The 143,782-nt window shown below is 46.7% G+C and overlaps 5 protein-coding genes across 9 annotated transcripts in view; 4 read left to right on the forward strand and 1 right to left on the reverse strand.

The window, feature by feature from the left end:
• The first annotated feature begins 8,234 nt into the window (after window positions 1-8,234).
• LOC124007524 (adenosine receptor A2b-like) lies at window positions 8,235-16,828 on the forward strand. Its single transcript, XM_046318168.1, has 2 exons — window positions 8,235-9,168; window positions 15,320-16,828. The coding sequence occupies exons 1-2, from the start codon at window positions 8,837-8,839 to the stop codon at window positions 16,383-16,385; spliced, it is 1,398 nt and encodes a 465-aa protein (XP_046174124.1). The 5' UTR covers window positions 8,235-8,836; the 3' UTR covers window positions 16,386-16,828.
• A 13,030-nt stretch (window positions 16,829-29,858) lies between these two features.
• Window positions 29,859-34,158, forward strand: LOC124007438 (small nuclear ribonucleoprotein Sm D3-like). Its single transcript, XM_046317997.1, has 4 exons — window positions 29,859-29,987; window positions 33,315-33,453; window positions 33,593-33,785; window positions 33,929-34,158. Exons 2-4 carry the CDS (start codon window positions 33,328-33,330, stop codon window positions 33,994-33,996), a joined length of 387 nt encoding a protein of 128 aa, XP_046173953.1. The 5' UTR covers window positions 29,859-29,987; window positions 33,315-33,327; the 3' UTR covers window positions 33,997-34,158.
• An 801-nt stretch (window positions 34,159-34,959) lies between these two features.
• On the forward strand, window positions 34,960-61,828 carry LOC124006669 (calcium/calmodulin-dependent protein kinase kinase 2-like). Its single transcript, XM_046316718.1, has 19 exons — window positions 34,960-35,204; window positions 36,713-36,822; window positions 41,415-41,983; window positions 43,567-43,614; window positions 44,767-44,820; window positions 45,945-45,996; window positions 53,194-53,327; window positions 53,630-53,666; window positions 54,071-54,092; window positions 54,335-54,426; window positions 56,214-56,362; window positions 56,450-56,488; window positions 56,591-56,644; window positions 56,780-56,853; window positions 56,939-57,026; window positions 57,122-57,253; window positions 59,133-59,245; window positions 59,672-59,725; window positions 60,431-61,828. Exons 3-19 carry the CDS (start codon window positions 41,483-41,485, stop codon window positions 60,501-60,503), a joined length of 1,716 nt encoding a protein of 571 aa, XP_046172674.1. The 5' UTR covers window positions 34,960-35,204; window positions 36,713-36,822; window positions 41,415-41,482; the 3' UTR covers window positions 60,504-61,828.
• Window positions 61,829-61,992: 164 nt separating this feature from the next.
• On the forward strand, window positions 61,993-90,538 carry LOC124006668 (dual specificity testis-specific protein kinase 2-like). 3 transcript variants are annotated; one of them, XR_006833817.1, is made up of 11 exons: window positions 61,993-63,847; window positions 64,306-64,430; window positions 79,084-79,280; window positions 83,667-83,788; window positions 83,913-83,961; window positions 84,269-84,418; window positions 86,266-86,442; window positions 88,226-88,309; window positions 88,997-89,083; window positions 89,358-89,629; window positions 89,808-90,538. XR_006833817.1 is itself a non-coding variant. In XM_046316716.1 (10 exons), the coding sequence occupies exons 1-10, from the start codon at window positions 63,765-63,767 to the stop codon at window positions 89,457-89,459; spliced, it is 1,176 nt and encodes a 391-aa protein (XP_046172672.1). In that variant the 5' UTR covers window positions 61,993-63,764; the 3' UTR covers window positions 89,460-90,538. The 3 variants fall into 3 exon arrangements, 2 of the variants coding, with proteins under 2 accessions (XP_046172672.1, XP_046172673.1); XM_046316716.1 differs by having other exon boundaries at window positions 89,358-90,538; XM_046316717.1 differs by lacking the exon at window positions 64,306-64,430 and having other exon boundaries at window positions 89,358-90,538.
• Window positions 90,539-128,244: 37,706 nt separating this feature from the next.
• LOC124007338 (NMDA receptor synaptonuclear signaling and neuronal migration factor-like) overlaps window positions 128,245-143,782 on the reverse strand; it is a 64,457-nt gene continuing 48,919 nt past the window's right edge. For all 3 annotated transcript variants that reach the window (XM_046317826.1, XM_046317827.1, XM_046317825.1), the window contains 8 exons: window positions 142,353-142,480; window positions 141,531-141,614; window positions 141,058-141,091; window positions 137,996-138,066; window positions 137,710-137,789; window positions 135,338-135,440; window positions 132,637-132,712; window positions 128,245-129,844 (listed from right to left, as the gene is read on the reverse strand). In XM_046317826.1, coding sequence (XP_046173782.1) covers window positions 129,747-129,844; window positions 132,637-132,712; window positions 135,338-135,440; window positions 137,710-137,789; window positions 137,996-138,066; window positions 141,058-141,091; window positions 141,531-141,614; window positions 142,353-142,480 — 674 coding nt within the window. In that variant the 3' untranslated portion in view covers window positions 128,245-129,746. The remainder of the gene's footprint in view (window positions 129,845-132,636; window positions 132,713-135,337; window positions 135,441-137,709; window positions 137,790-137,995; window positions 138,067-141,057; window positions 141,092-141,530; window positions 141,615-142,352; window positions 142,481-143,782) is intronic.

The following is a 143,782-nucleotide window of genomic DNA, read 5'->3' on the forward strand; positions in this document are numbered from 1 at the left end:
AGAGGGTCCTACCTGGAACCAAAAAGGGATCTCCTATGGGGACAGCCATAGTGTACAAGCAAACAAACTGGGGAAAAAAGCATCCCCATTTAAATTCCTGCACCACCTTTATCATATAACACATTCATGATCCACGTGAAGCCAGGCATGTAGCTTATTCCTGCCTCTGAGGTTAGGTAAGGCCAGTGACAACCTGGTCTCGGGGCATTTCGTATTATTCTGTATGTAAATCTGTGACACTCCATTTAGTATGATATGTTACATTTCGTATGGTATGTATTAATTTGTGGATGTCTATCACCCATTTCGTACCAGTCAAAAGTTTGGAATCATGAAGTAACCAAAAAAAGTGTTAAACAAATCTAAATATATTTTATATTTGAGATTCTTCAAAGTAGCCACCCTTTACCTTGATGAAAGCTTTCTCAACCAGCTTCACCTGGAATGCTTTTCCAACAGCATTGAAGAAGTTCCCACTTATACTGAGCACTTGTTGGCTGCGGTCCAACTCATCCCAAACCATCTCAATTAGGTTGAGGTCGGGTGATTGTGAAGGCCAGGTCATCTGATACAGCACTACATCATTCTCCTTTTTGGTCAAATAGCCCTTAAACAGCCTTTATTTGTGTTGGGTCATTGTCCTGTTAAAAAAACAAATGATACTCCCACTAAACACAAACCAGATGGGAGGGCATATCGCTGTGGTAGTCATGTTGGTTAAGTGTGTCATGAATTCTAAATAAATCACAGACAGTGTCACCAGAAATGCACCCCCACACCATCACACCTCCTCCTCCATGCTTCACGGTGGGAACCACACATGCAGAGATCATCCGTTCACCTCCTCTGCATCTCACCACAAAGACACAGTGGTTGGAAACAAAAGACCAAAGGACAGATTTCCACCAGTGTAATGTCCATTGCTCGTGTTTCTTGGCCCAAACAAGTCTGTTCTTTTTTTCAAATCAAAATCAAATCAAATCAAATTGTATTTGTCACATACACATGGTTAACAGATGTTAATGCGAGTGTAGTGAAATGCCCTGTGCTTCTAGTTCCGACAATGCAGTAATAACCAACGAGTAATCGAACTAACAATTCCACAACTACTACCTTATACACACAAGTGTAAAGGGATAAAGAATATGTACATAAATATATATGAAGAATGAGTGATGGTACAGAGCGGCATAGGCAAGATGCAGTAGATGGTATAGAGTACAGTATACACATATGAGATGAGTAATGTAGGGTATGTAAACATTATATTAAATGGCATTGTTTAAAGTGGCTAGTGATACATGTATTACATAAAGATGGCAAGATGCAGTAGGTGGTATAGAGTACAGTATATACATATACATATGAGATGTGTAATGTAGGGTATGTGAACATTATATTAAGTGGCATTGTTTAAAGTGGCTTGTGATACATGTATTACATCTATGGCAGTAGCCACTCAATGTTAGTGGTGGCTTTTTAACAGTCTGATGGCCTTGACATAGAAGCGGCTTTTCAGTCTCTCGGTCCCAGCTTTGATGCACCTGTACTGACCTCGCCTTCTGGATGATAGCAGGGTGAACAGGCAGTGGTTCGGGTGGTTGTTGTCCTTGATGATCTTTATGGCCTTCCTGTGACATCGGGTGGTGTAGGTGTCCTGGAGGGCAGGTAGTTTGCCCCTGGTGATACGTTGTGCAGACCTCACTACCCTCTGGAGAGCCTTACGGTTGTGGGCGGAGCAGTTGCCATACCAGGCGGTGATACAGCCCGACAGGATGCTCTCGATTGTGCACCTGTAAAAGTTTGTGAGTGCTTTTGGTGACAAGCCGAATTTCTTCAGCCTCCTGAGGTTGAAGAGGCGCTGCTGCGCCTTCTTCACGATGCTCTCTGTGTGGGTGGACAATTCAGTTTGTCTGTGATGTGTACGCCGAGGAACTTAACATTTACTACCCTCTCCACTACTGTCCCATCAATGTGGATAGGGGGTTGTTCCCTCTGCTGTTTCCTGAAGTCCACAATCATCTCCTTAGTTTTGTTGACGTTGAGTGTGAGGCTATTTTCCTGACACCACACTCCGAGGGCCCTCACCTCCTCCCTGTAGGCCGTCTCGTCGTTGTTGGTAATCAAGCCTACCACTGTTGTGTCGTCCGCAAACTTGATGATTGAGTTGGAGGCGTGCGTGGCCACGCAGTCGTGGGTGAACAGGGAGTACAGGAGAGGGCTCAGAACGCACCCTTGTGGGGCCCCAGTGTTGAGGATCAGCGGGGTGGAAATGTTGTTGCTTACCCTCATCACCTGGGGGGCCCATCAGGAAGTCCAGTACCCAGTTACACAGGGCGGGGTCGAGACCCAGGGTCTCGAGCTTGATGACGAGTTTGGAGGGTACTATGGTGTTAAATGCCGAGCTGTAGTTGATGAACAGCATTCTCACATAGGTATTCCTCTTGTCCAGATGGGTTAGGGCAGTGTGCAGTGTGGTTGAGATTGCATTGTCTGTGGACCTATTTGGGCGGTAAGCAAATTGGAGTGGGTCTAGGGTGTCAGGTAGGGTGGAGGTGATATGGTCCTTGACTAGTCTCTCAAAGCACTTCATGATGACGGAAGTGAGTGCTACGGGACGGTAGTCGTTTAGCTCAGTTACCTTAGCTTTCTTGGGAACAGGAACAATGGTGGCCCTCTTGAAGCATGTGGGAACAACAGACTGGGATAGGGATGAATTGAATATGTCCGTAAACACACCAGCCAGCTGGTCTGCGCATGATCTGAGGACGCGGGCTGAGGATGCCGTCTGGGCCTGCAGCCTTGCGAGGGTTAACACGTTTAAATGTTTTACTCACGTCGGCTGCAGTGAAGGTGAGTCCGCAGGTTTTGGTAGCGGGCCGTGTCAGTGGCACTGTATTGTCCTCAAAGCGGGCAAAAAAGTTATTTAGTCTGCCTGGGAGCAAGACATCCTGGTCCGTGACTGGGCTGGATTTCTTCTTGTAGTCCGTGATTGACTGTAGACCCTGCCACATACCTCTTGTGTCTGAGCCGTTGAATTGAGATTCTACTTTGTCTCTATACTGACGCTTAGCTTGTTTGATTGCCTTGCGGAGGGAATAGTTACACTGTTTGTATTCGGTCATGTTTCCGGTCACCTTGCCCTGATTAAAAGCAGTGGTTCGGGCTTCCAGTTTCACGCGAATGCTGCCATCAATCCACGGTTTCTGGTTTGGAATGTTTTAATCGTTGCTATGGGAACAACATCTTCAACGCACGTTCTAATGAACTCGCTCACCGAATCAGCGTATTCGTCAATGTTGTTGTCTGACGCAATACGAAACATATCCCAGTCCACGTGATGGAAGCAGTCTTGGAGTGTGGAATCAGATTGGTCGGACCAGCGTTGAACAGACCTCAGCGCGGGAGCTTTATATTTTAGTTTCTGTCTGTAGGCGGGGATCAGCAAAATGGAGTCATGGTCAGCTTTTCCGAAAGGAGGGCGGGGCAGGGGCTTATATGCGTCGCGGAAGTTGGAATAGCAGTGATCCAAGGTTTTTCCAGCCCTGGTTGCGCAATCGATATGCTGATAAAATTTAGGGAGTCTTGTTTTCAGATTAACCTTGTTAAAATCCCCAGCTCCAATGAATGCAGCCTCCGGATAAATGGATTCCAGTTTGCAAAGAGTCAAATAAAGTTTGTTCAGAGCCATCGATGTGTCTGCTTGGGGGGGATATATACGGCTGTGATTATAATCGAAGAGAATTCTCTTGGTAGATAATGTGGTCAACATTTGATTGTGAGGAATTCTAAGTCAGGTGAACATAAGGACTTGAGTTCCTGAATGTTGTTAAGATCACACCACGTCACGTTAACCATGAAGCATACGCCCCCGCCCCTCTTCTTACCAGAAAGATGTTTGTTTCTGTCGGCACGATGCGTGGAGAAACCAGCTGGCTGCACCGATTCCAATAGCGTCTCTCCAGTGAGCCATGTTTCCATGAAGCAAAGAACGTTACAGTCTCTGATGTCCCTCTGGAATGCTACCCTTGCTCGGATTTCAACAACCTTGTTGTCAATAGACTGGACATTGGCGAGAAGAATGCTAGGGAGTGGTGCACGATGTGCCCGTCTCCGGAGTCTGACCAGAAGACCGCTCCGTTTCCCCCTTTTACGAAGTCGTTTTTTGCGTCGCTGGCTGGGATCCATTCCGTTGTCCTGGGTGAAAGACAGAACACAGGATCCGCTTCACGAAAGTCATATTCTTGCTCGTACTGATGGTGAGTTGACGCTGCTCTTATGTTCAGTAATTCCTCTCGACAGTAGGTAATGAAACCTAATATGACCTGGGGTACTAATGTAAGAAATAACACATAAAAAAACAAAAAACTGCATAGTTTCCTAGGAACGCGAAGCAAGGCGGCCATCTCTGTCCGCGCCAGAAGTAGTGCACTATTTGTGCAATTTCTGAGGCTGGTAACTCTAGTGAACTTATCCTCTGCAGCAGAGGTAACTCTGGGTCTTCCATTCCTATGGCCGTCCTCATGAGAGACAGTTTAATCAAAGCGCTTGATGGTTTTTGCGACTGCACTTGAAGACACTTTAAAAGTTCTTGACATTTTCCAGATGGACTGACCTTCATGTCTTAAAGTAGTGTGGACTGTCATTTCTCTTTGCTTATTTGAGCTGTTCTTGCCATAATATGGACTTGGTCTTTTACCTGTCTTCTATATACCACCCCTAACTTGTCACAACACAACTGATTGGCTCAAATGCATTAAGAAGGTAAGAAATTCCACAAATTAACTTTTAACAAGTCATTCCTGTTAATTGAAATGCCCTCCAGGTGACTATCTCATGAGGCTGGTTGAGAGAATGCCAAGAGTCTGAAAAGGCATAATTTGCTTAACACTTTTGGTTACTACATGATTCATAAGTTCATAGTTTTTAGTGTCTTCACTATTATTCTGCAATGTAGAAAATTGTAAAAAATAAAGAAGAATGGTGTGTACAGGTGTGTACTGTATGCCTCTATTATCATGTCACCTAAATACACTACTGGACCAAGAGTATGTGGACACCTGCTTGTCGAACATCTCATTCCAAAATCATGGGCATTAATAACAGCCTCCACTTTTCTGAGAATGCTTTCCACTAGATGTTGGAATCATTGCTGTGGCGACTTGGTTCCATTCAGTCACAAGGGCATTAGTGAGGTTGGGCACGGATGTTGGACAATTAGGCCTGGCTCGCAGTCGGCATTCCAATTCATCCCAAAGGTGTTCGATGGAGTTGAGATTAAGGCTCTGTGCAGGCCAGTCAAATTCTTCCACACCGATCTCAACAAACTATTTCTGTATGGACCTCGCTTTGCATGGGAGCGTTGTCATGCTGAAACAGGATCTTCCCCAAACTGTTGCCACAAAGTTGGAAGCACAGAATCGTCTAGAATGTAATTGTATGCTGTAGCATTAAGATTTCCCTTCACTGGAACTAAGGGGCCTGAACCATGAAAAACAGCCCTAGACCATTATTCCTCCTCCAGCTAACTTTACAGTGGACACCTTGCATTTGGGCAGATAGTGTTCTCCTGGCATCCACCAAACCCAGATTCGTCCGTCAGACTGCCAGATGGTGAAGCGTGATTCATCACTCCAGGGATCGTGTTTCCACTGCTCCAGAGTCCAATGGTGGCGAGCTATACACCACTTCAGTCGACGCTTGGCATTGCGCATGATGATCTTAGGCTTGTGTGCAGCTGCTTGGCCATGGAAACCTGTTTCATGAAGCTCCTGACGAACAGTTCTTGTGTTGACATTGCTTCCAAAGGCAGTTTGGAACTCCACGATTTTTATTCTGTGAGCTTGTGTGGCCTACTACTTTGGAGCTGAACCGTTGTTGCTCCTAGACGTTTCTTTACAATAGCACTTACAGTTACCGGAGCAGCTCTAGCAGGGCAGACATTTGACAAACTGACTTGTTGGAAAGGTGGCATCCTATGACGGTACCACGTTGAAGGTCGCTGAGCTCTTCAGTAAGGCGTTTCTACAGTCAATGTTTGTCTATGGAGATTGCATGGCTGTATGCTCGATTTATACACCTGTTAGCAGTGGGTGTGGCTGAATCAGCCGAATCCACTCATTTGAAGTGGCGACCACATATTTTTGTATATATAGTGGATTTGGATATTCGTCTGTCATGTTGCCTAAATATTAGGACAAAACATTATATATTATCTGACCAGGTGAATCCAAGTGAAATCTATGATCCTCAATCAATCAGTGTAGATGAAGACAGGTTAAAACATGTTCATAAGCCTTGAGACAGTTGAGACATGGATTGTGTGTGTGTGCCATTCAGATCGTTAATGGGCAAGACAAAATATTTAAGTGCCTTTGAACGGGGCATGGAGGTAGGTGCCAGGCCCACCGGTTTGTGTCACGAATTGCAACACTGCTACACTGCTGGGTTTAACCCACGCTCAACAGTTTCCCATGTGTATCAAGAATGGTCCTCCACCCAAATGATATCCAGCCAACTTGACACAACTGTGGGAAGCATTGGAGTCAACATGGGCCAGCATCCCTGAGGAATGGTTTCAGTACACTTCAGAAGGAAGAGCCCATGTTATGATGTGTCATGGTAGTTTAAAAGACCAGGTTGTGGAAATGCCAGCTTCCATTTATTAGCTCCCGTGAACTGCCTTTCTGTCTGCCCACTAACTTACTCTCAAGGAATTATTTCCCGGACCAGCACCCCTATTACGACCCTTTGCCCCCGTCTCCCTAGATTCCACTGTCCTAATATCACTCCAGAGGGGTACATGGGGTTGCAGGGTGAGGGAGGGGGAGGGGGTGAGGTGTAACAAATGGCCCCTTTGACCCTTTAGGTCAGGATTAAAGAGCATTCACTCTGATTAAAGGCACGCTTTTTTAAATGTTCGCTGTGCCACGTTCTCACACATGGCTGCCAACACAGAGTTCAATGGGTTCCAGGGGAACGAGCTAATCTTTGCCTAAACTTTATAGCCAAGAGGGTTCCCAAGAGGGTTGATAGCCAAGAAGATATTCAAGAGGGCCTGATAGCAACGAGCTACTTACTATAAACAGAAGAGAAACAGACCCCTGCATATTATCAGTAAGGGAACAGCAGTGTTTTCACATTAGAAATGCTTCCTCTCATACCGCGTCATAGTTTCCCTCTGTCTACTGTTCTGTCATCATGCTGAACATTCAAGTGGTAATATCCATTTATACAGATCCAGAGGTGTATGTTCGTTCAAAACGCTTCTTTTGAAATATTGTACAATTTTCCTGACCTCAATCATCAAGGTTTGTATAAAGGCTTATACACAGTAATAATTATCACTGTCCTGTGGAACTCATTAAACTCAATAGACTAGCCCACATTTAAATCTCTCCTTGTTTAGGGGTTTGTACTGGCAACAGGAAGGAAAGGGGGGATTCCTCGTCAGTTGTACAACTGAACGCGTTCAACTGAAATGTGTCTTCTGCATTTAACCCAACTCCTCTAAATCAGAGAGGTGCGGGGGGCTGCCTTCATCGACATAGTGAACAGTGGGTTAAATCAAGTCAAATGTATTTATATATCCGTTCGTACATCAGCTGATATCTCAAAGTGCTGTACAGAAACCCAGCCTAAAACCCCAAACAGCAAGCAATACAGGTGCCGCTTGCTCAGGGGCAGAATGACAGATTTTTACCTTGGGGATTCAATCCAACAACCTTTCCGTTACTGGCCCAACACTTCTACCTGCCAGGCTACCAAATGATTTAGAATAACCTGACTGACTATAGTAAATATTTTGGAGAAGACGACCACACCTTGAATAGACCAAGCACAGCCATGTTAATGATTACTATAGAAACGAGCTGTGTCGCTATAATTCAAACAGATATGCTCTTGGGCATAAATCTTGGAGAATAGAAAATAAAGTGTGACAGGGTCTAATGATGTGTGAGCTTTTTGGGGAGGGAAGCTGTTCTAAAATACAAATCTGTATTTTGTAAAACTGAGCTGCTGGCTTTGGAAGACAGATTGCTGTTGTGGCCTGGGGTGTGTGGGTTAACCTGTTTGTACAGGGACTTGTAATGAGATTGTTCTCTCTCTCTCTCTCTCTCTCTCTCTCTCTCTCTCTCTCTCTCTCTCTCTCTCTCTCTCTCTCTCTCTCTCTCTCTCTCTCTCTCTCTCTCTCTCTCACTCTCTCCTCTCTCTCTTTCTGTCTCCTTAGGACACGGATCTTCATGTGACAGTGGGTTGGCCACGGCAACACCCCGCCCACTCCTAGTGTCCAGCCACTGAGGAGGTTGCTGAAGTTAGCAACAGAAAGCACGATTGGACAGAAGAAGTGGAAGAAGAAGTAAATAACCTTCTGTAGAGTGATAATACATTAGAGTGAATCTCAACTCACTTCTTCATTTGCTCTGTGGTTGGCATTGGCACCATTTCCTGGCCGTCGGGTGTATAAACAGGAAGTGGTTAGTGGTGGTGGGTCCTGCTAATCACTGAAAGGACAGTTCCTGGCAGCACTGCAATAGCACCTCACCTGTGTGTGTGTGTGTGTGTGTGTGTGTGTGTGTGTGTGTGTGTGTGTGTGTGTGTGTGTGTGTGTGTGTGTGTGTGTGTGTGTGTGTGTGTGTGTGTGTGTGTGTGTGTGTGTGTGTGTGTGTGTGTGTGTGTGTGTGTGTGTGTGTGTGTGTGTGTGTGTGTGTGTGAGGCTTGCTGTTGGAGGGGGAGTGTCTGCACGTGTAGCGATGCGTGTAGAGACGAAGAAGCCCCTTCCCTGCAACCTGACTCAGACTCTGGCTGTGACCTTCAACGTGACCCCAGCCCCACCATGCTGAACAATGCCTCCCTTGTCTACATCGCCCTGGAGCTGGTCATAGCCTTTCTGGCCGTGACCGGTAACATGCTGGTCTGCTGGGCCGTGTGCCTCAACAGCACCTTGCAGAGCATCACCAACTACTTTGTGGTGTCCCTGGCAGTGGCAGATATCGCTGTGGGCTTGCTGGCCATCCCCTTCGCCATCACCATCAGCACGGGCTTCTGTGCCAACTTCCACGGCTGCCTGTTCATCGCCTGCTTCGTACTGGTGCTCACCCAGAGCTCCATCTTCAGCCTGCTGGCCATCGCTGTGGACCGCTACATCGCCATCAAGAGCCCCCTCAGGTGATCTTAGCAGGGGAGGAGAGGGAGGGGATTGGAGGGAGGGGGACTGGGCTGAGGATGGTGGTGACAGTCTGTTCCTGGTCTTTTTCTAGAAAGCAACAATGAAACATAAACAGGCATCATCCATGTTTAAGACGTTGTTTTATAGGCAGATCCTCTGACCTGTCAGATCTGTGATCTAAGTGACGCACAACAAAATGGATTTGTGTATCAAAACACATTGAATTACAGTGAGGTTATTGGATTAGGGTTCATCTCCCCAGCGCAGGGCAGACAGAGGTAAATGTCTCCACAGGCTTCATTGGGTTAGTGTTCGTGTGCTGTTGGAAGGACTGAGAGGACTAAAGGCTTTGATCGTTGTCCTCCTGGTAAATTAACACCAAGGGAGAGCGGTGAGGGGGCCCAGGCACCGTATAGATAGAGAGGCAGGCCCAGGCACCGTATAGATAGAGAGGCAGGCCCAGGCACCGTATCGATAGAGAGGCAGGCCCAGGCACTGTATCGATAGAGAGGCAGGCCCAGGCACCGTATCGATAGAGAGGCAGGCCCAGGCACCGTATCGATAGAGAGGCAGGCCCAGGCACCGTATAGATAGAGAGGCAGGCCCAGGCACCGTATCGACAGAGAGGCAGGCCCAGGCACTGTATTGATAGAGAGGCAGGCCCAGGCACCGTATCGATAGAGAGGCAGGCCCAGGCACCGTATTGATAGAGAGGCAGGCCCAGGCACTGTATTGATAGAGAGGCAGGCCCAGGCACTGTATTGATAGAGAGGCAGGCCCAGGCTCCGTATTGATAGAGAGGCAGGCCCAGGCACTGTATCGATAGAGAGGCAGGCCCAGGCACCGTATAGATAGAGAGGCAGGCCCAGGCACCGTATAGATAGAGAGGCAGGCCCAGGCACCGTATAGATAGAGAGGCAGGCCCAGGCACCGTATAGATAGAGGCAGGCCCAGGCACCGTATTGATAGAGAGGCAGGCCCAGGCACTGTATAGATAGAGAGGCAGGCTCAGGCACTGTATCGATAGAGAGGCAGGCCCAGGCACTGTATAGATAGAGAGGCAGGCCCAGGCACCGTATAGATAGAGAGGCAGGCCCAGGCACTGTATAGATAGAGAGGCAGGCCCAGGCACCGTATAGATAGAGAGGCAGGCTCAGGCACTGTATCGATAGAGAGGCAGGCCCAGGCACTGTATAGATAGAGAGGCAGGCCCAGGCACTGTATAGATAGAGAGGCAGGCTCAGGCACTGTATCGATAGAGAGGCAGGCCCAGGCACTGTATAGATAGAGAGGCAGGCCCAGGCACCGTATAGATAGAGAGGCAGGCCCAGGCACTGTATAGATAGAGAGGCAGGCCCAGGCACCGTATAGATAGAGAGGCAGGCCCAGGCACTGTATAGATAGAGAGGCAGGCCCAGGCACTGTATAGATAGAGAGGCAGGCCCAGGCACCATATAGATAGAGAGGCAGGCCCAGGCACTGTATAGATAGAGAGGCAGGCCCAGGCACTGTATAGATAGAGAGGCAGGCCCAGGCACCGTATAGATAGAGAGGCAGGCCCAGGCACTGTATAGATAGAGAGGCAGGCCCAGGCACTGTATAGATAGAGAGGCAGGCCCAGGCACCGTATAGATAGAGAGGCAGGCCCAGGCACCGTATAGATAGAGAGGCAGATGGAGATTGTTTATACATAACAATAACTGAAATAAACAATATTTTTGTGGATGTTCAGTAGGGTCAGATGAGTTAATAATTATGACAATTATTTGTTGTCTTTATTAGTTATGTCTAATGATCTTTTATAATGTGTTGTATGTGGAATGTCCCATGTGCCTCTTCTATTCTATACTGGTCTGTGACTGTGTAGCAGATTAGGATCTGTCAAACTCAATCCTCAGCCTGAATTGTCTCCATTTGAGCTGCCGGAAGAGCCTGTCAAGTGTGTTTCTGACACTCTTTGCTTTAGCGAGTGAGAGAGCGTTGTTATCTTTCTGTTTTCCAGTTCTTCATCAGGGTGTGATGACAGGTAGATAATGCTTATCTGCTCAACACCAGTCATTAGCAACATTAACTGCAACAAATTGCTTGCAATAAAAATCGAGATAGCTAGTTTATTAGGACGCTATATAATGTTTGGTTAATAAGGCACTCAAGCATAAGTGACAAATATCAAAACAAAACAACAGCTTGTTTTAAATAGGCCACATGTCACATGTCACCGTACACCATCATTTCCCCCTGTGTAAATATAAAAGAAAAGAACGCAGACTATAGAGGTTTTACGCCCATCCAGTACGGGACCTGCCTGGCTTAAATAATGTGGGCCTACCCACAATGCATCGATCAAAAGGGAATGTCAGCTCACTGTTTTACTCTTCTCAAACATGATATTTTAATAAATCGTTGGTGATTTAAGATGTATTTCCAAGCGGTCTCAGGAGCCAAACCCTTTATGGACAGTATTGACTACTTTGCGATTGCATTGGGTATTTTAACTAACTAAATACAACGTACACATGCATCAAAGGCACATTAGTCTACTCTTGATCCATGCGAATATGGACAGTGTGCGTCATGGCTGGATAGGCTGTGTTTCCGCTCTCAAAATTAATGTCATAACCAACTGCGTTACCTCTAAAAAACAGTTTTTGTTTGGTCTTAAAAGTACCTACCATCGCTTCGAACTTTGGATCATGTTTTTAAGGACACACCTCAAAATATTTCCAACCAGCCCATCTAAGCTGATATGACAGATCAATTCCCGAACCTGGCGTTAGGCCTGGAAAATGCCAGTGCGCCAGTTTTGACACGAATTTGCAAGCTAACGTACTTTTGACACGAGCGCCACCTTAACGAGCCGAAAATAGAACCCATAGAAAGTAACAGACCCGACACTGTTTCCATCAGACTACAATCAAACAACTCAACCTGCAAACAACTTGGCAACAACCAAATAGTTCAACTTGCAAATCCCTTTTCTTCACTAGAGTGAAATATTAAGACACACATCAATTCTTCATACTACAAATGCGTGAGGAATCAAAGCACCTGTTTGGTCGCAGTCGCAAATGCAATTTTGATTCTCCAGTGGGAAGGCATTGCTTTCATGGAAAAGTCCTAAAGCAGGTGTTTATTGCAAAAGGGCCCAGCCAGGATGTGTGTGTGTGTGTGTGTGTGTGTGTGTGTGTGTGTGTGTGTGTGTGTGTGTGTGTGTGTGTGTGTGTGTGTGTGTGTGTGTGTGTGTGTGTGTGTGTGTGTGTGTGTGTGTGTGTGTGTGTGTGTGTGTGTGTGTTTGCCGCCACCCTGGTCCACAGAGGTCTCAGTCAAAGAGGACTAAATCCCCACTGGACCCCCAAACCCACCCCCATAACCACAAACAACAGGGTCATGTGCCTGTGGTGCTGCCTTCTGACTTCCACCCTGTGGTGCTGCCTTCTGACTTCCACCCTGTGGTGCTGCCTTCTGACTTCCACCCTGTGGTGCTGCCTTCTGACTTCCACCCTGTGTTGCTGCCTTCTGACTTCCACCCTGTGGTGCTGCTGACTTCCACCCTGTGTTGCTGCCTGACTTCCACCCTGTGGTGCTGCCTTCTGACTTCCACCCTGTGGTGCTGCCTTCTGACTTCCACCCTGTGTTGCTGCCTTCTGACTTCCACCCTGTGTTGCTGCCTTCTGACTTCCACCCTGTGGTGCTGCCTTCTGACTTCCACCCTGTGGTGCTGCCTTCTGACTTCCACCCTGTGGTGCTGCCTTCTGACTTCCACCCTGTGGTGCTGCCTTCTGACTTCCACCCTGTGGTGCTGCCTTCTGACTTCCACCCTGTGGTGCTGCTGCTTTCTGACTTCCACCCTGTGGTGCTGCCTTCTGACTTCCACCCTGTGGTGCTTCCACCCTGTGGTGCTGCCATTCTGACTTCCACCCTGTGGTGCTTCTGACTTCCACCCTGTGGTGCTGCCTTCTGACTTCCACCCTGTGGTGCTGCCTTCTGACTTCCACCCTGTGGTGCTGCCTTCTGACTTCCACCCTGTGGTGCTGCCTTCTGACTTCCACCCTGTGGTGCTGCCTTCTGACTTCCACCCTGTGGTGCTGCCTTCTGACTTCCACCCTGTGGTGCTGCCTTCTGACTTCCACCCTGTGGTGCTGCCTTCTGACTTCCACCCTGTGGTGCTGCCTTCTGACTTCCACCCTGTGGTGCTGCCTTCTGACTTCCACCCTGTGGTGCTGCCTTCTGACTTCCACCCTGTGTTGCTGCCTTCTGACTTCCACCCTGTGGTGCTGCCTTCTGACTTCCACCCTGTGGTGCTGCCTTCTGACTTCCACCCTGTGGTGCTGCCTTCTGACTTCCACCCTGTGGTGCTGCCTTCTGACTTCCACCCTGTGGTGCTGCCTTCTGACTTCCACCCACCCTGTGGTGCTGCCTTCTGACTTCCACCCTGTGGTGCTGCCCACCCTGTGGTTCTGACTTCCACCCTGTGGTGCTGCCTTCTGACTTCCACCCTGTGTTGCTGCCTTCTGACTTCCACCCTGTGGTGCTGCTTCCACCCTGTGGTGCTGCCTGACTTCCACCCTGTGGTGCTGCCTTCTGACTTCCACCCTGTGGTGCTGCCTTCTGACTTCCACCCTGTGGTGCTGCCTTCTGACTTCCACCCTGTGGTGCTGCCTTCTGACTTCCACCCTGTGGTGCTGCCTTCTGACTTCCACCCTGTGGTGCTGCCTTCCACCCTCTGACTTCCACCCTGTGGTGCTGCCTTCTGACTTCCACCCTGTGGTGCTGCCTTCTGACTTCCACCCTGTGGTGCTGCCTTCTGACTTCCACCCTGTGGTGCTGCCTTCTGACTTCCACCCTGTGGTGCTGCCTTCTGACTTCCACCCTGTGGTGCTGCCTTCTGACTTCCACCCTGTGGTGCTGCCTTCTGACTTCCACCCTGTGGTGCTGCCTTCTGACTTCCACCCTGTGGTGCTGCCTTCTGACTTCCACCCTGTGGTGCTGCCTTCTGACTTCCACCCTGTGGTGCTGCCTTCTGACTTCCACCCTGTGGTGCTGCCTTCTGACTTCCACCCTGTGGTGCTGCCTTCTGACTTCCACCCTGTGGTGCTGCCTTCTGACTTCCACCCTGTGGTGCTGCCTTCTGACTTCCACCCTGTGGTGCTGCCTTCTGACTTCCACCCTGTGGTGCTGCCTTCTGACTTCCACCCTGTGGTGCTGCCTTCTGACTTCCACCCTGTGGTGCTGCCTTCTGACTTCCACCCTGTGGTGCTGCCTTCTGACTTCCACCCTGTGGTGCTGCCTTCTGACTTCCACCCTGTGGTGCTGCCTTCTGACTTCCACCCAGTGGTGCTGCCTTCTGACTTCCACCCTGTGGTGCTGCCTTCTGACTTCCACCCTGGTGTACATTATGAACTCTGGTTTAGACCAATGGAAGAATACAGACAGCAAAACTAATATAGATACATTGTTCGTGACACTGATTTCCTGTCTAATGTCTGATGCAGAAACAAAGCAACGCCAAGTAGAGTTACATCAGACTATAGATACGCTTTTGTGCAATGATCCCTAAATCACAATACAGGTAGGAAATGCTTTCTTAAATCTACATAATATATAATAATAATAATATATATGCCATTTAGCAGACGCTTTTATCCAAAGCGACTTACAGTCATGTGTGCGTATGGGTGGTTGGTATGGGTGGTCCCGGGTGGTTGGTATGGGTGGTCCCGGGTGGTGACTTACAGTCATTCTACGTATGGGTGGTCCCGGGAATCGAACCCACTACCCTGGCGTTACAAGCGCCATGCTCTACCAACTGAGCTGATATCCAGTGCACCATCGCCTAGTTGGACATGACTGTCTCCCAAACAAGGGACTCATTTTCCAAGAGCTTACTGCTATATATGCAAATACTAGTATGTTCTCGGGATAAAGGCTTTTTACCCTCTGAAGCCTGTCCCATACGTTCTCTAAGCTCTCTGATTACAGGAAGTACAATTCATTGGTCCAGGAAAAGTGAACTTGCTTTCTTATTGAGTGTTTACTGGGAGTGTCGGGACCTGAATAGAGGAGCCCTCTCATCCTGGGAGCATTTCTGTGTCATGTAACAATACAAAATGCCTGTCTGAATTCCTCTCATGTTTTCACGTGATCCTCTAGGTATAACAGTCTTGTGACGTCCGGGAGGGCGAAGGGCATCATCGCAGTGTGCTGGGTTCTCTCCGTGGGCATCGGCCTCACGCCCATGCTGGGCTGGAACAGGGGTGTCAACGGCACCAACAGCAGCTCGTGCCCCGAAGGCATGACAGAGTGCCTGTTCGAGGGTGTGGTCACCCTGGAATACATGGTCTACTTCAACTTCTTCGGTTGTGTGCTGGTGCCCCTGCTGGCCATGCTGGTCATCTACGCCCGCATCTTCATGGCGGCTCGGCGCCAGCTGAGACTGATGGACCTGAAGCTGGCTCACATGCACGCCCCTGGGGCATGCTCATCGTCCACATCGCCCCGCTCCACCCTGCAGAAGGAGGTCCACGCAGCCAAGTCTCTGGCCATCATCGTGGGGCTATTCACCCTCTGCTGGTTGCCCCTTCACATCATCAACTGCTTCAACCTGTTCTGCCAGGACTGTGGGCGCCCGCACGTCTGGGTGATGAACATCGCCATCATCCTGTCCCACGCCAACTCCGTGGTCAATCCCTTCATCTATGCATATCGCATCCGGGAGTTCCGCCACACCTTCCGGAGGATCCTGCGCAAGCACATCCTGGGGCACTGGGAGGGGCATGGAGCTGGAGGAGGGGGTGGCAGAAGGCTGGGTAGCAGCAGCAGTATCACGCGTGCCTCTACTCGCATCAGCATGGTGGACAGCTTGTGTGGCACCATGGGGAACAGTTATTCCCTGGAGCCCAGCCCCAAACCCAGCCCCACTCGGACCCCCATAGAGACCCATAGAGCTGGGAAAGAAGCTTACTCTGACTCCTGCCAATGGTCACCACCACAGTCAGACCCTGCACCAATCAGCTCCATTGAAAACGGACACAACAAAGGCGATGCCCCGGTGTCTCCCAGGCAGCAGCAATGCATCATGGGATGTGCGGACCAAAGTGGGGTTGAGACTACAACCGTGTTGATGGAGGTGAGGGACAGTGGGAACATATCCTCTGTCCCCCTCTGTCCCCCTCTGTCCCCTCTGTCCCCCACACTAACCAGCCTAAACACTCAGTAGAACTCACTGAGGTCTCATGACATAGTTATCTCCATGTCAGGCCTCTGTCCCCTCTGTCCTCCTCTGTCCCCCTCTGTCCCCCCTCTGTCCTCCTCTGTCCCCCTCTGTCCTCCTCTGTCCCCCTCTGTCCTCCTCTGTCCCCTCTGTCCCCCTCTGTCCCCCTCTGTCCCCCTCTGTCCTCCTCTGTCCTCCTCTGTCCCCCTCTGTCCTCCTCTGTCCCCTCTGTCCCCCTCTGTCCTCCTCTGTCCCCCACACTAACCAGCCTAACCACTCAGTAGAACTCACTGAGGTCTCATGACATAGTTATCTCCATGTCAGGCCTCTGTCCCCCTCTGTCCCCCTCTGTCCCCCTCTGTCCCCCTCTGTCCCCCTCTGTCCCCCTCTGTCCCCCTCTGTCCTCCTCTGTCCCCCTCCTCTGTCCTCCTCTGTCCTCCTCTGTCCCCCTGTCCCCCTCTGTCCCCCTCTGTCCTCCTCTGTCCCCCTCTGTCCCCTCTGACCCCCTCTGTCCCCCTCTGTCCTCCTCTGTCCCCCTCTGTCCCCCTCTGTCCTCCTCTGTCTCCCTCTGTCCCCCTCTGTCCCAGCCTAACCACTCAGTAGAACTCACAGAGGTCTAATGACATAGTTATCTCCATGGTGGACCAGTTACTGATACCCCAACCTACATCATCAAATAGGAGGGGAGAAGTGAGGGACCAGGTCCCTTCACCTGTAAAATCAATTCTACAGAAATATTGGAAATGGTTGAACTGACTAGAAATAGCTTTTCTATCTTTAGGGGGAGACTTCTTGAGCCTGAAAGGGCAACAGCAAACTGGTATTAAATCACGCCTAGCCATCTTGTTTACTGATCACATAGCTGTTGTTGGTGGACACGTTTTGTACACGCTACCTCTGAGGCTCTTTCCTGTAGGCTAATAGTCTTTCAGAATTGAAAATGTATGACGATATAAATGAATGGTCTGATCTACTGAGCACCTGTCATATGCTGACAGATTATGACCGAAACCATGTTGATCCTGGACACTGTCCAATACTGTAATGACTCAATATTTGGTATTGCTGGCCAACCACTACTGAGTTAATGCAACTACTGTATGTCAGTGTGAGACGTCTGGAATGTATTTTCTCTATTATGAAGTGCAGTATTCCTCCAATTGTGTCATGTTGTCAAACGCCGGTCCCTTGTGTGTTTCCATGTCAGTTTATTAAATGACCTAAATAAGCCATGTTGTCACTGCGTGTGGTTATTTAAGTGAGTCCTGCATTATACAGCAAGTCACATAACGCTAGAAAAGGGTTCCAAAAGAGCTCTTCTCCTGTCCCAATAGAACTCTTTTTGGTTCCAGGTAGAACCCTTTTTGATTCCAGGTAGAACTCTTTTGGGTTCCATGTAGAGGGTTATCCTGTGGGGACAGCTGGTAGAACTCTTTTAGGTTCCAGGTAGAACTCTTTTGGGTTCCATGTAGAGGGTTATCCTGTGGGGACAGCTGGTAGAACTCTTTTAGGTTCCAGGTAGAACTCTTTTGGGTTCCATGTAGAGGGTTATCCTGTGGGGACAGCTGGTAGAACTCTTTTAGGTTCCATGTAGAGGGTTATCCTGTGGGGACAGCTGGTAGAACTCTTTTAGGTTCCATGGAGGGTTATCCTGACAGCTGGTAGAACTCTTTTAGGTTCCATGTAGAGGGTTATCCTGTGGGGACAGCTGGTAGAACTCTTTTAGGTTCCATGTAGAGGGTTATCCTGTGGGGACAGCTGGTAGAACTCTTTTGGGTTCCATGTAGAGGGTTATCCTGTGGGGACAGCTGGTAGAACTCTTTTGGGTTCCATGTAGAGGGTTATCCTGTGGGGACAGCTGGTAGAACTCTTTTAGGTTCCATGTAGAGGGTTATCCTGTGGGGACAGCTGGTAGAACTCTTTTGGGTTCCATGTAGAGGGTTATCCTGTGGGGACAGCTGGTAGAACTCTTTTTGATTCCAGGTAGAACTCTTTTGGGTTCCATGTAGAGGGTTATCCTGTGGGGACAGCTGGTAGAACTCTTTTTTCCATGTAGTTATCCTGTGGGGACAGCTGGTAGAACTCTTTTGGGTTCCATGTAGAGGGTTATCCTGTGGGGACAGCTGGTAGAACTCTTTTAGGTTCCATGTAGAGGGTTATCCTGTGGGGACAGCTGGTAGAACTCTTTTAGGTTCCAGGTAGAACTCTTTTGGGTTCCATGTAGAGGGTTATCCTGTGGGGACAGCTGGTAGAACTCTTTTAGGTTCCAGGTAGAACCCTTTTTGATTCCAGGTAGAACTCTTTTGGGTTCCATGTAGAGGGTTATCCTGTGGGGACAGCTGGTAGAACTCTTTTAGGTTCCATGTAGAGGGTTATCCTGTGGGGACAGCTGGTAGAACTCTTTTAGGTTCCAGGTAGAACTCTTTTGGGTTCCATGTAGAGGGTTATCCTGTGGGGACAGCTGGTAGAACTCTTTTAGGTTCCATGTAGAACTCTTTTGGGTTCCATGTAGAGGGTTATCCTGTGGGGACAGCTGGTAGAACTCTTTTGGGTTCCATGTAGAGGGTTATCCTGTGGGGACAGCTGGTAGAACTCTTTTGGGTTCCATGTAGAGGGTTATCCTGTGGGGACAGCTGGTAGAACTCTTTTGGGTTCCATGTAGTTCCTGTGGGGACAGCTGGTAGAACTCTTTTGGGTTCCATGTAGAGGGTTATCCTGTGGGGACAGCTGGTAGAACTCTTTTGGGTTCCATGTAGAGGGTTATCCTGTGGGGACAGCTGGTAGAACTCTTTTGGGTTCCATGTAGAGGGTTATCCTGTGGGGACAGCTGGTAGAACTCTTTTGGGTTCCATGTAGAGGGTTATCCTGTGGGGACAGCTGGTAGAACTCTTTTGGGTTCCATGTAGAGGGTTATCCTGTGGGGACAGCTGGTAGAACTCTTTTGGGTTCCATGTAGAGGGTTATCCTGTGGGGACAGCTGGTAGAACTCTTTTGGGTTCCATGTAGAGGGTTATCCTGTGGGGACAGCTGGTAGAACTCTTTTGGGTTCCATGTAGAGGGTTATCCTGTGGGGACAGCTGGTAGAACTCTTTTGGGTTCCATGTAGAGGGTTATCCTGTGGGGACAGCTGGTAGAACTCTTTTGGGTTCCATGTAGAGGGTTATCCTGTGGGGACAGCTGGTAGAACTCTTTTGGGTTCCATGTAGAGGGTTATCCTGTGGGGACAGCTGGTAGAACTCTTTTGGGTTCCATGTAGAGGGTTATCCTGTGGGGACAGCTGGTAGAACTCTTTTGGGTTCCATGTAGAGGGTTATCCTGTGGGGACAGCTGGTAGAACTCTTTTGGGTTCCATGTAGAGGGTTATCCTGTGGGGACAGCTGGTAGAACTCTTTTGGGTTCCATGTAGAGGGTTCTCCTGTGGGGACAGCTGGTAGAACTCTTTTGGGTTCCATGTAGAGGGTTCTCCTGTGGGGACAGCTGGTAGAACTCTTTTGGGTTCCATGTAGAGGGTTCTCCTGTGGGGACAGCTGGTAGAACTCTTTTGGGTTCCATGTAGAGGGTTATCCTGTGGGGACAGCTGGTAGAACTCTTTTGGGTTCCATGTAGAGGGTTCCTGTGGGGACAGCTGGTAGAACTCTTTTGGGTTCCATGTAGAGGGTTATCCTGTGGGGACAGCTGGTAGAACTCTTTTGGGTTCCATGTAGAGGGTTATCCTGTGGGGACAGCTGGTAGAACTCTTTTGGGTTCCATGTAGAGGGTTATCCTGTGGGGACAGCTGGTAGAACTCTTTTAGGTTCCAGGTAGAACTCTTTTGGGTTCCATGTAGAGGGTTATCCTGTGGGGACAGCTGGTAGAACTCTTTTAGGTTCCATGTAGAGGGTTATCCTGTGGGGACAGCTGGTAGAACTCTTTTAGGTTCCAGGTAGAACTCTTTTAGGTTCCATGTAGAGGGTTATCCTGTGGGGACAGCTGGTAGAACTCTTTTAGGTTCCATGTAGAGGGTTATCCTGTGGGGACAGCTGGTAGAACTCTTTTGGGTTCCATGTAGAGGGTTATCCTGTGGGGACAGCTGGTAGAACTCTTTTGGGTTCCATGTAGAGGGTTATCCTGTGGGGACAGCTGGTAGAACTCTTTTGGGTTCCATGTAGAGGGTTCTCCTGTGGGGACAGCTGGTAGAACTCTTTTTTGGGTTCCATGTAGAGGGTTATCCTGTGGGGACAGCTGGTAGAACTCTTTTGGGTTCCATGTAGAGGGTTATCCTGTGGGGACAGCTGGTAGAACTCTTTTGGGTTCCATGTAGAGGGTTCTCCTGTGGGGACAGCTGGTAGAACTCTTTTGGGTTCCATGTAGAGGGTTATCCTGTGGGGACAGCTGGTAGAACTCTTTTGGGTTCCATGTAGAGGGTTATCCTGTGGGGACAGCTGGTAGAACTCTTTTGGGTTCCATGTAGAGGGTTATCCTGTGGGGACAGCTGGTAGAACTCTTTTGGGTTCCATGTAGAGGGTTATCCTGTGGGGACAGCTGGTAGAACTCTTTTGGGTTCCATGTAGAGGGTTATCCTGTGGGGACAGCTGGTAGAACTCTTTTGGGTTCCATGTAGAGGGTTATCCTGTGGGGACAGCTGGTAGAACTCTTTTGGGTTCCATGTAGAGGGTTCTCCTGTGGGGACAGCTGGTAGAACTCTTTTGGGTTCCATGTAGAGGGTTCTCCTGTGGGGACAGCTGGTAGAACTCTTTTGGGTTCCATGTAGAGGGTTATCCTGTGGGGACAGCTGGTAGAACTCTTTTGGGTTCCATGTAGAGGGTTATCCTGTGGGGACAGCTGGTAGAACTCTTTTGGGTTCCATGTAGAGGGTTATCCTGTGGGGACAGCTGGTAGAACTCTTTTAGGTTCCAGGTAGAACTCTTTTGGGTTCCATGTAGAGGGTTATCCTGTGGGGACAGCTGGTAGAACTCTTTTGGGTTCCATGTAGAGGGTTATCCTGTGGGGACAGCTGGTAGAACTCTTTTTCCAGGTAGAACTCTTTTAGGTTCCATGTAGAGGGTTATCCTGTGGGGACAGCTGGTAGAACTCTTTTAGGTTCCATGTAGAGGGTTATCCTGTGGGGACAGCTGGTAGAACTCTTTTGGGTTCCATGTAGAGGGTTATCCTGTGGGGACAGCTGGTAGAACTCTTTTGGGTTCCATGTAGAGGGTTATCCTGTGGGGACAGCTGGTAGAACTCTTTTGGGTTCCATGTAGAGGGTTATCCTGTGGGGACAGCTGGTAGAACTCTTTTGGGTTCCATGTAGAGGGTTATCCTGTGGGGACAGCTGGTAGAACTCTTTTGGGTTCCATGTAGAGGGTTATCCTGTGGGGACAGCTGGTAGAACTCTTTGGGTTCCATGTAGAGGGTTATCCTGTGGGGACAGCTGGTAGAACTCTTTTGGGTTCCATGTAGAGGGTTATCCTGTGGGGACAGCTGGTAGAACTCTTTTGGGTTCCATGTAGAGGGTTATCCTGTGGGGACAGCTGGTAGAACTCTTTTGGGTTCCATGTAGAGGGTTATCCTGTGGGGACAGCTGGTAGAACTCTTTTGGGTTCCATGTAGAGGGTTATCCTGTGGGGACAGCTGGTAGAACTCTTTTAGGTTCCAGGTAGAACTCTTTTGGGTTCCATGTAGAGGGTTATCCTGTGGGGACAGCTGGTAGAACTCTTTTGGGTTCCATGTAGAGGGTTATCCTGTGGGGACAGCTGGTAGAACTCTTTTGGGTTCCATGTAGAGGGTTATCCTGTGGGGACAGCTGGTAGAACTCTTTTGGGTTCCATGTAGAGGGTTATCCTGTGGGGACAGCTGGTAGAACTCTTTGGGTTCCATGTAGAGGGTTATCCTGTGGGGACAGCTGGTAGAACTCTTTTGGGTTCCATGTAGAGGGTTATCCTGTGGGGACAGCTGGTAGAACTCTTTGTGGGTTCCATGTAGAACTCTTTTGGGTTCAGCTGGTAGAACTCTTTTGGGTTCCATGTAGAGGGTTCTCCTGTGGGGACAGCTGGTAGAACTCTTTTGGGTTCCATGTAGAGGGTTATCCTGTGGGGACAGCTGGTAGAACTCTTTTGGGTTCCATGTAGAGGGTTATCCTGTGGGGACAGCTGGTAGAACTCTTTTGGGTTCCATGTAGAGGGTTATCCTGTGGGGACAGCTGGTAGAACTCTTTTGGGTTCCATGTAGAGGGTTCTCCTGTGGGGACAGCTGGTAGAACTCTTTTGGGTTCCATGTAGAGGGTTATCCTGTGGGGACAGCTGGTAGAACTTTTGGGTTCCATGTAGAGGGTTATCCTGTGGGGACAGCTGGTAGAACTCTTTTGGGTTCCATGTAGAGGGTTCTCCTGTGGGGACAGCTGGTAGAACTCTTTTGGGTTCCATGTAGAGGGTTCTCCTGTGGGGACAGCTGGTAGAACTCTTTTGGGTTCTAGATGGCACATTTTTTTCCAAGATTGTAGAAATCTAGTAGTTTCTATAGAAAGCTATGACACTGCATCTGATTGGACAGTAAATCGCAGCATCCTACGATTGCACGCTCACCACTGAAGTGAAAACAAATTACATTACTCCCAAGGGGAAAATGTATTGTTCCATGTAGCCTCCATATATAGCCTCTGTAACAATGAGTCTTGCTTATCTTACAGCCAAATATACGCTGTGTATATCTACTGAACGTATGAGGATGTCAAATTGATAACCTGGTCAAAAGCACCAGTCACCCGATACAAATCTATTGAGTAACAAGATAATTGTAATCATTTTACTTCAGAGCCAGAATCACCTACAAGCATTGCCAACAAGGCAAAACACACAGGATTTTATCTCACTGTTCAAATAAACACACACACGCACACACACACACACGCACACACACACACACACACACACACACACACACACACACACACACACACACACACACACACACACACACACACACACACACACACACACACACACACACACACACACACACACACACACACACACACACACACACACACACACACACACACACACACACACACACACACACACACACACGCACATACACACACACACGCACACACACACACACACACACACACATACACACACACACACACACACACGCTCACCAACTGGTGTGACTGTGTTTACTGAGTACTTGCTGACGCCAGTCACTGATGCAATGGAAATAAAATAAAGGTGCATTTGATGTCTTTTATTGTGCCATTATACCTTCCTTTCCCTCATTAAAAAGCTCCTCCACTGTGTGAAAGACCTACATTAAGCAGTGTTTGCTCCCCAGCGCAATCGTGTGATGTGGAGGAAGAGTTCTCTCCATAAGTGCTCTCAGCTTAGTTTAAAAAAAAAAAGCATTTATTGAGCATCTATCATAACATTATGCAGTGAATTAAAATGTAAAGGGTACATTAGCAAATGGCTCTTAAAAAGGCTTTGTGGTGTGTTACTATGATAAACACGAGATAAAGGAAATATGAAAATGAGCTCTATAACTTACAGGGATTTCGGTAACCATCATAAAATCCCTAGTGAATCACTGTGGTATGTCTTTTTCCTTCTGAATGACATAATCAACCATAGCTTGGTAAAAGAACGAAACGTTTCAGGTGGCGGCTTGTCCTTCAAGAAAACAATGGCTCATTCAAGTGGGTTACGTTGACAGCGAGTCATGTCGTAAATGTAACACACAGACAGCCTGGCAATAGTATACAACATTTGTCTGATGGGTGCATTCATAGATTATACACACAATTAGCCTACCTGATCATCACTAAGGTTATTGGTTTGTAAACATGCCATTACAAACCCTTACATGTGTCTCTGTAGCGTTCTCGCCACACATACGGTCACATACTGCAAATAGGAAAGAGGGGACACTTACCTGATGGGGGTCACCTTGGGGTCATGATAGGGGCTGCACCAAATGATTGATGCAGTATAATAATTGATTATGCTTATGCTGTATTAATAGAAGGGGAAGGGCTATAAGACCCTTCACCACTACATGTATAGGGTCCTGGACCACAGATTAGCATCATATGCATTATAAAGTTTAATACTGTTCAACAGTTCTTTTCTTGTCTCTGCCTCTTATAGAAACAGTCTGAGCAGATGTGTGAGTTATTGCAGTCAAAACTGGGTGTCTGTGAGAAAGCGCCCCAAGGCTAAAAGAGACACATAGACACAGACCCCTGCAGGGGAGTAAATAGATAAGAGACAAGTCAGACATACCACTGTAGGCCACACGTGAATGGAAATTACTGCTGAGCCCTTACAAAACACTGGAGTATTGTTTTCTCCTGCAAGTTTGTATATCTGTATATGCAGGGGCTTGGTCTCATGAGTAGAATGTGTTGAGGTAGGCAGTTACATCTCTAGGGGTTGACTGAAAGTATATTAAAGCAACGTAAAGCAACTTTGACAAAAAAATATTTGGATTTGATTTGATTTTGGAGAAAAAATATACATAAAGAATAAATAAATAAATAAGTAAGCAACTTTGACCTGTTTTATTTTGCAGAAATGACTCTGAAACACACGTGCTGTGTTTCCGTTGTCAACTTCTGTCTGCAATTGCACCAATAAAGGTTTGATTGATTTACTTAAAGAAGATATTGCCTGACTGCTGATTTCACCAATAAGCCAATGATTGACAGGAACAAGGAACCTACCCCGATATACCCTCAGATTCACGTCTCTAGGTTATTGGCACAAACTAAATAAGTGTGCGTTTAAGGTAACAGATGGATGGAGAGATGTGTAGATCAAGGTCTCTGGCAGGTTTATTTGAAGCTTGAATTGGGTTTTGGTCTGAAGCTTATAGAGCAGGGCCGGTCCCATGCATGGGTTTTGGTCTGAAGCTTATAGAGCAGGGCCGGTCCCAGGCATGGGTTTTGGTCTGAAGCTTATAGAGCAGGGCCGGTCCCAGGCATGGGTTTTGGTCTGAAGCTTATAGAGCAGGGCCGGTCCCATGCATGGGTTTTGGTCTGAAGCTTATAGAGCAGGGCCGGTCCCAGGCATGGGTTTTGGTCTGAAGCTTATAGAGCAGGGCCGGTCCCAGGCATGGGTTTTGGTCTGAAGCTTATAGAGCAGGGCCGGTCCCAGGCATGGGTTTTGGTCTGAAGCTTATAGAGCAGGGCCGGTCCCAGGCATGGGTTTTGGTCTGAAGCTTATAGAGCAGGGCCGGTCCCAGGCATGGGTTTTGGTCTGAAGCTTATAGAGCAGGGCCGGTCCCAGGCATGGGTTTTGGTCTGAAGCTTATAGAGCAGGGCCGGTCCCAGGCATGGGTTTTGGTCTGAAGCTTATAGAGCAGGGCCGGTCCCAGGCATGGGTTTCGGTCTGAAGCTTATAGAGCAGGGCCGGTCCCAGGCATGGGTTTCGGTCTGAAGCTTATAGAGCAGGGCCGGTCCCAGGCATGGGTTTCGGTCTGAAGCTTATAGAGCAGGGCCGGTCCCAGGCATGGGTTTCGTTCTGAAGCTTATAGAGCAGGGCCGGTCCCATGCATGGGTTTCGGTCTGAAGCTTATAGAGCAGGGCCGGTCCCATGCATGGGTTTCGGTCTGAAGCTTATAGAGCAGGGCCGGTCCCATGCATGGGTTTCGGTCTGAAGCTTATAGAGCAGGGCCGGTCCCAGGCATGGGTTTTGGTCTGAAGCTTATAGAGCAGGGCCGGTCCCATGCATGGGTTTTGGTCTGAAGCTTATAGAGCAGGGCCGGTCCCAGGCATGGGTTTTGGTCTGAAGCTTATAGAGCAGGGCCGGTCCCAGGCATGGGTTTTGGTCTGAAGCTTATAGAGCAGGGCCGGTCCCAGGCATGGGTTTTGGTCTGAAGCTTATAGAGCAGGGCCGGTCCCAGGCATGGGTTTCGGTCTGAAGCTTATAGAGCAGGGCCGGTCCCAGGCATGGGTTTCGGTCTGAAGCTTATAGAGCAGGGCCGGTCCCAGGCATGGGTTTCGGTCTGAAGCTTATAGAGCAGGGCCGGTCCCAGGCATGGGTTTCGGTCTGAAGCTTATAGAGCAGGGCCGGTCCCAGGCATGGGTTTCGGTCTGAAGCTTATAGAGCAGGGCCGGTCCCAGGCATGGGTTTCGGTCTGAAGCTTATAGAGCAGGGCCGGTCCCAGGCATGGGTTTCGGTCTGAAGCTTATAGAGCAGGGCCGGTCCCAGGCATGGGTTTCGGTCTGAAGCTTATAGAGCAGGGCCGGTCCCATGCATGGGTTTCGGTCTGAAGCTTATAGAGCAGGGCCGGTCCCATGCATGGGTTTCGGTCTGAAGCTTATAGAGCAGGGCCGGTCCCATGCATGGGTTTCGGTCTGAAGCTTATAGAGCAGGGCCTGTCCCATGCATGGGTTTCGGTCTGAAGCTTATAGAGCAGGGCCGGTCCCATGCATGGGTTTCGGTCTGAAGCTTATAGAGCAGGGCCGGTCCCAGGCATGGGTTTTGGTCTGAAGCTTATAGAGCAGGGCCGGTCCCAGGCATGGGTTTTGGTCTGAAGCTTATAGAGCAGAGCCGGTCCCATGCAACATACAGCACCTTCGGAAAGTATTCAGACTTCTTGGCTTTTTCCACATTTAAATAGTACGTATTAAATAGTTGTTTTCCCCGTCATTAATCTACACACAATTCCCCATAACGACAAAGCAAAAACCCTTTGTTATGAGACTCGAAATTGAACTCAAAGCAAAAACTTTTTTAAAATAAAAAATAATAAAACATTCAGACCCTTTACTCAGTACTCTGTTGAAGCACCTTTGGCAGCGATTACAGCCTTCAAGTTTTCTTGGGTATGACGATACAAACTTGGCACATCTGTATTTTGGGAGTTTCTCCCATTCTTCTCTGCAGATCCTCTCAAGCTCTGTCAGGTTGGATGGGGAGCGTTGCTGCACGGCTATTTTCAGGTCTCTCCAGAGATGTTCGATCAGGTTCAAGTCCGGGCTCTGGCTGGGCCACTCAAGGACATTCAGAGACTTGTCCCGAAGCCACTCCTGCGTTGTCTTGGCTGTGTGCTTAGGGTCGTTGTCCTGTTGGAACCTTCGCCCCAGTCTGAGGTCACGGAGCAGGTTTTCATCAAAGATCTCTGTACTTTGCTCTGTTCATCTTTCCCTTTATCTTGACTGGTCTTCCAGTCCCTGCCGCTGACAAACACCCCACAGTATGTTGCTGCCACCACCCTGTTTCACCGTAAAGATGGTGCCAGGTTTCCTACAGACGTGACGCTTGGCATTCAGGCCAAAGAGTTCAATCTTCGTTTCATCAGACCAGAGAATCTTGTTTCAATTTCAATCAATTGAAAGTGCCACAGGTGGACACCAATCAAGTTGTAGAAACATCTCAAGGATGATCAAAGGAAACAGGCTGCACTGGAGCTCAATTTCAAGTCTCATAGCAAAGTGTCTGAATACTTATGTAAATAAGGTATTTCAGTTTTTTGTTTTTAATACATTTGCAAAAATTTCTAAAAACCTGTTTTTGCTTTGTGTGTAGATTGATGAGGAAATTGTTTTATTTAATCTATTTTAGAAAAAGGCTATAATGTAAGAAAATGTGGAAAAACTCAAGGTGTCTGAAAACTTTCCGAAGGTCAGTAAGCTGTCACTTTTTAAACATTTTTATTTAACCGTTATTTAACTAGGCAAGTCAGTTAAGAACTTGTTTTATTTACAATGACGGCCAACCAGGGAACAGTGGGTTATATTAATAAACTAGAAACTAGAAACTAGAAACTAGAAACCAATGTCTCTTTAAAAAAAGAAATCACCTAGAACAGCACCATCTAGTGGCCAGAACCTGGTTATATCAGGATGTAGGATGGGACATGAATCTAACAACTTCAATGACTAATTTCTCTGAGCAGTGAAAAAAAACCCCATCAAAACAATTCACTGATTAAACATTACATACAGTAGGATGAAGAAACAATACTCAGAGCCGCAGCGCCATACTACTTGTCAGACATAGAGAACTGAAACTAGTTCTGAAAGTAGCACTCACAAGCCAAAAGTGGTCTACGGAAACGTCTAACTACATCACATATGTGCAGATATATGCACCACATCATTGCTCTCTAGCTCTGTTCTGTCCAATGAGTCATTGGGCCCACCCGGCAACCTCATTGGATAACGCTGGGCAGGCCTCTTTCTAGCTGTCACTCAAATGCGAAGGGCTGAAGCTCATTGGCTAGAACTCGAATTGCTAGGGGGCTGGCCCATGTGTTGGGAAATGTAGTAAAATTGCACAGCACAGCTTCAAGAAAACAGTTGCTTTCAAACTAGGGATTTCGTGGTTAATTGAGGTAAAATTGTAATTCTGCTCATAGATTATGCATGTGTTGACACATCCAGCCCAAATACTTTCTTAGTTGCCAAATTAACGGAGCATGTCTTTAAGTATATAATAATAATATATGCCATTTAGCAGACGCTTTTATCCAAAGCGACTTACAGTCATGTGTGCATACATGCTACGTATGGGTGGTCCCGGGAATCGAACCCACTACCCTGGCGTTACAAGCGCCATGCTCTACCAACTGAGCTACAGAAGGATATTTGAGCAGTTACATTTACTTGTGATACTTATGTATCGCAATGTATATGTATATTTATATTTAAAAGCAAATAATTTTAGATTTTTACTCAAGTAGCATTTTACTGAGTGTCTTATAACGATTGGGTACTTTTTCCACCACTAGATTAATCAGTGCTGTAGTAGACCAATACTGGGAACAGGCAGGAGCATTGAGAGGCTTAGAATAAATGACAGTTGCCTGCATTACTTCATCCAGTGGCAGCCAGGGTCATGGCAATGTTTATCACACCAGCTGTGAAACTGACCAAACATGCACTGAGGCGCTTTGAAGGAAGCGCGAAACAAATGTTGTAGCTGTCATTGTCAATTAGACTGAGAAACAAGGGAAATGAGCAAAAGTGAAAGTCGAGGTAAGTATCAAAAGTAAAAGTATAAATAATTAAAAATGTCTTATATTAAATTAAGCAAACCAGACAGCCTGATTTTCTAGTTTTTTAATTTACTGATAGCAAGGTGCACGCTCCAACACTAAGATATTATTTACAAACAAAGCATGTGCTTAGTGAGTCCGCCAGATCAGAGGCAGCAGGGATGATTAGGGATGTTCTCTTGATAAGTGTGTGAGACTATTTTCCTGTCCTGCAAAGCATTCAAAATGTAAGATGTACTTTCAGGTGTCAGGAGAAATTATTTAGGAATGTAGGGCAGTAAAAGTAATCAAAATATAACAGTTAAGTAAAGTTCAGATACCCCCAAAAAACTGCTTAAGTAGTACTTTCAAGTTAATCTAAACACGTAAAAAAATGGTTTTGTTTTACAGTAGGGCCATCTGTATTGAAAGATGTGGGGTATGTCGAGAAAGACAACAAGTCCCATGAGGCATCACTTCATGTTTTAACCGGAAGCACTTTTTTTCTTCTTCCTTACTCAAGTTGCATTCTGGGTAGTCGGAAAACGCACAAGTATTCTCGCCGCTCGTTCATTCATTCATCGCACGTTGGGTAAACTTGAAATACAGAATACGGAACTCAAGAAAGAACAACTTCGTTCCCGTTGAAAGGTAAACCAAATACCAATGTTGAATGATTGCAGTAGTTAATGTAGGTAGTTAGTTACCTGTTGTGTTAGTTGCTAGATTACTTTTACTATCAGCGAGGCTGACACACCCACCCTTTCCAGCATGCTGGACCCACATATTAGTGTTTTTTTTTTTTAACTAGGCAAGTCAGTTAAAAAGAACACATTATTATTATTTGACAATGACCGCCTACCCCGGCTAAATACTCCACTAACTCGGACCAGGCTTGGCTAATTGTGCACCGCCACCTATGGACTCCCGATCACGGCCGGTTGTGATACAGCCCGGGATCGAACCAGGGACTGTAGTGATTATTCTAGCACTGAGACGCAGTGCCTTAGACAGCTGCGCCACTCGGGAGCCTACAAGTAACTACTTTTGACTGTTTTTAAAGTCCTATTTTTATTTACCTGGTTCTGAAATTAACTATCAACATTGTTACTGAAAATCCCTTCTATTTGTGTTAAAAGGTGTTACTTTGTTTACAATGTAGGCCAAAACATAAGGCCATGCTCAGATTCAGTGTTGTAATAATAATAATAATATATGCCATTTAGCAGACGCTTTTATCCAAAGCAACTTACAGTCATGTGTGCATACATTCTACGTATGGGTCCCTGGAATCGAACCCACTACCCTGGCGTTACAAGCGCCATGCTCTACCAACTGAGCTACATGTGCAGGTGTGATTTCAGGGTACAGTGAAAATTGTAGGCTTTGAGCTCCAACATGTAGGACTAAATAACTAGGCCTATGGGAAATTGAATACCATTGCCACAGTAATTGTAAGCCAGGCCAGGTGCCAATACAATTGCAAAGAACTGCAGAGTAGGTGAGGCAGGGCAAACCGAAGGACTCTGGCTCAGCACAACCAGGGGTAAGGCAGAGCAGTAGGTGAGACAGGGCAAACCGAAGGACTCTGGCTCAGCACAACCAGGGGTAAGGCAGAGCAGTAGGTGAGGCAGGGCAAACCGAAGGACTCTGGCTCAGCACAACCAGGGGTAAGGCAGAGCAGTAGGTGAGGCAGGGCAAACCGAAGGACTCTGGCTCAGCACAACCAGGGGTAAGGCAGAGCAGTAGGTGAGGCAGGGCAAACCGAAGGACTCTGGCTCAGCACAACCAGGGGTAAGGCAGAGCAGTAGGTGAGACGGGGCAAACCGAAGGACTCTGGCTCAGCACAACCAGGGGTAAGGCAGAGCAGTAGGTGAGACGGGGCAAACCGAAGGACTCTGGCTCAGCACAACCAGGGGTAAGGCAGAGCAGTGGGTGAGGCAGGGCAAACCGAAGGACTCTGGCTCAGCACAACCAGGGGTAGAGCAGATCAAGCACTTTATATACAGTTGAAGTCGGAAGTTTACGCACTTAGGTTGGAGTCATTAAAACTAGTTTTTCAACCAACTCCACAAATGTCTTGTTAACAAACTCTAGTTTTGTCAAGTCTGTTAGGACATCTACTTTGTTCATGACACAAGTCATTTTTCCAACAATAGTTTACAGACAGATTATTTCACTCATAATTCACTGTATCACAATTCCAGTGGGTCAGAGGTTTACATACACTAAGTTGACTGTGCCTTTAAACAACTTGGAAAATTCCAGAAAATTATATAATGGCTTTAGAAGCTTCTCAGAAAAAAAAACAATAGTACGCAAGTATAAACACCATGGGACCACGCAGCCGTCATACCACTCAGGAAGGAGACTCCTTCTGTCTCCTAGAGATGAATGTACTTTGGTGCGAGAAGTGCAAATCAATCCCAGAACAACAGCAAAGGACCGTGTGAAGATGCTGGAGGAAACAGGTACAAAAGTATCAATATCCACAGTAAAATTAGTCCTATAGCGACATCCTGCTCAGCATGGAAGACGCCCACTGCTCCAAAACCACCACTAAAAAAAGACTATGGTTTGCAACTGCACATGGGGTCAAAGATTGTACTTTTTGGAGAAATGTCCTCTGGTCTGATGAAACACAAATATAACTGTTTGGCCATAATGACCATCGTTATGTTTGGAGGAAAAAGGGGGAGGCTTGCATAGTGAAGAACACCATCCCAAACGTGAATCACGGGGGTGGCAGCATCATGTTGTGGGGGTGCTTTGCTGTAGGAGGGTCTGGTGCACTTCACAAAATAGATTATTTGTGGGCAGAACTGAAAAAGCGTGAGCGAGCAAGGAGGCCTACAAACCTGACTCAGTTACACCAGCTCTGTCAGGAGGCCTACAAACCTGACTCAGTTACACCAGCTCTGTCAGGAGGCCTACAAACCTGACTCAGTTACACCAGCTCTGTCAGGAGGCCTACAAACCTGACTCAGTTACACCAGCTCTGTCAGGAGGCCGACAAACCTGCCTCAGTTACACCAGTTCTGTCAGGAGGCCTACAAACCTGCCTCAGTTACACCAGTTCTGTCAGGAGGCCTACAAACCTGCCTCAGTTACGCCAGCTCTGTCAGGAGGCCTACAAACCTGCCTCAGTTACGCCAGCTCTGTCAGGAGGCCTACAAACCTGACTCAGTTACACCAGCTCTGTCAGGAGGCCTACAAACCTGACTCAGTTACACCAGTTCTGTCAGGAGGCCTACAAACCTGCCTCAGTTCCACCAGTTCTGTCAGGAGGCCTACAAACCTGCCTCAGTTACACCAGTTCTGTCAGGAGGCCTACAAACCTGCCTCAGTTCCACCAGTTCTGTCAGGAGGCCTACAAACCTGCCTCAGTTCCACCAGTTCTGTCAGGAGGCCGACAAACCTGCCTCAGTTACACCAGTTCTGTCAGGAGGCCTACAAACCTGCCTCAGTTACACCAGCTCTGTCAGGAGGCCGACAAACCTGCCTCAGTTACACCAGCTCTGTCAGGAGGAATGGGCCAAAATTCAGCCAACTTATTGTGGAAGGCCACCCAAAACGTTTGACCCAAGTTAAACAATTTAAAGGCAATGCTACCAAATACCAATTGAGTGTATGTGAACTTCTGACCCACTGGGAATGTGATGAAAGAAATAAAAGTTTAAATAAATAATTCTCTTTACAATTGTTCTGACATTTCACATTCTTAAAATAAAGTGGTGATCCTAACTGACTTAAAGACAGGGAATTTTTACTGTGATTAAATGTCAGGAATTGTGAAACTGAGTTTAAATGTTTTTGGCTAAGGTGTATGTAAACTTCTGACTTCAACTGTATTATATGTGTATGGTAGGCTAATCCTTTCCATTTTACTCAAACCAAATGCTTATACCTTTTGTATTGTGATGGGTGCCAATTGATTTCTGCAGACAATGAGTCTATACCTTGTCTCTGTTTCTACAGGACCCTTGCAAATATGTCCATTGGCGTGCCCATCAAAGTTCTGCATGAAGCAGAGGGCCACATTGTGACCTGTGAGACCAACACTGGTGAAGTGTACAGGGGCAAGCTCATTGAGGCTGAGGACAACATGAACTGCCAGGTAGGTCTTCTGATTGCCTTTAGCGTTCAGACAAATGGCCTTGTTTTAGGGGATATTTGTGAGCTCATCTGTATAGGAGGGTTGTGTTTGTCCCGTTTTTTTAGGAGTTGTGTTGTAAGTGTATATCGCTTCCTTTCAGATGTCCAATATCACTGTGACGCATCGGGATGGCCGTGTAGCCCAATTGGAGCAGGTCTATATTCGGGGCAGCAAGATTCGCTTCCTGATCCTACCGGACATGTTAAAAAACGCCCCTATGTTAAAGAGCATGAAAAATAAGAACCAGGGCTCTGGAGCAGGAAGGGGGAAGGCGGCCATTCTCAAAGCTCAGGGTGAGTGCTGCTGCTTCTACATGCACCTATGGCGAATGAGGCAATATGATAATTTGCGCTCAACTAAGGATAAAAAACATGTTTTAAATGCAACTAGCTGCTAACTTCTGTGCATCTTTGACTAATTGTATTTTTTTCTGCAGTGGCTGCAAGAGGACGGGGTCGTGGTGGAGGGATGGGAAGAGGAACCATTTTCCCGAAAAGGCGGTAGTGTCTGCGTTGGCTAGTTTAAAACGATTGCATTGTACAGTTTCTTTTTATCCACTTGCTCTAATTATTTTGCGAGCCTTTTGCATTTTTTTTCAAGACCTGCTTTTTGACATTGTACTTTTTTTTTTTTTTTTTAAATAAATTGTTCTCCTTTCAATTTGAATTGCCTTTGGTCTCAGTCTAATTCTTATCGTGTGCTTTGTAAACAGTGAAATGCTTATTTTACTGGCCCTTTCCAATAATGCTGAGCAATTGAATGAATAGAAAAATAATGACACGATAAATCCACAAGGAGTAACTTGACTATACATGGGGTACCAGTACTGAGTTGCTGTGCAGGGGTACAAGGTAATGAAGGTAGATATCTACATATAGGTAGGGATGAAGTAACTAGGCAACAGGATTGCTAATAAACAGTAGCAGCTGTGACTGGTCAATTCAGATAATCCGGTTACTAATTAGCAGTCATGGGGTGGTAGAAGCTGTTTTAGGGTCCTGTTGGTTCCAGGCTTGCTGTGTGAGACTGGTCACTCTGGTACATGATTTTGGGGGTCCTTCCTCTGACACTGCCTGGTCTAGAGCTCTTGGATGTACTACACTTGTGGTTGGATGCCAAGCAGTTGCCATACCAAGTGGGGATGCAGACTGTTAAGATGCTCTCAATGGTGCTGTCGGACATTCTGAAGGGGAAGCGGCTTTGTCATGCCTTCACGACTTTGTGGACTTTTGAGTGATTGTGATGTGCACTGCAACTGCTTTTTGGCCAACTATACAGTTAGCATTTCGGCCATTATTTTACCTGGTTTTCTGGGTCGTCCAATATCGTTTTTGTACCACATGATGGCGCCAGAATGAATCAAGGCTACATTATGCTTCTATGCCAAGAAAGGCCAAATGCCATGCAAGGTTAGCGTTTTAACTATGCTCCGATAAATGGGGGCGAAGATCTAATTTTCCTTTTTGTGAATATTCAGGGAGGGATAAATAAAAACAACTTGACTTATGGTCCACGACCTGCAGCTTTCACCCACTGGCCACACGGTCTCTGCTCAGCTGGATTGGCTCTTCAGAGGATGCTCGCCACCTATCACGATGCTTCGTTCACTTTCTCTTCACGTCGCGAGATATTTTACCAGCAACACTATTTCATGCAGAGTCAGGTGGCTATAGCATACGGAACGCCTTTAGTTCATAATTGCACCGGAAAAGGTACGTTTCAGAGCAACGATTAGATGGTAAAGGTTATTTCTACCGTGCGTCACGTTTGTGGTCGAGAGATTGGTTGTTGTTTTTTTTACAAAGCGTGAGCGTTGCTTCCACTAATCTTAGTTTAGGTTAGCAATCTAGCCAGCGATACATATTTTATGCTGTAGCTTGCTAGTTTAATGTAAACCGTAATGTGAACCTTCCAGGGGGGCGTTTGATGTTCCGGGTGTGCATGGTTTTGCGTTATTCATCGCCCGGTCATGAACATTTTAGTCTGCAAGCTCGATTTACTTTATCTAAGAAATGTCATGGAATTAACCTTAGTTTGCTTAGTCTACTGATTGCTTTGATGTGCTAAATGACGACCCCCCCCCCGCCAGTCAGGCGACTGGGGTCCTATATGTTTTGTGTATGTACAGGCCATCGGGAACGTCTTCGGGATTGAAACATCTGGTTACCGACGATAATAATTGTGGGTTTGCAGAATAACATTGACATTGATGCTAATGACTTCCTATTCATTTGAGCACTGACCATATCGATAAGTCATGACAGCTATGGCCATATCGTCATGATACCAAACTTTCCACGTGCACGCTTGCAGCATCTCTGTTTGGTCAAATGTATACCAAAATGGGCCTAATAATCGGCACCATCAGTCCCATTGAGACCTCTGCATAAATAGCGCAGTACAGCAGCTGTAGTCTGCTTGAGAGAGGAAACTCGTTTTGCCATTCACAGGCTTATCTGGTCTCGGACTATCTACAGATCAGTGACAGGGTTGATCTGTAATGATGCTTAGAATACTCCTCTGCTCCAGATGGCATTGTGTTGTTGCCCTCAGAGCAGCATCTGTCTGTTTCCAGGGTTGGAAAGAAGCTGCTTCTTCAGCGATCCACCGTAATGAGGGATCACAGAAGTGTAATGGCTTTAGCCTCAGATCTCTAGGAGCAAGGTAGTAAGTTGTCTGTCTTTGCCCGCCATGGACTCCATTATAGCTGCCTTGACAAAAAGTGACAATGTGTAAATAAGTAATCTTGCTACTTGTGTGTGTGTGTGAATTTCTCAATCACTGACTGTGTACATTAGCATATCAAGCAAGTGGAAATAGATGGCGAGAAACAGGTCAAGACCCATCTGAGCTCAAAGTAGGTCATGGGTAGTTGTGCTCTATTATAGGTTCAAACACAGTGGGTTAGGCAGGCTAGCTTGGCCTACATCTTGGCTCACTTCTAACCAAATGTATCTCGAGCTATTGTGGAACAGTGTGGGTGCATTAAAAGAGAGAGGTTCCCAAAACACTAAATATGTTGTGATTAGGGTTGCAAAGGGTCGGACATTTTCCGTGGGAAGTTAAGCCCGGGAATGTTTCTTAAAATCATCAAAAGTTAGCTTATAACAGTGAACGTTTTTTTTGTGTGGGATACACATAAGGCAATTCTAGGTCTTGTGGCATATTTTGGTTAAACTATCCCCCAATTCAATGGAATTGCAACCCTCTACATTCACAGTGCACTCTTCCATCACATGTGCAGCTGATTCTCAAGATCTTGCACACTAATGAGATGCTATTGAGCCCATACTACTAGACTGTCTTGAGCCAAGGAAGACATGCTTTCTGGTAAGTTTAGATGACCAAACTGGGTGGGGTGAATATATTTGATATGACATGATTCTTTGTTTACTAGTAAATAGTAGCCTATGTGTTTAAATCATATCTAACAGTCTCTGCTCGTTAGTTTTTGCTACCATGTGGGTTTTAGCTTGCTTCAGCCTGCTAACTGAGGAGTGTTAATTCACCTGTTTCCATACATGTTTCATTTTCAAACATTTATCTTTACAAAGGAGTTGTTTAATCTAACTGCTTAACTATTTATCTGTACACGGAATTGTATTTTTGAAACACTTTTTTTTTCTAATCTTTTGATAGAGGAATTTTAAATTCCCTTATGTTTTATTGCCAAAACCAATTCAATTCGCACTCATTTCTAATTCATGATAAGTTGTAAGTTTATCATTTGCATGAATTAGCAAGAGACCAGTCTTAAAAAACAAGTTCAGCATTTATTCTTGATGAGTACTGACCCAAAATACAAAGAACATTACATTTTAAAGAAAGAAGACATAAAATGACGTCATCAGTTTCACACCCTCTCCCAGCATTACAATGGCGTAGTATTCGGTCCTGGAGATAGTTTTACTCCCCACATAAACTACATTCCAACCTGTCTAAAGGATAAATTATCTCCCCTAATGGAATCCAACCAAAACATTCTTATCTGTTTGAAAATCTATCTTATCCCTCCTTCCTCAACTTTCCCAGGAGACACAGACACAATTAATTTCTGCTTACATTTTCAGTAACAGTACAATTAAGAACCCATACTTTTCAAATCATAACATAATAGTATTAGCATGAATGGTTCTAATCATTAAAGTATACATAATTGATCATCTAAACTATATTTTCCTCTATCATCTTTACAGGAAAATAAGAGACATTTCACTGCAGCTAATGTAGAAGGAAAATCTGTGTACATTTGTAAATACTGTGCCAAATCATATGTGAAGAATGCAACGAAGATGCAGAATCATCTGGCCAAGTGCATAAAGTTCCCTCAGTACTCACAACAAGCAACCTCTGACAAAAGTCCCCCTACTTCTATTCAAGGTGAAAATGATGAATCAGACACCTTATCAATAGCAACAACTCATGGTCCTCCTGGAATCAGTAGTTTTTTTGACTCAATGGAGGAACGTAGTCAGAGAAATGCTGATGAATGTCTTGCTCTAGCTGTGTATGCAACTGGTTCACCTCTGATGCTCACAGGCAATGTGCATTGGAAGAGATTTCTGAATATTCTTCGCCCAGCATACACCCCTCCAACCAGACATGACTTTTCTATTCATTTGCTGGATGCAGAGTTCAAGTGCAGGTCAAGAATTAACTACATCATCTCCACCCTTCAACCAGTATTCTACAAGAGCACAGACAAAAGGGACAATAGACACTCCGGTCTCTACATTGCAGATGAGCTGAAGGCAGTCTAGAAAGGACCTTGGACCACAAAAGGTATTTGCACTGGTGACATAAAATGCTGCGAACATGAAGGCTGCTTGGTCTAAAGTGGAGGAGTCCGACCCTCCCATCACACCCATTGGCTGTGCTGCTCATGCATTGAATCTTCTCCTCAAGGACATCATGGCACTGAAAATGATGGATACACTCTACAAGAGGGCCAAGGAAATGGATAGGTAGGTGAAGGGTCATCAAGTTATAACAGCAATCTACCTCACCAAGCAAAGTGAGAAGAAAAAGAGCACCACATTGAAGCTGCCCAGCAACACCCATTGGGGTGGTGTTGTCATCATGTTTGACAGTCTCCTGGAGGGGAAGGAGTCTCTCCAAGAAATGGCCATAGCACAGTCTGCCGATATGGACAGCTCCATCAAGAGGATCCTCCTGGATGATGTATTTTGGGAGAGAGTGGTAAGCAGCCTGAAACTCCTGAAACCTATAGCAGTAGCCATTGCACGGATTGAGGGAGACCATGCCATCCTGTCTGATGTTCAGACTCTGCTTGCAGATGTAAGAGAAGAAATCCGTACTGCACTGACTTCTGCCTGAAGCCAGTACACGCCACAGCTTACATGTTGGACCCCAAGTACGCTGGCAAGAGCATCCTGTCTGGTGCAGAGATCAACAAGGCCTATGGTGTCATCACTACCGTGTCTCGCCACCTCGGCCTGGATGAGGACAAGGTTCTTAGCCATCTGACAAAGTACACTTCCAAGAAAGGGCTGTGGGATGGAGATGCAATATGGCAGTCATGCCAACATATCTCATCAGCCACCTGGTGGAAGGGACTTTGTGGATCTGAGGCTCTTTCCCCTTTTGCCTCCATCATCCTCCAAATCCCACCAACATCAGCCGCCTCAGAGCGCAACTGGTCCTTGTTTGGGAACACACACACCAAAGCAGGCTGACCAATATAAGGGTTGAAATATTGGTGACCATCCTGGCAAATTTAAGGCTTTTTGAGCCTGACAATGAGCCATCCTCAACAAGGTTGGAAAGTGAAAGTGAAGATGAGGCCTCAGAGTCTGATGTTCAAGAGGTGGACATTGAGGAGGTCCAGGGAGAAGACATGGAAGCCTGAGAGGGAGACACTATAGAACCTGAAGCTTTGGTTGTCATTTCACAGATGTGTGTTGAAACTGTTTTTGGGAGATGCGATGGATCATTGGGAATCATTAATATTCCCTTTCTTTTGTTCAGTGAAACGGTCCCATGTGAAGAGTCAACTCATTTAATTAAAGTTAAATTTGTGACTAAATAGTTTTTTGTATTTCTATTGGAAGGATTTAATCATTTGTAATTATGTCTACTTATGATAACGTAAAAGGTTTATGTTTGCCTCCCGAGTGGCGCAGTGGTCTAAGGCACTGCAGCGCAGTGGTCTAAGGCACTGCAGCGCAGTGGTCTAAGGCACTGCATCGCAGTGGTCTAAGGCACTGCATCACAGTGCTAGCTGTGCCACCAGAGACTCTGGGTTATAGAGCTCAGGTTCTGTCGCAGCCGGCCGCGACCGGGACACCCATGGGGCGGCGTTCAATATGCCTAGCGTCCGGCTTAGGGAGGGTTTGGCCGGCCGGGATATCCTTGTCTCACCGTGCACTAGCGACTCCTGTGGAATATTCCCCAAAATCAGCAAACCCTTGTTGTGAAGCCATTCATATGATGTTAGGTTGCACAGGACATTCCTATAATGTTGACAGAACACCTGGTATAGGTTCTTTAAATTAACTTATGGTAGTTGTCTGGGATGTTGCTAGAATATTCCTTGTGATATTCACATAGGTTGCACAGTTTAGTTTAGTCAACATGGGAGGGAACAGTGCTCTGCTCTGAAAATAAAGAAGTGGCAGTTCGTTGTTTATTCTCTGGTGAAACTGGCCCCTGTTTGATATTGTTATTGTGTTGTTACTTGGTAACGAATGACGGAGGAAGATTCCCAAGGGTTCCACGTCATGTTCTGGATATGTCTCTCTTCTTCAAAAGAGAAACACACAAGAAGCACTGTTCCAGCCTGTTTTCCCCTGGTAACACTGGGGCCTCTAACTCTTTCAGTTGGTGGCACCAGCCTGTGATTAAACATTTTGTTGCTGCGTCACACAAACAGTAATCGCCTTGTAAAGTTACTCACAGTGAAATAAACAGTTGAAGCAACAACAGTGTTTCCCCGCTGAGAAAAGAGGCTGGAGAAGTCGGGGTCCATTTCAATTCATGAAGTACACTGAAAATCACATTTTCAATGTTTTTTAATTGGAATTGAGGTTTGGTTTACTTTCTGAATTGACCCGGAATTGAAATGGAATTGACCCCAACCCCGGTGTTGAATAGGAGATGTAATGAGGCAGGGGTCATTGGTGAAGTACAGCAGGTACCGTCAGGGAGAAAGGCTACAGAGAGCCTCTACATAAGCCTAGACAACAAAACCTGTCTGCTTTGACTTCACAGTCTATGGGGCCCACTCAGTCCGCACACACTGAGCTCCAATCCCCTCAACACCGTGTCAGATCCTGCCGAGAGAAACCGCTCCGTCTTTACCCCCCTTGACGGGCAGAGTCAACATCAGAACAGATCATGGACCCAGATTGGGTTGTGACCAGGGGGGTGTACTTTAGATAGAGGTAAACAACCTTGTTTGGCTGGAATAGATAACCTAACCCCCTATAGAGACTGGGGAGTCCAACCATTCTGAGAAGTTGTGACTGATTCTTGCCCTGTTTTGAGGTTGTTAGCACATGGAGAAGCAGTATGCTAGTACGTTGCCTAGCCTAAGTTCGAACAGCTGTAGGTTGATTTGGTTCTGAAGAATGTTTATGAAGTTGCTTTGTGTTCGCGTCATCTTGTTAGGATTTGTTGGCACCTCGACTCGTTTTCAGTTGAAAGAGCTAAGATAATGTTGCAGGTTGGAATTCCAAGTGTGTCTGGCTCATTTTACGTTTAACAGTCACCCTTATCCAGAGCAAGGTACAGTTTTGCTCTTTTGCCCTTGAGCAAGGTCAGGACCAAGGCTCTGTGTCTGTCTACAGGCCTGTGTTGTAAATGATAACGACAATGTCTGACATTTAGGCTTTTTCATTGTTCATCAAGTCCTCTGTGTTGAAAAGTGAAATATGGTTTTTATTTTGTGTTTTTGCTTTTAGTGCTCTGCTCTCCTGAGGTAGACCACTGATGGAGCAGCGACATACAAGCTCTGGGGCCAGTCGTTGTCATGTTTCCATGCGTTTCCTCCTGGCCCTCTGCTGAGCCCCCGTCGCCCTGCGGTCATGTCTCCCTGCCCACACACACTCACACACAGCCCCTGCCTGACCTACTGTGCAGCTGCCCTGCCCCGCAGATGAACCCTCACCCCGTTCCAGACTACATGGAGTCCCTTATCGTGGTGACCGAGTACGAGCCCAAGGGAGGTGATGAGGTGGAGGACATGGAGTGCTCTGAGACGCCCTTCAGAACCCACTCCTGCGACCTGCTGTCCCACTCTGTGGGCCACCCCGAGGCCCTGTCCCCTGAGCCCCAGGGGCACAGGGGAAGACTAAACCTGTCAGACCGGAAGCTGTCCCTGCAGGAGCGCTCCCAGACGGCCTCGTCCCCCAACGGGCGCCACATCTACCCCTCGCTGCCCTACTCGCCCATCACCTCGCCCCAATCCTCCCCGCGGCTCCCCCGTAGACCCACCGTGGAGTCTCACCGCGTCTCCATCACTGACCTGCAGGTAGGCAACGCCGCCACAGCCCTTCTGCCTTTTAGCCCCCCCCCCCCCCCCCCTGGTCTTTGGAATAAAAACACAATTTTGTGTTAGTCAAACTCTATGAACACACATGAGCTGAACTTGTGTGTTTGTCTCCAGTGGTAAATGAAGCAGCATACTGGTATAAAGGTTGAGCCTATGTAAAGGTAAGGTCCATGGTGTTAGTAGATGCCAGCTCACTCCCCAGTAGATCTCAGAAGCTTGGACCAGTAGACTCCCTGTAGAGATCGCCTGTGTCCCAAATGGCACCCTATTCCCTGCACAGTGCACTACTTTTGACCCGAGCCCTATGGGACCTGCTATTTGGGATGCAGACATGGGCTGCATTCCACACACTTAAAGGCACACCCTCCTCCACTTACCCTCCTCGCCTTATGGTCCTTGGGGGAATCCCCGCCGCCATCAGTCCAAACAATTAGCCAAGCAAGAAAAGTTGGCAACGGAAGCCCCTCAGCCCTCGTTTGTGATCGAGTGTTGGAGTGCACATTTCTTTTCACTCCGGGGGCCTGAAACGCCCCAGAATTCTATCTGCCTTGATTGGACATCTGCTAAGAAAAGTCATTCAACACTTAAAACCAACATCCATATGGAGAAGTCAACATACCAGTCTAAGTGAAATCAAATGTAAATAAGTTAGAAATTGTGCTACTAATTCACACCATGGCACAAACACGTCTCGTAAAAGTAATAGTTTTTTAGTTTGGTTCGCTTTTGTAAACCTTATCGAGCCCATACAACTTTCCCCGACTTATACTTTGTCATTTCTCATTTACCTGATATCGTCGGATGCCTGTGGAAGTGTTGTCTTCTAGCCAAGATATGAAATTCAATCATAATTGACGGTAGTGCATACCAAGCGGACACACTAGCTACCGGGGTTCCATGATGCCTGAAAAACAACCGTGGGACGAGTGAGGAATTTCCTGGGCAAGGGCGGTCCATTTAAAATGAATGAATTCCTCCCTTGCCCCCCTGCAGGTATAACTCATCATACGTCACGATACGTCGTCAGAAGTGTCCACTTAATTTGAGGGCTGAGGGGAGAAGGTGTGTCTTCCACATGTTTGGAATGCAGGCATGATCTCTCTGCTTGCTAGGCCTTTACCCTGCTAGGCTGTTACCCCTAGACGTTACAGGATCAAAACTAGCAGAATCCATTACTCATGAATGGTACAGGCTTATATATATTTTTTATGTTTAGTCATTCTGACTTCTGGTAGTTTGTTTTCCAAGTTGAAACAAAAGGAAGGTTTTGTTAGTAAACATATTGCTTTTACATGGATTGTTGGTTCTCCTAATGCTACACCTCGTGTGGTTCTGGCAGACCAAGAAAATGCATTAGTCATGCAAAGATGTCAGCTTCTCTCCCTCTCCCTCTCTCTCTCTCTCTCTCTCTCTCTGTCTCTCTCTCTGTCTGTCTCTGTCTCTGTCTCTCTCTCTGTCTCTCTCTCTCTCTGTCTGTCTGTCTGTCTCTCTCTCTCCCTCTCTCTCTCTCTCTCTCTCTCTCTCTCTCTCTCTCTCTCTCTCTGTCTCTCTCTCTCTCAAAGGACTGCGTGCAGCTCAACCAGTACAAGCTGAAAGATGAAATCGGAAAGGTACTGTTGTCGCTCCTCAAAGCACTTCACCATTCCTCCACCGTTCCTTCACCATTCCTCCACCATTCCTCCACCGTTCCTTCACCATTCCTCCACCATTCCTTCACCATTCCTCCACCATTCCTTCACCATTCCTTCACCATTCCTCCACCATTCCTTCACCATTCCTCCACCATTCCTCCACCATTCCTTCACCATTCCTCCACCATTCCTTCACCATTCCTCCACCATTCCTTCACCATTCCTTCACCATTCCTCCACCATTCCTCCACCATTCCTTCACCATTCCTTCACCATTCCTCCACCATTCCTCCACCATTCCTTCACCATTCCTCCACCATTCCTTCACCATTCCTCCACCATTCCTCCACCATTCCTTCACCATTCCTCCACCATTCCTCCACCATTCCTTCACCATTCCTCCACCATTCCTTCTCCATTCTCCTCCACCATTCCTTCTCCATTCTCCTCCACCATTCCTTCACCATTCCTCCACCATTCTCCTCCACCATTCCTCCACCATTCCTTACTGTGCGTGTTTAAAAAGTCGGAGGGGATCATTAAGGACACGGTTGCCGTCATTCTCACTTCTCCTTGCCAGCCTTGTCCTCATTTCAAATTGCCTAAAATCCGTGTCCCAGGGAGAGTTAGAGGAGGATGAGAGGCTGGTATAAATAGCCCGAGTCTCCTCTCTCCTCGGGCAGATTGGGTCTGTTCTGTGTGAAGCAGTAGACAATGGGAGCCTCAGGATGGGTGAAGTTGGAGAGAGTTCTGCCTGCTGTCTAAAGTGTCTGTGTACATGTGTGTGTGGTGGAAGGGGGGCGGGGAGATTTACATTTTTACTGTACTTGATTTGAAGCAGCTGGTTCTCATTGAGAGTACTCGGCCCACACATTTCCGGTGGGTCAGCTTGGGATAAATATTGTGTGTGTGTGTGTGCGTGTGCGTGTGTGCGTGTGTGTGTGTGTGTGTGTGTGTGTGTGTGTGTGTGTGTGTGTGTGTGTGTGTGTGTGTGTGTGTGTGTGTGTGTGTGTGTGTGTGTGTGTGTGTGTGTGTGTGTGTGTGTGTGTGTGTACTGTAGGTTTTTATTTGTGTGGATGATTGACAGCTACTGAACGTCACACTGCCTGTGCTCTCCTGTTCCCTGACAAGGGATCTTATGGTGTTGTCAAGCTGGCCTACAATGAAGACAACAACACTTATTACGTGAGTCCTGCTGGCCATCTTACACACACACACACACACACACACACACACACACACACACACACACACACACACACACACACACACACACACACACACACACACACACACACACACACACACACACACACACACACACACACACACACACACACACACACACACACACACACACACACACACACACACACACACACACACACAGTGGCGGTTTTAGCATGTACAGTTTACATATGGAACTTTACATACACCGTAGCCAAATACATTTAAACTAAGTTTTTCACAATTCCTGACATTTAATCCGAGTAAAAATTCCCTGTCTTAGGTCAGTTAGGATCACCACTTTATTTTAAGAATGTGAAATGTCAGAATAATATTTTGAGATAATGATTTATTTCAGCTTTTATTTCTTTCATCACATTCCCAGTGGGTCAGAAGTTTACATACACTCAATTAGTATTTGGTAGCATTGCCTTCAAATTGTTTAACTTGGGTCAAACGTTTCGGGAAGCCTTCCACACGCTTCCCACAATAAGTTGGGTGAATTTTGGCCCATTCCTCCTGACAGAGCTTCTGTAACTGAGTCAGGTTTGTAGGCCTCCTTGCTCGCACACAAGTTTTCAGTTCTGCCCACAAATGTTCTATAGGATTGAGGTCAGGGTTTTGTGATGGCCACTCCCAATACCTTGACTTTGTTGTCCTTAAGTCCATTTGGAAGACCCATTTGCGACCAAGCATTAACTTCCAGACTGATGTCTTGAGATGTTGCTTTAATATATCCACCTAATTTTCCTTTCTCACGATGACATCTATTTTGTGAAGTGCTCCTGCAGCAAAGCACCCCCACAACATGATTCTGCCACCCCCGTGCTTCACGGTTGAGATGGTGTTCTTCGGCTTGTAAGCCTCCCCATTTTTCCTCCAAACATAACGATGGTCATTATGGCCAAGCAGTTCTATTTTTGCTCCAGCCATTACCACGAGCCCGTCCTCCCCAGTTAAGGTGCCACCAACCTCCTGCGATGTGCACGGGTTTGTAGCATGTAACGACAATCCCCTTTACTGTACATCTCTCCATACTTTGATGTCAGACCTCTTTCCCTCTCCTCCCTCTCTCCCTCCAGGCGATGAAAGTACTGTCCAAGAAGAGGCTGATGAGGCAGGCAGGTTTCCCACGTAAGTACTGAGCCTGAGGCATATGGTCAATCCAGCAGAACACATAGACTATTTATTTATTTAACCTTTATTTAACTAGGCAAGTCAGTTAAGAACAAATTCTTATTTTCAATGATGACCTAGGAACAGTGGGTTAACTGCCTGTTCAGGGGCAGAAGGACAGATTTGTACCTTGTCAGCTCGGGGATTTGAACTTTCAACCTTCCGGTTACTAGTCCAACACTAACCACTTGGCTACGCTGCCGCCCCGGGTATTCTAGGACACTACAGTAAGACTTTGCTGCTGTAGACCAGTGGTCACCAACCTTTGCTGAGTCCAGATGCCAAGATCTACCGCTCAGATAACAAAACATGTACCTATTGAAAACAGTTTTGTAGCAATGTGGTTTGTTGTAGGCTACATCACTGCCTGTTGGCTGTGCTTGAATTACCCTGCCAATGTTCTTCTCAGACCATTTTGAAATTATAGATATTTTTTAATGTAGCTACATGACCATGATAATTTGTTGTATTACTTGTGAAGCACAGCTGAGTGAGCAATATCATTGGCTTTTTATGTCATTTTACTGGACTGATGGCCTGCATCTCATGGTCAGTCTGAGGGGGGAGGGAGCAGCGGTCCCTCCCTCCTCTCTCCCTCCCTCTTCTCTCCCGACTCACCGTCCCTCCTCTCTCCCTCCATCCTCTCACCCGACTCACCGTCCCTCCTCCCTCCCTCCTCTCACCCTCCTCTCTCCCTCCCTCCTCTCTCCCTCCTCTCACCCGACTCACCGTCCCTCCTCCCTCCCTCCTCTCACCCTCCTCCCTCCATCCCTCCTCTCTCCCTCCTCTCACCCGACTCACCGTCCCTCCTCTCTCCCTCCCTCCTCTCTCCCTCCTCTCACCCGACTCACCGTCCCTCCTCCCTCCCTCCTCTCTCCCTCCCTCTCACCCGACTCACTGTCCCTCCTCTTTCCCTCCCTCCTCTCTCGCTCCCTCCTCTCTCCCTCCTCTCACCCGACTCACCGTCCCTCCTCTCTCCCTCCCTCCTCTCTCTCTCCCTCCCTCCTCTCTCCCTCCTCTCACCCGACTCACCGTCCCTCCTCTCTCCCTCCCTCCCTCCTATCTCTCTCCCTCCCTCCTCTCTCCCTCCTCTCACCCAACTCACCGTCCCTCCTCTCTCCCTCCCTCCTCTCTCCCTCCTCTCACCCGACTCACCGTCCCTCCTCTCTCCCTCCCTCCTCTCTCCCTCCCTCCTCTCTCCCTCCCTCCTCTATCCCTCCCTCCTCTCACCCGACTCACCGTCCCTCCTCTCACCCTCCTCTCTCCCTCCTCTCATCCGACTCACCGTCCCTCCTCTCTCCCTCCGTCCTCCCTCCCTCCTCTCACCTGACTCACCGTCCCTCCTCTCTCCCTCCTCTTTCCCTCCCTCCTCTCTCCCTCTCTCCTCTCTCCCTCCTCTCTCCCTCCCTCCTCTCTCCCTCCTCTCATCCGACTCACCGTCCCTCCTCTCTCCCTCCGTCCTCTCTCTCTCCTCTCTCCCTCCCTCCTCTCACCTGACTCACCGTCCCTCCTCTCTCCCTCCTCTCTCCCTCCCTCCTCTCGCCCGACTCACCGTCCCTCCTCTCTCCCTCCTCTCTTCCTCCCTCCTCTCACCCGACTCACCGTCCCTCCTCTCTCTTCGTCCTCTCTCTCTCTCCCTCCTCTCGCCCGACTCACCGTCCCTCCTCTCTCCCTCCTCTCTTCCTCCCTCCTCTCTCCCTCCCTCCTCTCACCCGACTCACCGTCCCTCCTCTCTCCCTCCTCTCTCCCTCCTCTCACCCGACTCACCGTCCCTCCTCTCTCCCTCCTCTCTCCCTCCTCTCACACGACTCACCGTCCCTCCTCTCACCCGACTCACCGTCCCTCCTCTCTCCCTCCTCTCTCCCTCCTCTCACACGACTCACCGTCCCTCCTCTCCCCTCCACTGAGAAAAGGGGACACAGTCTTTCAGCTGATGTTGAATCTCAAGTCGCACAGCATTATTTCTGCCTCATGCCCTAATTCATGTTAGTCCGATGTCCATATAAAGTGAAATATTACTACATTTAAAAAAGAGACAAGCCACTAATAATAACAATGAAAACTTATGGGAACACTTTGTTGTACTCATTCACACAGCTGCAGTGCTGGTTGTACTCATTCACACAGCTGCAGTGCTGGTTGTACTCATTCACACAGCTGCAGTGCTGGTTGTACTCATTCATACAGCTGCAGTGCTGGTTGTACTCATTCATACAGCTGCAGTGCTGGTTGTACTCATTCATACAGCTGCAGTGCTGGTTGTACTCATTCATACAGCTGCAGTGCTGGTTGTACTCATTCATACAGCTGCAGTGCTGGTTGTACTCATTCATACAGCTGCAGTGCTGGTTGTACTCATTCACACAGCTGCAGTGCTGGTTGTACTCATTCATTACAGCTGCAGTGCTGGTTGTACTCATTCATTACAGCTGCAGTGCTGGTTGTACTCATTCCCACAGCTGCAGTGGTGGTTGTACTCATTCATTACAGCTGCAGTGCTGGTTGTACTCATTCATTACAGCTGCAGTGCTGGTTGTACTCATTCCCACAGCTGCAGTGCTGGTTGTACTCATTCACACAGCTGCAGTGCTGGTTGTACTCATTCATCACAGCTGCAGTGCTGGTTGTACTCATTCATTACAGCTGCAGTGCTGGTTGTACTCATTCATTACAGCTGCAGTGCTGGTTGTACTCATTCATTACAGCTGCAGTGCTGGTTGTACTCATTCCCACAGCTGCAGTGCTGGTTGTACTCATTCATCACAGCTGCAGTGCTGGTTGTACTCATTCATTACAGCTGCAGTGCTGGTTGTACTCATTCATTACAGCTGCAGTGCTGGTTGTACTCATTCCCACAGCTGCAGTGGTGGTTGTACTCATTCATTACAGCTGCAGTGCTGGTTGTACTCATTCATTACAGCTGCAGTGCTGGTTGTACTCATTCCCACAGCTGCAGTGCTGGTTGTACTCATTCATTACAGCTGCAGTGCTGGTTGTACTCATTCACACAGCTGCAGTGCTGGTTGTACTCATTCATTACAGCTGCAGTGCTGGTTGTACTCATTCATTACAGCTGCAGTGCTGGTTGTACTCATTCACACAGCTGCAGTGCTGGTTGTACTCATTCATTACAGCTGCAGTGCTGGTTGTACTCATTCACACAGCTGCAGTGCTGGTTGTACTCATTCATTACAGCTGCAGTGCTGGTTGTACTCATTCATTACAGCTGCAGTGCTGGTTGTACTCATTCATCACAGCTGCAGTGGTGGTTGTACTCATTCATTACAGCTGCAGTGCTGGTTGTACTCATTCATTACAGCTGCAGTGCTGGTTGTACTCATTCATTACAGCTGCAGTGCTGGTTGTACTCATTCATTACAGCTGCAGTGCTGGTTGTACTCATTCATTACAGCTGCAGTGCTGGTTGTACTCATTCATTACAGCTGCAGTGGTGGTTGTACTCATTCATTACAGCTGCAGTGCTGGTTGTACTCATTCATTACAGCTGCAGTGCTGGTTGTACTCATTCATTACAGCTGCAGTGCTGGTTGTACTCATTCATTACAGCTGCAGTGCTGGTTGTAGTCATTCATTACAGCTGCAGTGCTGGTTGTACTCATTCATTACAGCTGCAGTGGTGGTTGTACTCATTCATTACAGCTGCAGTGCTGGTTGTACTCATTCATTACAGCTGCAGTGCTGGTTGTACTCATTCATTACAGCTGCAGTGCTGGTTGTAGTCATTCATTACAGCTGCAGTGCTGGTTGTACTCATTCATTACAGCTGCAGTGCTGGTTGTACTCATTCATTACAGCTGCAGTGCTGGTTGTAGTCATTCATTACAGCTGCAGTGCTGGTTGTAGTTATTCATTACAGCTGCAGTGCTGGTTGTACTCATTCATTACAGCTGCAGTGCTGGTTGTAGTCATTCATTACAGCTGCAGTGCTGGTTGTAGTCATTCATTACAGCTGCAGTGCTGGTTGTACTCATTCATTACAGCTGCAGTGCTGGTTGTAGTCATTCATTACAGCTGCAGTGCTGGTTGTACTCATTCATTACAGCTGCAGTGCTGGTTGTACTCATTCATTACAGCTGCAGTGCTGGTTGTACTCATTCATTACAGCTGCAGTGCTGGTTGTACTCATTCATTACAGCTGCAGTGCTGGTTGTACTCATTCATTACAGCTGCAGTGCTGGTTGTACTCATTCATTACAGCTGCAGTGCTGGTTGTACTCATTCATTACAGCTGCAGTGCTGGTTGTACTCATTCATTACAGCTGCAGTGCTGGTTGTACTCATTCATTACAGCTGCAGTGCTGGTTGTACTCATTCATTACAGCTGCAGTGCTGGTTGTACTCATTCATTACAGCTGCAGTGCTGGTTGTACTCATTCATTACAGCTGCAGTGCTGGTTGTACTCATTCACACAGCTGCAGTGCTGGTTGTACTCATTCATTACAGCTGCAGTGCTGGTTGTACTCATTCATTACAGCTGCAGTGCTGGTTGTACTCATTCATTACAGCTGCAGTGCTGGTTGTACTCATTCATTACAGCTGCAGTGCTGGTTGTACTCATTCATTACAGCTGCAGTGCTGGTTGTACTCATTCATTACAGCTGCAGTGCTGGTTGTACTCATTCATTACAGCTGCAGTGCTGGTTGTACTCATTCATTACAGCTGCAGTGCTGGTTGTACTCATTCATTACAGCTGCAGTGCTGGTTGTAGCTCATTCATTACAGCTGCAGTGCTGGTTGTACTCATTCATTACAGCTGCAGTGCTGGTTGTACTCATTCATTACAGCTGCAGTGCTGGTTGTACTCATTCATTACAGCTGCAGTGCTGGTTGTACTCATTCATTACAGCTGCAGTGCTGGTTGTACTCATTCATTACAGCTGCAGTGCTGGTTGTACTCATTCATTACAGCTGCAGTGCTGGTTGTACTCATTCATTACAGCTGCAGTGCTGGTTGTACTCATTCACACAGCTGCAGTGCTGGTTGTACTCATTCATTACAGCTGCAGTGCTGGTTGTACTCATTCATTACAGCTGCAGTGCTGGTTGTACTCATTCACACAGCTGCAGTGCTGGTTGTACTCATTCATTACAGCTGCAGTGCTGGTTGTACTCATTCATTACAGCTGCAGTGCTGGTTGTACTCATTCACACAGCTGCAGTGCTGGTTGTACTCATTCATTACAGCTGCAGTGCTGGTTGTACTCATTCATTACAGCTGCAGTGCTGGTTGTACTCATTCACACAGCTGCAGTGCTGGTTGTACTCATTCATTACAGCTGCAGTGCTGGTTGTACTCATTCACACAGCTGCAGTGCTGGTTGTACTCATTCACACAGCTGCAGTGCTGGTTGTACTCATTCATTACAGCTGCAGTGCTGGTTGTACTCATTCACACAGCTGCAGTGCTGGTTGTACTCATTCACACAGCTGCAGTGCTGGTTGTACTCATTCATTACAGCTGCAGTGCTGGTTGTACTCATTCATTACAGCTGCAGTGCTGGTTGTACTCATTCACACAGCTGCAGTGCTGGTTGTACTCATTCATTACAGCTGCAGTGCTGGTTGTACTCATTCACACAGCTGCAGTGCTGGTTGTACTCATTCACACAGCTGCAGTGCTGGTTGTACTCATTCACACAGCTGCAGTGCTGGTTGTACTCATTCATTACAGCTGCAGTGCTGGTTGTAGTGTGAGTAGAAGTAGGGATGCACATTTTATGGCTTATAAAAGTTTTGAACAAAGTGTTGACCGTGCTGAATAATGACTTAAACATGGAACTTACTCATCAGTGCTTTGCTGTATTCGTTGACTCTCTCTAGTCATGGTTTGGAAATCTCTCGGTATCAACTGTGCTGTGCGTTCGAGGTTTCTTTTCACAGTCTATGGCTCGAGGAAACTGTGCAAACACAGTGATCTGAGCTTTCTGATTGGCCAGCTGTAGGCCTATAGGTACACTTGATTTGCTCTCTGGGCCTGCCAGGTAGGCAGAGTTCTACGTTCAGACACATGAAATGGTTCAAAATGGGAAGACTTTGCCTTCCTGGCACTAAGGCTACTGAATCAAGTGCACCTACCACCAACAGAACTAGGGCTACTGAATCAAGTGCACCTACCACCATCAGAACTAGGGCTGCTGAATCAAGTGCACCTACCACCAACAGCACTAGGGCTGCTGAATCAAGTGCACCTACCACCAACAGAACTAGGGCTGCTGAATCAAGTGCACCTACCACCAACAGCACTAGGGCTGCTGAATCAAGTGCACCTACCACCAACAGAACTAGGGCTGCTGAATCAAGTGCACCTACCACCATCAGCACTAGGGCTGCTGAATCAAGTGCACCTACCACCATCAGAACTAGGGATGCTGAATCAAGTGCACCTACCACCAACAGCACTAGGGCTGCTGAATCAAGTGCACCTACCACCAACAGAACTAGGGCTGCTGAATCAAGTGCACCTATCACCAACAGCACTAGGGATGCTGAGTCAAGTGCACCTACCGCCAACAGCACTAGGGCTGCTGAATCAAGTGCACCTACCACCAACAGAACTAGGGCTGCTGAATCAAGTGCACCTACCGCCAACAGCACTAGGGCTGCTGAATCAAGTGCACCTACCACCAACAGAACTAGGGCTGCTGAATCAAGTGCACCTACCTCCAACAGCACTAGGGCTGCTGAATCAAGTGCACCTACCACCAACAGCACTAGGGCTGCTGAATCAAGTGCACCTACCACCAACAGCACTAGGGCTGCTGAATCAAGTGCACCTACCACCAACAGCACTAGGGCTGCTGAATCAAGTGCACCTACCAGCACTAGGGCTGCTGAATCAGCACCACCAACAGAACTAGGGATGCTGAATCAAGTGCACCTACCTCCAACAGCACTAGGGCTGCTGAATCAAGTGCACCTACCGCCAACAGTGTGAAAATAATTTTTAAAAAAAATAGGAACGCAAGGCTTTATCGTAGTTTTGTTTTTTACAGAAATGTTTGGTGATCGACTAGGAATGCCTTGGAGATCGACCAGTTGATCGCGATCGAACCGGTTGATGACCACTGCTGTAGACTAACCAAACCACTACACTTTCTCCCCTCCCTCCCCCCTCCTTCCTGTCCACCTGCAGGGAGACCACCCCCACGCGGAGCCAAAGCAGCCCCCGAAGGCCCCCCTCAGCCAAAAGGACCGCTAGAACGGGTCTACCAGGAGATTGCCATCCTAAAAAAGCTGGACCATCCCAATGTAGTGAAGCTAGTGGAGGTGAGGCTCTACAATCTGGATGGTGTTTGTCCTCTTAACACAAGCTGTTGTGTGTTGCCAATGCATAATACATTAGCTACACATTGTCACTGTTTTGAGTTCAGTGTTATTTTCATGAGACAGGAACCTCCCTGCTTCAATTGTTTTGTCAAAAATGTCATACAATATTATTGTGACTGCTCGTTGGCACTGTCAGTGATTGCAAGTGGGTTTGTGTTTACAACAGACTGCTAGTATTGTAGTGTGCCGTCGGTCTAGTACGTGTGCTCCTCTGAACCTGCGTCCCTCTCTTCTCCTGCCAGGTTCTTGACGACCCTGGTGAGGACCATCTGTACATGGGTAAGATTGGCCTGATTCTGCGCTTGGCAGCGCATACACACACACGCAAGCACACACACGCACGCACACACACACACACACACACACACACACACACACACACACACACACACACACACACACACACACACACACACACACACACACACACACACACACACACACACACACACACACACACACACACACACACACACACACACACACACACACACACACCGATAGATATCCCTTCAGTTCACATCACACAGTCACTGTTCAACATCGTTATGAGGTGTGAAACACACACGTCCCACTCACTTCCTAATCAGACCCACTCACAGATTGGATCATTTTAATCACGATAACGAACTAGCTGAAGCGTTGGTGATGTAGTAACGACGGCATCTCTGTTCTTTTCACAGTGTTCCAGCTGGTCAAAAAGGGGTGGGTCAATCCTCTTGCTACTGTAATCAGTATGAACTGGAGTGAGCTCAGTCTCGGTAAACACTGACGCTCAATTTACTGCTGTGTGTGTGTGTGTGTGTGTGTGTGTGTGTGTGTGTGTGTGTGTGTGTGTGTGTGTGTGTGTGTGTGTGTGTGTGTGTGTGTGTGTGTGTGTGTGTGTGTGTGTGTGTGTGTGTGTGTGTGTGTGTGTGTGTGTGTGTGTGTGTCTCGCTCGCGCACAGGGCTGTGATGGAGGAGTTGCCCACGGACAAGCCGCTAAATGAAGACCAAGCTCGGTTCTACTTCCAAGACCTAGTCAGGGGGATTGAGTTCTGTGAGTGGGTTCTCTTCTCTAATCACAGTGCTGTCTGTGCTCTCCCTCTCTTTGTTGCTGCACACCGGTAGCTCACCTGTGTTCCCTATAAATGCTGTTGTGAATGAAAAAGATTTGCACCCCCACCCTGGCTGCGAAGCCGGAACATCTGTGTACGCGACCCCTGGCGCAGTGACAATAATACAAAGGAAGTAAGCTTCATGCGGCCTCTTTTTGAGTGGAGACCCATCACACCTTTTTGAGTGGAGACCCATCACACCTTTTTGAGTGGAGACCCACACACCTTTTTGAGTGGAGACCCACACACCTTTGTGAGTGGAGACCCATCACACCTTTTTGCTTGTCTGAGTTTGCAGGTTTTACCACCCAACATCTGGGTGAGCACAATGGTCTTCTTCTGATTAGCTGCTCTTCCTCTCTTCCTCTCTTCCTCTCCTCAGACACCCACTGCCTCCTTTCCACAATGCACATAATCACAATAGCTTTCAGTGGCATTATTGCACTCAAGCACAGTGTGGCACCCTATTTCCTATATGGGGCTCTGGTCAAAGTAGTGCACTATAAGGGCATAGGGTGCCATTTGGGACTATTTCCTATATGGGGCTCTGGTCAAAGTAGTACACTATACTATATAGGGCATAGGGTACCATTTGGGACTATTTCCTATATGGGGCTCTGGTCAAAGTAGTACACTATACTATATAGGGCATAGGGTACCATTTGGGACTATTTCCTATATGGGGCTCTGATCAAAGTAGTGCACTATATAGGGCATAGGGTACCATTTGGGACTATTTCCTATATGGGGCTCTGGTCAAAGTAGTGCACTATATAGGGCATAGGGTGCCATTTGGGACTATTTCCTATATGGGGCTCTGGTCAAAGTAGTGCACTATATAGGGCATAGGGTGCCATTTGGGACTATTTCCTATATGGGGCTCTGGTCAAAGTAGTGCACTATATAGGGCATAGGGTGCCAATCGTGGCACCCAGGCTTACCACAAGCTCTGTCTTCTACCAGAGCAGTACACACAGAGAGATGGAGGGAGAGATATGCACTGTAAGGGTACTTCAAGCAGCACTCAAACCTCTCTTCCTCTCCCACATACAAACTCAGACACCCCCCCCCTTCACTTTAACACAGAGTCCTCCTTTCCCTGTATCTTCAGGAGGTGTTATACAGAGGTGTGTTTGTAACAGATTGAGATTGCACCGGAACAACTATGGACAGGGGTTGCTATGGACAGGGGTTGCTATGGACAGGGGTTGCTATGGACAGGGATTGCTATGGACAGGGGTTACTATGGACGGGTTACTATGGACAGGGGTTGCTATGGACAGGGGTTACTATGGACAGGGGTTACTATGGACAGGGGTTACTATGGACAGGGGTTGCTATGGACAGGGGTTGCTATGGACAGGGGTTGCTATGGACAGGGGTTGCTATGGACAGGGGTTACTATGGACAGGGGTTTGCTATGGACAGGGGTTGCTATGGACACGGGTTGCTATGGACAGGTGTTGACTATTGACAGGGGTTACTATGGACAGGGGTTGCTATGGACAGGGGTTGCTATGGACAGGGGTTGCTATGGACAGGGGTTACTATGGACAGGGTCTGCTATGGACAGGGGTTGCTATGGACAGGGACTGTGAAGGAAGCGATACCGTTTAGCAGCACAGTGACGCTGGTTACAGAGGGGGAAATGAAAAGTAGTCAAATGTATGTCTCGTTACCGTGAGAGCCTCTGCTAAATGACTAATAATACTGTGTTGTTGTTTTCCAGTGCATTACCAGAGGATCATCCACCGGGACATCAAGCCCTCTAACCTCCTGGTTGGGGAGGACGGTCACATTAAGATCGCTGACTTCGGGGTCCAGTTTAACACAGTTTTACAGAGGGGGCACATGTACGCCCCTCCTGACCAGCACGGGATCATCCACCGGGCACGCCCTCTAACCTCCTGGTTGGGGAGGACCACATTAAGATCCTGACTTCGCCCAGTTTGAGGGGGCCGAGACCAGCTGGGCTCCGAGACCAGGAAGAACTTCTCTGGCAAGGTGAATGAGCGTCTGTCAGTGAGCTTCTCTCTGACATTCCTTAAGGGCAGCTGTTATGAGGAAACGATGTGGGTTTTAAGTGAATTCTGTTTCTTCTTATAGGCATTGGACGTTTGGGCCATGGGAGTGACGCTGTACTGCTTCGTGTTCGGAGTGGTAAACCTCTCCTCCTACTGTGCTCTATATGTTACTACAATCCACAGCTGCATGATGCCATAGTTCAGCCTTATGACTGATACGGAACATGTTTCACCTGACGCGTTCTAATTTGAATGTGACTCCTGTCAACAGTGTCCCTTTATGGATGAGCGCGTCATCAGTCTTCATCAGAAGATCAAGAGTCAGCCAGTGGAGCTGCCAGAGCAGTGAGTTCTCCAATTCAACTCTACTGGGAGGGGATACGATCCATGATTAATGAAGGACCCTAAACTCTTGTTGTGGCCCCTACAGTTCAGACTTATCTGACGATCTGAAAGATCTGCTACTGAAGATGCTTGACAAGAATCCAGAGACCAGGATATCAGTACCGCAGATTAAGGTTTGCTTTTTAGTGATTTGTGCGTGTGTGTGTGTTTGTAATGCACTTGGTGTGTGTGGCTGCATCATGTTTAGGCCTCTCTCTGCTCCCTCCAGGTGCACCCGTGGGTGACGCGGCGAGGAGCAGAGCCCCTCCCTCTGGAGGACGATAACTGCTGCATGCTGATCGAGGTGACCGAGGAGGAGGTGGAGAACTCTGTCAAACACATCCCCAGTCTGGCCACTGTGGTGAGTGGTGGGAGGAGGACACACACAGGCCACACTGCACTGCCTTCATAGCTAGAATCTGTAGTTGATACTTCCTTTTTTGGCCACTGATGACTCCTTGCTGTCCCCAGTCCACCTATAAACTGTTCTGCCTTAATTGACCATGCTGGGCCAGAAGAGGACTGGCCATTGATTTCTCTGAAGAGGTTTTGGCCTTTCTATTTTTCCTATACACCTGCATTGTTTGCTGTTTGGGGTTTTAGGCTGGGTTTCTGTACAGCACTTTGAGATATCAGGGAGAAAGGGCTAATAAATAAATTTGATTTGATTTGATATAAATGAATGATATGTGCCCATTGATTCTTGAAGAATATAACTTATAGAGTGGGGAGAACAAGTATTTGTCATTTTTATCATAGGTACACTTCAGCTGTGAGAGACGGAATCTAAAACAAAAATCCAGACCTGGTCAAGAACTACAGGAAACGTAGGATCTCTGTAATTGCAAACAAAGGTTTCTGTACCAAATATTAAGTTCTGCTTTTCTGATGTATCAAATACTTATGTCATGCAATATAATGCAGATTAATTACTTAAAATTCATATAATTTGATTTTCTGGATCTTTGTTTTAGATTCCGACTCTCCCAGTCAAAGTGTACCTATGATAAAAATTACAGACCTCTACATGCTTTGTAAGTAGGAAAACCTGCTAAATCGGCAGTGTATCAAATACTTGTTCTCCCCACTGTAAATGCCTCATGAGCTTAGTTCAACTGTCGCACCGCATCAGAACCCAACATATAAACTTGTTTTGCTCCCATGTTTGATAACATCGTACATGTAAACGGACACTGCACAGCCTCAAAACATGGTTTTAAACGATAATGTTGATATCCATAGCTCTGTTTATGAATTAAAGAGTGGTTATATTTCTCCAGGTCCATCCCTCAGTTTTTTACCAAAACGGGCGTGGTAAACGCGTTGTTAATTGTTTCAGGATTCTAGTTTTAACACGGGATTAAACATGATAGCGCGGGATTAAACATGATAGCGCGGGATTAAACATGATAGCGCGGGATTAAACATGATAGCGCGGGATTAAACATGATAGCGCGGGATTAAACATGATAGCGCGGGATTAAACATGATAGCGCGGGATTAAACATGATAGCGGGGATTAAACATGATAGCGCGGGATTAAACATGATAGCGCGGGATTAAACATGATAGCGCGGGATTAAACATGATAGCGCGGGATTAAACATGATAGCGCGGGATTAAACATGATAGCGCGGGATTAAACATGATAGCGCGGGATTAAACATGATAGCGCGGGATTAAACATGATAGCGCGGGATTAAACATGATAGCGCGGGATTAAACATGATAGCGGGATTAAACATGATAGCGGGGATTAAACACGATAGCGCGGGATTAAACACGATAGCGCGGGATTAAACACGATAGCGCGGGATTAAACATGATAGCGCGGGATTAAACACGATAGCGCGGGATTAAACACGATAGCGCTGGCTCAGAACTCACACTCAGGCTCATTTTGCAGCAGGCAGTCTCTTGGTGTACTGGGACAAGAGGCCACACTTTACCGTTCACAAAAGATACCTTATGAATGTTCATTCATTGATTTAATATCGTCAGTTTCCTTTCAGCTCTTTTGATAGTTTCATCTACAATTACTGTTGTACAGCTGGGTCGTTACACTGGTTACACAGAAGTTATAAAGTCATTAAACCACGAGGGCGAACTTGATATGAAGTGTTGTAACTAATAAACGACTGTTTGACCAGAAAAAGTGAATGATAAACGTAGGACATTTGTTCACAGCCACTCTGCTCTGTGACAGGTGTCAATCTTAACCCATTCAAATGTCTCCGTAGATCCTGGTGAGGACCATGCTGAGGAAGCGCTCCTTTGGGAACCCCTTTGACTGGGGCCGCCAGAGAACCGAAGACCGAGGCACCGGTCTGTCTGCACCAGGACACGTGCTCACGTAAGTTCCCCTCTCTTAGGCCTTTTACACTGCTCTCTAGTCAGTAGAGAAACATCTTTTCTAAACAGTTAGGCTTGCAAAATATCTGTGTTTTTCTCAGGTTTTCTCAAAATCCTGGTTGTAGGATTCTGGATTTTCTACTTATTTCCGGAACATTTCTGGAAAACCTGGCAATTTTAAGAAAGTTTCCAGAAATGTGCAATCCTACAATCACTTAATAATGTAATGTAGCTTCATATTGCAATAGAAAAGCTCAGTGTTGGGGGTTCTTTTGTACATGGCTAATTAGTCTTATCTTGCTAAATGGATTCTTAATTGTCATTAAATTATAGTAGGATGTCACGTAGATGGTGTTAAGATGTTCTTGTGATATACTCGTCTGTGCTTGGCAACCTCTTAATCTGCCCCCCACCTCCTGCCCTCCAGCAAAGGGAGAGCGGGCAATGTGAGATACTGCTACATTCCTAGTAACCAAAGAAGGTAAAGGACTATGGGCCTGCCACTGCCTTGCCTGCCTGTCTAGCTCAATACTATTCAAGTGGTATGAAACTCACTTAAGTCCATAGGCATGAGTGGTGTTCGTCGTCAAGTGCTCCTGTGTAACAGATCAACATGCAGTCAAGGGAATAATTATAGCCAACACACAGGGGTACTTGAAACCATGTCTGGGAACCTCTTGCTGATCCTCAACTGGGGTGACATGGGGTTCCCGTACGACCAAGTGCAATCGAAGGTGTTTCTGGTCAAGTGTGAACCGAACAGCCATGAGCAGAGCAGAAACTGTCAAGTCAGCAAATTTGAATGAATCAATCTCATCCTTGGCCAAAGCACTTATAGAACTGCAGCCTAAACACTTTCCCTGTGAAAACCCTGATTTTAAATTTGGCCGAAATATCTGTATTTAAGAAATGGGTCACTTGATTCCTCCGCATGCAGCATCACAATTACCCTCCTCCCTCCCAAGAACATTCTAGTGTTGTTGTTTTTTAAATCTCTGACCTGAATGTTCAACTAACAGCTTGCTAAGTTCCCTCTCTCCAGTTACGTAGCTAACAAGTGAATGGTTCCACTCAGTTTCCCAGCTAAACTGAGGTTAACTAGCTGTATCTCTACAGTGATAGAATTGACACAGGTACTTAGCACTGGTGGTTGTATTGAATTCTGCTCCTCCGGTTCGTTTCCTAGGAAACGAGAGAGCGGGGAGGGCATGAGAAGTATGGACCTGCCCTTGGTGGGCGAAGACGAGACTCTTTCCTGATGCGGTGTGGTTTCTCAGCGCGAGGGTGAAGGCCAATTATGTTGACTGAAGCCACTAATGTCTTTTGTGGAGGTGGACAGGACTGTCATAGGGATGATGAGCACCTTGATGAGCACCCTGATGAGCACCTTGATGAGCACCCTGATGAGACGGGACCCTTTTGGTGAAAGCTCCCTCCTGACTGTCACTCACTAACACCCATCTGTAATGCATGCTCATGTTTCTAGTCACAGGCTTCTGATATAAAGGTCTGTGTTTTGGCCGATGTGTTTCTCCAGGCCTCCTCCGTTTGAAAAGGCTCTCACGTTTACTGCAGGGGTATGGGGGACGGGAAGGGGTGTTTGTGGACGGTTGTACATTTTCAAGGGGCGACCCCTGTCCCCAACTTATTAGTAGAGCAAGTTACTTGACTATGATTGTCTGGACCACTCACCATCAATGTGGACAGTTTTGTAACGATAAACAGGAGAGGTTTATTGAAACGAAAAATAGAGAGAGAGAGAAAAAAAATGTTTACTTCATTCATGGTATGCATGTGAGTTTGTTTCTTTCCCAGTGTATAAGCTGCATAAGCTGCACAATCATAGAATTAGTTATCGATGCACAAACTATTTATTTTATTAATTCAGTCCTCACTAAAGGTTTGTTGTAAAACGTCTCCCAGTTACTACAACTGGTGAAGAGGTTTTAAAAAAAAAAGCTGCGTTTTCTAATGCATATACTGGTTAAACGTGTGGCGGGCCAAGGGGGACAATGTTGAAGCTCAAGTCATTAATAATGTGTTTGTGGCATGTGTGTTTCTTTAAGCTTTTTATAATAGATTGACGGGTGTGGTTTTTAAACCTCTCGTTTTCAGGACACCAAAAATAAATTAAATAGTGTATTTTGTAAACTAATAGCAAACACCTTTTAAAACAAGTGACGATTTCTAATTGCAATGTCATTGTGAAATGATGGGAATTATATTGTCTCTTACAAATGAATTTCACTCCCAGGCATATAGTGTGGCTGCAGACCTCTTGTACAAATATCTATGCATGACATATCTGTTACAGAAGGGTTGGGATTGGTTTGAATTAGATAAAGTTGTCATCAGATATGGTAAGATGCAACTCTTTTTCCATGGCGGTCGAATGATCTTCCTTAGTTGTTTTGTGGCATGTTTATTTTCTATGTTAACCTCTTGCCTTCTTTTTTTGTTGCACGCAGTTAGACGGTGTTTGTGGATAGCTACAGTCGGTGTTTGTGTATGGATAGCTACACGTAGTTAGACGGTGTTTGTGGATAGCTACAGTCGGTGTTTGTGTATGGATAGCTACACGTAGTTAGACGGTGTTTGTGTATGGATAGCTACACGTAGTTAGACTGTGTTTGTGTATGGATAGCTACACGTAGTTAGACTGTGTTTGTGTATGGATAGCTACACGTAGTTAGACGGTGTTTGTGTATGGATAGCTACACGTAGTTAGACTGTGTTTGTGTATGGATAGCTACAGTCGTTAGACTGTGTTTGTGTATGGATAGCTACACGTAGTTAGACTGTGTTTGTGGTTCCATAGTATATCTTTGAAACAACATTAATTCAACAATTAATGCTTCCAACATACAGATTTTTTTCAGCACCAACGTGTTGAATATATGACGAAGGTTTTTTTTTTGGGGGGGGGGATTTCTTGCACGTCACTATTGTATGTTTAAACTATCTGAATTGTATGTTGTGTGTTTTTTAAGACTTATTACTTACTATGCATACGAAATGTCACTCTGTGGTGCAGCGCTCCACCCTGTCATTGGTCTGTCGTGTATACTGTGTTGTTGGATGGTCCAGTATCTAATTGAGGTCTCTGTATACAGTAGCTGACCGCTTGGTAATGGCAGTACCTGTTTGGGGATCTCACTGTTCAGGAATAATATTATGGAATATTAAAATGAAGGAGAAGATACAGACTATGACCTCAGTCCAGATCAGAAGCGCTGGTTAGAGCGCTGGGCCTGTAACCGAAAGGTTGCTAGTTTGAATCCCTGAGCCGACGAGGGAAGAAAATGAAATGACAACTTATTTTATCACTCCACATGAAAGTGTTCCCCTTCATTATATCATAGAAGAGGTTGGGTTTGACTACAGGGCTGAATTAAATGCAACCCACGAAATTCTGTATTATATTTGTATTTATACAAATATATAAATTATACATATATTTCATCTTCACTTTTTGTTTCAGTCTTTTTGTTTCAGTCTTTTTGTTTCAGTCTTTGCCCAATCTTATTGAAAGGGCTAGGATTACCTTTACTGTCCACATCACACAATGTACTGTAGCATAATGCCATCCATTGTAGTGAGAGCTTTGGTGCTTCTACCCAAATGCATGCCAACATACTATAATAAAATACCATTGAATTGTCATAGCATAACAGAGCTTCTCACAAAACAAGAGCTCATAATGATTAAATCTATTGTATCCAGTTCATTATTTGAGTAAATTACAGTTAACTTTCTGCAATGTCTCCCGTCTCTGTCACATTATTTTTGGGTGCTTTGCTGTCGGGTATTGTTGAAGCACTTGGTCACACGTTTTCAGGCCATCTTAGGTAATGGCCATACTGTATGAACATCAATTTATGTTACACAAGATAACCACCAGAGTGCGTCCTATGCCATTTCATGATACAATATGGACTCTGCATATTCACTGCCTCGGGTCAAAAATAAATGTCTCCAGCTGAATAATGCGTCGAGGCCTAGTAGGTGAATGTATTATAAGAGTTGTATAAATCAGCTGCAAGCAAACTCGTTGAATGTCTATGGAGAATTAGTTTAACATGTGGAATAGGGATGTTATTCAATAAATCAAGAATGGTTCAGTTATTGCCGGGTTAACATTTTGGGAGGTCATCTAGACTTGCTTTGCAGAACACAGAAGTGAAAAGGTTATGAAAACAAACGGTTCTTTGGAATACAAAAGTTTCCCATTGCGGCAGCTGTCTGTGGAGGGGGGGCAGGACTGGCAGGACTGGGCACCGCTGTCATTGGTCTCACTTTTTACCGAGTGACCGGTTGGTTGAAGGGCAGTGTGTCATGTAATTGCAGGGAGGCAACAGATAAGGCATACATGTAATCTGATTTCATCAACCTGCGTGGGTTCAGTTTCTGCACAACAACCGAGCCCGACGGTGACTGATTGGGATTGAGGCATTGTTTACTCTGTTTGTGAGACACTCGCATGAACGCGCTAAAGGTGTTGCGGAGCTGGCGCAACCTCTATGGGGAAATATTTATTTTCATCTACGACGCAGCCAGGGAAGTTCATTGAAGAAAACGCTCAACTATACAACAGTTTGCCGCAGTAAGTAGTAGTAAGGTGTCTACACCTTCGAATGATAGGTGAAGTTTAGAATGAAATCATATCCCAATCAAATTAGAAATGTTACGTAATATATCAGCTGTTTTTTTGCATCATCGACACATTTATTAAGCATATACCATCCTAAAATAGTAGACATTTTTATGGCAGGTAATGCGTAGTTTCCTCGTCTGTAACGTAAAGATACCCGTAACGTGATCATGCACGAATAAGCGCTGAAACATGCAACAGGTGTGCTCTCTTATAGGTCCCTATGTCATCCAGATCACACAAGCAGCCTACTGAAAGTGCAATAATAGTTTTATCACCAATAGTGGAATGTGTCACGTGTATCTTGTGGGGTGACAGTGACACTTGTTTGCATGTTTAATCACCTTTAGTTGTGTCGTCTCCTGTCTGTGGCTTTGTGTTCGTAATGTTTGTGGTCTGGTCTCTCTCAGCTGCTGGACAAAGGCACTAACCTCTGCTGGTCTTGCTTGTGTTTACACACACTGTGGGACTGACTGTGCAACCCTCCTGTCCACCCATCACAAGATGCATATGAATAGCTTACTGAATCGATGGAGTAAGTAGTACACTCTTTTAGTCCATCCATATGCAACAGTTTACTAACTTACTTTCTTTTCTTCCGTTGCCCTCAATTCCTCCAGATTCCTGCCCTTGAAAGAAAATAATTGGACAAAAAAGCTCTTGTTGAAAGTGATTGCATTGCTTAAATCCTGTATCTCTGCACCCCAGAGTTGCACGATGTTATGTTATCCATCAGCACGGCAGGTGCTTCACATTTTTCAAGGGCTTAGACGACTGAAGTAGGGCTTGCCTAATGATGTAAACTAAACTTAGATTGTGCCAAGCCAGTCACAGTGATAAAGTAGATATAAACTCGTGTTGTAATCAGTTAATTTTCTTGGGCTGAAAGAAATAGGTTGTACAGTAATAAATATCCTGTATTTACGGTAATAACTGGATAATAACACGATTGGTCAATTATTCCACCTTGACTGACTGCTGATTTTGCAGTTCCAACTTTAATCACCTTGGAGTTCTGAACAATGCAGTAATCTCCCTCAATTTTTCTTTGTTTTGTTATTTATTGTTGGGGGAGATACAGGTACATTATCCATTTCAAATTATCCATTTATAAAACCTGTAGGCTTCCCCCTCAAAAAAAGGAAAAATAATCTCTAATCTCTCATCTCTAATTGATTGAGAGATTCAATAAACTATACTCAGTACGTAACATACTGTGAATGAATTTTGTAACTTTTCCCCAGAAGCATTTAACTGCAGGCACTCACTCCCACATCATATGGAGGAATGTGCTTACCTGATTTAGGGGACACAGTGAACAGGTGAGATCCCTCCTACATCCTGACAGACAGGTGAACAGGTGAGATCCCTCCTACATCCTGACAGACAGGTGAACAGGTGAGATCCCTCCTACATCCTGACAGACAGGTGAACAGGTGAGATCCCTCCTACATCCTGACAGACAGGTGAACAGGTGAGATCCCTCCTACATCCTGAGATCCCCTCCTACATCCTGACAGACAGGTGAACAGGTGAGATCCCTCCTACATCCTGACAGACAGGTGAACAGGTGAGATCCCTCCTACATCCTGACAGACAGGTGAACAGGTGAGATCCCTCCTACATCCTGACAGACAGGTGAACAGGTGAGATCCCTCCTACATCCTGACAGACAGGTGAACAGGTGAGATCCCTCCTACATCCTGACAGACAGGTGAACAGGTGAGATCCCTCCTACATCCTGACAGACAGGTGAACAGGTGAGATCCCTCCTACATCCTGACAGACAGGTGAACAGGTGGGAGTCAAACGTTTCCTTGGTGTTAAATACAGTCTGTGAACAAACTTAAGTTAATATTTCGGATTACGGGATGCCAAGGTCATATATTTCCATATTCTGTTCCAGTTAACAGGGTGGTTCAGATTCTATTACATCTGTGGACCATACCTTTTTAATGGCTAGCTCAGAATAAGAGCTTTCCAAAAGTAGTCTTACTGTGCCTTTGGGAAGTATTCAGATCCTTCATAGAAATGGTGCCAGGTTTCCTCCAGACAGGACGCTTGGCATTCAGGCCAAAGAGTTTCATCAAACCAGATAATCTTGTTTCTCATGGTCTGAGATTCTTTAGGTGCTTTTTGGCAAACTCCAAGCGGGCTGTCATGTGCTTTTTACTGAGAAGTGGTTTCCATCTGGTCACTGTACCATAAAGGCTTGATTGGTGGAGTGCTGCAGAGGGTGGTTGTCCTTCATGATGGTTCTCCCATCTCCACAGAGGAACTCTGGAGCTCTGTCAAAGCGATTGTCAGGTTCTTAGTCACCTCCTTGACCAAGAACCTTCTCCCCCGATTACTCAGATTGGCAGGGTGGCCAGCTCTAGGAAGAGTTTTAGTGGTTCCAAACGTCTTCCATTTAAGAATGATTGAGGGCACTGTGTTTTTGGGGACCTTCAATGCTGCAGAATGTGTTTGGTACCCTTCCCCAGATCTGTGCCATGACACAACCTGTCTCTGAGCTCTATGGATAATTCCTTTGACCTCATGGCTTGGTTTTTGCTCTGACATGCACTGTCAACTGTGGGACCTTATATAGACAGGTGTGTGCCTTTCCAAATCATGTCCCATCAATTGAATTAGGTGGACTCCAATGAAGTTGTAGAAACATCTCAATGGAAACAGGATGCACCTGAGCTCAATTTCGAGTCTCATTGCAAGGGGTCTGAATACTTATGTAAATAAGGTATTTCTGAGTTTTAATACATTTTCAAACATTTCAAAAATCCTGTTTTCACTTTGTCATTATGATGTATTGTGTGTAGATTAGGGTTGCTATTCCCAATTCAATGGAATTGCAACCCTCTGCATGCACAGTGCAATCTTCCATCACATGTGCAGCTAATTCTCAAGATCTTGCACACTAATGAGATGCTATTGAGCCCACACTACCACACTGTCTGAGCCAAGGACAACATGCTTTCTGGTAAGTTTTGATTACAATACTGGGTGGGGTGAATATATTCTATATGACATACATGATTTTTGTTAACTAGTAAATAGTAGCCTAGGGCAAAGTGTGTTTAAATCATTTCTAACTTGTTAACAGTCTCTGCTAGTTAGTTTTTGCTACCATGTGGGTTTTAGCTTGCTTGAGCCTGCTAACTGAGTGTTAATTCACCTGTTTCCATACATGTTTCATTTAAAAACATTTATCTTACAAAGGAGTTGTTTAATCTAACCTCTTAACTATTTATCTGTACATGGAATTGTATTGGGTTTTTTAAACTCATTTTCCCCCTAATCTTTACAGGAAAATGCCACAGGCACTATCTGATGTGTGGAGACATTTCACTGCAGCTCATGTAGAAGGAAACGCTGTGTAGATTTGCAAATACTGTGCCATATCATGTGTGAAGAATGCAACAAAAATGCAGAATCATCTGGCCAAGTGCATAAAGTTCCCTCAGCGCTCACAACAAGCAACCTCTGACAAAAGTCCCCCTACTTCTATTCAAGGTGAAAATGATGAATCAGACACCATATCGATAGCAACAGCTCATGGTCCTCCTGGAATCAGAAGTTTTTTTGACTCAATGGAGGAACGTAGTCAGAGAAATGCTGATGAATGTCTTGCTCTAGCTGTGTATGCAACTGGTTCACCTCTGATGCTCACAGGTAATGTGTATTGGGAGAGATTTCTGAATGTCCTTCACCCAGCATACACCCCTCCAACCAGACATGCTTTATCTACTCATTTGCTGGATGCAGAGGTCAAGTGAAGGTCAAGAAAATCATAGCGAAAGCAGACTGTATTGCAATCATCTCTGATGGGTGGTCAAATGTTTGTGGGCAAGGAATAATTAACTACATCATCTCCACTCCTCAACCAGCATTCTACAAGAGCACAGACACAAGGGACAACAGACACACCGGACTCTACATTGCAGATGAGCTGAAGGCAGTCTAGAAAGGACCTTGGACCACAAAAGGTAGTTGCATTGGTGACAAGGCTGCGAACATGAAGGCTGCTTGGTCTAAAGTGGAGGAGTCCGACCCTCCCATCACACCCATTGGCTGTGCTGCTCATGCATTGAATCTGCTCCTCAAGGACATCATGGCACTGAAAATGATGGATACACTCTACAAGAGAGCCAAGGAAATGGTTAGGTATGTGAAGGGTCATCAAGTTATAACAGCAATCTACCTCACCAAGCAAAGTGATAAGAATAAGAGCACCACATTGAAGCTGCCCAGCAACACCCGTTGGGGTGGTGTTGTCATCATGTTTGACAGTCTCCTGGAGGGGAAGGAGTCTCTCCAAGAAATGGCCATATCACAGTCTGCCGATATGGACAGCCCCATCAAGAGGATCCTCCTGGATGATGTATTTTGGGAGAGAGTGGGAAGCAGCCTGAAACTCCTGAAACATATAGCAGCAGCCATTGTATATCAATATTCCCTTTTGTTGTTCAGTGAAGTCGTCCCATTTAATTAAAAAATATATATATTGGAATGATTTAGTCATTTGCAATTATGTCTACTTGTGATGAGGTAAAATGTTTGTTTCTGTCTACATATAAATATATCCAAAGAAAAATATCTACATTTAAATGGTATTAATATTAATTTGTATATATTTCTGTTTATTCCCATATATTCCATTTAATTCCCACGGAAAGTTTCCACCTATGCTGTGCACAGAACAGAGCAAACTGGCTCTAACCAGAATAGAAAGAGTGGGAGGCCCCGGTGCACAACTGAGCAAGAGGACAAGTACATTAGAATGTCTAGTTTGAGAAACAGACGCCTCACAAGTACTCAACCGGCAGCTTCATTAAATAGTTCCCGCAAAACACCAGTGTCAACGTCAACAGTGAAGAGGTGACTCTGGGATGCTGGCCTTCTAGGCAGAGGTGCAATGAAAAATCCATATCTCAGACTGGCCAATAAAAATAAATGATTAAGATGAGAAAAAGAACATAGACACTGGACAGAGGAACTCTGCCTAGAAGGACAGCATCCTGGAGTCACCTCTTCATTGTTGACACACCTCCTACATCCTGACACACAGGTAGATCCCTCCCCCGTCCTAAGGTAGATCCCTCCTACATCCTGACACACAGGTAGATCCCTCCTACATCCTGACACACAGGTAGATCCCTCCCCGTAAGGTAGATCCCTCCTACATCCTGACACACAGGTAGATCCCTCCCCATCCCCCTCCTACATCCTGACACACAGGTAGATCCCTCCCCGTCCTAAGGTAGATCCCTCCTACATCCTGACACACAGGTAGATCCCTCCCCCGTCCTCCTGACACACAGGTAGATCCCTCCTACATCCTGACACACAGGTAGATCCCTCCCCCGTCCTAAGGTAGATCCCTCCTACATCCTGACACACAGGTAGATCCCTCCCCCGTCCTAAGGTAGATCCCTCCTACATCCTGACACACAGGTAGATCCCTCCTACATCCTGACACACAGGTAGATCCCTCCTACATCCTGACAGACAGGTAGATCCCTCCTACATCCTGAGATCCCTCCTACATCCTGACACACAGGTAGATCCCTCCTACATCCTGACACACAGGTAGATCCCTCCCCCGTCCTAAGGTAGATCCCTCCTACATCCTGACACACAGGTAGATCCCTCCTACATCCTGACACACAGGTAGATCCCTCCTACATCCTGACACACAGGTAGATCCCTCCTACATCCTGACACACAGGTAGATCCCTCCCCCGTCCTAAGGAGATCCTTCCTACATCCTGACACACAGGTAGATCCCTCCCCGTCCCCCATCCTGAAGGTAGATCCCCTACATCCTGACAGCCTGATCCCTCCCCCGACCTAGGTAGATCCCTCCTACATCCTGACAGACAGGTAGATCCCTCCCCCGTCCCCCTCCTAATCCTGACACACAGGAGATCCCTCCTACATCCTGACAGACAGGTAGATCCCTCCCCCATCCTAAGTGAGATCCCTCCTACATCCTGACAGACAGGTAGACCCCTCCCCCGTCCTAAGTGAGATCCCTCCTACATCCTGACAGACAGGTAGACCCCTCCCCCATCCTAAGTGAGATCCCTCCTACAGCCTGACAGACAGGTAGATCCCTCCTACATCCTGACAGACAGTTAGATCCCTCCCCCGTCCTAAGTGAGATCCCTCCTACAGCCTGACAGACAGGTAGATCCCTCCTACATCCTGACAGACAGTTAGATCCCTCCCCCGTCCTAAGTGAGATCCCTCCTACAGCCTGACAGACAGGTAGATCCCTCCTACAGCCTGACAGACAGGTAGATCCCTCCTACATCCTGACAGACAGGTAGATCCCTCCTACAGCCTGACAGACAGGTAGATCCCTCCTACAGCCTGACAGACAGGTAGATCCCTCCCCCGTCCTAAGTGAGATCCCTCCTACAGCCTGACAGACAGGTAGATCCCTCCTACATCCTGACAGACAGTTAGATCCCTCCCCCATCCTAAGTGAGATCCCTCCTACAGCCCCGTTTTCTCTCCTGGTTAATCCTTCATAGAAAGTAACTAGCATGACTGGGTGCACTTTTACTTGAAACGTATCTACTTAAAAAGCCTGAACACAATTGAACTGAAAACAACCTGAATCCCACACGAAGCTGCTGCGTTATACACAGTTCCGTTTGTTTAGTTGGTGTAGAACCCAGTAATATCCTATCCATTGTATAGTAGGTGCCCTCCGCTGTTTCTAGCCAGTCTCCGGTAGCTGTCCTGGGCAGGGTTGTGGAATGTGTCAGAGCTGTGAGGATTAGCTGAGCCTTTGAACATCAGGTGGTTCTGTACTCAGGCACCTGGCCTGGTAGCTTGGTACTGAACCATTCTCACCCATTCCATCTATTCATTCCCTTCAAGAAATGCTGGGTCTAGATTGTCATTTGTCTTTGGTTGGTGAAGTGTTTGTCGGAAAACGGATCCAGTAATAGTGCTATCAGGCTTCAGTCACTGACATCTGATTGGTACTCCCTAAGTCTGACTCTTCCCACCACCGGCACCTGACGAGATAGTGTGACCTGGAGAATGACAATGGAGCCTCTTGTCAATGTCAGTACATGAGATTAAAGGAATACAATCTGTGGATATACAGTTGAAGTCAGAAGTTTACATACACCTTAGCCAAATCCATTTAAACTCAGTTTTTCACAATTCCTGACATTTAATCCTAGTAAAAAAATTGCTGTTTTAGGTCAGTTCGGATCACCACTTTATTTTAAGAATGTGAAATGTCAGAATAATAGTAGAGAGAATTATTTATTTCAGATTTTATTTATTTCATCACATTCCCAGTGGGTCAGACGTTTACATACACTCAATTAGTATTTGGTAGCATTGCCTTTAAATGGTTTAACTTGGATCAAACGTTTCAGGTAGCCTTCCACAAGCTTCCCACAATAAGTTGGGTGAATTTTGGCTCATTCCTACTGAGCTGGTGTAACCGAGTCAGGTTTGTAGGCCTCCTTGCTCGCACAAGCTTTTTCAGTTCTGCCCACAAATTTTGTAGGATTGAGGTAAGGGCTTTGTGATGGCCACTCCTGTCACGACTTCCACTGAAGTTGGCTCCCCTGCCTGTTCGGGCGGCGCTCGGCGGTCGTCGTCACCGGCCTACTAGCCGCCACCCATCCCTTTTTCGTTGTCTGTTTGTTTTGTCTTATGAGGGTCTATTTATTGTCTAGTTGTGTGTGCTTGATGGGCTTCCTCATTTAAAGTAGGTTTACCCGCCCTTCTTTTGTGCGGGATTAATTTTGTGTTACGTGTGTGCGTTAGTTAGGTGTGTTTGTGTTCTGGACCTGGTACCATGTGTTTTTGGGTGGTCCATATATTTCTGCACCCTGTGTTGTGGGCATTATTAAAGTGCACTTTTCCCTGTGGAACTCTCTGCGCCTGATTCCATTCCTCACACACCTAGTTCCCTGTGGAACTCTCTGCGCCTGATTCCATTCATTTACATTTACATTTACATTTAAGTCATTTAGCAGACGCTCTTATCCAGAGCGACATTCACCTTATGACATTCAGTGGAACAGCCACTTTACAATAGTGCATCTACATATTTTAAGGGGGGTGAGAAGGATTACTTTATCCTATCCTAGGTATTCCTTAAAGAGGTGGGGTTTCAGGTGTCTCCGGAAGGTGGTGATTGATTCCGCTGTCCTGGCGTCGTGAGGGAGTTTGTTCCACCATGGGGAGCCAGAGCTTTTGACTGGGCTGAGCGGGAACTGTACTTCCTCAGTGGTAGGGAGGCTGGATGAACGCAGTGCCCTTATTTGGGTGTAGGGCCTGATCAGAGCCTGAGGTACTGATTCCGTCAAGCACCATGGTCTTGTAGCGGATGCTGGAAGCCAGTGGAGAGAGTGGAGGAGCGGGGTGACGTGAGAGAACTTGGGAAGGTTGAACACCAGACGGGCTGCGGCGTTCTGGATGAGTTGTAGGGGTTTTCCTACATTCCTCACACACCTAGTTCCCTGTGGAACTCTCTGTGCCTGATTCCATTCCTCACACACCTAGTTCCCTGTGACAACTCCAACACCTTGACTTTGTTGTCCTTAAGCCATTTTGACACAACTTTGGAAGTATGCTTGAGGTCATTGTCCATTTGGAAGACCCATTTGCGACCAGGCTTTAACTTCCTGACTGATGTCTTGAGATGCTTTTTCAATATATCCACATCATTTTCCTGCCTCATGATGTCATTTATTTTGTGAAGTGCACCAGTCCCTCCTGAAGCAAAGCACCCCCACAACATGATGCTGCCACCCCCATGCTTCACGGTTGGGATGGTGTTCTTCGGCTTGCAAGCCTCCCCTTTATTCCTCCAAACATAACAATGGTAAATTATGGCAAAACAGTTCTATTTTTGTTTCATCAGACCAGAGGACAGTTTTCCAAAAAGTATGATCTTTGTCCCCATGTGCAGTTGCAAACCGTAGTCTGGCATTCTTACGGCGGTTTTGGAGCAGTGGCTTCTTCCTTGCTGACCGGCCTTTCAGGTTATGTCGATATAGGACTCGTTTTACTGTGGATATAGATACTTTTGTACCTGTTTACTCCAGCATCTTCACAAGGTCCTTTGCTGTTGTTCTGGGAATGATTTGCACTTTTCGCACCAAAGTACGTTCATCTCTAGGAAACAGAACGCGTCTCCTTCCTGAGCAGTAGGACGGCTGCGTGGTCCCATGGTGTTTATACTTGCGAAACTATTGTTTGTACAGATGAACGTGGTACCTTCAGGCGTTTGGAAATTGCTCCCAAGGATGAACAAGACTTGTGGATGTCTACAATTTTTTGGTTTAGGCTGATTTATTTAGATTTTCCCATGATGTCAAGCACTGAGTTTGAAGGTAGGCCTTCAAATTCATCCACAGGTACACCTCCAATTGACTCAAATGATGTCTATCAGAAGCTTTTAAAGCCATTTCCCAAGCTGTTTAAAGGCACGGTCAACTCAGTGTATGTAAACTTCTGACCCACTGGAACTGTGATACAGTGAATTATAAGTGAAATAATCTGTCTGTAAACAATTGTTGGAAAAATGACTTGTCATGCACAAAGTAGATGTCCTAACCGACTTTCCAAAACTATTAACAAGTAATGTGTGGAGTGGTTGAAAAACCTAAGTGTATGTAAACTTCTGACTTCCACTGTAGGTCTCTCATGACGAATATAATGATCACGGCATTAGGAGCTTAGAGCACCCTGCCCAAGACGCTTAGCCATTCAGCATGAAGATATCTACAGTCCCTGAATAACTTCCTGATGGAGTCCGTGTTTTGTATGTTTTACATGATGAACCTTCAACTCTGGTGGTTTCCTTACATAGTCTTTTCCAGCAGTTTATCACACACGTACACACACACTCCCCAAACATGCACACAGGCTGACCTTATGGAAGCAGCAGGTCGGGACCCCAGGAGCTAAACCCTCTAGGGCGACAGGAAGTAACCTGAGAGAGTTGTGTCACAGGGGCCAGAGAGGGAGGGAGGGGAGCAGAGAGCCGTGTCACAGGGGACGGGGCCAGAATGTGAGGGAGCAGAGAGCCAGCAGCAGCTCTAGAGTTCCACTAGACTGAATTATTTACCCAGCACTGCAAAGCCCAACCAGGTCAGGACCCGATGCTTCTTTCCATCAACACAATTCCAAACCCTGCCAGCTCTCCATGCAGCCTCATGACACAGGAGCATAAATGAATTATTATCCACACGTGGGAGGCCTATTTGGAAAAGCTCTATTCCTTCAATTTTCAACCTGATCTCATTTGTTGCATCGCATATAAGGATCTTAGACTGTATTGCATACGAGAGTGATATCAACTTGCAAATTGCATATTAAATAACTAATTGAGTCTGAGCCTGTGCTGCTGGCCAGTGTAAGGTTGTTGTTGTTGTTGATCAGGTTTATTTGTGTATTTTGTTATGCTCATCACATCACCCACACAAGGCCTTGTTCTTTTTGACTCCCCCGTCTCTGCCTCTCTGGCCCTCTCTGGCCCTCTCTGGCCCTTTCTGGCCCTCTCTGCCTCTCTGGCCCTCTCTGGCCCTCTCTGCCTCTCTGGCCCTCTCTGCCTCTCTGGCCCTCTCTGCCTCTCTGGCCCTCTCTGCCTCTCTGGCCCTCTCTGGCCCTCTCTGCCTCTCTGGCCCTCTCTGGCCCTCTCTGCCTCTCTGGCCCTCTCTGGCCCTCTCTGCCTCTCTGGCCCTCTCTGCCTCTCTGGCCCTCTCTGCCTCTCTGGCCCTCTCTGGCCCTCTCTGCCTCTCTGGCCCTCTCTGCCTCTCTGGCCCTCTCTGGCCCTCTCTGCCTCTCTGGCCCTCTCTGCCTCTCTGGCCCTCTCTGCCTCTCTGGCCCTCTCTGGCCCTCTCTGCCTCTCTGGCCCTCTCTGCCTCTCTGGCCCTCTCTGCCTCTCTGGCCCTCTCTGGCCCTCTCTGCCTCTCTGGCCCTCTCTGCCTCTCTGGCCCTCTCTGCCTCTCTGGCCCTCTCTGGCCCTCTCTGCCTCTCTGCCTCTCTGGCCCTCTCTGGCCCTCTCATGAAATCAGGGCTGAGTGGCTCTGTGATTGTTTAGTGGTGGGTGGCCCTCCACATGTCCAACAACGCTTAACCCAGCTTGCATCTGTGGTTGCCTCTCCCATCTATCACTCACTGTCTTTCCATACTTATACAGGGTACATACCGTACTCCCATTAGCGCAACCAGATTCTATTTTTTCAGTAGCTCGTATACTCAGACATGTCGTACTCACACATTCATTTCTCCTTGGGAATTACACAGGCAAGTAATGCTCCAGAGGACCACTCAGTGCAAACCCCTGCAAGAGTCCGAATAAACCCCTCACACAGGGGTGCAACTTTGGTTTTAGAAGTGGGGGGGACATATATATATATATATACAGAAATAGTGTGCAAAGCTGTCATCGAGGCAAATGGTGGCTACTTTAAAGAATCTCAAATCTCAAATATATTTGGTTTACTACATGATACTTGCTTTTACACCTGCATTGTTTGCTGTTTGGGGTTTTAGGCTGGGTTTCTGTACAGCACTTTGAGATATCAGCTGATGTACGAAGGGCTATATAAATCAATTTGATTTGATTTGATGATACATGTGTTATTTCATAGTGTTGATGTCTTCACTATTATTCTACAATGTAGAATGAGTGGGTGTGTCCAAACCTTTGACCGGTACGGGATAAACACTCCAAACAGCCCGACCGCTCGGAGACGTCCGCAAAAAGCTGCCTCTTTTGGTATCACATTCCAATGATAAAGCTGGAGGGGGAATCAGAATTATATGCCCCCCCCCCCATGTTCGGGCAGACAGTTTGGCCCACACAAACGCAGCTAGTTCTCATGAATCTACACATGCATGTCATGTACAATAGGTCATAGGTCATGGAAACAGAAAGTTAATATTTCCCCAGATAACTGCCTGTTTGTGTTGATATGATACTGTACTACACTGTACTGTACACCATTGGTTGTTAGAAAGCAATATATTACAAAGCGAAAGATGGGTGCGGAAAGGAAACATTAGCCTATCAATATTAGCCTAGATATTGACTGTGTGCAGTGAATTCCACATTTCGTTGTGTTACAGCCTGACTTTAACATTACATTTAGAATGTGTCACTGGCCTACACATATTACCCCATAATGTCAAAATAGAATTATGTTTTTAGAAATGCTTACAAATTAATAAAAAAGGATGAAATGTCTTGAGTCAATGAGTATTCAACCTTTGTTATGGCCTATATAAGTTCAGGAGGAAACATGTGCTTAACAAGTCACGTAATAAGTTGCATGGACTCACTCTGGGTGCAATAATAGTGATGAAGATGATTCGTGAATGACTACCTCATCTCTGTACCCCACACATAAAATTATCTGTAAGGTCCCTCAGTCGAGCAGTGGATTTCACACACAGATTCAACCACAAAGACCAGGTCGGTTATCCAATGCCTCGCAAAGAAGGGCACCGATTGGTAGATGGGTAAATACACTGAGGAGCCAGGCCCAACCAATCAGAATGAGTTTATCCCCACAAAAGGGCTTTATTACAAACATAAATACTATTCAGTTTATGGTAGAGCAATGAACATTCATTCTAGTGGACATTCCTGCAGTCAGCATGCCAATTGCACGCTCCCTCAATGGCATTGGCATTGTGTTGGTGACAAAACTGCACATTTTAGAGTGGCCTTTTATTGCCCCCCCCCCCCCAGCACAAGGTGCACCTGTGTAGTGATCATGCTGTTTAATCAGCTTCTTGATATGCCACACCTGTCAGGCGGATGGATTATCTTGATAGAGAATAAGATGCTCATTATCAGGGTCGTCAACAAATTTCTGAACAAAATCTGATGAGAGAGAAAATATGTTTGTGCGTAAGGAACATTTTTTGGGTCTTTTATTTAGACTCATGAAACATGGCACAGCAAACAAACACAGCACTTTACATGTTGCGTTTATATTTGTGCTTGTTACATCAAGGTCATTTCATAGTAATCATCAGAAGTATGTATACGGTGAAATTTCTACTTAGAAATTCCACTTTTTCACCCTGAACTGCATTCAATATGCAGTATATTGGGTGGCTGAAATGATGTTGAACGTTATATTTGATTAGACAATACATTGATAATGTTGAAACGACATTGATTGAACCAGAGTGTGCCCAGAGGGCCATGACTGTGTGATTGTGGATTATGACATTCCTTGGAGTACTGAACTCTTGGCCTGACTTTGTTTGCAAGACTCTCTGATCTTTCAGTTGAAGTCCCTGTCTCAGAGGCCTTGTCTTGCCAGTGGCCTGTGTTTACACATAGCTGGGAGGTGTAATACAGGGGCCTGTATGTGACCTGCACCTTAATTGGAGAGGACGGGCTCGTGGTAATGGTGGCTGGTGCGGTTTTAGAGGAAGGGTATCAGACGCATGGTCTCCATTTGCTCCATTCCAGCTCCTCCCCTCAGCAGCCTCCACTGGTGACCTGTGTGTAGCCTGGTAGTTGGTCAGAGTTCACTGGCTTTCTCAGGGCACACGGCCACGGCTGCCTAACTGGAAATTTGCCGTAGCGTCTTTCCCGCAAAGATACCATCGTCATTCCACTTTCTTACCCAACCGTGACATTCCAACTGGGGCTCGACAGATCTTTTTTTATGGTGTCAGATATGTTGGAAAAGACTGGGAATGGAGCTAAAATAAGCCCTCTCAAGGCCCTCGGGAAGAAAATAGAAAGCGTGTTCTGTTTTTGCTGCGGATAAAGAGGGACCTGTCACTTCACTTTAGGGAACTTGGCAGTCTGGGAAGTCATGTTTAACTCGGTCTGTCACATCAAGGCTGAACTATCTCCCTCAAGGCTGATTTCCCCACCCAATCCACTCCATGTCAAAGTGACATCAGATGTTGCCAGAAACGGAAAAGAGAGAACTGCAGCCATATTGTGGCCACTTGTCACTTGTGATTGAAGACTTTTCATTTAAAGACGTTCCTGCAAATGGGAAACATTTAGAAGCTAAACTGACCCTAGAGGATTTGTAAACACTTAAGAATCTAGTTTCTCATGGCTTCTTCCTGGTTCATGGTTGCCTTGGCCTAGATGGTGACATTGCCATAACAAACAATGTTCTACCCATAAAACTAATTTGATTACATCTATGTCACCATGTGTACTTTCCCACTACAGTATTGTCACGCCTACCTTATCTGATCATCGCCATGAAAATATTTAGCATAACCATTTTCAACACCATTGCAGAAGCTATGAGACGCTTGTCTGATTGTATCTGTGTGAACAAGCCTCTCTCAGTGAGGAGACAACAAGCAGGAGGTTGTTTGGCCTTGAGCAGGTGTCACATACAGTAACCCAAGGCTTTAACCTTGTGTTTTCTGTCTTGGAGCTGAATGCACCAATGACATATGCTGTTGTGATGGTGTCATAGACCTCTACTGACGTACCTGTTTGTAGTTGTTACACACCGCGAAAGCAAAGAATAATCCATCTAAACCGCGAGTGTGCATCTCCAACTGGGTGTTAAACCTGACACCGTTAGGTCAGCCAATAGTAAATTACCTTGACAAATGACTGACCTCTGAATCTAGATTTCTCACAGAACTACCATATTGGCTTTATACTCGGCAGTTAGACTACAAGTTGTATCAGTCTTGAAGATACAAGTCAAATCACTGGTGTTCTTAGATGGAAATTGCAAAGTTATTTGGAATTCATTCTCATGTGCATTCAAAATATATTTTCCGTGCAAATGATGTTCTCGTCTCAGAATGTGTTTCAGCTCACTAAACAGTTTTCCCTTTCCTCTGAATCTGCTTCATTTGCATTTTACTGAATATATTTATCTTTCAAAGCGCTCCCACTTAAAGTTGAAATCTATTTTATTTTTCAGAAGCTTTTTTCTCTCATGTTTACTAGTTTGGAGTGTTTGCCTCTAAATTGGGTTGATGGAGAGTGCAGAGACATTTCTAGTGCCTCTGATGGCTTTAACACTGGGCTATGGATAGTGAGTGAGACTAAGTGTGACCCTGTGGCCCCGTGCCTCACCATTGGGTTGATGGAGAGTGCAGAGACATTTCTAGTGCCTCTGATGGCTTTAACACTGGGCTATGGATAGTGAGTGAGACTAAGTGTCTGACCCTGTGGCCCCGTGCCTCACCAGACGAGCTGCCTTGGATGAGGTGTGAGGTGGAGGTGACCCCTGAACCCAGCAGCCCCACACTGCTCGGAGAGGCAGCAGACACCTACTGCCAGGTGGACCGATGGCAAAAGCTACGCACCGCCGTCCGCAAGCTGGAATTCTGGGAAGACTTCAGTGCCGAGCTGATTGGGAGTGGCTTCTTCTCCAAGGTGTACAAGGTACGAACCTGTTCATTTTGGAAATGGCTGGGGGGAAAAAATGTATGTGTGGACGGAAGATAGAGCAAAACAGAATTGACCTTCCACACACCCTCTAATTAAAGTCTATGATTTAATTACCATGTTTGTTTCAGTTACAATTACCTCATTAAATCAGCATATTTCAAAAGTGGCATCAAGCTTTATATGGCACACATCCAGATAAGTGTACTACAACATATTTAACAGAGTACATACTGTACATGCAATACAGTCCCATACAAAGAGCAACCTACATTTAGTCTACTGCCAACTCCAGTGTCAAAACTGACAACATTTATGCCTTGGCTGATCCCTTAAACACCCATAAAGACAATCATACACAACATGCCCAAGTAATTACACTGCAAACACGTTCTTCTCTGCATTCGTATTCCCACGAGACAAAGGAACACAGTTTAAGTTCCCTTAATAGTGTCTCGGTGTAACGTACTGTCTGTAGAGTCAAGTGAACAACGTTTATATGATCATGACTGAACATTGGCAGCGTCTTCAACAGTCCTAGTCCTTTTCCTTGGAGGCCATGTCAGGTCACAATTGTAGCGGGGCCACCGTGGCTTTCCTGCTATTGTTAGCGTGTTTGTCTTGAGCTGGAACTCCCAGATGCTCAGATAAGGATCAGAGATAATGGCGCCGGAGGAGATGGCTGCCGTTTTACGGTCCCCTAACCAATTGAGCTATTGTGCGTGTTTTTTATCGTGTTGTTTGTAACTTATTTTGTACACAATGTTTCTGCCACGGTCTCTTATGACCGAAAAGAGCTTTTGGATATCAGAACAGTGAGTACTCACCTCATACTGGACATAGATTTAGTCTTTAACGAGTCGGACATAAGGGATTTACTTCAGACACAGGACAAGGCCCAGATCCCCATCATTCATCAAATAGGGGTCGTAGGTCGGGGTGCCTTGTAAGAATCAGACAGAGAGTGGGTAACCCGTCTCTACCATCAGTCCTATTAGCCAACATGCAATCATTGCATAATAATCTGGATGAGCTCCGATCAAGACTATCCTACCAACGGGACATTAAAGACTGTACTACTACTATCTTACGTTTCATGAGTCGTGGCTGAATGACGACATGGATAACATACAGCTGGCTGGGTTTTCCGTGCATCGGCAAGATAGAACAGTGGAGTGGTGGTCTGTGTCTATTTGTCAATAACAGCTGTAGCACAAAATGTCATTTAGTCTCTAGGTTTTGCTCGCCTGAGGTAGAGTTTCTCATGATAAGCTGTAGACCACACTGTATACCAAGAGAGTTCATCTATATTTTGTCATAGCTGTCTAGTTACCACCACAAACTGTTTCTGGCACGAAGACCGCACTCAACAAGCTGTATAAGGTCATAAGAAGGGAAAAAATGCTCATCCAGAGGCGGCACTCCTAGTGGCCGGGGACTTTAATGCAGGAAAACTTACATTTTACCAGCATGTTAAATGTGCAAACCGAGGGACAAAAAAACTCTCGACCACCTTTACTCCACACACAGAGATGTGGACAAAGCTCTCCCTCACCCTCCATTTGGTAAACCATAACTCTATCCTCCCGATTCCTGCTTACAAGCTAAAACTGAAGCAGGAAGTACCAGTGACTCTCTCAATACGGAAGTGGTCAGATGAGGCAGATGCTAAGCTACAGGACTGTTTTGCTAGGACAGACTGGAATATGTTCAGGGATTCTTTCGATGGCATTAAGGAGTACACCACATCAGTCACTGGCTTCATCAATAAGTCCATCGATGATGGACTGTATGTCGTCCATACAGTACCCCAACCAGTCAATAAGTGCGTAGATACCCCAACCAGAAGTCATGGATTACAGGCAACATCCGCACTGAGGCAAAGGGTAGAGTTGATGCTTTCAAGGATCAGGACTCTAACCCGGACGCGTATAATAAATCCCGCTATGCCCTCCGACGAACCATCAAACAAGCAAAGCGTCAATACAGGACTAAGATTGAATCCTTCTACACCAGCTCCGACACTCGTCAGATGTGGCAGGGCTTGCAAACTATTACAGACTACAAAGGGAAGCACAGCTATGAATTTCCCAGTGACACGAGCCTACCAGACGAGTTGAATGACTTCTATGTGCGCTTCAAGGCAAGCAACACTGAAGCATGCATGAGAACACCAGCTGTTCGGGACGACTGTGTGATCACGCTCTCCGTAGCCAATGTGAGAAGACCTGTAAACAGGTCAACATTCAGACTGATTACCAGGATGTGTACTCTGAGCATACGCTGACCAACTGGCAAGTGGCATCACTGACATTTTCAACCTGTCCTTGACCGAGTCTGTAATACCAACATGTTTCAAGCAGACCACCATAGTCCCTGTGCCCAAGAACACCAAGTTAACATGCCTAAATGACTACCGACCCGTAGCACTCACGTCTATAGACATGAAGTGCTTTCAAAGGCTGGTCATTGCTCACATCAACACCATTATCCCAGAAACCCTAGACCCACCCCAATTTGCATACCGCCCAAACAGATCCACAGATGATGTAATCTCTGTTGCACTCCACACTGCCCTTTCCCATCTGGACAAAAGGAACACCTATGTGAGAATGCTATTCATTGACTACAGCTCAGCATTCAACACCATAGTGCCCTCAAAGCTCATCACTAAGCTAAGGATCCTGGGCCTAAACACCTCCCTCGGCAACTGGATCCTGGACTTCCTGATGGGCCGCCCCCATGTGGTAAGGTTAGGTAACAACACATCTGCCACGCCGATCCTCAACACAGGGGCCCCTCTGGGGTGCGTGCTCAGTCCACTCCTGTCCACACCTCTATACCAGACGGTGTCAGAGGAACTCCCTAAAAATTGCCAAAGACTCCAGAAACCCTAGTCATCGACTGTTTTCTATGCTATCGCACAGCAACCGGTACCGGAGCGCCAAGTCTAGGTCCAAAAGGCTTCTTAATCTAAGGATCTGCTCCTTTTTTCCCCAATTTGACCTAAAAAGACTAATCTAACTGCCTGTAGCTCTGAAGCAAGGGTTTTCATGTTCCTGGCACCATTTGAAAGGAAACACTTTGACGTTTGTGGAAATGTGAAAGGAATGTAGTAGAATATAACACAATAGATCTGGTAAAAGATAATACGAAGAAAAAAATAACCGTTCTTTTGTATTTTTTTTGCACTGTCTTTGAAATGCAAGAGAAAGGCCATAATGTATTATTCCAGCCCAGGTGCAAATTAGATTTAGGCCACTAGATGGCAGCAGTGTATGTGCAAAGTTTTTGACTGATCAAATGAACCATTACATTTATGTTCAAAATGTTGTATCAAGACTGCCCAAATTGCCTAATTTGTTTATTAATAACTTTCCATGTTCAAAATTGTGCACTTTCCTCAAACAATAGCATGGTATTATTTCACTGTAATAGCTACTGTAAATTGGACAGTGTAGTTAGATTAACAAGAATTGAAGCTTTCTGCCCATATCAGATACTCGAAGAAGTTAACAGCTTCTACCCCCAAGCCATAAGGCTCCTGAACAGCTAACCAAATGGCTTCCTGGACCAACCCCCTTCCATTTTTACTATGCTGCTACTCTCTGTTATCTATGCATAGTCACTTTAGCTCTACCTACATGTACATATTACCTCAATTACCTCGACTGACCTGTGCCCCCGCACATTGACTCTGTACCGGTACCCCGTTTCCTATTTTCTTATCATTTTTATTTTTTAATTTATTGTTTACTTCAGTTTATTTAGTTAATACTTTCTTAACACTTGTTTTTTTTTCTTAAAACTACATTGTTGGTTAAGGGCTTGTAAGTAAGCATTTCACTGTAAGGTCTACCTGTTGTATTCAGCATTTCACTGTAAGGTCTACTACACCTGTTGTATTTGGCACGTGACAAATAAAATGGTCTTTTATTTGATATAAAGCCCAGTCCTGATAAGAGCGTAATTAGTTTGCAGTCAGTCAGCCATGGATGGTTCCTAGAACAAAGGCTGAATCCCAAATGTCACCCTATTCCCTATGTAGTGCACCGGTCTAAAGTAGTGCACTACATAGGGAATAGAGTGCCTTTTGGGATGCAAACGGAGGATGCTACTGTGGAGGCAACATGGAGACAATAGGATGCAGTAAACTTTAATCACCTCAGGAAGTTAAGGCTGTTGCTTAAGTCGTTCTATTTTTAGCTTTTGTGTTGAAGCGAATTCACTGTTTGTTTTTCTCGTTCACTCCAGTTCATAGAGATCCAGCCTCGTTTACAACTTGTACAAATGCAGAACAGTGAGATCGCGCCAACTGTTGTCAATCAAACCTGAGCAAGGACGGCACTGTAGAAACACACTATATCGCCCTCTGTTGTCTAGGTGTCACACTGTACCACAAGAAAAGTGATGGTGGTCAAGATCTATAAGAACGACGTGGACCAGGACATCATCGTACGAGAGATCAGTCTACTGCGGAAGCTCTCGCACCCCAACATTGTCCGGTCGGTCCAACATATATGACAAATGCCTGTTTTTAGAGGAAGATGTGTAGTTGTTGCAAAAACAGCTTGACATTGTGATACTAACGCTAACCATTATTATCATCTGTTTTCTGATTCTTCCTAGGTATCTTGGGATCTGCGTGCGGGAGGATAAGCTGTATCCAATCTTGGAGGTAAGATTGTCAGTATGTTTGTGATCGTGTTGATGATCACAGATAGCAGATGTGTTTTCCTCTCAGTACATGTGTGCATCTCACCATAGTAGCAGTGTTGGAAGGGAAGAGACTGGTATGCCTGTGTAAAACTCCTAGAAACCCGACCTATATGGTATATCACATAGAAACACGTAAGGGATCTCAACGTCACATTCCCTCCTCTGTATTTTGTGCACCTGGCAGTAGTCACGATTGTCATGTATGTGTATAACCCTTGGATATAGGATATCTATGGTTCTTACGCAGCCTCTCTCCGTGCTGTCAGTATGTGAGTGGGGGCTGTCTGGAGGACCTCTTGGCCCAGGAGGACGTGTCTCTGTGTTGGAGGGAGAAGGTGGACCTGGCCTGTGACATCAGCAGAGGCATGACCTACCTGCACTACAAGAACATCTACCACAGAGACCTCAACTCCAAGGTACACACAGAAACACCACGGTCGGGCTCGGGTCACGTCTGGACAGATAACTACAGTGGTGCCAGAGCCAAGTACCTTACTAATGCAATCTGGGCTCCAAAATAATTAAAAAAGCACATCACTTTCATTTGACGTCATTTTTTCCCCATGTCTCAGACGTTGGACGTTGACTGAAGGTATCAAGTAAAGTAAATGTTTCTGATTATTTCTTGATCTGTCAATCAGATAACTGGGGTCCGCCGACTATTTCCTCAAGCACGTAGCCGTGGAGCCGCCTTAGACATCCATTCTATCTGCCCCCCTACACAAACCCTCCCGACAGGGACCTGACCTAATGCCGATTAGACCGCCAGCAGCTTTCGCAGAACTGAGCCTTTCACTGTTTCACTGTATACAACTATGTGAAAGGATAAGAACCAGCTGTTCTCAGATGGAAACTATTCCTACTTCATTATACCATTAGGGATGCTGCCAGACAGGCCCAACTCCTGCACATGTACATTATACCATAAGTCAGTCAGTCAGTAAGCCTTGTCCAGGCCGAAACAGCCCAAATGGGCAGGAGCCTGTCTCCTGTTTCTGTAGCGTGAGGCACCATGATGCACAAGTACAGCCCCTGGACAGGACTCTAGTTTATCGTGCCAGTAAGAAGGGGCTGGGTGTAATTCCATCTCCTAGATAACCCTGTATGTGTTGAAAGGTGGGTTGTTTATATACAAAGCATGCACACGTCTCCCTTTCTCATTATTTGTCCACCAAACTCCTCTCTTTGGTGGTAAAACACATCAGTGATGAGATAACGGCTGTTTGGTTGTGATCCTCCCATTGCTGTGTCACTACAGGCCCACGGTGTGTCAGGAAACGCCCTGCATTGCTCTAACTAGGATCAGCCAAGTCACCAGTATCAGGGACAGAGGTTATGGAGATCTCTATACTCTGTTTTATATAACACAGACACAGATCATCTCTGTCTAGCCACTGACCCATAGGTCTACATACGGATTCAGTCTAAATCACTGTCACAGGCGTCGAACGTTACTGTTCCGCTCTGTCATCACTGGTATCGGGACAACAAAATGGCCACCTTGGCCCCCAGGTCACATCTCAATAAGTCACTGTTCAGAGAGGATGGCTGGTGAAGGGACATTTCAGACCGGATTATGAGGCAGCCTGCTAAAGGTCACACACACACGCACACGCACACACACACACACACACACACACACACACACACACACACACACACACACACACACACACACACACACACACACACACACACACACACACACACACACACACACACACACACACACACACACACACACACAAACACACTTTCTATGGAATCAGGTTGTTACCTCCAGGCTCAAATGCAAAGAGACGTTTGTTGAATGGATGATGTTGCCTTGTTGTGTGGATGTAGAAGTGTCACACTGACCTCTTGTGGTCAACATGTTGCACTGCGGTGTGACTACTGTATGACATCAATGATTGTGTTTCTCGTGAACACCGGCTCTATGAATATCTACTGTACGTTTCAAGCTGCAACTTTTTGGGCGACTCTACAAAATTCATGTAGAAATGTGAGTTATAGATCTGTCATTCTCATTGGAAACATTGTGCTCTATTTTTTGCTTCCCGTTTCTGTGTCTCTTTTTTAACTTTCGGTTCTGTACACCAGCTTCTAACAGCTGAAAATACAATATTTTTGGTTACGGAAAATATATTTCACAGCGGTTTAGATGCTAGAATGATTCTCTACACTATACTTGCATATTTTGTCACATACTGTATGTATGTATATATATATATATATAACTGTTGTCTGAACATTGTGTGTTCAGAACTGTCTGATCCGGGAGACGTATCGGGGCAGGGAGGCGGTGGTGACAGACTTTGGTCTGGCCAGAGAGGTGATGGTGGAACTGCCAGTCACGGACCCCGAGAGGAAGATGTCTCTGGTGGGCTCTGCCTTCTGGATGGCCCCCGAGATGCTCCGAGGGGACCCCTACGACCGCAAGGTTGGTAGCCTACACACACTCTCTGCATCCCAGTTTACTGTCTAATTAACCTTCATTTAACAAGGTTGGTAGCCTACACACACTCTCTGCATCCCAGTTTACTGTCTAATTAACCTTCATTTAACAAGGTTGGTAGCCTACACACACTCTCTGCATCCCAGTTTACTGTCTAATTAACCTTCATTTAACAAGGTTGGTAGCCTACACACACTCTCTGCATCCCAGTTTACTGTCTATTTAACCTTCATTTAACAAGGTTGGTAGCCTACACACACTCTCTGCATCCCAGTTTACTGTCTATTTAAACTTCATTTAACAAGGTTGGTAGCCTTCTCTGCATCCCAGTTTACTGTCTATTTAAACTTCATTTAACAAGGTTGGTAGCCTACACACACTCTCTGCATCCCAGTTTACTGTCTATTTAAACTTCATTTAACAAGGTTGGTAGCCTACACACACTCTCTGCATCCCAGTTTACTGTCTATTTAAACTTCATTTAACAAGGTTGGTAGCCTACACACACTCTCTGCATCCCAGTTTACTGTCTATTTAAACTTCATTTAACAAGGTTGGTAGCCTACACACACTCTCTGCATCCCAGTTTACTGTCTATTTAAACTTCATTTAACAAGGTTGGTAGCCTACACACACTCTCTGCATCCCAGTTTACTGTCTATTTAAACTTCATTTAACAAGGTTGGTAGCCTACACACACTCTCTGCATCCCAGTTTACTGTCTAATTAACCTTCATTTAACAAGGTTGGTAGCCTACACACACTCTCTGCATCCCAGTTTACTGTCTAATTAACCTTCATTTAACAAGGTTGGTAGCCTACACACACTCTCTGCATCCCAGTTTACTGTCTATTTAACCTTCATTTAACAAGGTTGGTAGCCTACACACACTCTCTGCATCCCAGTTTACTGTCTATTTAAACTTCATTTAACAAGGTTGGTAGCCTACACACACTCTCTGCATCCCAGTTTACTGTCTATTTAAACTTCATTTAACAAGGTTGGTAGCCTACACACACTCTCTGCATCCCAGTTTACTGTCTATTTAAACTTCATTTAACAAGGTTGGTAGCCTACACACACTCTCTGCATCCCAGTTTACTGTCTATTTAAACTTCATTTAACAAGGTTGGTAGCCTACACACACTCTCTGCATCCCAGTTTACTGTCTATTTAAACTTCATTTAACAAGGTTGGTAGCCTACACACACTCTCTGCATCCCAGTTTACTGTCTATTTAAACTTCATTTAACAAGGTTGGTAGCCTACACACACTCTCTGCATCCCAGTTTACTGTCTATTTAAACTTCATTTAACAAGGTTGGTAGCCTACACACACTCTCTGCATCCCAGTTTACTGTCTAATTAACCTTCATTTAACAAGGTTGGTAGCCTACACACACTCTCTGCATCCCAGTTTACTGTCTAATTAACCTTCATTTAACAAGGTTGGTAGCCTACACACACTCTCTGCATCCCAGTTTACTGTCTAATTAACCTTCATTTAACAAGGTTGGTAGCCTACACACACTCTCTGCATCCCAGTTTACTGTCTAATTAACCTTCATTTAACAAGGTTGGTAGCCTACACACACTCTCTGCATCCCAGTTTAGTGCTTTTTTACTGTCTATTTAACCTTCATTTAACACATGTAGGGATTCATAACAATGTAATAATGGAAGTTGAGGAAACAAGATGTAATAATGGAAGTTGAGGAAACAAGATGTAATAATGGAAGTTGAGGAAACAAGATGCTTTTTCTCCAGGTGGACGTCTTCTCTTTTGGGATCATGCTGTGTGAGATTCTGGGCCGGATCCCAGCAGATCCTGAGATCCTTCCCAGAACACGGGTGAACACAAAACACACGCATACACTGGCGCACAACCACACACACTTCCTTAACCCTTAAACACAACCTGTACCCTAACATTAACACAAAAACCTTAACCCTAACCCTAGTTCGAGAACCCTAAAACGAACCTTAAGCATAATTCTAACATTCATTCGAACCTTAACCCCCCCAGAAGTAGCACTTGACATTGTGGGGACTAAAAATGTCCCCAGTTGGTCAAATGTTGGTTTGTTTACTCTTCCTGTGGTCCCCACAAGTATAGTTGAATACATCCACACACACATCCACAAGTCTAGTGACTTGATAGCACCATTAGTGACAGTGACATTGTCCCTGTCTGTCGAAACCGGGAGTAGAGAGAGACTTTAATGTGCTCGTTGAGGTTTCACTTAAATGTGTTATGTTTTGTGCCATTTGTCATTGGAAGTGGGAGGACCGCAGGATGTTAGTCACCCTGTTATCCATACAGCACTTGTTCTGCAAATTCGTCAGTAGGCCCCGGATATCAAAAGTAGCCTACAGCAATAGTTGTGGTCTCATAACTTGCCTTGTTTGCCATGACATTGGTTATCTGATCTAGCACTCTAACCTGTAACTACTTAGTGATAATCTATGGCCCCATACACACACCTGTTGTACAAATGGTGTACAATGCATTTGACATCGTGTTTGTTCTCTCTGCAGGACTATGGTCTAGACATGGAGGCCTTCAGTAAGATGGTGCAGGGCTGTCCACGACACATCCTGGAGCTGTCAGCCAACTGCTGTCTGGTCAGTGTGGACTGGAGGGGAGGGGACCGACCAATTATTTAGGTGTCCCCTTTAAAGTGATTTAAGTTTGAGCCAAATATCCGCAGCTTTTATCATGAATGCGATATCCGTGATCGTCTGGAAAATTCCATTTATAAGGCGCACTGTCTGTGTTTCTGTGCGTAGCGCTAGAATGCACTTTGACAGCATCTGAACATGGTAATAGAATCAATGACAAGAGTGTGAGAAAGACTGCAGAAGCTAACGCTTGTTGTCCTCTTGTCCTGTGGTTCAGATGGATGCGTTTCGGAGACCCTCCTTCTCAGAGCTGCTGGACGAGTTGGAGGACATCGCCGAGAGCCTGGAACCCCCCGACTCAGACCTGACCACGGGGTGAGGGTGTGGGGTCACCGTGTACCCCCAAACCCCTCCAGGATCATGTGGACTGCAGCAGGCAGCCACTCCAAAGTCTTATACACCAGAGGCACTTTATACTTCAGGACCGCTTCAGGACCGCTTCAGGACCGCTTCAGGACCGCTTCAGGACCGCTTCAGGACCGCTTTACAGTAACACATGCAGGGCTTCCATTGCAGCTCTCCCTGCTGACTCTGTGTGACTCTCTGAAACAGAACCCCCCCAATAATGATATTATTGTATTTTCCACTTGAAGTTAAGGATGTAGAAGCCTTTGATTGTAAATAGTGCATAAGGATTTGTCCACTCTCTCTCTCTTCTCTTTCAAAGCTGCCTCCTATCATCATTGAACAGGGACTGCTCCTCCTTTCGTTCATCAGCCACGTGGCGACGCACGCAACATGAAATTCCCCTCTCTGTCCAACATCTGAATGATGTCATTTGGCAGTGAGGTAATGGCCGCTGGTGGACTGCAGCAGGGGAGCTGATGGGACAGGAGACGAGTCACGATTCCAGTCAGGATTACAGGAGTCCGGATGACTTTGCACTAGAACTGACTGTTACAGTATGTGGCTGAAGTGAATAGGATGGCTTTGTGAATTGTGCCATTGTGTGGGTGAGGACCAAACTACACTCTTTCTTTCGCTCATCCTTTCTCGTTTATAATGTCACATATTTTCTGTTGTTGATGAACAGAGTTGACAGGCGTTAGGTAAGGGTGTACAGTGGTGTTCAGTACTGGGGTTAAGTAGGCAGAGGAAAGAGCACTATCCCTCCCTCTCAGGATGTGAATGAAATAATTACTAAACTCAATGAAACACTAACCTCAGCAAGACTTTAACTGCAGTTGTGTATCAGTTTATATGAAATGCCTTTATGTCTTGTCATGCTTTTGTACAATAACGATTTTGCTTCACCCTTTTTGTGGGGATACATTTTGTTTTCCACATCAAATCCATACAATACTCTGTTTATATTTTGTGATTTTAGTTGCTATGGGAAACTAGGATCTTGCTTACTTGTCACAAATTTGAAGCATTGTAATAAAATGCATGAATTGACTTGTGTGTATTTAATTGAACTGGACTTTCCATGGATGAAAAAAGATTTACACAATTTTGCTCATTAGCCTCATTAGCTTAAGGTCTTTAGTTGGTGTCTGGCTAAAACCAATCTGTTGAATAATTCAAAACAATATGTGGTTATTCACTCAGAAAATGGGCTTGGAGATCATTCTGCAATTCTCATATTTCCTTTTATACTGCAACAGGGGAATCTAAAGGTGATTCCCCTGTTGCTTACTCCAGACGATTGAGAAAGTGCCTTCGGAAAGTATTCAGACCCCTTGACTTTTTCCACATTTTGTGACATTTACAGCCGTATTCTAAAATGAATTAAATAAATATTTCCGCTTCAATCTACACACAATACCCCATAATGACATCACAATACCCCATAATGACATCACAATACCCCATAATGACATCACAATACCCCATAATGACATCACAATACCCCATAATGACATCACAATACCCCATAATGACATCACAATACCCCATAATGACAAAGCGGAAACAGGTTTTTAGAAATGTTATTGCCTTATTTACATCTCTGCAGCATTCCACCAATCAGGCCTTTATGGTAGAGTGGCCAGACATAAACCACTCCTCAGTAAAAGGCACATGACAGCCAACTTGGAGTTTGCCAAATTGCACCTAAAGACTCATGAGAAAAAGGATTCTCTGGACTGATGAAACCAAGATTGAACTCTTTGGCCTGAATGAATTTGTAAGTCGCTCTGGATAAGAGCGTCTGCTAAATGACTTAAATGTAATGTAAATGTATGAATGCCAAGCATCACATCTGGAGGAAACCTGGCATCATGCTGTGGGGATTTCTTTCAGTGGCAGGGACTAGGAGACTAGTCAGGAGAGAGGCAAAGATGAACGGAGCAATGGTTCACCTTCCAACAGGACAACGACCCTAAGCAGCCAAGAAAACGCAGGAGTGGCTTCGGAACAAGTCTGAATGTCCTTGAGTGGCCCAGCCAGAGCCTGGACTTGAACCTGATCAAACATCTCTGGAGAGACCTGAAAATAGCTGTGCAGCAACACTTCCCATCCAACCTGACAGAGCTTGAGAGGATCTGTAGAGAATGCGAGAAACTCCCCAAATACTCCAACACTTCATGTCTATTTGTCATTTCAGCCAAAAATGGGCAAAATGTGGTGCTGAAGGACAGCATACTGTAACGCATGTAGTTTGTTTGGCATTTGTAATTCCTCAGTTTGCCATTGCTTGCCTGTAATGGCTGAAGCTTTGATAAGAAGACCCCGGCCTGAAATGGCTGAAGCTTTTAAAAGATGACCCCGGCCTGAAATGGAGTAGCACATGGCTACTCACAACAGATATGTGTAGAGTCAAACGGCAACTGGTTAACTATGACACCGCTGTTAAATTATTATTAATATGCCTACTCCTAGAGAGTTTCTCTCGTGATCTCGACATAACGAGCTAATTTGTTATATGTCCTCTCTGCACTGCCGTCATTTCATTTACATTTACATTTAAGTCATTTAGCAGACGCTCTTATCCAGAGCGACTTACAAATTGGTGCATTCACCTTATGACATCCAGTGGGACAGTCACTTAACAATAGTGCATCTAAAACTTAGGGGGGGTGGGGTGAGAGGGATTACTTAACCTATCCTAGGTATTCCTTAAAGAGGTGGGGTTTCAGGTGTCTCCGGAAGGTGGTGATTGACTCCGCTGTCCTGGCGTCGTGAGGAGTTTGTTCCACCATTGGGGGGCCAGGGCAGCGAACAGTTTTGACTGGGCTGAGCGGGAGCTGTACTTCCTCAGTGGTAGGGAGGCGAGCAGGCCAGAGGTGGATGAACGCAGTGCCCTTGTTTGGGTGTAGGGCCTGATCAGAGCCTGGAGGTACTGAGGTGCCGTTCCCCTCACAGCTCCGTAGGCAAGCACCATGGTCTTGTAGCGGATGCGAGCTTCAACTGGAAGCCAGTGGAGAGAACGGAGGAGCGGGGTGACGTGAGAGAACTTGGGAAGGTTGAACACCAGACGGGCTGCGGCGTTCTGGATGAGTTGAAGGGTTTAATGGCACAGGCAGGGAGCCCAGCCAACAGCGAGTTGCAGTAATCCAGACGGGAGATGACAAGTGCCTGGATTAGGACCTGCGCCGCTTCCTGTGTGAGGCAGGGTCGTACTCTGCGGATGTTGTAGAGCATGAACCTACAGGAACGGGCCACCGCCTTGATGTTAGTTGAGAACGACAGGGTGTTGTCCAGGATCACGCCAAGGTTCTTGGCGCTCTGGGAGGAGGACACAATGGAGTTGTCAACCGTGATGGCGAGATCATGGAACGGGCAGTCCTTCCCGGGAGGAAGAGCAGCTCCGTCTTGCCGAGGTTCAGCTTGAGGTGGTGATCCGTCATCCACACTGATATGTCTGCCAGACATGCAGAGATGCGATTCGCCACATGGTCATCAGAAGGGGAAAGGAGAAGATTAATTGTGTGTCGTCTGCATAGCAATGATAAGAGAGACCATGTGAGGTTATGACAGAGCCAAGTGACTTGGTGTATAGCGAGAATAGGAGAGGGCCAAGAACAGAGCCCTGGGGGACACCAGTGGTGAGAGCGCGTGGTGAGGAGACAGATTCTCGCCACGCCACCTGGTAGGAGCGACCTGTCAGGTAGGACGCAATCCAAGCGTGGGCCGCAGATGCCCAACTTCCTGGAGAGGAGGATCTGATGGTTCACAGTATCGAAGGCAGCCGATAGATCTAGAAGGATGAGAGCAGAGGAGAGAGAGTTAGCTTTAGCAGTGCGGAGCGCCTCCGTGATACAGAGGAGAGCAGTCTCCAGTTGAATGACTAGTCTTGAAACCTGACTGATTTGGATCAAGAAGGTCATTCAGAGAGAGATAGCGGGAGAGCTGGCCAAGGACGGCACGTTCAAGAGTTTTGGAGAGAAAAGAAAGAAGGGATACTGGTCTGTAATTGTTGACATCGGAGGGATCGAGTGTAGGTTTTTCAGAAGGGGTGCAACTCTCGCTCTCTTGAAGACGGAAGGGACGTAGCCAACGGTCAGGGATGAGTTGATGAGCGAGGTGAGGTAAGGGAGAAGGTCTCCGGAAATGGTCTGGAGAAGAGAGGAGGGGATAGGGTCAAGCGGGCAGGTTGTTGGGCGGCCGGCCGTCACAAGACGCGAGATTTCATCTGGAGAGAGGGGGAGAAAGAGGTCAGAGCACAGGGTAGGGCAGTGTGAGCAGAACCAGCGGTGTCGTTTGACTTAGCAAACGAGGATCGGATGTCGTCGACCTTCTTTTCAAAATGGTTGACGAAGTCATCTGCAGAGAGGGAGGAGGGGGAGGGGGCGGAGGATTCAGGAGGGAGGAGAAGGTGGCAAAGAGCTTCCTAGGGTTAGAGGCAGATGCTTGGAATTTAGCGTGGTAGAAAGTGGCTTCAGCAGCAGAGACAGAGGAGGAAAATGTAGAGAGGAGGGAGTGAAAGGATGCCAGGTCCGCAGGGAGGCGAGTTTTCCTCCATTTCCGCTCGGCTGCCCGGAGCCCTGTTCTGTGAGCTCGCAATGAGTCAATCGAGCCACGGAGCGGGAGGGGAGGACCGAGCCGGCCTGGAGGATAGGGGACATAGAGAGTCAAGGGATGCAGAGAGGAGGAGAGGAGGGTTGAGGAGGCAGAATCAGGAGATAGGTGGGAGAAGGTTTGAGCGGAGGGAAGAGATGATAGGATGGAAGAGGAGAGAGTAGCGGGGGAGAGAGAGCGAAGGTTGGGACGGCGCGATACCATCCGAGTAGGGGCAGTGTGGGAGGTGTTGGATGAGAGCGAGAGGGAAAAGGATACAAGGCAGTGGTCGGAGACTTGGAGGGGAGTTGCAATGAGGTTAGTGGAAGAACAGCATCTAGTAAAGATGAGGTCGAGCGTATTGCCTGCCTGTGAGTAGGGGGGAAGGTGAGAGGGTGAGGTCAAAAGATGAGAGGAGTGGAAAGAAGGAGGCAGAGAGGAAAGAGTCAAAGGTAGACGTGGGGAGGTTAAAGTCCCCAGAACTGTGAGAGGTGAGCCGTCCTCAGGAAAGGAGCTTATCAAGGCATCAAGCTCATTGATGAACTCTCCGAGGAACCTGGAGGGCGATAAATGATAAGGATGTTAAGCTTGAAAGGGCTAGTAACTGTGACAGCATGGAATTCAAAGGAGGCGATAGACAGATGGGTAAGGGGAGAAAGAGAATGACCACTTGGGAGAGATGAGGATCCCGGTGCCACCACCCCGCTGACCAGACGCTCTCGGGGTGTGCGAGAACACGTGGGCGGACGAAGAGAGAGCAGTAGGAGTAGCAGTGTTGTCTGTGGTGATCCATGTTTCCGTCAGTGCCAAGAAGTCGAGGGACTGGAGGGAGGCATAGGCTGAGATGAACTCTGCCTTGTTGACCGCAGATTGGCAGTTCCAGAGGCTACCGGAGACCTGGAACTCCACGTGGGTCGTGCGCGCTGGGACCACCAGAGTAGGGTGGCCGCGACCACGCGGTGAGGAGCGTTTGTATGGTCTGTGCAGAGAGGAGAGAACAGGGATAAACAGACACATAGTTGACAGGCTACAGAAGAGGCTACGCTAATGCAAAGGAGATTGGAATGACAAGTGGACTACACGTCTCGAATGTTCAGAAAGTTAAGCTACGTAGCAAGAATCATATTGACTAAAATTATTAAAATGATACAGTACTGCTGAAGTAGGCCAGCTGGCAGTGGGTGCGTTGTTGACACTACACTAATCAAGTCGTTCCGTTGAGTGTAATAGTTTCTGCAGTGTTGCTATTCGGGGCTAGCAGGCTAGCTAGCAGTGTTGTTTACGTTACGTTGCTTAAAAGAACGACAATAGATGGCTAGCGAACCTAGAAAATCGCTCTAGACTACACAATTATCTTTGATACAAAGACGGCTAAGTAGCTAGCTACGATCAAACAAATCAAACCGTTGTACTGTAATGAAATGAAGTGAAAATGTGATACTACCTGTGAGTGCGACCGGGTAGTTGAGTTCTATACAGAAGACGTTGGCTAGCGTTGGCTAGCTGTTGGCTAGCTAGCAGAGTCTCCTACGTTAAGGACGACAAATAGCTGGCTAGCTAACCTCGGTAAATTAAGATAATCACTCTAAGACTACACACTCTAAACCTAAACAACACAATTATCTTGGATACGATGATACGAAGACAGCAAAGAAGCTAGCTAACACTACACTAATCAAGTCGTTCAGTTGAGTGTAATAGTTTTCCCAGTGCAGCTAATCAGTGGACGTTAGCTAGCTGGCTAGTGAAGACTACGTTAGGACGGCGGAATACGATAATTACGCAATTATCTTTGATACAAAGACGGCTATGTAGCTAGCTGAGAAGAAATTGCTAGGATAAGACAAATCAAACCGTTGTGATATAATGAAATATAATGAAAAAGTTATACTACCCGTTGGAGCGACGTGCAGATGCGACCACTCGCTCCAACCGGAACCGGAGCAGCATAATGGTTTAAAAACGTTTTTTTGTCCAACAGAAGGTTTTTCTTTTTGTGCCAATAGGACATCGGTCAAAGGCAAGAAAGAAAAAAAAAAGAAGAAAAAAGACCTATTTTCCCCACCTTCAAATGAACTTGACACTCGGCTCTCCTGCTCTGAGAGAGATAGCTAATCCCCTGCAATTCTATGATCTAGTGCTTGAAGAACGCGAGCGGACACCATGGACGGGCTGGGTACAGTTGGGGCGACAAGCCGCTCGTCGGATAATTGATGAACACAGATCAAAATTCTATTTGGGGCTGAGGAGCACAGCGGGAGGAGGGTGATAATTCACTCGAGGTTAATCATTTACAATGTGTGTGTAATACTGGGGAAAGGGACGTGGAGTCCAGTACCCTCTCTCGGAGCCTCGCTGCATTGGGGTGCTAGAGAGCAGGGGTGAAACAGGACATTAGGATGATGAAGTGGAGGTTGGGTGGAACTCAAACTGTAGAAAACAGCATTAGTTAGCATTCCAAGCAAGTAAACACTCCCCCTATGTGAAAGAGGAAAATGATGTGAAGTGCAAATGAGAAAAAGCCAGGGAAGCAAAACAACTCTATGATGTACATATCCACTCTTCAGAGATTTCTCATTATGAATGGTGAGCAGAGCAGCAAAACAAAACAAAGAACTGGAACCAGGGGCAGACTGGGACCAGAAATCAGCCCTGGCATTTCTAACACACCGGCCCATTTTCTTCCTTGAGGCCCCCATTATTAGCCTAGTCATTATAATTCAGTGCAACAACCCCAATACAGACAGACCCACTGGGCTAAAGATGGATCTCTGTTTTGCTGCTCTGCTCACCATTCATAATGAGACATCTCTAAAGAGTGGATTTGTACATCATACTGCCCAAACTGTCCTTTGACCAGTCCGTTTCCAGCAGAGACACATGTGGAATTGATATTCCCAACCAAAACCCACCAAACATTAGTAGGAACTGATGAAAAAAGGAAAGGGGGATACCTAGTCAGTTGTACAACTGAATGCATTCAACTGAAAATGTGTCTTCCACATTTAATCCAACTCCTCTGAATCAGAGAGGTGTGGGGGGGCTGCCTTAATCCACATCCACGTCTTCTGGGAACTGTGGGTTATCTGCCTTGCTCATGGGCAGAACGACAGATTTGTACCTAAACCAAGGCATATTAAAGTGAGCCATTCCAGTTCTGTTATAAACAATGACCAAGATGGCCGATCAAATCCCAAGGGGCAAATATGTCAAAGCGTATAAAAGCCTTTGATCAAGTTGGACCGGATTTACACTCATTTCATCACAAAGCTTTGTATACCAGGCAGCAATGCACACAGTCAATTCAGATCAAAGGCTGTTTTAGGTGTTGCGGTATAGCGAAGTCAACGGGGGGCACCTGGGGGAACGGGGTGGGGGGGACCAAACCCCCACGTCAGCAGACGGGATGGTGAACCTTCACTTCTGATCCACATTTAATTGTTTACCGGAGAGAATAAAGAAAGTGAGAGAAAAACACAAACAAGCGATAAAGGTCAGCAGTTTTAGAATTGCACCAGGTTCCTGTCTTGCTCCTCCACTTCTCTTGGTTCTCCCTGCCCTTCCCTGGTCTCCTCATTTGGAGAAATGGCCTCTAAAGAGAAGGAGGGAGCTGACAAAGCAGGTGAGGGAGGGAGGAAAAGAGAGAGGGATGTAAGGAAAAGATTATTTTGGGATCTGTTGTCGTGCAAGAAGCCAGGTAACCGCAGTCTGTATAAAATATTAAGAGAAAGTAAATAAATGATTGGGTCGTAAATGTAAGAGAAACTCTGGTGGTACTTTAGCATTACTGTCGGATGAAGAGATATCCATTTCCTGAAATTGTTTTGTGTAAGGAGTCTAGGGACGTCGGAGATGCTGCAGGGAATTTAGGCCATGTAATATTGATTCTATTTTCCCAAAGTACTTCACAATGAAAATAACCCTCAGTTAGACCTGTTTTGAAAAATGAATAGTGTAGTTCTATGAAACACACACACACACACACACACACACACACACACACACACACACACACACACACACACACACACACACACACACACACACACACACACACACACACACACACACACACACACACACACACACACACACACACACACACACACACACACACACACACACACACACACACACACACACCTTTTAATCTCTATGCAGAATCTTCAAATCACACTGCACTGCACCTCGCAGGATCAGACAAATATTCACAACTTGTGGTCCGAGTGTGGAAAAGTTCATTCTGTAAATTCAGAATTCCACACTCCTGACTCTTGAGATGCTAATATAAACACAGAAACCCCTTTTCAGCACTTTCATCAGCTGAGCAAAGAGGAGAGAGAAAAGAGAAGCGAGAGAGAGAGAGACTCTAGCAGAGACAGACTGTACTGTAATCAGCTCTTCTGAGACAGGCGTCTCGTCTCGTGTGTTGGGCCATGAGCCCAACAAGCTCACTGCTTCTCTCACTAACTACCAGTTATCCCACTTACTAGCCCTCCCTCTCCCTCCTGCACATCACTGCTCTGGGTAAACACTGAGTGTACAAATCATTAGGAACAGCTTCGTAATATTGAGTTGCACCCACTTTCACCCTCAGAACAGCTTCAATATACTCAGTCAGTTAGGAAAGCTGACGATAGCTTTTTCAAACAGAAATAGCACTAATTACAAAACATTTTGGGACACTGTAAGGTCCATGGAGAATAAGGAGCACCTCCTCCCAGCTGCCCACTGCAATGAAGCTATGAAACACTGTCACCACCGATAAATCTATGACAATCGATCATTTCAATAAGCCTTTTTCTACAGCTGGCCATGCCTACCCCCGTCAACATCTCAGCAACCCCTGCAGAAACTTGCCCAACCCCCCCCAGCTTCTCCTTCACCCAAATCCAGACAGCTGATGTTCTGAAAGAGCTGCAAAATCTGGATGCCTACAAATTAGCTGGGCTAGACAATCTGGACCCTCTCTTTCTAAAATTATCAGCTGAAATTGTTGCAAGCCCCATTACTAGTCGATTCAACCTCTCTTTCTTATCGTCTGAGATCCCCAAAGATTGGAAAGCTGCCGCGGTCAGGTACCGCGGCAAGGTAGCATTCCAGAGAGACATCAGAGACTGTAACGTTCTTTGCTTCACGGAAACATGGCTCACTCGAGACACGCTATCGGAGTCGGTACAGCCAGCTGGTTTCTTCACGCATCGTGCCGACAGAAACAAACATCTTTCTGGTAAGAAGAAGGGCGGGGGTGTTATGCCTCATGATTAACGAGACGTGGTGTGATACAGGAACTCAAGTCCTTCTGTTCACCTGATTTAGAATTCCTCACAATCAAATGCCGACCGCATTATCTACCTAGAGAATTCTCTTCGATTATAATCACAGCCGCATGTATCCCCCCCCAAGCAAACACAACAATGGCCCTGAACAAACTTTATTTGACTCTATGTAAACTGGAAACCACATATCCTGAGGCTGCATTCATTGTAGCTGGGGATTTTAACAAGGCTAATCTGCAGCATATCGATTGTGCTACCAACATTGTTATTGTAACGGTTTTAGTTGTCTGAAGAAGAGGAATCATCGGACCAAAGCACAGCATGGTAAGTGTTCATGCTTGTTTTATTAAAAATAAACAAGAGAATAACCGAAACAGTCCTGTAAGGTGAAAACACTAAACAGAAATTAACTACCCACAAAAACCACGTGGGGAAAGACTACCTAAGTATAGACAGCTACAACGATAGACAGCTGTCCCTGATTGAGAACCATACCCACCCAAAAACAAAGAAATACAAAAACATAGAATGCCCACCTAAATCACACTCTGACCAAACCAAAATAGAGACATAAAAAGCTCTAAGGTCAGGGCGTGACAGTACCCCCCCCCAAAGATGCGGACTCCGGCCGCAAATCCTGAACCTATAGGGGAGGGTCAGGGTGGGCATTTCTCCGCGGTGGCGGCTCTGGTGAGGGACGTGGGGGGCGACGCCTCTGGAAGCTCCGGACTGAAGGGCGACCCTGGAGGGCGACACTGGAGGCTTCGGACTGGAGGGCGTTGCTGGAAGCTCCTGACTGGAGGGCGACCCTGGAGGGCGACACTGGAGGCTCCGGACTAGAGGGCATCGCTGGAGGGACGAGACGCAGAGACAGCATGGTGCGTGGGGCTGCCACAGGTCCGACCAGGCTGGGGAGACCTACAGGAGGCATAGTGCGTCGAGGAGGCACCGGATGAATCGGGCTGTGGGGGAGCACTGGAGCTCTGGTGCGCAGCCTTGGCACCACTCCTCCAGGCTGAATGCCCACTTTAGCCCGGCCCCTCCAGAGTGCAGGCACAGGTCGAACCGGGCTGTGGGGGAGCACTGGAGATCTGGTGCCTAACACTCGCACCTCTCCATTAGGCTCAATGCCCACTTTCGCCCGGCACGGGCGGAGCGCAGGCATAGGATGAACTGAACCCTCCCAGCGCCCCGAAGACACAGTACGCAGAGCCAGCGCAGGATACCCTGGGCCGAAACGGCGCACCGAAGACCAAATGCGCTGAGCTGACACAATCCACCCTGGTTGGATGCCCACTCTCGCATGGCACTTGCGGGGGGTCTGGCATATAGCACTCCGGGCTATGAGCGCGCACTGGAGACAATGTGCGCTTCACCGCATAACACGGTGCCTGACCAGTACCATGCTGCTTCCGGTAAGCACGGGGAGTTGGCTCAGGTCTATCGTCTGACTCCGCCATTCACCCCATGTGCCCCCCCCAAAAATTGGGGGCTGCCTCTCGTTGCTACTGCGCTGCCTTGCCTCATATTGCCACCTCTCAGCTTTAGCTGCCTCTAGTTCTTCCTTCGGGCGGCGATATTCCCCAGCCTGTCTCCAGGGTCCATCCAATATATGGATTGGTATATGTTCCGCATTGCGTCAAACAGCAACATTGACGAATACGCTGATTCTGTGAGCGAGTTCATTAGCAAGTGCATTGGCGATGTCGTACCCACAGCAACTATTAAAACATTCCCAAACCAGAAACCGTGTATTGATGGCAGCATTCGCGGGAAACTGAAAGCGCGAACCACTGCTTTTAACCAGGGCAAGGTGACTGGAAAAATGAATACAAACATAGCTATTCCCTCCGCATGCCAATCAAACAAGCTAAGCCTCAGTATAGAGACAAAGTAGAGTCTTAATTCAACGGCTCAGACACAAGAGGTATGTGGCAGAGTCTACAGTCAATCACAGATTACAAAAATAAAACCAGCCCCGTTGCGGACCAGGATGTCTTGCTCCCAGACAGACTAAACAACTTCTTTGCTCGCTTTGAGGACCACTGTGCCACTAACACGGCCCGCTACCAAAACCTGCGGACTCTCCTTCACTGCAGCCGACGTGAGTAAAACATTTAAACGTGTTAACCCTCGCAAGGCTGCAGGCCCAGACGGCATCCCCAGCCGCGTCCTCAGAGCATGCGCAGACCAGCTGGCTGGTGTGTTTACGGACATATTCAATCAATCCTTATCCCAGTCTGCTGTTCCCACATGTTTCAAGAGGGCCACCATTGTTCCTGTTCCCAAGAAAGCTAAGGTAACTGAGCTAAACGACTACCGCCCCGTAGCACTCACTTCCATCATCATGAAGTGCTTTGAGAGACTAGTCAAGGACCATATCACCTCCACCCTACCTGACACCCTAGACCCACTTCAATTTGCTTACCGCCCAATAGGTCCACAGACGACACAATCCCAACCACACTGCACACTGCCCTAACCCATCTGGACAAGAGGAATACCTACGTGAGAATGCTGTTCATCGACTACAGCTCAGCATTTAAGACCATAGTACCATAGTACCATAGTACTGGGTAGTGGACTTCCTGAAGGTCCGCCCCCAGGTGGTGAGGGTAGGTAACAACATCTCCACCCCGCTGATCCTCAACACTGGGGCCCCACAAGGGTGCGTTCTGAGCTCTCTCTTGTACTCCCTGTTCACCCACGACTGCGTGGCCATGCACGCCTCCAACTCAATCATCAAGTTTGCGGACGACACAACAGTGGTAGGCTTGATTACCAACAACGAAGAGACGGCCTACAGGGAGGAGGTGAGGGCCCTCGGAGTGTGGTCTCAGGAAAATAACCTCACACTCAACGTCAACAAAACTAAGGAGATGATTGTGGACTTCAGTAAACAGCAGAGGGAGCACCCCCCTATCCACATCGACGGGACAGTAGTGGAGAGGGTAGAAAGTTTTAAGTTCCTCTGTGTACACATCATCAACAAACTGAATTGGTCCACCCATACAGACAGCGTGGTGAAGAAGGCGCAGCAGCGCCTCTTCAACCTCAGGAGGCTGAAGAAATTTGGCTTGTCACCAAAAGCACTCACAAACTTTTACAGATGCACAATCGAGAGCATCCTGTTGGGCTGTATCACCGCCTGGTACGGCAACTGCTCTGCCCACAACCGTAAGGCTCTCCAGAGAGTAGTGAGGTCTGCACAACGCATCACCAGGGGCAAACTACCTGCCCTCCTGGACACCTACACTACCCGATGTCACAGGAAGGCCATAAATATCATCAAGGAAAACAACCACCCGAGCCACTGCCTGTTCACCCCGCTATCATCCAGAAGGCGAAGTCAGTACAGGTGCATAATAGCAGGGACCGAGAGACTTTCTTTCTCAAGGCCATCAGACTGTTAAACAGCCACCACTAACATTGAGTGGCTGCTGCCATACATGTATAATTAGTTACTTTAAACAATGCTACTTCATATAATGTTTACATACCCTGCATTACTCATCTCATATGTATATACTGTACTCTATACCATCTACTACATCTTGTTTACATACCCTACATTACTCATCTCATATGTATATACTGTACTCTATACCATCTACTGCATCTTGTTTACATACCCTACATTATTCATCTCATATGTATATACTGTACTCTATACCATCTACTACATCTTGTTTACATACCCTACATTATTCATCTCATATGTATATACTGTACTCTATACCATCTACTGCATCTTGCCTATGCCGTTCTGTACCATCACTCATTCATATATATTTTTGTACATATTATTCATCCCTTTACACTTGTGTGTATAAGGTAGCTGTTGTGAAATTGTTAGGTTAGATTACTCGTTGGTTATTACTGCATTGTTGGACCTAGAAGCACAAGCATTTCGCTACACTCGCATTAACATCTGCTAACCATGTGTATGTGACAAATAACATTTGATTTGAACAAACAGATCACCGACCACTATGCAATCTGGTTTCCGTGCTGGTCATGGGTGCACCTCAGCCACGCTCAAGGTCCTAAACGATATCATTGATAAAAGACAGTACTGTGCAGCCGTCTTTATCGACCTGGCCAAGGCTTTCGACTCTGTCAATCACCGCATTCTTATTGGCAGACTCAATAGCCTTGGCTTCTCAAATGATTGCCTCGTCTGGTTCACCAACTACTTCTCAGAGGTCAGTGTGTCAAATCGGAGGGCCTGTTGTCCGGACCTCTGACAGTCTCAATGGGGGTTAAATTCTATTCTCTGTATACATCAATGATGTTGCTGGTGATTCTCTGATCCACCTCTACAAGAGACGACACCATTCTGTATACATCTGGCCCTTCTTTGGACACTGTGTTAACAAACCTCCAAACAAGCTTCTGAGTTCTCCAACTGCATTTAAATGCTAGTAAAATTAAGTTCATGCTTTTCAACTGATTGCTGCCTGCACCTGCCGGCCCGACTAGCATCACTACTCCGGACGGTTCTGACCTAGAGTATGTGGACAACTACAAATACCTAGTATTTTGGACTGTAAACTCTCCTTCCAGACTCACATTAAGCATCTCGTAACAAAGCCTCCTTCACCCATGCTGCCAAACATACCCTTGTAAAACTGACTATCCTACCGATCCTTGACATCGGCGATGTCATTTACGAAATAGCCCCCAATACTCTACTCAGCAAACTGGATGCAGTCTATCACAGTGCCATCCGTTTTATCACCAAAGCCCCATATACTACCCACCACTGCGACCTGCATGCTCTCGTTGGCTGGCCCTCACTACATATTCGTCGCCAAACCCACTGACTCCAGGTCATCTATAAGTCTTTGCTAGGTAAAGTCCTGCCTTAGCTCACTGGTCACGATAATAACACCCACCCGTAGCACGTGCTCCAGCAGGTATATTGCACTGGTCATCCCCAAAGCCAACACTTTGGCCGCCTTTCCTTCCAGTTCTCTGCTGTCAATGACTGGAATGAATTGCAAAAATGACTTATATCTCCCTCTCTAACTTTAAGCATCAGCTGTCATGTTTTGTCATATATTGTCTTGTCCTTGTGCTTTCCCTTCTGTTCGTTTCCCCCCTGCTGGTCTTATTAGGTTCGGTCCCTTTTTCTATCCCTCTCTCTCCCCCCTCCCTCTCTCTCTTCTCTCTATCGTTCCGTTCCTGCTCCCAGCTGTTCCTCATTCTCCTAACTCACTCATTTACTCTTTTCACACCTGTTCCCTATTTTGCCCTCTGATTAGAGTCCCTATTTCTCCCCTTGTTTTCCGCTTCTGTCCTTGTCGGATCCTTGTATGATGTTTCGCTGTTCTGTGTCCTTGTCTCGCCCTGTCGTGTTTTGTCTCCTTCAGATGCTGCGTGTGAGCAGGTGTCTTAGTCTGCTACGGTCGGTGCCTTCCCGAAGCAACCTGCAGTCAATGGTCGAGTCTCCAGTCTGTCCTCGTTATTACGAGTGGATTTAAGTTTTTTCCTGTTTTGTTTTCTTCTTGATTTTTCCAGGATTATTACTTTTGTCATATACTGGAATAAAGACTCTGTTTTCGTTAAGTCGCTTTTGGGTCCTCATTCACCAGCATAACAGAAGGATCCGACCAAGAATGGACCCAGCGACTACGGATTCTCGTAACACTGCCGTCGAGATCCAGGGAGCTATGCTCGGCAGACACGAGCAGGAATTGTCTGCTGCTCGTCATGCCGTTGAGACCCTGGCCGCTCAGGTTTCCGACCTCTCAGGACAGTTTCAGAGTCTTCGTCTCGTGCCACCAGCTACTTCCTGGTCTTCCGAGTCTCCGGAACCTAGGGTTAATAACCCACCATGTTACTCGGGGCAGCCCACTGAGTGCCGCTCCTTTCTCACCCAGTGTGATATTGTGTTCTCTCTCAACCCAACACATACTCAAGAGAGAGGCTCGGATTGCTTACGTCATTTCACTCCTTACTGGTCGGGCTCGAGAGTGGGGCACAGCTATCTGGGAGGCAAGGGCTGAGTGTTCTAACAATTATCTGAACTTTAAAGAGGAGATGATACGGGTTTTTGATCGTTCAGTTTTTGGTAGAGAGGCTTCTAGGGCCCTGGCTTCCCTATGTCAAGGTGATCGATCCATAACGGATAACTCTATAGAGTTTCTCACTCTTGCTGCCTCTAGTGACTGGAACAAGCCGGCGTTGCTCGCTTGTTTTCTGGAGGGACTCCACGCTGAGGTTAAGGATGAGATTCTCTCCCGGGAGGTTCCTTCCAGTGTGGACTCTTTGATTGCACTCGCCATCCGCATAGAACGACGGGTAGATCTTCGTCACCGAGCTCGTGGAAGAGAGCTCGCGTTAACGGTGTTCCCCCTCTCCGCATCGCAACCATCTCCTTCCTCCGGCTCAGAGACTGAGCCCATGCAGCTGGGAGGTATTCGCATCTCGACTAAGGAGAGGGAACGGAGGATCACCAACCGCCTCTGCCTCTATTGCGGTTCTGATGGACATTTTGTCAATTCATGTCCAGTAAAAGCCAGAGCTCATCAGTAAGCGGAGGGCTACTGGTGAGCGCTACTACTCAGGTCTCTCCATCAAGATCCTGTACTACCATGTCGGTCCATCTACGCTGGACCGGTTCGGCTGCTTCATGCAGTGCCTTGATAGACTCTGGGGCTGAGGGTTGTTTTATGGACGAAGCATGGGCTCGGAAACATGACATTCCTCTCAGACAGTTAGGGAAGCCCACACCCATGTTCGCCTTAGATTGTAGTATTCTCCCCAGTATCAGATATGAGACACTACCTTTAACCCTCACAGTATCTGGTAACCACAGTGAGACCATTTCCTTTTTGATTTTTCGTTCACCTTTTACACCTGTTGTTTTGGGTCATCCCTGGCTAGTATGTCATAATCCTTCTATTAATTGGTCTAGTAATTCAATCCTATCCTGGAACGTTTCTTGTCATGTGAAGTGTTTAATGTCTGCTATCCCTCCTGTTTCTTCTGTCCCCTCTTCTCAGGAGGAACCTGGTGATTTGACAGGAGTGCCGGAGGAATATCATGATCTGCGCACGGTCTTCAGTCGGTCCAGAGCCAACTCCCTTCCTCCTCACCGGTCGTATGATTGTAGTATTGATCTCCTTCCGGGGACCACTCCCCCTCGGGGTAGACTATACTCTCTGTCAGCTCCCGAACGTAAGGCTCTCGAGGATTATTTGTCTGTTTCTCTTGACGCCGGCACCGTAGTGCCTTCTTCCTCTCCTGCCGGAGCGGGGGTGTTTTTTGTTAAGAAGAAGGACGGTACTCTGCGCCCCTGCGTGGATTATCGAGGGCTGAATGACATAACGGTTAAGAATCGTTATCCGCTTCCCCTTATGTCGTCAGCCTTCGAGATTCTGCAGGGAGCCAGGTTCTTTACTAAGTTGGACCTTCGTAATGCTTACCATCTCGTGCGCATCAGAGAGGGGGACGAGTGGAAAACGGCGTTTAACACTCCGTTAGGGCATTTTGAGTACCGGGTTCTGCCGTTTGGTCTCGCTAATGCTCCAGCTGTTTTTCAGGCTTTAGTTAATGATGTACTGAGAGACATGCTGAACATCTTTGTTTTTGTCTACCTTGACGATATCCTGATTTTTTCACCGTCACTCGAGATTCATGTTCAGCACGTTCGACGTGTACTCCAACGCCTTTTAGAGAATTGTCTCTACGTGAAGGCTGAGAAGTGCGCCTTTCATGTCTCCTCTGTCACATTTCTCGGTTCTGTTATTTCCGCTGAAGGCATTCAGATGGATCCCGCTAAGGTCCAGGCTGTCAGTGATTGGCCCGTTCCAAGGTCACGTGTCGAGTTGCAGCGCTTTCTAGGTTTCGCTAATTTCTATCGCCGTTTCATTCGTAATTTCGGTCAAGTTGCTGCCCCTCTCACAGCTCTTACTTCTGTCAAGACGTGCTTTAAGTGGTCCGGTTCCGCCCAGGGAGCTTTTGATCTCCTCAAGAAGCGTTTTACGTCCGCTCCTATCCTTGTTACTCCTGACGTCACTAAACAATTCATTGTCGAGGTTGACGCTTCAGAGGTGGGCGTGGGAGCCATTCTATCCCAGCGCTTCCAGTCTGACGATAAGGTCCATCCTTGCGCTTATTTTTCTCATCGCCTGTCGCCATCGGAACGCAACTATGATGTGGGTAACCGCGAGCTGCTCGCCATCCGCTTAGCCCTGGGCGAATGGCGACAGTGGTTGGAGGGGGCGACCGTTCCTTTTGTCGTTTGGACTGACCATAAGAACCTTGAGTACATCCGTTCTGCCAAACGACTTAATGCACGTCAAGCTCGTTGGGCGTTGTTTTTCGCTCGTTTCGAGTTTGTGATTTCTTATCGCCCGGGTAAGAAGAACACCAAGCCTGATGCCTTATCCCGTCTCTTTAGTTCTTCTGTGGCTTCTACCGATCCCGAGGGATTCTTCCTTATGGGCGTGTTGTCGGGTTGACTGTCTGGGGAATTGAGAGACAGGTTAAGCAAGCACTCACTCACACTGCGTCGCCGCGCTTGTCCTAGTAACCTTCTTTTCGTTCCTGTTTCTACTCGTCTGGCTGTTCTTCAGTGGGCTCACTCTGCCAAGTTAGCTGGCCATCCCGGCATTCGAGGTACACTTGCTTCTATTCGCCAGCGGTTTTGGTGGCCTACTCAGGAGCGTGACACGCGTCGTTTCGTGGCTGCTTGTTCGGACTGCGCGCAGACTAAGTCAGGTAACTCTCCTCCTGCCGGTCGTCTCAGACCGCTTCCCATTCCTTCTCGACCATGGTCTCACATCGCCTTAGACTTCATTACCGGTCTGCCTTCGTCTGCGGGGAAGACTGTGATTCTTACGGTTGTCGATAGGTTCTCTAAGGCGGCACATTTCATTCCCCTCGCTAAGCTTCCTTCCGCTAAGGAGACGGCACAAATCATCATTGAGAATGTGTTCAGAATTCATGGCCTCCCGTTAGACGCCGTTTCAGACAGAGGTCCGCAATTCACGTCACAGTTTTGGAGGGAGTTCTGTCGTTTGATTGGTGCTTCCGTCAGTCTCTCTTCTGGTTTTCATCCCCAGTCTAACGGTCAAGCAGAAAGGGCCAATCAGACGATTGGTCGCATATTACGCAGCCTTTCTTTTAGAAACCCTGCGTCTTGGGCAGAACAGCTCCCCTGGGCAGAATACGCTCACAACTCGCTTCCTTCGTCTGCTACCGGGCTATCTCCGTTTCAGAGTAGTCTGGGGTACCAGCCTCCTCTGTTCTCGTCCCAGCTCGCCGAGTCCAGCGTTCCCTCCGCTCAGGCGTTTGTCCAACGTTGTGAGCGCACCTGGAGGAGGGTGAGGTCTGCACTTTGCCGTTACAGGGCGCAGACTGTGAGAGCCGCCAATAAACGTAGGATTAAGAGTCCTAGGTATTGTCGCGGCCAGAGAGTGTGGCTTTCCACTCGTAACCTTCCCCTTACGACAGCTTCTCGTAAGTTGACTCCGCGGTTCATTGGTCCGTTCCGTGTCTCCCAGGTCGTCAATCCTGTCGCTGTGCGACTGCTTCTTCCGCGACATCTTCGTCGCGTCCACCCTGTCTTCCATGTCTCCTGTGTCAAGCCCTTTCTTCGCGCCCTCGTTCATCTTCCCCCCCCCCCCCGTCCTTGTCGAGGGCGCACCTATTTACAAGGTACGTAGGATCATGGACATGCGTTCTCGGGGACGTGGTCACCAGTACTTAGTGGATTGGGAGGGTTACGGTCCTGAGGAGAGGAGTTGGGTTCCATCTCGGGACGTGCTGGACCGTTCGCTGATTGATGATTTCCTCCGTTGCCGCCAGGATTCCTCCTTGAGTGCGCCAGGAGGCGCTCGGTGAGTGGGGGGGGTACTGTCATGTTTTGTCATATATTGTCTTGTCCTTGTGTTTTCCCTTCTGTTCGTTTCCCCCTGCTGGTCTTATTAGGTTCGTTCCCTTTTTCTATCCCTCTCTCTCCCCCTCCCTCTCTCTCTTCTCTCTATCGTTCCGTTCCTGCTCCCAGCTGTTCCTCATTCTCCTAACTCACTCATTTACTCTTTTCACACCTGTTCCCTATTTTGCCCTCTGATTAGAGTCCCTATTTCTCCCCTTGTTTTCCGCTTCTGTCCTTGTCGGATCCTTGTATGATGTTTCGCTGTTCTGTGTCCTTGTCTCGCCCTGTCGTGTTTTGTCTCCTTCAGATGCTGCGTGTGAGCAGGTGTCTTAGTCTGCTACGGTCGGTGCCTTCCCGAAGCAACCTGCAGTCAATGGTCGAGTCTCCAGTCTGTCCTCGTTATTACGAGTGGATTTAATTTTTTTCCTGTTTTGTTTTCTTCTTGATTTTTCCAGGATTATTACTTTTGTCATATACTGGAATAAAGACTCTGTTTTCGTTAAATCGCTTTTGGGTCCTCATTCACCAGCATAACATCAGCTGTCAAAGCAGCTTACCGATCACTGTACCTGTACACAGCCAATCTGTAAATAGCACACCCAACTACCTCATCCCCATATTATTACTTACCCTCTTGCTCTTTTGCACCCCAGTATCTCTACCTGCACATCATCATCTGCACATCTATCACTCCAGTATTAATGCTAAATTGTAATTATTTTGCCTTTCTTTATTGCCTACCTCCCTACATTTGCACAAACTGAACATAGATTTTTCTATTTTTATTTTCTATTGTGCTATTGATTCTACGTTTGTTTATGTGTAACTCTGTGTTGTTGTTTTTGTCGCACTGCTTTCCTTTATCTTGGCCAGGTCGCAGTTGTAAATGAGAACTTGTTCTCAACTGGCCTACCTGGTTAAATAAAGGTGTTCTCAACTGGCCTACCTGGTTAAATAAAGGTGTTCTCAACTGGCCTACCTGGTTAAATAAAGGTGTTCTCAACTGGCCTACCTGGTTAAATAAAGGTGTTCTCAACTGGCCTACCTGGTTAAATAAAAGTGAAATAAAATAAAAATACAAATAAAATTCATCAGGGCATGGACTCTACAAGGTGTTGAAACCATTCCACAAGGCTGTTGGCCCATGTTGACTCCAATGCTTCCCACAGTTGTGTCAAGTTGGCTGGATATCATTTGGGTGGAGGACCATTCTTGATACACACGGGAAACTGTTGAGTGTGAAAACCCCAGCAGCTTTGCAGTTCTTGACACACTCAAACCGGTGCACCTAGCACCTGCTACCATACCCAGTTCAAAGGCACTTAAATCTTTTGTCTTGCCCATTCGAATGGCACATATACTGTACACAATCAATGTCTCAAGGCTTGAAAATCCTTCTTTAACCTGCCTCCTCCCCTTCATCTACACTGACTGAAGTGGTTTTGACAAGTTACATCAATAAGGGTTCATACCCTAGTTTAAACCTGGATTCACCTGGTCAGTCTGTCATGGAAAGGTGTTCCTACCGTTTTGTACCTTCTGTATACACAACAGTCTCTGTTTCACAACTTACGAAACTGAAGTATTTTCTACTGAAACAATTTATTTTCTCCGTAGAGGCCTAACTTTCCATCTCCAGTGTACACTCAATAGTTCATCACCAGTAGGCAGCTGTAGCTCCTCCATCCACAGGGACTGAGACCCTGTGTTGTCCACACCACAAGGTAACGGAAGCATTTGGTACATTATTTTGAGCTGATTCATATGTTACAGCGAGCATTTGGCATTGAAAACCGACCTAAAAGAGACAGACAGCTTGCCACTGCAGATGGCTCATTCCAAATGACTCTTTCTGTGTGTTCTGGTTGGTTCATCGCTCTGCGTTAACATTACGCTCAGTCATCTCAATAACACCTGTGAACAGTAGGTGTTACATCCACACACGCAGACGCACACACTCACCGGAACACACTCCCCTGTTGCTCAAAATGGTGATGTTCAGAGCATTAGGCTATGCTCTAGACGATTCTCTATTTCTGAGTTCAACCCAGTGAAAAGTCAGGGGGAGGGAGGTAGGGAGGGAGGGAGGGAGCGAGGGAGGGAGGTAGAGAGAGAGAGAGGGAGGTAGGGAGAGAGAGAGAGAGAGAGAGAGAGGGAGGAAGGGAGGGAGGGAGGGAAATAGAGTTTGTAAGAGAAGGAGAGAGGATATTAAAAAACTCAATTCCTCCTTATCTTCACCCAGCAGACACCCTGTCAATAATGGCCTAATGTGACATAATCATTAGGACTACTGATGAGAATCACAGGTAGCCAACAACAGGTCATTATCAATAAAACATCACACTAAGGTGCAGAGCATTCGATTGGAGACACCCAGCTCCGCTAAAATCATTGACAACTGTGTTCCATTTTCAAGGGATTGTTAAATAAATGTTAACTATTTGGTTGTAATATCATCCCCTCTTGAAAAGCAATAATCAGAAATACACAGTTCGGGCGTCCCGGGTGGCGCAGTGGTTAAGGGCGCCGTACTGCAGCGCCAGCTGTGCCATCAGAGACTCTGGGTTTGCGCCCAGGCTCTGTTGTAACCGGCCACGACCGAGAGGTCCGTGGGGCGACGCACAATTGGCCTAGCGTCATCCGGGTTAGGGAGGGCTTGGTCGGTAGGGGTGTCCTTGTCTCATCGCGCACCAGCGACTCCTGTGGCGGGCCGGGCGCAGTGAGCGCTAACCAAGGTTGCCAGGTACACAGTGTTTCCTCTGGCACATTGGTGTGGCTGGCTTCCGGGTTGGATGTGCGCTGTGTTAAGAAGCAGTACGGCTGGTTGGGTTGTGTATCGGATGGATGACTTTCAACCTTTGTCTCTCCCGAGCCCGTACGGGAGTTGTAGCGATGAGACAAGATAGTAGCTACTACAACAATTGGATACCACGAAATTGGGGAGAAAAAGGGGTACAATTTTTTTTTTAATAAGAAAATAAATAAATAAATACACAGTTCCGATTATTCCATGCAAAACAATTGCGCACATTTACAGTCGCGATATTTGAGTGATCAAATGAACTATACCTGACAAATATGGTTTAGGTTATTTCCCATCCTTTGTGGGCTCTGCCTGTCAAGCAGCAGAAGGGTGCGTTTGAGGATGTACTGTTTGTTAGCTGGTAATGTTTACATTGCAAGCTACTGGTAGAAACGTTGTGTAGTTGAATAAAGATACACTCAGCGGCTAGTTTATTAGGTACACCCTCCCGTTCACGAAAATTGATCGCTCCTATAGACAGTGAGTCACGTGGCCGTGGCTTATTATATGAAGCAGGCAGACAGGCATCAAGGCATTCAGTTACTGTTTGATAGAATGTTAGAATGGACCTAGGCATGATGAGTTGGAAGGGGCTGTTCGCAGCATGCATGTACTGCTGTCCAATCTGCAGCAACGGCTAGATACCATCGCGTCAGCATGGCCCAACATCCCTGTGGGATGTTTCCGAAACCTTGTAGAATGCCCCAAAGAATTCAGGCTGTTCTGGAGGCAAAGGGGTGGGTCTGACCCGGTACTAGATGGGTGTACCTAATAAACTGGCACGTGTGTGTATAGTGGTACCTAGTTAGCTAACATCCCCTTGTCAACATTGTTTTTAAGTGTCCAATCACGATTGCTGCTGACAGACATAAAGGCTACATTGATTGACATCAAATTGGCTAGCTAGCTAATAACAGATCACGTCAATATGCCCCCGAGCAGTCAGACCGAACGCTCTGCTCCCTATTGGGATGTTTTATAGATAATGACCTATTGCCGGAGAAAAGCCCCCTGATTGTTTCCGTTACTGTCTGATTTAGGTTATTCTTCCTTTTAACCTGTGATATACTTACTTGGTAGTTGGTACGTGTACCTATCTGGCATCAACCTGGACGTTTAACAATGAACTAGAATGTGTAGGCCGGATCATTCTTGGATTTGTGGTGGTAAATGCTGTTCCCTTTGGCACCATGGAAAAAAAATGTTCAAATGACAAAATCGTGACACATAATACATTATATGGATAATTAGCATAATTAGCATGATTAGCATAATTAGCACGAATAACGTAATTGGCGTGATTAGCATAAGTAGCATAATTAGCATAATCGGCATGACTAGCATAATTAGCATGATTAGCATAAGCAGCATGATTAGCATAATTAGCATGAATAGCATAATTAGCGTGATTAGCATAAGTAGCATGATTAGCATAATTCGAGGCTAATTAATAACAAAACACATTAGGCCTTTATATGTATGTATTTGTATACTTCGTATAAACTACTGCTGAGGCTCACAAATTGGGTTGTCCCATTGGTGACATGTTTTGGAGATTCAGAGATATTTATCTGTTATTTTTAATGCTAGACAGTGAACAAAAGTATTTGTGCGTCACAATGCAGTGCATTGTGTTCGATTTGGCTGCTGGGGAGCAAGAAGACCCCCCAGCTCCGCTAAAACGATTGACAACTACTTGGCGTTTTTAAGGGATTGTTAAATAAATGTTTCAACTATTTTGTTTTAATATCATCACTTCATGAATAATCAGAAATACACATTTCCACATTTAATCTTTATCATCAGAGTTATACAGCAAGTTACTGCTTTTCACGATCAATAAACATCAATTGATCATGTCATTTCAGATACGTGAGGGTAGCCCATCCATTTGGCATGAAGAGTTGAAGTCGGAAGTTTACATACACTTAGGAGTTATTAAAACTCGTTTTTCAACCACTCCACAAATTTCTTGTTAACAAACTATTGTTATGGCAAGTCGGTTACAAACTATTGTTTGTACAGCAGAACGTGGTACCTTCAGGTGTTTGGAAATTGCTCCCGAGGATGAACCAGACTTGTGGAGGTCTACAATTTTTTTTCTTTTGATTGTCCTATGATGTCAAGCAAAGAGGCACTGAGTTTGAAGGTATGCCTTGAAATGCATCCACAGGTACATCTCCAATTGACTCAAATTATGCCAATTAGCCCACCAGAAGCATCTAAAGCCATGACATCATTTTCTGGAATTTTCCAAACTGTTTAAAGACACAGTCAAATTAGTGTATGTAAACTTCTGACCCACTGGAATTGTGATACAGTGAATTATAAGTGAAATAATCTGTCTGTAAACATTTGTTGGAAAAATTACTTGTGTCATGCACAAAGTAGATGTCCTAACCGACTTGCCAAAACTACAGTTTGTTAACAAGAAATTTGTGGAGTGGTTGAAAAACGAGTTTTAATGACTCCTAAGTGTATGTAAACTTCCGACTTCAACTGTATATAATGAGCATCATCAACAAGGGGAACATATTAGGTGTACGCTAATAAGCTGTAAGTCATTAAGATAACATATTATTTTATTTAGAATGGGAAGACGTACCCAAATACCTTTAAATAAAAATCAACCTAGAAAAATTAAGTAAATTCTTAAAGACGGACGACGCACCATGGACCTCCAGGTCACAGCCAGCTGCGACAGAGCCTGGGCTCAAACCCAGAGTCTCTGGTGGCACAGCTGGCACTTACAATGAATCCAGTCCTTAATCGAACATCTAATGCAATTTCGCAATATATTTGTTCTGCGTTTTTCGAGAGTACCCTTACCCCAGATGGTAGATGACCAGTGAGGATTCAGTCTAATTTAGGGACTGTAGATGGGGGATCAAATAGCATCTGAGACAGCATCATTCCCTGCAGAAAACCTCTTTAGCAAAACATCATCAGACAAGCCCAGAAAATGTTATCTGACCCATCTGCTGTTCTTCAGAATTACAATTTCTCCCCCCCCCAGGCAGGTAAGCATTCTATAGATTTTTGTTTTTGTTTTTGCACTGCAACAGACATGAATCCTTGGGCTGTGATTATATGACTGACAGAGAGAGAGAGAGAGAAAGAGAGGGAGAGAGAAAGAGAGGGCGAAAGAGAGAGAGAGAGAAAGAGAGGGAGAGAGAAAGAGAGAGAGAGAGAGAAAGAGAGGGAGAGAGAAAGAGAGGGAGAGAGAAAGAGAGGGAGAGAGAAAGAGAGGGCGAAAGAGAGGGAGAGAGAAAGAGAGGGCGAAAGAGAGAGAGAGATAAAGAGAGGGAGAGAGAAAGAGAGAGAGAGAGAGAAAGAGAGGGAGAGAGAGAGAGAGGGAGAGAGAAAGAGAGGGAGAGAGAAAGAGAGAGAGAGAGAGAGAGAGAAAGAGAGGGAGAGAGAGAGAGAGGGAGAGAGAAAGAGAGGGAGAGAGAGAGAGAGGGAGAGAGAAAGAGAGGGAGAGAGAAAGAGAGGGCGAAAGAGAGAGAGAGAGAAAGAGAGGGAGAGAGAGAGAGAGGGAGAGAGAAAGAGAGAGAGAGAGAAAGAGAGGGAGAGCGAAAGAGAGAGAGAGAAAGAGAGGGAGAGAGAAAGAGAGGGAGAGAGAAAGAGAGGGAGAAAGGGTGAGAGAGAGAGAGAAAGATGGGGGTACAAAGATTTGATCACTCAGGTGGAGAGGTGTAGATAAGGGACCTGAAATGAGCCGAAAACCTGAATAAATACTCAATCACTCCATCCCCTTATCTTCTTAAGCCTAGTTCAGAGGGGGCAAACAGAGTGTAACGTCATAACGCCAACGATCGACACAGGAATGCACATCATCAGCCCAACAGATGAAATGATACTGCAAGGCATGGTCAGTTTTCTCTGAGAATATCCAACATAAAAGTAACTTTGTTGAAGCAACCCCTTACTCTCCTTTCCCCCTTCATTTGAAAAGTTATAGCCCCCTCATCTAAATCAATGCTAGTCTCTGTAGACTCCCATTGCTTTGTGGAGTGTGCAGTCTGCGTAGTGCGTCATCACCGCAGACTTCATTTCCAAGAAAATCACTCAATTATGTTAAATTGATATGGACATGACACAGGGTCACTGGAAGTTGTCATTTCTCTTAAGAGCGGAGTATGTCCTTTCAGGATCAAATCATATTATTTTAAAGATGGCGTGGCAGTCGGGCGTGTTTTTGTCTTGTCCCTACCTGTCCCTTGTAAACATCGTTTTTCCTTCGTATATATATTTAATATTTTAATATCACTTTCTGTCTACGGACTGAATATGCTCTCCTGCAACCCGCCTCACCCAATGTGGTACGGATCTGCTATTTTTATGCTTAAGAACTCATCAACTCATCAAAAGCTAACTGGCTACTAGTTAGCCACGGCCCGCTAGCTGTCTAAAGTACATCGGACTGTTAGCTTAAGAGGCCCACCGGACAAATTCTTTGGCCACTATACCTATTCTGCCAATTGGCCTGGTTTACCACACGGAGCCCTGCTGATCCGTCTGCTGATGTAATAGCACGAGGGGGCCACAACAGACTTTCTTCCATCGCGACGTCCCTCCAAGGCCCTTCTGTTAGCTTGCTATCCCTGGCCCGCAAGCTGACTGAAGCCACTCACTATGATCACTCGGCTACGCATGCCTCTTGCTAACGTCAATATGCCTTGTCCATTGCTGTTTTGGTTAGTATTTATTGCCTTATTTCACTGTAGAGCCTCTAGCCCTGCTCAATACGCCTTATTTAACAGTTTAGTTTCACCTACCACACATGCGGTGACATCACCTGGTTTAAATGATATTTCTAGGGACAATATCTCTTTCATCGTCACTCTAGGCACAGGTTTACGCTCACTGTATCCACATCCTACCATACCTTTCTCTGTACATTATGCCTTGAATCTATTCTATCGTGCCCAGAAACCTGCTCCTTTTACTCTCTGTTCCGAACGTACTAGACGACCAGTTATTTTAGCCTTTAGCTGTACCCTTATCCTTGTTATGCAGGTGAGTGAGGACCCAAAAGCGGTTTAACAGAAACAGAGTCTTTTAATGTTCAAACACAGGGAAAACATAAATCCTCTTCAGATGTATCGGTTGACTAGTCCCCTTCTAGCAGTAGAGGAGAATAGCAGGGATAGCGGCAACTGACTGCAGGTCCCTCCGGGTAGGACAGAGGCACCTGATCAAACGCAGCATCTAATGAAGAGGCAGATTACGACAGGACAGAACAAGGGCGAAGCAAACGAGAATCCGACAAAGACAGAAGCAGAAACAGAGAGAGAAATAGAGACCTAATCAGAGGGAAAAGAGGGAACAGGTGTGAGAGAGTAAACGAGGTCGTTAGAGGAGAATGAGGGACAGCTGGGAGAAGGAAAGGGACCATAGAGAGAGAGAGAGATAGAGGGAGAGAAGGTAACCTAATACGACCAGCAGGGGGAAACGAAGAGAAGAGAAAGAACAGGAACAAGACATAACATGACAATACATGACAATCCTACTCTTCCTCTGTTCCTCTGGTGATGTGGAGGTTAATCCAGGCCCCGCATTGCCTAATTCCACTCCCATTCCCCAGGCGCTATCATTTGCTGACTTCTGTAACTGTAAAAGCCTTGATTTCATTCGTGTTAACATTAGAAGCCTCCTCCCTAAGTTTATTTTATTCACTGCTTTAGCACACTCTGCGAAACCCGGATGTCCTAGCCGTGTCTGAATCCTTGCCCACTAAAAACCCTGACATTTCCATCCCTAACCATAACATTTTCCAAGATAAAGATAAAGCTGGCAAAAGGGGTGGTGTTGCAATCTACTGCAGAGATAGCCTGCAGAGTTCTGTCTTACTATCCAGGTCTGTGCCCAAAAATTTGAGCTTCTACTTTTAAAAATCCACCTTTCCAGAAACAAGTCTCTCACCATTGCCACTTGCTATAGACCACCCTTTGACCCCAGCTGTGCCCTGAACACCATATGTGAACTGATTGCCCCCCATCTATCTTCTGAGCTCGTGCTGCTAGGTGACCTAAACTGGGACATGCTTAACACCCCGGCCATCCTACAATCTAAGCTTGATGCCCTCAATCTCTCACAAATTGTCAATGAACCCACCAGGTACAACCCCAAATCCGTAAACATGGGCACCCTCAATGATATTATCCTAACCAATTTGCCCTCCAATTACACCTCTGCTATTTTCAACCAAGATCTCAGCAATCACTGCCTCATTGCCTGCATCCGTAACGGGTCTGCGTTCAAACTACCACCCCTCATCACTATCAAACGCTCCCTAAACACTTTCCTAATTTCCTAATCGACCTGGCCCGGGTATCCTGGAAGGATATTGACCTCATCCCATCAGAAGAGGATGCCTGGTCATTCTTTAAAAATGCCTTCCTCACAATCTTAAATAAGCATGCCCCTTTCAAAACATTTAGAGCCAGGAACAGATATGGTCCTTGGTTCTCTCCAGAATGCCCTTGACCAGCACAAAAACATCCTGTGGCATTCTGCGTTAGCATCGAATATCCCCCGTGATATGCAACTTTTCAGGGAAGTCAGGAACAAATATACACAGGCAGTTAGGAAAGCTAAGGATACATTTCCATCCTGTAGCACAAATTCCAAAACGTTCTGGGACACTGTAAATGTCATGCTGGTGAATGAGGACCCAAAAGCGACTTGGCGAAAACAGAGTATTTAATCCAGAATAAACTTTACAAAACAAAAAGCATAATACTACACGTAAAGACAAGAACAGACTGGAGACTTGATCGAGAACTGCAGGTTGCCTCGGGAAGGCACTTGAACCTAGCAGACTCAGACACCTGCTCACCACGCAGCATCTGAGGGAAACACGACACGACAGGGCAAAACATAGACACAGCACGGTGAATTATAAATGAGGATCCGACAGGGCAGGTACGGGAAACAAGGAGTGAAATAGGGACTCTAATCAGGGAAAAGGATCGGGAACAGGTGTGGGAAGACTAAATGATGATTAGGGGAATAGGAACAGCTGGGAGCAGGAACGGAACGATAGAGAGAAGAGAGAGCGAGAGAGTGAGAGAGGGAGGGGGAGAGAGAGGGATAGAAAGAGGGAAAGAACCTAATAAGACCAGCAGAGGGAAACGAATAGAATGGGAAGCACAGGGACAAGACAAGATAATAAATGACAAAACATGACAGTACCCCCCACTCACCGAGCGCCTCCTGGCGCACTCGAGAGGAATCCTGGCGGCAACGGAGGAAATCATCAATGAGTGAACGGTCCAGCACGTCCCGAGACGGAACCCAACTCCTCTCCTCAGGACCGTAACCCTCCCAATCCACTAAGTATTGGTGACCCCGTCCCGAGAACGCATGTCCATGATCTTATGTACCTTGTAAATAGGTGCGCTCTCGACAAGGACGACGGAGGGGGGAGGGAAGACGAACGGGGTGCGAAGAAAGGGCTTAACACAGGAGACATGGAAGACAGGATGGACGCGACGAAGATGTCGCGGAAGAAGCAGTCGCACAGCGACAGGATTGACGACCTGGGAGACACGGAACGGACCAATGAACCGCGGAGTCAACTTACGAGAAGCTGTCGTAAGAGGAAGGTTGCGAGTGGAAAGCCACACTCTCTGGCCGCAACAATACCTAGGACTCTTAATCCTGCGTTTATTGGCGGCTCTCACAGTCTGTGCCCTGTAGCGGCAAAGTGCAGACCTCACCCTCCTCCAGGTGCGCTCACAACGTTGGACAAACGCTTGAGCGGAGGGAACGCTGGACTCGGCAAGCTGGGAAGAGAATAGAGGAGGCTGGTAACCCAGACTACTCTGAAACGGAGATAACCCGGTAGCAGACGAAGGAAGCGAGTTGTGAGCGTATTCTGCCCAGGGGAGCTGTTCTGCCCAAGACGCAGGGTTTCTGAAAGAAAGGCTGCGTAGTATGCGACCAATCGTCTGATTGGCCCTCTCTGCTTGACCGTTAGACTGGGGATGAAACCCGGAAGAGAGACTGACGGACGCACCAATCAAACGACAGAACTCCCTCCAAAACTGTGACGTGAATTGCGGGCCTCTGTCTGAAACGGCGTCTAACGGGAGGCCATGAATTCTGAACACATTCTCGATAATGATTTGTGCCGTCTCCTTAGCGGAAGGAAGTTTAGCGAGGGGAATGAAATGTGCCGCCTTAGAGAACCTATCGACAACCGTAAGAATCACAGTCTTCCCCGCAGACAAAGGCAGACCGGTAATGAAGTCTAGGGCGATGTGAGACCATGGTCGAGAAGGAATGGGGAGCGGTCTGAGACGACCGGCAGGAGGAGAGTTACCCGACTTAGTCTGCGCGCAGTCCGAACAAGCAGCCACGAAACGGCGCGTGTCACGCTCCTGAGTCGGCCACCAAAATCGCTGGCGAATAGACGCAAGAGTGCCTCGAACACCGGGATGACCAGCTAACTTGGCAGAGTGAGCCCACTGAAGAACAGCCAGACGAGTGGAAACAGGAACGAAAAGGAGGTTACTAGGACAAGCGCGCGGCGACGCAGTGTGCGTGAGTGCTTGCTTAACCTGTCTTTCAATTCCCCAGACTGTCAACCCGACAACACGCCCATAAGGAAGAATCCCCTCGGGATCAGTAGAAGCCACAGAAGAACTAAACAGACGGGATAAGGCATCAGGCTTGGTGTTCTTGCTACCCGGACGGTAAGAAATCACAAACTCGAAACGAGCGAAAAACAACGCCCAACGAGCTTGACGGGCATTAAGTCGTTTGGCAGAACGGATGTACTCAAGGTTCTTATGGTCTGTCCAAACGACAAAAGGAACGGTCGCCCCCTCCAACCACTGTCGCCATTCGCCTAGGGCTAAGCGGATGGCGAGCAGTTCACGGTTACCCACATCATAGTTGCGCTCAGATGGCGACAGGCGATGAGAAAAATAAGCGCAAGGATGAACCTTATCGTCAGACTGGAAGCGCTGGGATAGAATGGCTCCCACGCCTACCTCTGAAGCGTCAACCTCGACAATGAATTGTCTAGTGACGTCAGGAGTAACGAGGATAGGAGCGGACGTAAAACGTTCTTTTAGAAGATCAAAAGCTCCCTGGGCGGAACCGGACCACTTAAAACACGTCTTGACAGAAGTAAGAGCTGTGAGAGGGGCAGCAACTTGACCGAAATTACGAATGAAACGCCGATAGAAATTAGCGAAACCTAAAAAGCGCTGCAACTCGACACGTGACCTTGGAACGGGCCAATCACTGACAGCTTGGACCTTAGCGGAATCCATCTGAATGCCTTCAGCGGAAATAACGGAACCGAGAAAAGTAACGGAGGAGACATGAAAAGAACACTTCTCAGCCTTTACGTAGAGACAATTCTCTAAAAGGCGCTGTAGAACACGTCGAACGTGCTGAACATGAATCTCGAGTGACGGTGAAAAAATCAGGATATCGTCAAGATAGACAAAAACAAAGATGTTCAGCATGTCTCTCAGAACATCATTAACTAATGCCTGAAAAACAGCTGGCGCATTGGCGAGACCAAACGGCAGAACCCGGTACTCAAAATGCCCTAACGGAGTGTTAAACGCCGTTTTCCACTCGTCCCCCTCTCTGATGCGCACGAGATGGTAAGCGTTACGAAGGTCCAACTTAGTAAAGCACCTGGCTCCCTGCAGAATCTCGAAGGCTGATGACATAAGGGGAAGCGGATAACGATTCTTAACCGTTATGTCATTCAGCCCTCGATAATCCACGCAGGGGCGCAGAGTACCGTCCTTCTTCTTAACAAAAGAACCCCGCCCCGGCCGGAGAGGAAGAAGGCACTATGGTACCGGCGTCAAGAGACACAGATAAATAATCCTCGAGAGCCTTACGTTCGGGAGCCGACAGAGAGTATAGTCTACCCCGAGGAGGAGTGGTCCCCGGAAGGAGATCAATACTACAATCATACGACCGGTGAGGAGGAAGGGAGTTGGCTCGGGACCGACTGAAGACCGTGCGCAGATCATGATATTCCTCCGGCACTCCTGTCAAATCGCCAGGTTCCTCCTGAGAAGTGGGGACAGAAGAAATGGGAGGGATGGCAGACATTAAGCACTTCACATGACAAGATACGTTCCAGGATAGGATAGAATTACAAGACCAATTAATAGAAGGATTATGACATACTAGCCAGGGATGACCCAAAACAACAGGTGTGAAAGGTGAATGAAAAATCAAAAAGAAATAGTCTCACTGTGGTTACCAGATACTGTGAGAGTTAAAGGTAGTGTCTCAAATTTGATACTGGGAAGATGACTACCATCTAAGGCAAACATGGGCGTAGGCTTGTCTAACTGTCTGAAAGGAATGTTATGTTTCCGAACCCATGCTTCGTCCATGAAACAACCCTCAGCCCCAGAGTCAATCAAGGCACTGCATGTAGCACCCGAACCGGTCCAGCGTAGATGGACCGACATAGTAGTACAAGATCTAGATGAAGAGACCTGAGTAGTAGCGCTCACCAGTAGCCCTCCGCTTACTGATGGGCTCTGGCCTCTTACTGGACATGAATTAACAAAATGTCCATCAAATCCGCAATAGAGGCACAGGCGGTTGGTGATCCTCCGTTCCCTCTCCTTAGTCGAGATGCGAATCCCTCCCAGCTGCATGGGCTCAGTCTCAGAGCCAGAGGAGGGAGATGGTTGCGATGCGGAGCAGGGAAACACCGTTGATGCGAGCTCTCTTCCACGAGCCTGGTGACGAAGATCTACCCGTCGTTCTATGCGGATGGCGAGAGCAATCAAAGAGTCCACACAGGAAGGAACCTCCCGAGAGAGAATCTCATCTTTGACCACTGTGTGGAGTCCCTCCAGAAAACGAGCGAGCAGCGCCGGCTCGTTCCAGTCACTAGAGGCAGCAAGAGTACGAAACTCTATAGAGTAATCCGTTATGGATCGATCACCTTGGCATAGGGAAGCCAGGACCCTAGAAGCCTCCCCACCAAAAACTGAACGGTCAAAAACCCGAATCATCTCCTCTTTAAAGTTCTGGTAATTGTTAGAACAATCAGCCCTTGCCTCCCAGATAGCTGTGCCCCACTCTCGGGCCCGGCCAGTAAGGAGTGAAATGACGTAAGCAACCCGAGCTCTCTCTCTAGAGTATGTGTTGGGTTGGAGAGAGAACACAATCTCACACTGGGTGAGAAAGGAGCGGCACTCAGTGGGCTGCCCGGAGTAGCAAGGTGGGTTATTAACCCTAGGTTCTGGAGGCTCGGCAGGCCAGGAAGTAACAGGTGGCACGAGACGAAGACTCTGGAACTGTCCAGAGAGGTCGGAAACCTGAGCGGCCAGGTTCTCCACGGCATGGCGAGCAGCAGACAATTCCTGCTCGTGTCTGCCGAGCATGGCTCCTTGGATCTCGACGGCAGTGTTACGAGCGTCTGTAGTCGCTGGGTCCATTCCTCGGTCGGATCCTTCTGTCATGCTGGTGAATGAGGACCCAAAAGCGACTTGGCGAAAACAGAGTATTTAATCCAGAATAAACTTTACAAAACAAAAAGCATAATACTACACGTAAAGACAAGAACAGACTGGAGACTTGATCGAGAACTGCAGGTTGCCTCGGGAAGGCACTTGAACCTAGCAGACTCAGACACCTGCTCACCACGCAGCATCTGAGGGAAACACGACACGACAGGGCAAAACATAGACACAGCACGGTGAATTATAAATGAGGATCCGACAGGGCAGGTACGGGAAACAAGGAGTGAAATAGGGACTCTAATCAGGGAAAAGGATCGGGAACAGGTGTGGGAAGACTAAATGATGATTAGGGGAATAGGAACAGCTGGGAGCAGGAACGGAACGATAGAGAGAAGAGAGAGCGAGAGAGTGAGAGAGGGAGGGGGAGAGAGAGGGATAGAAAGAGGGAAAGAACCTAATAAGACCAGCAGAGGGAAACGAATAGAATGGGAAGCACAGGGACAAGACAAGATAATAAATGACAAAACATGACAGTAAAGTCCATGGATAATAAGAGCACCTCCTCCCAGCTGCCCACTGCACTGAGGCTGGGAAACACTGTCACCACCGATAAATGCACTATAATTGAGAATTTCAATAAGCATTTTTCTATGGCTGGCCATGCTTTCCACTTGGCTATCCTTACCCCGGTCAACAGCCTTGCACTCAAACTCGCTCAAGCTTCACCCAAATCCAGATAGCTGATGTTCTTAAAAACCTGGACCCCTACAAATCAGCCGGGCTAGACAATTTGGACCCTCTCTTTTTAAAATTGTCTGCTGAAATTATTGCAACCCCTATTACTAGCCTGTTCAACCTCTCTTTCGTATCGTTTGAGATTAGCCTCCAACACTCTACTCAACAAATTGGATGCAGTCTATTACAGTGCCATCCGTTTTGTCACCAAAGCCCCATATACTACCCACCACTGCGACCTGTACGCTCTTGTTGTCTGGCCATCTTTTCATACTCGTCGCCAAACCCACTGGCTCCAGGTCATCTACAAGTCTCTGCTAGGTAAAGTCCCGCCTTATCTCAGCTCACTGGTCACCATAGCAGCACCCACCCGTAGCACGCGCTCCAGCAGGTATATCTCACTGGTCACCCCCAAAGTCAATTCCTCCTTTGGCCGCCTCTCCTTCCAGTTCTCTGCTGCCAATGACTGGAATGAACTGCAAAAAACCTGTACATGGCTCATCTGTAATTAGCCCATCCAATCTACCTCATCCCCATACTGTATTTATTTATTTATCTTTCTCCTTTGCACCACAGTATCTCTACTCGCACATTAATCTTCTGTACATCCTACCATTCCAGTGTTTAATTGCTACATTGTAATTACTTCGCCACCATAGCCAATTTATTGCCTTACCTCTCTTATCCTACCTCATTTGCACGTGCTGTATATATTTTTTTCTACTGTATTTTTGATTGTATGTTTGTTTATTCCATGTGTAACTCTGTGTTGTTGTATGTGTCGAACTACTTTGCTTTATCTTGGCCAGGTCGCAGATGCAAATGAGAACTTGTTCTCAACTAGCCCACCTGGTTAAATAAAGGTGAAATAAACAACTAATAAAGAGCTTCAGCACTCTGAAATATGGCTCTTAATACTCGCTTTAACCTCTTGAACCTCTGGGGGCAGTATTTCATTTTTGGATGAAAAACGTTCCCATTTTAAACAAGATATTTTGTCACGAAAAGATGCTTGACTATGCATATAATTGACGGCTTTGGAAAGAAAACACTCGGACGTTTCCAAAACTGCAAAGATATTGTCTGTGAGTGCCACAGAACTAATGCTACAGGCGAAACCAAGATGACATTTCATACAGGAAGTGAGCCAGATTTTGGAGGCGCTGTGTTCCAATGTCTCCTTATATGGCTGTGAATGCGCAAGGAATGAGCCTACACTTTCTATCTTATCCCCAAGGTGTTTACAGCATTGTGACGTATTTGTAGGCATATCATTGGAAAATTGACCATAAGAGACTACATTTACCAGGTGTCCGGTTGGTGTCCTCCGTCAAAACTATTGCGTAATCTCCAGGTGCGTGCATGTTTCCATTTTGAACAGAGGAGAAACCAAACTGCCACGAGTGACTTATCATCGAATAGATATGTGAAAAACACCTTGAGGATTGATTCTAAACAACGTTTGCCATGTTTCTGTCGATATTATGGAGTTAATTTGGAAAAAAGTTCACGTTGTAATGACTGAATTTTCATTTTTTTTTCTTAGCCAAATGTGATGAACAAAACGGAGGGATTTCTCCTACACAAATACTGAACATTTGCTATCTAACTGAGAGTCTCCTCATTGAAAACATCCAAAGTTCTTCAAAGGTAAATGATTTTATTTGAATGCTTTTCTTGTTTTTGTGAAAATGTTGCCTGCTGAATGCTAGGCTTAATTCTATGCTAGCTATCAATACTCTTACACAAATGCTTGTGTAGCTATGGTTGAAAAGCATTTTTTGAAAATCTGAGATGACAGTGTTGTTAACAAAAGGCTAAGCTTGTGAGCCAATATATTTATTTAATTTCATTTGCGATTTTCATGAATAGTTAACGTTGCGTTATGGTAATGAGCTTGAGGCTATAATTATGCTCCCAGATACGGGATTGCTCGTCGTTATTGAAATGACAAGACAAGATTGAAAGAAAAAAACAGGCACACCGGTTTCAATTTCAACAGAACATTTTACTGGAAAATATGCTTTAAAACCCATTATGTACAAGTCAATGTCAGTTGTGTACATCGTTTCTCTCAGTAGACTTAACAGCCAACTTTACTCAAAAAGGCATTTTCTCCTTCCCAATACCATGAGGGTAAAGTACAATGAAAGGCTCAATACACATATTTGCTTTCGATGTTGGTCATTTCAAATCATTTATCACCAGTAGAGATATACAGTGTGTATTTTATTGTTGATATCTACATTGATATCTACATTGATCTACCTCATAAAATGCATTGAGAGTCAATGCTCCAAAATAAACAAATTGTCACATTATCTTAAATGACTCATAGATTATAATTCGGTTTAGACTACTTTAGACTATATAATAAAACAAAAGTCTGTGAATTTCTTAATGCAACTAAACGTCAATCATGGGGTTGTCCTCCCCCTCCCCAAAACATAATTGTCACGTTCCAGGCCGACTACATTGCAGTCATTGCGTTGCATCAACCAATGGTTGTGTGCCAGGCCACCGACCGTACAGTCGGGCATCAGATTGCTGCTGTATCACATGATGTTGTTTGCTGATTTGTTAAACACCTATCCAGGTGTTGTGAGATTTGACATGGGTGTGTCTGCAATGTGGTCAGCCAGTAACGCGGCCATGATCCACCAGTTGGGCGGGCTGTATGCCTCCTCAGTGTGTCATCAAGCTATCCTCCTCTAGCCAATCATCTTCGAGCTGAGCCAGCCACCGGCCATCTCTGAGTGGGGGCAGGGGAGGGAGGAAGGAAGACGTGGCTGAAGAGCACACCTACTGGGCTTCGTCCCAAATGTCACACTCTTTCCTATATAGTGCATTCCTTTTGACCAAAGCCCATGTCTACAAGGCAGGCATAAGAAATAGCATCTTCCTCTGTCTGAGTTCCTATGAGACGTGAAAGAAAACAAGCATTTTTGTTTCGTTTTCCCTCAGTGCCTAGAACTCTGAAGCGTACAGTACAGCACAATGAGTCACTACACATTATGTTTCAAAAAGAGTGAGACATCAATCATTTTAGGGCATTCTCAACTTTCTTACCCCTCCCATCTCCTCCACGTTGCTGCTACAAAACACAGATGGAGGAGAAATACATGTTTGTAGAGTCTTACTCTGTGCTCTATTCCATGCTACATACAGTAACAATGATAGAGGCAAGAAGTTTGTAGAGTCTTACTCTGTGCTCTATTCCATGCCACATACAGTAACATTGATAGAGGCAAGAAGTTTGTGAAGTCTTACTCTGTGCTCTATTCCATGCCACATACAGTAACATTGATAGAGGCAAGAAGCAAATAGCTTAAATGATTAGCTAAAACAAATCCTAATTTATTTATTTTTTATATTTATTTTTAATCCGTTCTTATGTTTTCCCTAAGACTTTCTATTTCCCTCACACTTTCTATTTCCCTCACACTTTATATTGAAAAGGTTACAGTTCAGTCATAGAAATTGAAGTCACATGAAGGAGAAGTTACGGGTGGAGTGAGAGACAGTATGGCTTAAATTAGACGCAGCAACGAAGGCTTATATGAACTACAGAGAACGGAACAGAAGACCACCTATAGAACTTCTGCTGACTGCTGAGTCAGAGTCTGGGTGACATGACTCCGACTCCAACAGGGACCATACGTTGACATCTCTATCTGAGGGATCGATATCCACCACTCAACTCTTCACCCCCGAGAACATGAAAAAGGACAACAGAACAGCCACACAAAAGAAGAGAATCATGTTGTTGCGCCGACAGAGAAGGGCTGTGCAGGGAGTAATGCTGTGTGTGGAGTTATTATCTTTTAGATCTTAACTGGCCGTCCTCTGGCAATCTGACTGTCTGCCCCCAGTGTTCTTGATACAGTAGTTTTATGGTGTGATGCTGATGGGCACACGCACGCACGCACGCACGCACGCACGCACGCACGCACGCACGCACGCACGCACGCACGCACGCACGCACACACACACACACACACACACACACACACACACACACACACACACACACACACACACACACACTCTCTCCCCTCGGTGCATATACATCACAGCACATAACTCTGCTGATGCCCAGATGGCTCCTTAATGGCTTGGAATGATGAAGATCAGACCAATTCATTAAGTGCCTATTTTTTCTGACTGGACCAAAAGGCCCGGTGGAGGAAGGGGTCCTGAGGGGGAGCCAGGACTGTCGAGCTGATGGTGAGAGCAACCAACTGACTTGAGGCTAGATGGGGTACAGCTACTGACGGAAGGCATTGACACGGGCCATTTAATCCACCGGTATAAGGGTTCTGCTTGAGCTACATGATACCAGGTCTGACATCACAACTCATCTGGTGAAAGTGTGTGTCCAGTGGCTTCACTCTGTGGTGCGAAATGGAGTGGTTCAGCATGGCTATTATCAGAGAGGGAGAACACGCACACACACGCACGCAGCCACACACAAACGAACACACACACACACACACACACACACACACACACACACACACACACACACACACACACACACACACACACACACACACACACACACACACACACACACACACACACACACACACACACACACACACACACACACACACACACACACACACACACACACATTTGTATTTGTGACATCGCCCCCTACACTTTTGGCCCCGGAGCTGAATCAGTTGAAATAGTTAGAAGATAAATGATATATACATTCATCCCAAGCAATGGCAATGAGGATTACAATATCTGGTGCACCAGGGGATCAAACAAACAGAGGTGATTTCATGGCTAAAACCTGAGTTATTGAGGAGAGTTCAGAAGAAACAGCAAACATAATCAATGTATCATGTTCTTAAAGAGGGAGAATTTGCATGACTAGAGCTAGACTATATTCATGTGCTGTATACATACACACCTACGTATGGAGTGAATTTTGATTTTCCAATCCGGATTTCTCTGAGAGGTCCAACCAGGACAGAACCAGACAATTGCCCTTTAAAGTGCTATGAGCATTGATGATAATACACGTTTTTGTTCCTCGTTTCATAAAGGGAGAGAGAGCAAGAGCACAGACGATCTCTCTCCCGTTCTACTCGTTCACTCTTTCTCTCCATCTTCAGGTCTTGTTGTCCTTCTAGCCTCCCTTCTGCTTGGGTGTCTCTCTTTTTGACCCTCGACCCTTAGTGGTTGCGAAGGCGGTGAAGAGGCGGGTTGAAATAAATAATGGGTGACACACACAGCACCATGACAACTGCCCTGTCACCCCCTCGCCTCCTCCTCGACCTCTATCACTCCTGTCCCTCTTCTCTTCGTCCTCCTCCTCATCACCCCCCTCTCCCAGTCCTGTCCTGATTGAAAGCAGGTGTGATAGATGTTACAGTGGGGCTGAGCAGTAGGGTTGAGTTGAGCAGTGGTGTTCAGTAGGTCCTCCTGTCCCAGTAGAGACTGCATGTATGCTACAGGACGGACTTGACTTGGAGCCCCGTCATAAAAGATCCTCGTAGTCCAGGAGTTTAGAGTGCTGGCGAGTTTTCCACAGGCGGAAGAGACGGAAGTCAAAGTACATCTCAATTATCTCTTTTCCTGGATAAAAGAAGGTACAGTGGAGGCCCAATTATTACCGCACCTTGTTAATAACACAAAGAATTTGGTCATTTATATGTTGCCCTCAGGCTATTCCACCTTAAAGCGACAATCAGCAGCTGAAACAATTACAAAGCGTCCTCTCTCCGCCCTGTTTCGGTAAAAAGCTGAGGGATGAATCCACTCTCGGATTAATAGAGGGAGCTATGGATGCAAAGACTGACCATGCATGATATCAACATGATGTTTTAACCATGTCTGTGGCTACATAGTGTCTGTTTACAGGTGCTTTATTTACAAACATTGGAGTAAAACAAGTTTATATGTTGGGTTCTGATGGGGTATGACAGTTGAACTAAGCTCATCGGGCATTTTATAAGTTATATTCTTCAAGAATCAATGGGTACATATCATTCATTAATAAGTCCAAAAATGGATGTAGCAACTGCTGATTGCCCCGTTCAATACACTGAATGTGTTACACGCAGATATCAAATGTGATAATAATCTCGTTAACATTTGACTTGTTCTTCTCAATAACAATATCATTTACAATGACTGGTTCAACTTCTACCATCAATCATTGTGTGTTGACACTGTGTCATTCACTGTTCAGGGAGCACCCAGCTAGCACATAACGCTCTGAGAACAATATGTTCCCCTAAGGCCATGATACACTGATAATTTGAAGAGGCAATGTTTGCTGCATCTATTTTACATTGAAAATGAGCAACTTTTTTACTTTCTGGGGAATCTTGATCAGCAGCGCCACCTAGTGGGCAATTTGTAGGAATCCTCCAATCAGAGCACAAATATTGGTCATGTGATCAGTCTGCTGTTCCAAAATATTTTGGAAAACATGGCAACCATTTTTCAGCTGAAGCGAGAGAAAAATCTACTCCCATGTTGGAGTGAGATGTTGGCCGTCTCTTATGTTTCTCACTACAACATTGTATCAAGATACGTTAATACAAACATACTGTGTTCAGTTTGTCATGTTTAACTGACAAAAATATCCACGGTGGCGTGCATGTTAACCGATTAGCATGCTAACGGCAACCCATAATAAGTCAATGGGACAAACAGGCTAGTTCGTTAGCTAGCTAGCCATGTTTAACTAGCTGGTTAGCTTACCATTTACACTTCCGTGTTTAGAATTGTCAAGTAATATGTTTTCTAAATCTAGTTATCCTTATGTCTGCATTGGCAGTAGGTTTGAGTGGATAACCAGGGCACAGGCAACACCTCTTTGTTGCTTGTTTGCTAGCTGATAAATTCCAGTTCAGATGTGGGCATTAACAGCCAACAACAAGCTATAGGAGATGAGTCAATTAATGGGGAAATTGAGTTTGAAATTGAAATATGCTGCTTCATATGAAATCTATTATTCATGTCCATGTTGCTCACTGCTCATCATTGCTCCAGTGTCTCATTACCCCACTCTGTTGCCAGCAGCATTGCTCTGCAATATTGCCTCAAAGAAATTGCCAGTGTATCATAGAGCTTGGTGAGAGTGGTCCTCATATGGTTATTTGCTTAGAACCTTCTCACAACGTTTTGGGAACGGTATAGTTGCTTGTATTTGGAACATTCTCAGCACATTTACGGAACTTGACAAAAAAAAACGTTGTTTCTTGGTATTTAATTACTTTAACAGAACGCTTTCTAAAGGTTAAAAAAATGTTGTTTCTTGGTATTTCATTACTTTAACCGAACGCTTCCTAAAGGTTAAAAAAATGTTGTTTCTTGGTATTTCATTACTTTAACAGAATGCTTCCTAAAGGTTAAAAAAACATTGTTTCTTGGTAATTCATTACTTTAACAGAACGCTTCCTAAAGGTTCAAACATGGACACATGTTGGTAATGTTCTAGGAATGTTCTCCAACTGGTTTGACGCTGGGAAACATCTCAAATATTTCAGAGAACATTAATGAACAACGTTCTTCTGTGGGAATGTCAGTACTTCAGCATAACGTTTCCTACAGGTTTCCTCATGGTTCTGTTTAAAGTCATGTTTTCAAATTGCTCTGAGAACATTGAGAAAAACTTTAGTAACGTTCAGAGAACGTCCTAAGAACGTTTAAAAACATATACACTCGGTTATCACCATCAACTAAAGTAATTGGCCACACCTAATCTTAATGAGTGTTTGTTTTCTTTGTATCGGGGTCTGTTTTAATAGGCTAAATTGCATTAAAAAAATGGAATGCTAGCTTCATCCTGGTGGTGCAATTAATTCCATAGATAACAGAAGATGAGTTTCCTTGTGTCCTACCTGTGCTTGGAGTAATAAAACAAAGTTAACCCAAAATAAAGTAGCAGTGTTATTAAGAGTCTTATGGAAACATTCAGCGAACGTTTTAAAGAAGTTCATCAAAAACCTCCAAATTACCTATAATTTCCATTCTCAAGAGAGTTAATAAAACCTCCCAGGAAAATGTTCAAAGAACCTCCCTGCAACCTAAAAATAAATGTTCCCATAACAGGCTAAATGTTCCCTTATGTTCTCAGAATGTTGAAAAGAAATTCAATTTTACCGGTCACGAAATGCATGGCTTCGTTCCCACAACCAATGTGAAACCAAATACATACGTTCCCACTACCGCCAAGGAACCAAATGTGCTAGCTGGGCAGGTTTGTTTGACCCTCTCCACAGTGCCATTTACCTTGCAGACCTTATCTAACTCACACCAAAATATAGTGGGAAAGGTAGAGAGGGAGGGAAGGAGACAGGGAGGGAAGGAGAGAGGGAGGGAAGGAGAGGAGAGTGTATGTCGCTGACAGTCCTCACCCTGCGCAGACAGCTCCAGTGGCGACTCGAATTCAATGGAGTAAGGCCTCATCAGGTTCTTCAACTTCTGGAACAGCTGTTGGCCAAAGATAAGAACAGACACCAATTAATCCTCCAGCCTGGCTCTCCCTCCTCACCCGCTTGGACCTCGAAAGGACCCAGCCCAGCTCCAAGCTTTTAGGCAAACTCCTCATTCATCCAAGATGAGTGACAGGAAGGGCAAATGAGAGAATGAGAGAGAGAGAGAGAGAGAGAGAGAGAGAGAGAGAGAGAGAGAGAGAGAGAGAGAGAGAGAGAGAGAGAGAGAGAGAGAGAGAGAGAGAGAGAGAGAGAGAGAGAGAGAGAGAGAGAGAGAGAGAGAGAGAGAGAGAGAGAGAGAGAGAGAGAGAGAGAGAGAGAGAGAGAGAGAGAGAGAGAGAGAGAGAGAGAGAGCAAGAGAGAGAGAGAGAGAGAGAGAGAGAGAGAGAGAGAGAGAGAGAGAGAGAGAGAGAGAGAGAGACAAGATAGAGAGAGCAAGATAGAGCGAGAGAGAGAGAGAGAGAGAGAGAGAGAGAGAGAGAGAGAGAGAGAGAGAGAGAGAGAGAGAGAGAGAGAGAGAGAGAGAGAGAGAGAGAGAGAGAGAGACTGTGTGTGTGTGTGTGTGTGTGTGTGTGTGTGTGTGTGTGTGTGTGTGTGTGTGTGTGTGTGTGTGTGTGTGTGTGTGTGTGTGTGTGTGTGTGTGTGTGTGTGTGTGTGTGTGTAGAATAAAACATTTTAAAGGCACCCAGTGATTGCCGGTCGCTTTGCTTCTTCTGTATAAACAACATGATGCTGTACTCTGTGAGGAACACACTTCTTTCATACTCACCACTGGAGACGTGCGCATGTGGAGAATCAAATCATTAACTCATCTGTAATTTAATGGGCTCTAGAAGCTCTGGCTGACAACTCTCATTCTGTGAGCCTTTGCTTTAGTGTTTTATTGAAGCTAGCTTGATTTCTCTTCGTCGAGCACAACAGTCTCCACTCAGCAGCAAGCCCATCCTAGCTGTTTTTCTGATCTGCCAATCTGTCTCCCAGTAAATACACCCTGCCAACACACATAGAATGCTGGGAGTATTGAGTCAAGGCCAAGAGGGAGAATTCTAAGAACCAGTTCCCAAGATCCTGAATTCTGAGGATACGAGTACTTGAAGTGTAAATTATGATGTATCGATCAGTCAATATGCGATAAATGTAAGTGTGTTAACCATCGCAGGGCTTCCGGCCAGGCGGCATCCCTAGCCGCGTCCTCAGAGTATGCACAGACCAGCTGGCTGGAGTGTTTACGGACATACTCAATCTCTCCCTATCCCAGTCTTCTGTCCCCTCTTGCATCAAGATGTCCAACACTGTTCCTGTACCCAAGAAAGCAAAGGTAACTGAACTAAATGACATCACTTCTGTCATCACAAAGTGCTTTGAGAGACTAGTCAAGGATCATATCAGCTCTCCCTTACCTGACATCCTAGACCCACTTAAATTTGCATACCGCCCCAATAGATCCACAGACGATGCAATCGCCATCACTCTGCACACTGCCCTATCCCATCTGGACAAGAGGAATACCTATGTAAGAATGCTGTTCATCGACTACAGCTCAGCATTTAACACCATAGTACCCTCCAAGCTCATCATTAAGCTCGGAGCCCTGGGTCTGAACACTGCCCTGTGCAACTGGGTCCTGGACTTGCTGATGGGCCGCCCCAGGTGGTGAAGGTAGGAAACAACACCTCCACTTTGCTGATCCGCAAACAAGGGTGTGTGCTCAGCCCCTTCCTGTACTCCCTGCTCACCCATGACAGTGGCCATTCACGCCTCCAACTCAATCATCAAGTTTTCAGATGACACAACAGTAACAGGCCTCATTACCAACACTGACGAGACAGAGGAAGGAGATAAGTGGAGAGAGAGGAGGGAGATAAGTGGAGAGAGAGGAGGGAGATAAGTGGAGAGAGAGGAGGGAGATAAGTGGAGAGAGAGGAGGGAGAGAAGTAGAGAGAGAGGAGGGAGAGAAGTAGAGAGAGAGGAGGGAGAGATATATAGAGAGGGGAGGGAGAGAAGTAGAGAGAGAGGAGGGAGAGAAGTAGGGAGAGAGGAGGGAGAGAAGTAGGGAGATTAGTAGAGAGAGGAGGGAGAGAAGTAGAGAGAGAGGAGGGAGAGATGTAGAGAGAGAGGAGGGAGAGATGTAGAGAGAGAGGAGGGAGATATGTAGAGAGAGAGGAGGGAGAGATGTAGAGAGAGAGGAGGGAGATATGTAGAGAGAGAGGAGGGAGATATGTAGAGAGAGGAGGGAGAGATGTAGAGAGAGAGGAGGGAGAGAAGTAGAGAGAGAGGAGGGAGAGAAGTAGAGAGAGAGGAGGGAGAGAAGTAGGGAGAGAGGAGGGAGAGAATTAGAGAGAGAGGAGGGAGAGAAGTAGAGAGAGAGGAGGGAGAGATGTAGAGAGAGAGGAGGGAGAGATGTAGAGATAGAGGAGGGAGAGATGTAGAGAGAGAGGAGGGAGAGAAGTAGGGAGAGAGGAGGAAGAGAAGTAGGGAGAGAGGAGGGAGAGAAGTAGGGAGAGAGGAGGGAGAGAAGTAGGGAGAGAGGAGGGAGAGATGTAGAGAGATTAGTAGAGAGAGAAGAGGGAGAGAAAAGAAAAAGAGGGATTCTCTATCCTCTTCATTGAGAACTGTAGTGTACCTTATCTCCATTGGGGTTTCCCAGGACGTAGCAGCCCATAATGTGGATGAGGTTGGGTTCAGGGTTCACTTTGCTCATAAACCGACTCAGCCTCCTCCAGAACCTGTTGTAGGAGGACGACATGGTTCAGTTACAACAATACTACTACTCTAACAGTACTAACAGAGAGACAGGTACTGTATGAATACATCCCAAATGACACCCTATTCCCTATGAAGTACACTACTTTTGAGCAGGGCCCTTAGGGTTCTGGATATGGAAAAGGGTTCCACAATGTCAAAAGTTGTGCACTGTAAATGCAATACGGTGCCATTTGGGATCCATCCAGGTACTGTGTGAAGAGTATGACTGCTATGTGAAGAGTATGACCGCTATGTGAAGGGTATGACCGCTGTGTGAAGAGTATGACCGCTATGTGAAGGGTATGACCGCTGTGTGAAGAGTATGACCGCTATGTGAAGAGTATGACCGCTATGTGAAGAGTATGACCGCTGTGTGACCGCTGTATGAAGAGTATGACCGCTGTATGAAGAGTATGACCGCTGTGTGAAGAGTATGACCGCTGTGTGAAGAGTATGACCGCTGTGTGACCGCTGTGACCGCTGAAGAGTATGACCGCTGTGTGACCGCTGTATGAAGAGTATGACCGCTGTGTGAAGAGTATGACCGCTGTGTGACCGCCTGTATGAAGAGTATGACCGCTGTGTGACCACTGTATAAAGAGTATGACCGCTGTATGAAGAGTATGACAGCTGTATGAAGAGTATGACCGCTGTGTGAAGAGTATGACCGCTGTATGAAGAGTATGACCGCTGTGTGAAGAGTATGACCGCTGTATGAAGAGTATGACCGCTGTAAGAGTATGACCGCTGAAGAAGTATGACCGCTGTGTGAAGAGTATGACCGCTGTATGAAGAGTATGACCGCTGTGTGAAGAGTATGACCGCTGTGTGAAGAGTATGACCTCTGTATGAAGAGTATGACCGCTGTGTGAAGGGTATGACCGCTGTGTGAAGAGTATGACCGCTGTATGAAGAGTATGACCGCTGTATGAAGAGTATGACTGCTGTATGAAGAGTATGACCGCTGTGTTAAGAGTATGACTGCTGTATGAAGAGTATGACCGCTGTGTGAAGAGTATGACCGCTGTGTGAAGAGTGTGACCTCTGTATGAAGAGTATGACCGCTGTGTGAAGGGTATGACCGCTGTGTGAAGAGTATGACCGCTGTATGAAGAGTATGACCGCTGTATGAAGAGTATGACCGCTGTATGAAGAGTATGACCGCTGTATGAAGAGTATGACCGCTATGTGAAGAGTATGACCGCTATGTGAAGAGTATGACCGCTGTGTGACCGCTGTATGAAGAGTATGACCGCTGTATGAAGAGTATGACCGCTGTGTGAAGAGTATGACCGCTGTGTGAAGAGTATGACCGCTGTGTGAAGAGTATGACCGCTGTGTGACCGCTGTATGAAGAGTATGACCGCTGTGTGAAGAGTATGACCGCTGTGTGACCGCCTTATGAAGAGTGTGACCGCTGTGTGACCACTGTATAAAGAGTATGACCGCTGTATGAAGAGTATGACAGCTGTATGAAGAGTATGACCGCTGTGTGACCGCTGTGTGAAGAGTATGACCGCTGTGTGAAGAGTATGACCGCTGTATGAAGAGTATGACCGCTGTATGAAGAGTATGACCGCTGTATGAAGAGTATGACCGCTGTGTGAAGAGTATGACCGCTGTGTGAAGAGTATGACCGCTGTATGAAGAGTATGACCGCTGTATGAAGAGTATGACCGCTGTGTGAAGAGTATGACCGCTGTGTGAAGGGTATGACCGCTGTATGAAGAGTATGACCGCTGTGTGAAGAGTATGACCGCTGTATGAAGAGTATGACCGCTGTGTGAAGAGTATGACTGCTGTGTGAAGAGTATGACCTCTGTATGAAGAGTATGACCGCTGTGTGAAGGGTATGACCGCTGTGTGAAGAGTATGACCGCTGTATGAAGAGTATGACCGCTGTATGAAGAGTATGACTGCTGTATGAAGAGTATGACCGCTGTGTTAAGAGTATGACTGCTGTATGAAGAGTATGACCGCTGTGTGAAGAGTATGACCGCTGTGTGAAGAGTGTGACCTCTGTATGAAGAGTATGACCGCTGTGTGAAGGGTATGACCGCTGTGTGAAGCGTATGACCGCTGTATGAAGAGTATGACCGCTGTATGAAGAGTATGACCGCTGTGTGAAGAGTATGACAGCTGTGTGAAGTGTATGACAGCTGTATGAAGAGTATGACAGCTGTGTGAAGAGTATGACCACTGTATGAAGAGTATGACAGCTGTATGAAGAGTATGACTGATGACACTAACTGGCTCATGTCCTCTTCTTTCTCCACCTTGGCGAATGTGGCCACTTTATTCTTCAACAGGTACAGATGCCCTGGACCTCCCTATAACAAACCCACTGCTTTTCAAGTTCACAGTCAAGATTCAAACCAACACCACTACCTGGCACTCACAGGAAATACAGTAGTTATCTATCTTCCCGCTGGGATTTACATTCAACCTAACAAGGGTTTTCTTTTGTTCTTTCATAATCATCGTCATCTCTCTTTCTCCCCTATCTTTCTCTCGCTCTACTCTCCCCCTGTCTCACCTGACAGAAGATGAGCAGCCTCCAGATTCTGCTGCCTCTCCTGTAGGCTGTTAGCTTCTTCTCAATCTCCTCTGTGGAGAGAGAGCAAGAGAGAGGGGTTAGAGAGAGAGAAAGAGAGAGGGGTTAGAGAGAGAGAGAAAGAGAGAGGGGTTAGAGAGAGAGAAAGAGAGAGGGGTTAGAGAGAGAGAAAGAGAGAGGGGTTAGAGAGAGAGAAAGAGAGAGGGGTTAGAGAGAGAGAAAGAGAGAGGGGTTAGAGAGAGAGAAAGAGAGAGGTTAGAGAGAGAGAAAGAGAGATGTTAGAGAGAGAGAAAGAGAGAGGGGTTAGAGAGAGAGAAAGAGAGAGGGATTAGAGAGAGAGAAAGAGAGAGGGGTTAGAGAGAGAAAGAGAGAGGGTTTAGAGAGAGAAAGAGAGAGGGGTTAGAGAGAGAGAAAGAGAGAGGGGTTAGAGAGAGAGAAAGAGAGATGGGTTAGAGAGATAGAAAGAGAGAGGGGTTAGAGAGAGAGAAAGAGAGAGGGGTTAGAGAGAGAGAAAGAGAGAGGGGTTAGAGAGAGAGAAAGAGATGGGTTAGAGAGAGAGAAAGAGAGAGAGGTTAGAGAGAGAGAAAGAGAGAGATGTTAGAGAGAGAGAAAGAGAGAGGGGTTAGAGAGAGAGAAAGAGAGAGGGGTTAGAGAGAGAGAAAGAGAGAGGGGTTAGAGAGAGACAAAGAGAGTGGGGTTAGAGAGAGAGAGAAAGAGAGAGGGGTTGGAGAGAGAGAAAGAGAGTGGGGTTAGAGAGAGAGAAAGAGAGAGGGGTTAGAGAGAGACAAAGAGAGTGGGGTTAGAGAGAGAGAAAGAGAGAGGGGTTAGAGAGAGAGAAAGAGAGTGGGGTTAGAGAGAGAGAGAAAGAGAGAGGGGTTAGAGAGAGAGAAAGAGAGAGGGGTTAGAGAGAGCAAGAGAGTGGGGTTGGAGAGAGAGCAAGAGAGGGGTTAGATAGAGAGAAAGAGAGAGGGGTTAGAGAGAGCAAGAGAGTGGGGTTGGAGAGAGAGCAAGAGAGGGGTTAGAGAGAGAGAAAGAGAGAGAAAGAAAGAGAGGGGTTAGAGAGAGAGAAAGAGAGAGGGGTTAGAGAGAGAGAAAGAGAGAGAAGTTAGAGAGAAAGAATGAGAGAGGGATTAGAGAGAGAGAAAGAGAGAGGGGTTAGAGGGAGAGAAAGAGAGAGAGGTTAGAGAAAGAGAGAGGGGTTAGAGAGAGAGAAAAAGAGAGAGGGTTAGAGAGAGAGAAAGAGAGAGGTATTAGAGAGAGAGAGAAAGAGAGAGGGGTTAGAGGGAGAGAAAGAGAGAGAGGTTAGAGAGAGAGAAAGAGAGAGGGGTTAGAGAGAGAGAAAGAGGGATTAGAGAGAGAGAAAGAGAGAGGGGTTAGAGGGAGAGAAAGAGGGAGAGGTTAGAGAAAGAGAGAGGGGTTAGAGAGAGAGAAAGAGAGAGGGGTTAGAGAGAGAAAGAGAGAGGGGTTAGAGAGAGAGAAAGAGAGAGAGAGGTTAGAGAGAGAGAGAAAGAGAGTTTAGAGAGAGAGAAAGAGAGAGGGTTAGAGAGAGAGAAAGAGAGAGGGGTTGGAGAAAGTGACAGAGAGAGGGTTTGGAGAGAGGGACAGAGAGAGTGGTTGGAGAGAGGGGTTGGAGAGAGGGACAGAGAGAGGGGTTGGAGAGAGGGACAGAGAGAGGGGTTGGAGAGAGGGACAGAGAGAGGGATTGGAGAGAGGGTTTAGAGAGAGAGACAGAGAGAGTGGTTAGAGAGAAAGACAGAGAGAGGGGTTGGAGAGAGGAACAGAGAGAGGGGTTAGAGAGAGAGAAAGAGAGAGGGGTTGGAGAGAGGGACAGAGAGAGGGGTTGGAGAGAGGAACAGAGAGAGGGGTTAGAGAGAGAGAAAGAGAGAGGGGTTAGAGAGAGAAAAGAGAGAGGGTTGGAGAGAGGAAAGAGAGAGGGGTTGGAGAGAGAGACAGAGAGAGGGAAAGAGAGAGGGGTTGAAGAGAGAGACAGAGAGAGGAGTTAGAGAGAGAGAACAGAGAGAGGGGTTAGAGAGAAAGACAGAGGGGTTGAGAGAGGAACAGAGAGAGGGGTTAGAGAGAAAGACAGAGAGAGGGACAGAGAGAGGGGTTAGAGAGGAACAGAGAGAGGTGTTAGAGAGAAAGACAGAGAGAGGGGTTAGAGAGAAAGACAGAGAGAGGGGTTGGAGAGAGACAGGAGAGGGGTTAGAGAGAGAACAGAGAGAGGGTTAGAGAGAAATACAGAGAGAGGGGTTGGAGAGAGGGACAGAGAGAGGGGTTGGAGAGAGAGACAGAGAGAGGGACAGAGAGAGGTTGGAGAGAGGGACAGAGAGAGGGGTTAGAGAGAGGAACAGAGAGAGGGGTTAGAGAGAGAGAAAGAGAGAGGGGTTGGAGAGAGGGACAGAGAGAGGGGTTGGAGAGAGAGACAGAGAGAGGGACAGAGAGAGGGGTTGGAGAGAGGGACAGAGAGAGGAGTTAGAGAGAGGAACAGAGAGAGGGGTTAGAGAGAAAGACAGAGAGAGGGGTTGGAGAGAGGAACAGAGAGAGGGGTTAGAGAGAAAGACAGAGAGAGGGACAGAGAGAGGGGTTAGAGAGAGGAACAGAGAGAGGTGTTAGAGAGAAAGACAGAGAGAGGGGTTAGAGAGAAAGACAGAGAGAGGGGTTGGAGAGAGGGACAGGGAGAGGGGTTAGAGAGAGGAACAGAGAGAGGGGTTAGAGAGAAATACAGAGAGAGGGGTTGGAGAGAGGGACAGGGAGAGGGGTTAGAGAGAGGGACAGAGAGAGGGGTTAGAGAGAAAGACAGAGAGAGGGGTTGGAGAGAGGGACAGGGAGTACAGTTAAAACAGAATTTCTCCACACAAAAAGCCAGCAGTATGGAACACTGCATTATTCTCACAAACACGTAATGCATCCCAAATGGAACACTAATCCCTACACAGTTCACTACCTTTGACCGGAGCCCATAACAAAATTAGCGCACTACATAGGGAATAAGGTGCCATTTGTGACTAATGAAGACAAAGTCACATAAAGGGCAGTTTACCTACCGAGGATATCATCAAACGTAGCATGTTCATGGTCCTGGAGATACAGAGACATGATATCCACTCAATATCCATTCACTGAATAGTATGCACGATAATTGATTTATCATATGTGCATGCAGACATAGAGAACAAGTTGATGGTGTCAAGTGTGTGTGTGTGTGTGTGTGTGTGTGTGTGTGTGTGTGTGTGTGTGTGTGTGTGTGTGTGTGTGTGTGTGTGTGTGTGTGTGTGTGTGTGTGTGTGTGTGTGTGTGTGTGTGTGTGTGTGTGTGTGTGTGTGTGTGTGTGTGTGTGTGTGTGTGTGTGTGTGTGTGTGTGTGTGTGTGTGTGTGTGTGTGTGTGTGTATATGTGTGTGTGTGTGTGCGTGCGTGTGTGTGTGTGTCAAAGACCAAAGCATAGCAGTTGGCTAGCTACTGCTCTGTTCCAGCTGTTGTATGCACGCGTGTACTTGATCATAAATGCCTTCCACTCACATAGAGGATAGGGATGATTGAGGGATCATCCCTGCGGATGATGGTGGGGACATACTCCGCCTTGGGGACTTTGGAGGAGATCAGCTGAGAGTGAGAGACGGAGAAAGAATAGAGAAGAAGAAGATGGAAGAGAAAGGAGGGTCACATTCACTTGTGTCTCTCTGTTGTGTTTTGTCCCTAAACCAGCTGAGCCCTTAACATTCCTTATTCATACTAGTATGTCTGAGCAGCCAAGATGCATCATATCTGCGTCTCTTTACTGCCTTTCAACGGGATTGGAGTCAATACCACTTTATTTCAGTCTGTTAAGGATCTAAAAATAGCCCATTTATTTCTGTACGTTATTTTTTTTTAGTTTGTTCACGAGCTTAATTTCCATTCACGTGTTGAAGACCAACTCAGTAAACATGTTCACATACAGACGAGTCTCGGGAAATAACAGCCCTATAAGACAGACAACCCTCCCACCCAATCACAAGTTTGGTAGACAAATTACAGGACAGAGGCGGACACAATGTGGTCCCAGATAACCACAACCAGTCAGTGGTGGTAAGCTTGTGATGGTAACGTCATGGCGCATGCAAACTACTCACTTGTGAAATACACAAATTGAAAATATCCTCTGCAAACTCCATCTAGCTAGCTAGCGGAAATGTTTACAGCAGGACATGAGCAGATAGTGCTCTGGACGGATATCCGGCATGCGTACCAACTCTGCTCTTTCCTCCCTGCCAAACTGATGGAACATTGGTACATTGTTGAAGGCAACCGTGGTCTGTCTAGAGAGACTACACCGGATTTTTGCAAACCCTAGTCCCTCACCATGATTTTGGGTGGGATGAAGTCATCTCCCTCACAGGCAAGTCTCTCCATCTCCCTCTCCTCCTCCCAGTCTAGCTCCTCACGCTCCCCCTCATCCAGGGTCCCACACGAGGCAGGCAGGTCCCCACCTGACCCCCCGACACAAAGAGCAGGCACACCGTCAGAAAGAGAGAGAGAAAGAGAGAGGGACGGAGGAGGGAGGAGACGGGAGAGAGATGGAATGAGGGGAGACAGGGAGTAAGAGAGTGGGGCGGGAGAGGAAGGGAAGAGCAAGAGAGACAGAGAGAGGGGAGGGAGGGAGGGAGGATGGAAGGGAGGGAGAGGGAATGGAAGGGAGGAAGAAAGAGTGGAAGGGAGGGAGAGGGAGTGGAAGGGAGGGAGAGAGAGTGGAAGGGAGGGAGGGAGGGAGGTAGGGAGGGAGGGAGGGAGGGAGAATGGAAGGGAGGAAGAAAGAGTGGAAGGGAGGGAGAGTGAGTGGAAGGGAGGAAGAGAGAGTGGAAGGGAGGGAGAGAGAATGGAAGGGAGGGAGAGAGAGTGGAAGGGAGGGAGAGGGAGTGGGAGGGAGGGAGGGAGGGAGAGTGGAAGGAAGGGAGGGAGAGAGGATGGAAGGGAGGAAGAAAGAGTGGAAGGGAGGGAGAGAGAGTGGAAGGGAGGGAGGGAGGGAGGGAGGGAGGGAGGGAGGGAGGGAGGGAGGGAGGGAGGGAGGGAGGGAGGAGGGAGGGAGGGAGGGAGGGAGGGAGGGAGGAAGGGAGGGAGGGAGAGAGAATGGAAGGGAGGAAGAAAGAGTGGAAGGGAGGGAGAGAGAGTGGAAGGGAGGGAGGGAGGGAGGATGGAAGGGAGGGAGAGAGAATGGAAGGGAGGAAGAAAGAGTGGAAGGGAGGGAGAGAGAATGGAAGGGAGGGAGAGAGAATGGAAGGGAGGGAGAGAGAATGGAAGGGAGGGAGAGAGAATGGTAGGGAGGGAGAGAGAATGGTAGGGAGGGAGAGAGAATGGAAGGGAGGGAGAGAGAGTGGAAGGGAGGGAGAGAGAGTGGAAGGGAGGGAGAGAGAGTGGAAGGGACGAGGGAGTGGAAGGGAGGGGGAGGGAGGGAGGGAGGGAGAGAGAGTGGAAGGGAGGGAGAGAGAGTGGAAGGGAGGAAGAGAGAGTGGAAGGGAGGGAGAGAGAATGGAAGAGAGGGAGAGAGAGTGGAAGGGAGAGAGAGTGGAAGGGAGGGAGAGGGAGTGGAAGGGAGGGGGAGGGGAGGGAGGGAGGGAGGGAGGGAGGGGGAGGGAGGGAGGGAGGGAGGGAGGGAGGGAGGGAGGGAGAGTGGAAGGGAGGGAGAGAGAGTGGAAGGGAGGGAGGGAGGGAGGGAGAATGGAAGGGAGGAAGAAAGAGTGGAAGGGAGGGAGAGAGAATGGAAGGGAGGGAGAGAGAGTGGAAGGGAGGGAGAG

This window comes from Oncorhynchus gorbuscha, linkage group LG20, assembly GCF_021184085.1.
Source record: "Oncorhynchus gorbuscha isolate QuinsamMale2020 ecotype Even-year linkage group LG20, OgorEven_v1.0, whole genome shotgun sequence".
Classification (NCBI taxonomy): Eukaryota; Metazoa; Chordata; class Actinopteri; order Salmoniformes; family Salmonidae; genus Oncorhynchus; species Oncorhynchus gorbuscha.

Bases quoted from the DNA above. Each gene is read 5' to 3' on its own strand.
- LOC124007438 (XM_046317997.1), top strand. From the start codon at position 33,328: ATGTCCATTGGCGTGCCCATCAAAGTTCTGCATGAAGCAGAGGGCCAC. The intron at 33,454-33,592 runs GTAGGTCTTCTG...GCTTCCTTTCAG, and splicing joins AGGACAACATGAACTGCCAG to ATGTCCAATATCACTGTGAC. The intron at 33,786-33,928 runs GTGAGTGCTGCT...TTTTTTCTGCAG, and splicing joins GGCCATTCTCAAAGCTCAGG to TGGCTGCAAGAGGACGGGGT.
- LOC124007524 (XM_046318168.1), top strand. From the start codon at position 8,837: ATGCTGAACAATGCCTCCCTTGTCTACATCGCCCTGGAGCTGGTCATA. The intron at 9,169-15,319 runs GTGATCTTAGCA...GTGATCCTCTAG, and splicing joins GCCATCAAGAGCCCCCTCAG to GTATAACAGTCTTGTGACGT.
- LOC124006669 (XM_046316718.1), top strand. From the start codon at position 41,483: ATGTTTCCATGCGTTTCCTCCTGGCCCTCTGCTGAGCCCCCGTCGCCC. The intron at 44,821-45,944 runs GTGAGTCCTGCT...CTCTCCCTCCAG, and splicing joins AAGACAACAACACTTATTAC to GCGATGAAAGTACTGTCCAA. The intron at 56,854-56,938 runs GTGAGTTCTCCA...TGGCCCCTACAG, and splicing joins CCAGTGGAGCTGCCAGAGCA to TTCAGACTTATCTGACGATC.
- LOC124006668 (XM_046316716.1), top strand. From the start codon at position 63,765: ATGGGGAAATATTTATTTTCATCTACGACGCAGCCAGGGAAGTTCATT. The intron at 83,789-83,912 runs GTCGGTCCAACA...GATTCTTCCTAG, and splicing joins TCGCACCCCAACATTGTCCG to GTATCTTGGGATCTGCGTGC. The intron at 83,962-84,268 runs GTAAGATTGTCA...CCGTGCTGTCAG, and splicing joins AGCTGTATCCAATCTTGGAG to TATGTGAGTGGGGGCTGTCT.